Raw genomic sequence first — 144,179 nt, forward strand, 5'->3', positions numbered from 1 at the left:
TGTGTGCAGCAAATAATGGCCACCACATTGAACATCTATTGGCCTGACATGTCGGGACACACTCTATTCCACTCCGTAATTGAAAACGGAAACCACGTGTGTACGTGTACCTCACCCCTCATGGTAATGTACATGTGCGTCAGTGAAAAAGACCAATGAAATGATGTTATCATGTGGACGTAATGTGTTGTTCCAGTCTCTTCTGTACCTAAGGTCCATCACCGTTCCCTTTGGATCCCTACGTAATTCGGTGCTCTCCGATACACACGATCGAACAGCGGAGGAGTGGAACTCAAGCGTCAACTTTAGGTTACAATATCTCCGGATGTAATTAACATTTTACAATGAAACAAACGGCACTGATTACGTATTTGTTTATATGTTCAGATGTGCTAACAAAACTAACGTGGTTCCATTTAAAAAAACGTAGGTTTGTGTTAAACAACATACTTCCGTGCACTTTTTGTGGTTTATATTAACCAATTACACTAGCCCCTCTCCTCACGTTCGGTCTGTGGAATCGATTCGTCAGTATTTGATGTGGTTTATGAAATATATCCAGCGGTAACGTTAGGTGACTCACCCTGTATGTGTATTATGACTTTTGAACATTATTGAGGTAAATACATTGTTTATTCTCTATCAAAATATTTCATTTCCTAACTGTGCCTATCAGTAGTTAGTGCCTTCAGTAGTTTGAATCTTTTATTTAGCTGGCAGTAGTGGCGCTTGCTGTATTGCAGTAGTTTGAGTAACGAAGATTTTTGTGAGGTAAGTGATTTGTGAAACGTATAGATTAATTATAGTCAGGGCCATTCATTTGTAGGGATTTTTGAAAGTTAGATTGCGTTGCGCTAAAAATATTGTGTGTCAGCTTAAGCACAGTCATGTACAATTTTTCTAAGGGGATGTGTCATATGTCGACCCTTTGCCGAGGATACCTCACTGGAATCTTCTGACCTTTTTCTTGTTGTATGTGTAATTAGTGTAGCTTTTGTTTATTGCTAGCGCGTAATTGTAGAGAGAATCTGATTTGTAGTTGCAGTCTTTCATTGTTGTACAGTAAAACAGTTGTGGCATGCATGAAGATTTGCTCCAAGTATTTCGCAGCTGCGCTTGCGATTAACTAGATATTGTTTTCAGTGCTATGTTACTGTGTTCTCTTATTTTTTCTCTTCAAATTGTGCTATTCTGTGTTATCGTGTGAAATATTGTGACTGTAATGTCGTGTGAAAAACGTAACACTAGGCTCCACAGTAAACTGAGAAATAATAGTGACGACGAGCGTAGCTTACCAGCACCACTGTGTAATGAATTAACAGACATTCAAAGTAGTAATTTGGTAACCGTGCATGGGGAAATGGAGCGGGTGGCCAATAATGGTGTAGACAGTGAAACAGGTAGTACCTGGAAGCATTATCGATCGATCGGTCGGCAACAACTCGCATCAGGAATCGGGATTGACAGAACACAATATTGCAAATACTGTAGACTCAGGTTTTGGGTTCTCACCGTTTTCCCAAATGAGTCAAGACACATTTTCTGCTTGTCAAAATGTGGATGTTGCCGGTGAAAATGGACTGCGAAAAAGCATAGAGAAACAGATTCCAGACACTAATACATTATAATTGCGATTAATGCAACAAATGGAACAAAATCAGAGACAAACACAGTTAAAGCTTCAAAAGTTAGACACAATGGAACAAAATCAGAGACAAACACAGTTAAAAATTCAAAAGTTAGACACAATGGAACAAAATCAGAGACAAACACAGCAAAAGCTTCAAAAGTTAGACACAATGGAACAAAATCAGAGACAAACACATCAAAAGCTTCAAAAGTTAGACACAATGGAACAAAATCAGAGGTAAATACAGCAAAAGCTTCAAAAGTTAGACACAATGGAACAAAATCTTCCGAAGTTATTAGACACCACGCTTGAACAAACACGTGAAGATTTAACTACCGAGTTACATTACATTGAATCGAAGTGTCAAAAAGTCTGTAATGACGTAAAAACTCAAATTTGTGATCAATTTCAACCTATTTTTTCGCGACATGAAAATGCATTACAGAATCACGAAGCAACCATAAAAGAACTGCAAACTATTGTTCATGAAAATCGTTAGTTCTTGCAAGCTGAAATTGACTCAGTTGCATCTACCGATTCGGTACGCAACTTGCAAAAACTCAGGAAAACTTAAAGGACACGGTAGATACGATTTCAACACAATGGCACTCTGAAACTTGGTTCAGAAAAACACACTGAGGAAATAAGTACACTATCGGAGAAAGTAGCCGAACTTTCGGATCGGTTCACTAACTTATCTGCAAAGGTAGATGATGATCTGAATGAAACAAGACATGTAGCCATCACTGGCACAGAAGAGTATGAACAAATTCAGAAATTCAAACAAAATCATAATCAAATTAATACGCAACACAAAAGAGAAATCCGGGAAGTACAAGATCAGTTGGCACAAGTGATACAAAAATTACATATTTCAGAGGACATTCGCGCTCCAACACGGGAAGAGGAACTTAGAAATATGGAAAAGCCACAAAATAATAACACAGGGCATTTCAGAAATTATGAAAGAAATTGGCAACGTGCACCGAATTTTGAGATGGAACCGCCGTCACGACATAACAATGACCGATATGCTACTCGCCGACACGATGATTTTGACTATGAGCTGTTCATTACTACACGTAAATTCAAAACATTTAAGAATTCTGGCAACGACATTCATCCACAAGCGTGGCTCCATCAATTCTCTCATTGTTTTCCTCCCAAATGGTCATTAGAGCACAGATTAGAATTTATGTGTGGCTATTTAGAGAATGAACCAGCTGAAAGAATGCGATCGGTCATTCACGATTGTGACAGTGAAGGAGAATTTTATCATGCCTTCCTCTCAGCATATTGGTCTCCAGCTACACAAGACCGAGTAAAACATAGCATCATAATGATGAAACATTTCGAACAATCTGAATTTTCCTGTCTTGTGAAATATTTTGAAAACATGTTGCACAAGAATTTATCATGCCTTCCTCTCAGCATATTGGTCTCCAGCTACACAAGACCGAGTAAAACATAGCATCATAATGATGAAACATTTCGAGCAATCTGAATTTTCCTGTCTTGTGAAATATTTTGAAAACATGTTGCACAAGAATCAGTACCTGTCAAACCCATACAGCCCCTCAGAACTCATCCGCATTTGCTTAATCAAATTACCTGAACATTTATGACATATTATTTTGGCAGGACGTTGCAAAGACGACATTGAATTTTTTTAGGGACTGTTACAAGAATTGGAAACTGACACTGACAATCGCGGAACGCGAAAACAGGAACACAACAATTACAGGTCACATCCGTCGCAATTCCGCGATGAAAGAAATAATAACTGGACACGACAAGGCTATTCTCACAACACAAATCGTGACCAAATCACACACCACCCGAATGACAACCGTTGGCAGAGTAGTAATACTTACAGAGAAAGATCGCATTTCCGTAGTAATGAATGTGACAGAGACAATCATAGAAACAGACAATATGGTAACCAGAACTATTATTACCAAGGGAGACAGAATAACTTCAGACACAACAGTTCAACGCGCAGTTACGATTCCGGGAGAAATTCTCCACCACACGGCCGACAAACAAGAAGCTATGTAAACTACCGACAAAACGACAGACCTGAATTCCATCAGAACTGGCGGGATTCAAACAGAGCAGGGCACTCTCGACAAGGTGAATTTGTAGAAGTTAGGTCTCCTATACCTAATAACGACGCACGCCAACAAAGAGACAGACAATGACTCGCACTGCAGGCAGCCACGTGCGCCGGCTGGCTCAGGGAAAAATAACACAGACGCTAACCTTGAGAAAAATTTTAGCATTCCTTACGGACGTATACAGCATGATAATTGCTTTGAAGTTGAAACTCTGCGTACTAGGAAGAGTAAAGCATTGCACCACATTTCACATGTAAAACCGTTTATTGAGAGATAATCTGCCTTTTAACTTAGTCTTTGCCTTAAAATCTTTCACTTCACGTTACTAGTACTCTTTGTCACACTTAGACACTGTTAATATGCAACTATGTTTGAAGTTAACTATCCAGTAAAGAACCTAGGCAACTTATTTAGACAGTAATTACGAATGCATCTTTATAGTGAACAGACGACACACTGTTGTTGTGTCTACATTCTTGCTTGTTAGTTGCATGATTACGTAACGACTATAAGGCTCACATACTTAGAACATTTACCAGTACTGCTAATGAGATTTTAATGCAACATTTTGGTTTACTTGAAAATACATTCCGGATTTAAAGTACTTTCTGTGAGATACCAGATGACACAGTGGTTAGTTTATGTGACAGCTACACGATTTTATCACGATGCTACTAATGTGTGACACAAGTTACATTGTTGCTTTTGTGCCGTATCTGCTTTATATCTGCACAGTTTTTCTGCATTCTTCTGGAAAGTAAAACATGTTTTAGTACTAACTTTGTGGTATAGCTACAATAAGACAGCCTTTTTTGTAACACAACAATAGGATACAGCGTAGTACTTTCTTGATCACGGTAATGTAAGTAATAACTACGATATCTATACGCATAGCATTTCGCTTTTGTTTATTACGAGGTAAGTACATTGACTTCCACAGAACTTTGCTTACGGACGACGATAATTACGACACTTGCCACATTTTTTACTCTTAAGTAATGACAGAGATTATGTTACAACAAGACGCACAATTTAGCCCTACAGGACTCGCATTTGAGTGATTAATTTTGTACTTAAAACATTTATTTTTAAATATATTTGAAGTACAATGATACAAAGGTTATCCGTGATACATTTCATTCCATTGCTGTAATCTGTAACACCTGAGGGTATAATTACATTAATCCTCAGGGGGGTACACACTTACTTTGTGTACCATGTGTTTGGCAAGTACAAGGAGCCCTAGCTAATATGGTAGTTGCTTATACAACTTTACACATTGGTACCATATTTCTCTAAAACATAAGATACACAGCTATCTGATCATTTGACTGAGAGAGACAAACTTTTTTTTACTCTCTCAGTGACATATATTTACGCAATTCCACAGTTGGATAAGTTCACATATATGAAATTGTATTTTGTCTGTACTTTGTGAACTGTTCATATTTTTTCAGAACCATTGTGATACTAAGAGAGGTTTGAATGATACATTTGGTGTGGGATCATGATTTTGAGATAGGTGACATGACTAAATTGAGCAGAGAATTTTTCTAGGTTTTGAAATTATTGCAGAAAGCTACGATGTTTTTGAGATTTGACTGAGGTGTTATGATGTTATTATTATGACGACGATGTGTATTATGCTGTTGAGGTATGTTTATGATCAATAAGCTGATGCTATATGAGGAATTTCATTATGCTAAATATTTATGATGAAATATTGAAGAAGTGTCGACGAACCTGTATGTGTGTAATAAAGTAAGGAATAATGAGTGGTGGTTAGGGACTCTGATTTGTGAAAAAGGATGTTGGAAACCAAGAATCGTACATTAAGAGTTATGAAATGTATGTACATGTGTGAATGTATCCCAACGCCGGCGAAAATTTTTTGGACACTGTTATATATATAGGATTTTGTTTCTACACATTTGTAACGCAAATTTTCGACCTGTGAAAATTTTTTATATGACACTGTCACTGTAGCGGAAACTGCTGTCGTAAATATTTCGGTAAGAAAGTTAAGTGACCTTCACGTAATGCGTCGTGGACGCCCAGCTGTGCGTTGCCTGGAGAAAAAGCCATTAGGTGAAAAAAAAGAGGCCATTATCCTCGCTATTGACATTTCTTTGTAGAAAGCATCGCAGATACGATACGCTAGAACTTGAAAACATGATTACACTGTGGAGCTCTTAATTTATGATATTTACTAAAATGCCTAATGAAATGATGAGAAACATTTTACATCTATTGTCTTTCTAGTTGAGAGATTGCTCATTTTGTTTAATATCTGGTTTCCAGCTGTGTTGCAGCATTGGTTTTATAAGATAAAATTAAGAGCATTTACTAATGTTAACACTTTCTGCCAACAGATCTATTAAACAATAATTTTATGATCCACATTCTTCGAAAAAGGAGCACTTGGAATGGAAATAACAATCAGAAGGGTTAATAACAGTAACTGCATACATAATTTTCTTTTCGACTTCTTGGTAATTTTTTTGGCAGCGTAAGTTTTCATGATGCGTCGCTCTAGTGATTCGATGTAACATAGGTATTAAACATGGCCATTTTTACTGTAATATTTTTTATGCTTGACCTTTGTCATGTTTAGGTATAAGTTATTGCATTTTCTGTTGCTGTTTGCCAGGCATAGTGCTACTAAATTTCACTTTGCATTACTCTGTTAAGCCAGTTTTACTACTGATTTATTTTTCTTGTTTGCTGCTCATTGCCTTATATTAGTTGTAATATTGCAATTCCTTTGACAATTTATATATACTGCTGCTCGCTTTGCCCATTTGCATTTTTTGTCATTGCTGTTTTTGTTAATTGTTTTGTGCTGCTGCATTGCCTCGTCCCTTAGTTTATGCATATGAGCTCAGTAGATTTAAGTTAGCTTAGGAGGGGGTAGACTATATAAGAGAATGAGTTGCAATGAATTGGAAGAAATGCATTGAGAAGTTATGTGAAAAAAGTACAGAAAGCAGGTATAGATAGGACTTTTTGGAAATAATGAAGAACAAAGGGAGATCTCCGAGAAGTAAAGAAAGTTTTGTTTGCAAAATACTGCAGTAAAACAAACCCTGTCCTTTCCTTGTGTTATACCACTATGTGTTTGTGTACCCTTGGGTATTTGTGTTCTTCTTGTCTTTATGTGTTTTTTGATGAGAGTTACATTGTAAAATGTTATTTACTTTGTAAAGATGTTTAGACATTGTTTATTCTGTTTTGTTTTAATGCTCATGTGTGAAGTTGATGTTTCGTAAGTTATTCAGATCTTTTATGTATGTACTTATGTCATAATTCCTGTAACAGTGATGTATATGTTATTTTGATTCTTTTGTAAAGCCCGTATTACTACAAATGTTATCTATATTATTATGTTTTTTAATGATGTTTTCTGTACCTTTGTTATTGTATTCTCATTTATAAAATTGTAATTGACACCAGTTCATCAGATTAAGTAACTTGTAAGCATTCATTTCACTGCACATATTTGTGTTGGTCATACTATATGCACAATATGTGGAAAAAAAGAGGACTGTTAGTGTTTGGACGTGTTTTGATAATTCAGCAAGGGACTGGTTAACAGCATTGCTGGCACTAAAGACAATTCCAAAAACTTCGTGAGTGCACAAGTGGTGGTTTATGGACTTGCTATATTCTCTGCAAGACTCTTCGATGATGATTGTGCACCTGCACAGTCGCAACAGATGGCTGCTGGCAACATCTACAAGGACTACAGTGGGTCTGCACCTTTGATGACCCGCCAATACCGTAATCTCTACCAGGACTACAGTGGGTCTGCTCTGTGATGACCTACCTACCAATATTCTTGAACTTCGACTGACTCTGCTGTGGGTTTGCTCTGTTGTGGCCCATTACCTGTCTGCACGTCAAGAATCCGCACTGTCTTTCCGTTGGAAGGACAACGCTACTTCTTCAAGGCTGCATGGAAATCCAGTACTTCCGTGTGCATTTTCTTTTATTGCTCAGATTTTGAGAAAAAAACTGCAATTTTACTATGATGAATGATCAGGACTGTCTTTATGGACAGTGAGAAAATTTTAGCTTTTGACCAACATCGTAAGGATAAGTGTGTGCATTTGATTTCTTTGTTATTGTAATTATAAAAAATTTTTAGAAATCTGTATTGGCCACTGCCCAAAACAATTTGTAACATTTTTTGTGGGGAGCATTGGGGCTATGTAACTAGGCTGTTTAGGTTCTTATATTGGTAACGCCACCGCCACGTAGCGATCTGTATGAAAATCACTAGCTGTGCTGCATGCAGTCTGTGGCTAGTTTCCGTTGTTGTCTGCCATTGTAGTGTTGGGCAGCTGGATGTTAACAGCGCATAGCGTTGCGCAGTTGGAGGTGAGCCGCCACCAGTGGTGGATGAGGGGAGTGAGATGGCGGAGTTTTGGACAGAGACAGTAAATTTGTAAGACTGGATGCAATGAACTCATTTATATATATATATATATATATATATATATATATATATATATATATATATATATATTATGTTTTTTGAACATTATTGAGGTAAATACATTGTTCGTTCTCTATCAAAATATTTCATTTGCTAACTATGCCTATCAGTAGTTAGTGCCTTCAGTAGTTTGAATCTTTTATTTAGCTGGCAGTAGTGGCGCTCTCTGTATTGCAGTAGTTTGAGTAACGAAGATTTGTGTGATTTGTGAAACGTATAGATTAATGATAGTCAGGGCCATTCTTTTGTAGGGATTTTTGAAAGTCATATTGTGTTGCACTGAAAATATTGTGTGTCAGTTTAAGCACAGTCATGTACAATCTTTCTAAGGGGACGTTTCACTAGTATCAATCATAGGCCTTAATCCGAGGAAGAAATTCCTAAGAATGAACGTTGAAGTGGAGCATTGTATGGCAGTGAAATACGGTAGTGAAACATGGACTTTGGGAAAACCGGAACAGGAAAGAAACGAATAGCTTCAGATTTGTTGCCACAAAAGGATGCTGAATGTATGGCAATCACTGGTAGCCATCATGGAATACCTTGTATGTTACCAGTCGGAGCAGTACAGAGTATAAACTGCACAGGATGACATCGACCAGAAAACATCAATCGTATAATTCAGGGGTTAGGTAGCAATTGCTACTGTAGATGAAAAGGTTCGCACACGATAGGAATTCGTGGCTGACCAAATCAAACCATTCAGATTACGGATTTCGGAAGAGGAAAAAATAATTGAAATAAAAATCATTCATGAGAGCTGGATTTCATTTATTTGTTAGGTTTTTCTTCTTCTTCTTTGAGACACATAATACTTGCCATTCATACTACGTTACAAACCGAAATCGAAATTTTGAAAAATATTACATATTCTTGCTATTGTTCTAGCAGATTGACTTTTAGGCTATGATAGAAGTCTCTCGTCCTTAAACTGTCTACGATCCCCAAAATGGTATAACACAGAGGAAGATTCATATTCCGGTGTTTTAATTTCTTGCAAGTTAAAAGTACATCCAGAATTAATAGCGTATTATGCAGTTTTGAAATACAGATAACGCTTTCAAAAGCAAAATAGTATGATCGACTCAAAAGATCATGTGTCATAGGGGGCGGCGTACAATTTGTCCGCGTTTCACAAGCATCTTAATTATTATTCAGTATCTGGAATGAACGTGTTCTACAGCTTTTAAGATTTATACTCTAGGCAGTTTTGCTTGGTTGCATCACAGCTCACATGTCATTAACCTTTTAGTTATAGGAAAATAATGAGAATTTTTTTAGCCGGCCGGAGTGGCCGTGCGGTTCTAGGCGCTACAGTCTGGAGCCGAACGACCGCTACCGTCGCTGGTTCGAATCCTGCCTCGGGCATGGATGTGTGTGATGTCCTTAGGTTAGTTATGTTTAAGTAGTTCTAGGTTCTAGGGGACTGATGACCTCATAAGTTAAGTCCCATAGTGGTCAGAGCCACTTGAACCATTTTGGGAATTTTTAAAATTTTGTCCTGAACTTTATCGTACTCACGAACCTCTGTTTTCATAACATTTTCTGAGGTAGCGTTCCGAAATGGCTCCATAATATGTAAATTAAACAGTTTCAGAGGACTATCGAATTTTGACTTTGGACATGCTAAAAATTGGTAATTTATCAAAATAGTAATATTTTACGTACGAATTTTTCGCTTTTCTACATTCTGCTCTCATTCTCTAAGAAACTGAAGTATTAGTGCTTTCGGAAAAGCATCATCCACACAATTCCTAAGACGGCAAGAGCTGACAAGTGTGAGAATTAACGCACAATCAGCTTAACAGCTCATGTATCGAAGCTGCTTACAAGAATAATATACAGAAGAATGGAAAAGAAAATTGAGAATGCCCTAGGTGACGATCAGTTTGGCTTTAGGAAAAGTAAAGGGACGAGAGAGGCAATTCTGACGTTACGGCTAATAATGGAAGCAATGCTAAAGAAAAATCAAGACACTTTCATAGGATTTGTCGACCTGGAAAAAGCGTTCGACAATATAAAATGGAGCAAGCTGTTCGAGATTCTGAAAAAAGTAGGGGTAAGCAATAGGGAGAGACGGGTCATATACAACATGTACAAAAACCAAGAGGGAATAATAAGAGTGGACGATGAAGAACGAAGTGCTCGTATTAAGAAGGGTGTAAGACGAGGCTGTAGCCTTTCGCCCCTACTCTTTAATCTGTACATCGAGGAAGCAATGATGGATATAAAAGAAACGTTGAGGAGTGGAATTAAAATACAAGGTGAAAGAATATCAATGATACTATTCGCTGATGACATTGCTATCCTGAGTGAAAGTGAAGAAGAATTAGATGATCAGCTGAACGGAATGAACAGTCTAATGAGTACACAGTATGGTTTGAGAGTAAATCGGAGAAAGACGAAGGTAATGAGAAGTAGTAGAAATGAGAACAGCGAGAAACTTAACATCAGGATTGATGGTCACGAAGTCAATGAAGTTAAGGAATTCTGCTACCTAGGCAGTAAAATAACCAATGACGGGCGGAGCAAGGAGGACATCAAAAGCAGACTCGCTATGGCAAAAAAGGCAATTCTGGCCAAAAGAAGTCTACTAATATCAAATACGGGCCTTAATTTGAGGAAGAAATTTCTGAGGATGTACGTCTGGAGTACAGCATTGTATGGTAGTGAAACATGGACTGTGGGAAAACCGGAACAGAAGAGAATCGAAGCATTTGAGATGTGGTGCTATAGGCGAATGTTGAAAATTAGGTGGACTGATAAGGTAAGGAATGAGGAGGTTCTACGCAGAATCGGAGAGGAAAGGAATATGTGGAAAATACTGATTAGGAGAAGGGACAGGATGATAGGACATCTGTTAAGACATGAGGGAATGAATTCCATAGTAGTAGAGGGGGCGGTAGAGGGCAAAAACTGTAGAGGAAGACAGAGATTGGAATACGTCAAGAAAATAATTGAGGACTTAGGTTGCAAGTGCTATTCTGAGATGAAGAAGTTAGCACAGGAAAGGAATTCGTGGCGGGCCGCATCAAACCAGTCAGTAGACTGACGACAAAAAAAAAAAAAAAAAAAAAAAAAAATGCTTATTCTTTCCGTAATAAGTACTACAACCGTTCTTTCCTGTTCTGACTTCTTTAAAATAAGCTCATTGGTTTGGGGATCAGTATAAACACGCGGTAATAGCTAATGCTGTCATTTATAAACATTAACAGGAAATGTAAATTGCTGGAAATACATCAACATTCAACGCATTGCTTGGCAGAACACTCCACACTACAAAATTGATCTAGCACTCGTCTCGTAAACATGAGGCTTAAAGTCACTTCAATTTACCTTACGATTTTATGTATTCATTATAGTCGGTAGCAATCAGTACCTGAAGTACCTCCTACTATAAACGTAGACCTCCACGACGATTGTCACAGTGAATAAAATTTTTCCGGGTTTGTGACCGCATTGTCATTATGTTAAACTACCGACGTTTTGTTTTACTGTTGCAAGTGACCTGCTTCAGAAAGTTTTTGTTTAGTGCTGAATGAGAATACTATGTTTCTTATATCTCCGAAGACATGGTTGTTTTCTAAATCCCTGAAGAAGGTCACTTGCAACAGTGACCGAAACGTCGGTAGTTTTGACAATGCGGTCACAAACCCGAAAAAATCTTATTGACTACCTCCTACTAGTTTCGTAACTATAATTTTGGCCTTTGTTGTAGTTACCTATGAAAATTTATATTTCATACCTTTGGTAAATTCTATTTGCAACTTAGCAGTTACAGTTCGGCACACTTGCTATCCTCATCTAGACAAAAATGAATGTTTTTGTGTCTGTTAAGGCCGTTTGATCCCAGAAAGAAATGATGGGCTTTAAGAGGAGGTTTTCGCTTACTAAGCGGCACTGCCTGGAGAAGCCTACAAGTGCATAGCTTGTCCATCATCTACGTGTCGGTTTTCTATTAGAACCGACTAAGAGAATGACAGTTCTGCATTTCTCAACATTTTGTCTTCTGCGAGTATATGGTCCGATTTCTGTGTTCGTAGTCCTGTGTAACAGTTTGTTTGCTAAAAGTGTGTAGCGTACACAATTGAAACTTCCTGGCAGATTATAACTATGTGCCCGACCGAGACTCGAACTCGAGACCTTTGCCTTTCGCGGGCAAGTGCTCTACCATCCGAGCTACCGAAGCACGACAAATGGCCGGTACTCACAGCTGTACTTCTGCCAGTAGCTCGTCTCCTACCTTCCAGACTTTACAGAAGCTCTCCTGCGAACCTTGCAGAACTAGCACTCCTGAAAGAAAGGAGTGCTAGTTCTGCAAGGTTCGCAGGAGAGCTTCTGTAAAGTTTGGAAGGTAGGGACGAGGTACTGGTAGAAGTAAAGCTGTGAATACCGTGCGTGAGTCGTGCTTCGGTAGCTCAGATGGTAGAGCACTTGCCCGCGAAAGGCAAAGGTCCCGAGTTCGAGTCTCGGTCGGGCACACAGTTTTAATCTGCCAGGAAGTTTCATATCAGCGCACACTCCGTTGCAGAATGAAAATCTAATTCTGGAAGCCTATACAATTATTTTCATATGGAAGCAAAATAATCAGATCATCCTACTCCACTGAAATTTTGTACAGCTGTTGTCTCTTTCCCCGTCAAAATAATCATGTATCCTAAACTTATATCAGTTTGTACATCAGTACACGCAAGAAGGAGAAAGCGATTGTCTGCTTCTCAGGAAAGCAACCGTTGCCAAGCAAGAAGCGAATAATGGCTTACGAGTTTCTCAGTCATAATCTTTACAACCAAAAGACCAACGCGCAACAAGGTAATTATGTAGTCTTCCACGAGTTGCTCGATTGTATGTTTTGGAATCAGGAGCACTAAATTTAAATGATCGCTTACGAGCTACTCGAGCATTGGAATCAGTACGGCAACGAACAGTTAGAGTAGATGCAGAACATTTCCGTGATGCTCGATCTCGTCGGACAGTGCATGCTGACTCAACTCTTGTTGCATTCAAATACAGTGTCAATTACAAGTACAAGCTGCATCCAAGTCTGCCGGCGAGTTAGTCTCCTGCAAAACGATTGGCAGCGTCGTGAATACGGACGGCATTTTACACTATCCAATTTTTCAGTTAGTTGAGTGATTTTGGTGTCACGCCGCATACATTGTCACTCAATTTTGCCGCACCAAAGCTTCTTTTGTGCATCATTAATTCAGCTCGATTATGCAGTGGAACGAGGCTGTCCGTCTAAAAACTTATACCAGATGTCATTGAGGCGAGAATTCTGAATCGCAAGCAAATGGTGATATGTTCCCTTTCCCACCGACGTACCATTTCCTTTCAAACGACTGCATTTCACAGTTCTCAATGACAACGTCAGGCGCTTCAAGTGTGTGGATCCATGCTTTTCTCATGGTCGGTTACATGCCGCATGCCCACGAAAAATGGTTCCAATGGCTCTGAGCACTATGGGACTTAACATCTGAGGTCATCAGTCCCCTAGAACTTAGAACTATTTAAACCTAACTAACCTAAGCATATCACACACATCCATGCCCGAGGCAGGATTCCAACCGGCGACCGTAGCGGTCGCGCGGTTCCGGACAGAAGCGCCTAGAGCCGCTCGGCCAAAGCGGCTGGCTAGGCTCACGAGTGGACAGCCGAAAAATTTATTTGTTTTTTCCTAACTCGGAAAGATCAAAAATGTTGTATGTGCCAGATCACTTGAATAAAGAGGAAATAATCAGACATCATGGCAAAAAATATTTTTATTAATAGATACTTATAGAATCTGCTATCAATACTGGATATTTTAAAATGGTTCGGTGCGTTTCCAACAATGTAATAAACAATCTTCACTTGAGTATACTTATTAACAATTATGCAATGAGGAACAAATCATTATGTTATTTATTTTTCACACATGGCATATAAATGTATGCTTATTTCGAAAAAAATTACGAAGCAGCTGAAAGAGGTTTTGTCAGTCATGCCTGGCGTTAGCTGGTTACTAGTAAGTAAACGCCTAAAAACAGTAAATGCGTGTAATGTGTATGTAAGTTTCGGTCTTAACACAAAATATAAACAACAGTCCATTACAAACGGCATTTGGCTGTTTCGGCTTTGTGTTGGCCACATGTGCATGACGCTATGCTCACACCAGTGGCGAAAAAGCGACTTGACAATACACACAAAATATGTTAGTTAATCCAAGCACACTACAGATGCGGTTTTGTTGGCGTTAATGTTTTTAATCAGTTCTTAGTCGTCATACCAAAACAACGGAGTGGTATCAACATTCTTTTATTCTATTAGGTAGAAATAACACTTTTTTGTATACTGTTCAAGCTATTCGAAGGTGTTACATGATTCATGTACAGATCACGTGGCCTCAGCGTTATAACTTCAATCCTTCGCTCGCTGGTCGGCAAGTGGTGCCGCCTCTCCTGTCTGATGGGAGAAGAAGCCTGATACCACTAAAGATTTTGTTTTGTTGATTGATAAGTTTACCCGTCAAGCTTTTTCGGTCTCGATGCTCGGTGGCGAGGCAGATTTGATTTTGGCAGAGGTTATGGGTTGCGGGAGAGTCAAGCAGCAGACGAGTCTCTGAGTATGAAGTGTCGACCCTGTGTGAACGTAAGCGGTGATTATGGATGGAAACTTGTGCAGAGTTTCGAGCAAGGAACTTCGTGTAGCATTAAAGTTATTTGTTAGAAGCACTACTGGGTTTTCGCGAGTGATAATTTTTCCATTTTTCAGCTAAATCTAAGTGGGGGCATAAATTGCTGTTTACCTGGTTACGACTCACTTCATACATCGTGACTCTGATTACATTTTCTTCTTATCTTTCCGCTACAGCGCAAAGGCCAGTTTCGAATACCCAACATTGGCGAGAAAACGGTGACCGTATTTCTGTGAATATCTCATGCTTTGCGTGAGAGTATGTTCAAAAATGGTTCACATGGCTCTGAGCACTATGGGACTTAACGTCTGTGGTTATCAGTCCCCTAGAACTTAGAACTACTTAAACCTAACTAACCTAAGGACATCACACACATCCATGCCCGAGGCAGGATTCGAACCTGCGACCGTAGCGGTCACGCGGTTCCAAACTGACGCGCTTAGAATCGCACGGCCACATCGGCCGGCAGAGTATATGTGCGTCCATGCTGCACCCCACGACCCAACCAGTACTGCCTCAATAATAATGATAAATACAGTTTGTTCTTGTGGATCCTTTGTGTAAGGAATTTATTCACGTTCTGTGTTTAGTGAAGTTGACGAATACACTCAACTTTGTAAATAAATGTCATCTCAGTTTCAATTTATTTCGTTGAAAGTTTCTCCATTGTGCATACTCGCACGTTGTAAGCCCTCCTGTAATCGAACTTCATGTACCTTTTAGGAGGCAATTAGTAGGAAATATTTGGTGAAAATCAGTCCAGGATCAGTCTGTCTGGATGCTGGTGGTTAGATTTCCGTTGCGTGTTTTCTTTCTTGGGCTAGGAATTAGAGCTAAAGTCAATTAATATATCTTTAAATTCAGGTGACATTGCACTCGCGGTGAGTTAGAGAATGTTAAGCATTGTATATCTTCAGTAAGCATTTCGCGGCTACGAAGAGTTCCCGTTATAGGGCGAAATATCGCCTATCAATCAACGAATACTCTGGCGTTTTCGATAGGCATGAAATACTAGGTGTCTTTAAATTTAGTACAAAATCTGAAAAATCGCTTTCAAATCAGCAATAATAAACTTGCAATATCAGACGACGAACCCTTCGAAAGAAATTAATTGAATATAAGAAATGATGTCATGGAATCAATTGATAAATTGATTTAAAGCAGCAAACAAAACAACTGTATGGAGAATTAGTTAACGAGGAGAGGGGAAAAAGTGCCCTCCACTGCTTTAGATAAACGTAAGAGCGTTCCTGAAACTGAGTTCTCAGGCTTTTAAAAATGGGACATTTACTTTCAAAAAAAAAAAAAAGTTCAAATGTGTGTGAAATCTTATGGGACTTATCTACTAAGGTCATCAGTCCTTAAGCTTACACACGACTTAACCTAAATTATCCTAAGGACAAACACACACACCCATGCCCGAGGGAGGACTCGAATCTCCGCCGGGACCAGCCGCACAGTCCATGACTGCAGCGCCACAGACCGCTTGGCTAATCCCGCGTGGCATTTACTTTCCCAGTGCCTTACCAGTAAGCAAAGTTAGCATGTAAACCTCGCGACCGCAGTAAGTTTCACGTAGCAACGCAAAATGGACCTTCATCAAATCATTGGAAAGCCTGAAGCAACTGAACGAAGTCGTAATTATCTTATCAATGAAAAGAAGCATTACATTTTTCTTTCTCATGATACAAATAGGAAACTAAATTACGAAAAAGCGAAAATATACCTCTATAATGTCGGATGTAGTGACAGTAGCAAGTAAGTATGACACATAAAAAGAAATAGCTGGTGTAAGGACATATCACACTGCTATCGTCTAAAACCGCCTCTAGTCTTTATAATGGTCCAAAGTTGTCGAAGAATTGTGTTCACAAGTTTATTTAGATATACAGTATCCTGCTGTAGCCACTTATTGATTCTTAGGGCGCACACAAAAAGAGAGTGGGCTACCTGCGCAGGGTGGCCCAGTGTGGGGCAGCTTGACCCAGGGCGTGAAATATCTCCTTGTTATCTAAATGAGGCTACACACAAGGGCAGCCGGGCGGAGGCCCCTACTGGCGCGGCCCCGGGCCTGCCCGTTAGTCGGAATGAACGAGAATTGTTTTCCCGCTTTCGGTGCGCCGGTTGGCGACACTGTGTTGTTAGAATCGAGGCACACGACCTGCACTATTGCTCATATTAATAGAAACTAATCGGTAAAAACTGATTTTCGCGTTACTTACAGCTTTGTCTGTCAGTTTCAGGGTGCAATGCACAATATTTCGATAACGGTCATTCTTAACCCGATATTTGCATCTAACAAGGAGAGGTCCCCAGCGGTGTGATCGACGTTTTGAAACTATTTATTCGTTGAGGTAGGTTAAGATACCAGATACCGCGAACACAAGTAACGGGCAAGGCGAACTCCATATTGCGGTTTATTGGTGGAATCCTGAAGCGATGCAGTCCTTCAACAAAGGAAATTGCTTACAAATAAGTTAGTTCGTACAGTCTTAGAGTATTGTTCGTCTGTATGGACCCTTACCAGTCAGGTTTGATTCAAGAGATTGAGAAGGTCCAAAGAAGACTGGAAAGATTCATGACTGGTACATTTAGCCATTGTGAGAGCGTTAAAAATCTCATAGTAAGTTTGAAGTGGGACACACTTGCAGATAGACGACGCGCTAAACGGAAGGGGCTTCCGAAATCCGATGGTCGCCGAAGATGTAGAGCATATATTATTACCACCAACCTTCAGATCGTGCAATGGTTACCATCCAAAGATAAGGGAAATTAGAGATCGTACTGAGGCGTTCAGACAGTCGTTTATCCCTCGCGCGATCCGCTAGTAGAACAGAGGGGGGAAATATGACTTTGACGTGAATTGTGCCCTCCGCCACACACCGCTTGATGGCTAGCGGAATGTATATGTAGATGTAGATGTAGATGTAGAACTGCATCCATTCACCCTGGCGGGCCCTCGTTAGTGTGTAATTGACAAAAAAAATCAACAAAATCGGTCTTTTGTTTGATAATGAATAGCATTCAAAAGGTGCGTTATAAAGTTTGGTTGTATGGTACAGTAAATACGATAACAGTTTCATATGTAGAAGCTTATGGCTTCGAATCTTGTTAGGTGTAGTAACTTCGTATTTTTAAATCCTTATTGAAATGACTTAGATCATTACTTTTATTTAATTAATTGTTTTAAATGTAATTTTAATTCCATTCCTTTGTCACATCGGTTTAATCATAATATCAACTTCATTATCAGCTCTCATTTTTCTTCCTATGATTCTTTTTCCACTTCGAAACTTTGTTAATGTGTTTTTAATTAATTTTATGTGTCAATTTCAATCTAATTTATTTTATCACTGTTTTTTCCGTCCGCATTACTGATTTGATTATATCTGTTTCTCATTTTACTACATTTTCTTTTTACTTATAAACTCATCTTTCATTTAAATTTTCATCTGCGTTAATTTGTCGTTAGTGGAATAGATATTTAGTTTATATTTTCAATGTTTTTATGCCAATTACAGTGCAAAAAGAATGCACATCTGGTACGAACACTACATTTTTCACACCACTGCACGAATATAAATAGATCATTTCGTTTTTTTGTTTTTTGTCTGATACATCGGAATTTTCAAATAATTGAATATTGTAACATAAATATAACGAAATTCATATTAAAAAAAATTGCCGAAGGAAAAAGAATGATGTAAATTCAGAATGAAACAAATGAAAAAGTTGATATGGTAATTAAAATAACGTGATAAAGGAATGTGTTAAAGAAATTAGAGTAAATGAGTTAATTGAAGAAAAATGATGATAACAGTAATTCCGACAAAGATTTAAAAATGAAAAAGAAGTTACCGTTCCTAAAAGATGCGAACCAACAACCTTCTACATATGGAGCTGTTATCCTATCCACTATACCACGCAGCCACACTACTTAATGCAACACATTTTCGTCAGTAGCTCTCATAGGAGGGCCTACCAGGGTAAATGGCTGCAGTGTATAGCTGAAATTTTAACCTACATAGTTTAAAAATGTCGATCGCTGTGCTGGAAACCTATTCTTGTACGTGCGACGTTCCAATAAATTCGAAAAGTTTACAATAAAATATAAAGGTCGGTATGATTCTGCATTTAGTGCAGATTACACCCTGTGTTGCTGCGGATATAAGTGAGCTAAGATACTGAAATTTTTCTCAGACTTAGGAGTAGGTCTCTATCTCCAGTTTCGACAAAATGAAATTTATGTACCACCTTCACTTCCGACCGCTAATGCGAAAACTAAATATTCATAATATCCCTCATATACCCTAGACTTATTGATATACAATAAGAGATTCTGGCAAGGGAAAGCACGTGCAGAGGAGAGAATGCTCTTGTATGTTTAATATACAAAACTTCCTTATCTATGGCGATATAGCAGTATCTATGGTTTCTGTTTTATTTTTTTCAGTCCAGTACTGTATTTTTTAAGAGTGTGTGACGGCTATTGAGAAGAGAACTTGCTAATGTGAAAAAAAAGTAAAATTTCTACTCCAATTTTACTGCAAACCGAAGAACTGAGATTTTCCGTAAGATATTGACCTCTGTTGTCGCCAGTGGCTTGTCTGATATGACTCTGTTTCAGAATTATATCCCGGTAGCTGCTGCAAAGTGAATTTGTCCCTATTATACTGTTCTTTTTTTTGGTAAAAGAAGAAAAATGAACCTATCGACAAGAGAAACGTATCCATTACTCAACGGTGATGATGCTTCTTCAAACGAGAAAAGATTAATATTTCAGAGAAATGTAACTCGCCAATTCTGTTGCAGTTTGGCAGACTTGTGTAACCCATTGTATTCAAAGAAAACTTGAGTTTGATTTCAAACACGTACCCGACTCATACCATTATAGTTGGTGGTGACTTTAATTTACCCACGATATGTTGGCGAAAATACATGTTTAATTCCGGAGGTACGCATAAGACATCATTTGAAATTGTGCTAAACGCATTTCTCTGAAAATTATTTCGAGCAGGTAGTTCATGAGCCCACGCGATTAGTAAACGGTTGTGAAAACACACTTCAGTTAGTAACGAGCATCAAAACGGATACAGGGATTAATGGCTCTAATGGTTCAAATGGCTCTGAGCACTATGGGACTTAACATCTTAGGTCATCAGTCCCCTAGAACTTAGAACTACTTAAACCTAATTAACCTAAGGACATCACACAACACCCAGCCAACACGAGGCAGAGAAAATCCCTGACCCCGCCGGGAATCGAACCCGGGAACCCGGGCGTGGGAAGCGAGAACGCTACCGCACGACCACGAGATGCGGGCCAGGGAGTAATGAACACAGGGTTGTTGTGGTGAGATTGAATATTGTAACCCCCACAAATCCTCCAGAAGTAAACGAAAAGTATGCCTATTCAAAAAAGCATATAAAAGTTTACTTGACGCCTTCCTGAGAGAAAATCTCCACTCCTTCTAAATCAATAATATAATTGTAGACGAGATATGGCTTGAATTCAAAGAAATAGTATCGGCAGCAATTGAGACATTTATACTAAATAAATTAACAAACGACGGAGCTCATTCTCATTGGTACCCTAAACTGGTCAGAACACTGTTGCAGAGACAACGAAACAAACATGTGAAATCTAAACAGGCGCAAAATCACCAAGATAGGCGAGCTTTAACAGAAGCTCGAAATTCAGCGCGTACTTCAATGCGAGATGCCTATAACAGTTTCCACAACGAATCTTTGTCTCGAAACTTCGCAGAAAATCTAAAGAGATTCTGGTCGTATGTGAAGTATGTCAGGGGCAAGAAACAATCAATGCCTTCTCTGCACGATAGCAATGCAGATACTATCGAAGAAAGTGCTGCCAAAGCAGAGTTACCATACACAGCCTACCGAAATGCATTCGCAAAAGAAGACGAACTAAATATTCTAGAATTCGAACCAAGAACAGCTGACAACATGAGTAACTCAGAAGTAAATATCCTCGGAGTAGTGAAACAACTTAAACCACTTAATAAAAACAAGTCTTCCGGTCCAGACGGCATACCAACTAGGTTCCTTTCAGAGTATGCTGAAGCATTAGGTCCATACTTAACAATCATATACAACCGTTCAATCGACGAAACATCCTTATTCAAAGACTGGAAGGTTGCCCAAGTCACACCAATATTCAAGAAAGGTGGTAGGAGTAATCCAATAAATTACACACCCATATCTTTATCGTCGATATGCAGCAGGATTTTCGAACATATATTGTGTTCCAACATTATGAATTACCTCGAAGAAAACGGTCTACTGTCACATCAACATGGATTAAGGAAAGAGTGCTATTGACAAGGGATATCAGTTTGATTCGTGTTTCTGGATTTCCGGAAGGCTTTTGACACTATACCACACAAGCGGTTTGTAGTGAAATTGCGTGCTTATGGAATTGAGTGCTCAGTTATGTGTCTGGATGTGTGTGACTTCCTGTCAGAGAGGTAATTGGTGGAAAGTCATCGAGTAAAACGGAAGTAATTTCTGGAGTTCCCCAAAGTAGTGTTATAGGTCCTTTGCTGTTCGTTATCTATATAAACGATTTTGGTGACAATCTGAGAAGCCGTCTTAAGATGTATGCAGATGACGCTGTCATTTGTTAACTAATAAAGTCATCAGAAGATCAACACCAATTGCAAAACGATTTAGAAAAGATATCTGAATGGTGCGAAAATTGGCAGTTAAACCTTAACGACGAAAAGTGTCACGTCATCCACATGATTGCTAAAAGGAAAACGGTGAACTTCAGTTACACGGTAAATCAGTAAATACAAAGGCCGAAAATTCAACTAAATACCTAGAAATTACAATTACGAACAACTTAAATTGGAAGGAACACATAGAAAATGCTGTGAGGAAGGCTAACCAAAGGCTGCAGTTCATTAGCAAAACACAAAATGTTACAGATCTGCTAAGGAGACTGCCTACCCTACGCTTGTCCGTACTCTTTTGGAATACTGCTGCGCGGTGTGGAATCCTTAGCAGATAAGATTGACGGAGCACACCGAAAAATTTTAAAAAACAGCAGCAGCGTTTTTCGTTGCGACGGAATCTTCACACGAAATTCAAATCACCAACTTCCTCCTCCGAATGCGAAATTATATTGTTGACACCGACACACGTAGGGAGAAACGATCACCACTATAAAATGAGGGAAATCAGAGCTAGTACGGAAAGATACAGGTGTTTGTTGTTTCCGCGCGCTGGAGTAATAGAGAATTGTGAAGGTGGTTCGATGAATCCTCTGCCTGGCACTTAAATGTGATTTTCAGAGTATCCATGCAGATGTAGATGTATTTACAATAATGTACTACTGTAATCGAAACTGTTCTCCGTCTGAAAAATACGAAAATCATTTGCTGCAAATAGTTTACCATCTTCACGTTCCTATCCTTATTCAGAGTGAAGTGGTAATCTTCTTCGCCTATAAATATCTTTTGATGTGTTAAAGATAGATTATATATATATATATATATATATATATATATATATATATATATATATATATATATATATATATATGATCTGTTTGACTCTCTACAAGTAGTCTAAAGCAGTTCAGAAAGTAATGTCATGTTTTTGTATCCTTGTTATCTACAGATACATTTCAAAAAACTTATTATTTGTAATAGAGCAACGTTGCATTTCTTCTGCAGAGTCGAACTGAACCAATAAAACTCATTCGTAACTCTGAAGCTTTGAACACACGGAGACGATTTGCAGAACCTCGAAAACTGCAAGTCAAAGTCAATATCTCTGATGAAGTAAATGGTATTTGTAATAAGAAGATTCACTTCCTCTCCCTGTACAGGGATAGGAACGGAAAAATTATAAGCTATTTGCTATATTGTTTCATATGTCAAATGTAATTGAGGAGCAGAGAGGATGTCCTTTGCTATGTTTCAGTCCCAGCTGTTTCTTATTAAAGACACAATAAGCTGTAGGATTTTCCTGATGCTGCAACACAATTGCCGTTTATTTTCATCTGAGTTGTTAAATTTTTTTCTGAAAAGTGTCTTCAGCAACAAGTTTTCAGTAACACACAGATTTAGCTAACTGCCTCGATAAATTTTGCTTTTCTGTTGCCAAAATGCAGTATAAACCGCACACACTCACCTTACGATAGGTATTGCGATAGAATCATGAAACAGAGTGTCTTATTAACCTAGGAACAGGCGGCCAGAGAGATCAATACCTTACGAAAAACCTCACTGCGCCAGCTTGCTGTAACGTAACAGGAGTAATGTCACGTTTATTTTCACACTAGAAAATTCTCTTTTCACTAGCCATCAATGACTATTTAAAAACTGCAGCACTGGATTAGAAAAAGAAATAGAAGCTGCATCTTCAGCTACATCGACATAGGTAAGAAAGTTCTGTATGTTAACCATATGACATTTGCCAAAATTGTATCATTTACCAAAATATTGTTTTGGTATCTCTAACGATTTAGGAGATAGGAGGTTTCTTATGGATGTTTCATTATCGTATGTGTGCAGTCGGAAGTAAACATCCTACATAAATTCCATTATCATGGGACTGTAGATTGATGCATACTCATCCCAAGACTAAAGAAAAATTCAATATATTAGCTAAACTTCATTTACAGCAACATATGATTAATATGCACTAAACCCAAAATCATAAAGATCCATGTTTTTTATTGCATTCTTTTTCGAATTTCGCGCAGTACCTTACTTAAATGCGAAAGTCATAGTAAGTATGACCAATAACGATATAATGGGTTTTTTACAATGAGGATGACATATAAGGCTATATGTACGGTGAAAATAATTTCTTTTTGTAAATAGTTTCTGTGAACTCGTGCGAGAAAGACTATAGCGCCAGCAGAGCGCACGTGACGTACTACCCGTAATGACACTGCTGCACCTTAACAAGCTAACCATCGATCTCTGTGTGCATCAGTAGGTGTGCATATCTGCACTGTACAGCGCAGCAAGTCGGAATGCAGACTACCGGCTTTCATTCTGTTCTTACACGTAGATTTCCCAGAGCCACCAGACTGCAGGGCTGTTATTTGCTACTTCAAAATTATGAACATATTTCACTTGAAACGTCCCCTTAGAAAAATTATTGAATTACTTTGTTGATAAATTCTTACATTATTTGATATTTCCTCTTCCCATGAACCATGGACCTTGCCGTTGGTGGGGAGGCTTGCGTGCCTCAGCGATACAGATAGCCGTACCGTAGGTGCAACCACAACGGAGGGGTATCTGTTGAGAGGCCAGACAAACGTGTGGTTCCTGAAGAGGGGCAGCAGCCTTTTCAGTAGTTGCAAGGGCAACAGTCTGGGTGACTGACTGATCTGGCCTTGTAACACTAACCAAAACGGCCTTGCTGTGCTGGTACTGCGAACGGCTGAAAGCAATGGGAAACTACAACCGTAATTTTTCCCGAGGGCATGCAGCTTTACTGTATGGTTAAATGATGATGGCGTCCTCTTGGGTAAAATATTCCGGAGGTAAAATAGTCCCCCATTCGGATCTCCGGGCGAGGACTACTCAGGAGGATGTCGTTATCAGGAGAAAGAAAACTGGCGTTCTACGGATCGGAGCGTGTAATTTCAGATCCCTTAATCGGGCAGGTAGGTTAGAAAATTTAAAAAGGGAAATGGATAGGTTAAAGTTAGATATAGTGGGAATTAGTGAAGTTCGGTGGAATGAAGAACAAGACTTATGGTCAGGTGACTACAGGGTTATAAACACAAAATCAAATAGGGGTAATGCAGCAGTAGGTTTAATAATGAATAGGAAAATAGCAATGCGGGTAAGCTACTACAAACAGCATAGTGAACGCATTATTGTGGCCAAGATAGACACGAAGCCCACGCCTACTACAGTAGTACAAGTTTATATGCCAATTAGCTCTGCAGATGACGAAGAAATTGAAGAAATGTATGATGAAATAAAATAAATTATTCAGGTAGTGAAGGAAGACGAAAATTTAATAGTCATGGGTGACTGGAATTCGGTAGTAGGAAAAGGGAGAGAAGGAAACGTAGTAGGTGAATATGGATTGGGGGTACGAAACGAAAGAGGAAGCCGCCTGGTAGAATTTTGCACAGAGCACAACTTAAACATAGCTAACACTTGTTTCAAGAATCATGAAAGAAGGTTGTATACATGGAAGACGCCTGGAGATACTGACAGGTTTCAGATAGATTATATACTGGTAAGACAGAGATTTAGGAACCAGGTTTTAAATTGTAAGACATTTCCAGGGGCAGATGTGGATTCTGACCACAATCTATTGGTTATGACCTGTAGGTTAAAACTGAAGAAACTGCAAAAAGGTGGGAATTTAAGGAGATGGGACCTGGATAAACTGACTAAACCAGAGGTTGTACAGAGTTTCATGGAGAACATAAGGGAACTATTGACAGGAATGGGGGAAAGAAATACAGTAGAAGAAGAATGGGTAGCTTTGAGGGATGAAGTAATGAAGGCAGCCGAGGATCAAGTAGGTAAAAAAGACAAGGGCTAGTAGAAATCCTTGGGTGACAGAAGAAATACTGAATTTAATTGATGAAAGGAGAAAATATAAAAATGCAGTAAAGGAAGCAGGCAAAAGGGAATACAAACGTCTCAAAAATGAGGTCAATAGGAAGTGCAAAATTTCTATGCAGGGATGCAGCAGTGAACGAAATAAAAGAAAAATTCGGGGTAGGTATTAAAATCCATGGAGAAGAAATAAAAACTTTGAGGTTCGTCGATGACATTGTAATTCTGTCAGAGACAGCAAAGGATTTGGAAGAGCAGTTGAACGGAATGGACAGTGTCTTGAAAGGAGGATATAAGATGAACATCAACAAAAGAAAAACGAGGATCATGGAATGTAGTTGAATTAAGTCGGGTGATGCTGAGGAAATTAGATTAGGAAATGCGACACTTAAAGTAGTAAAAGAGTTTTGCTATTTGGGGAGCAAAATTACGGATGATGGTCGAAGTAGAGAGGATATAAAATGTAGACTGGCAATGGCAAGGAAACCGTTTCTGAAGAAGAGCAATTTGTTAACATCGAGTATAGAATTAAGTGTCAGAAAGTCGTTTCTGAAAGTATTTGTATGGAGTGTAGCCATATATGGAAGTGAAACATGGACGATAAATAGTTTAGACAAGAAGAGAATAGAAGCTTTAGAAATGTGGTGCTACAGAAGAATGCTGAAGATTAGATGGGTAGATCACATAACTAATGAGGACGTGTTGAAGAGGACTGGGGAGAAGAGAACTTTGTGGCACAACTTGACTAGAAGAAGGGATCGGTTGGTAGGACATGTTCTGAGGCGTCAAGAAATCACCAATTTGGTATTGGAAGGCAGCGTGGAGGGTAAAAATCGTAGAGGGACACCAAGAGATGAATACACTAAGCAGATTCAGAAGGATGTAGGTTGCAGTAGGTACTGGGAGATGAAGAAGCTTGCACAGGATAGAGTAGCATGGAAATCTGCATCAAACCAGTCTCACGACTGAAGACCACAACAACAACATATTTGATTTTCAAACAGCTGAGCAAAACTTAACGTACTCAGGCATTTCGCTCTTTACCTATTCTGATCAACACTAAACTGACACACAATATTTTTTAGCGCAACGCAATCTGACTTTCAATAATCCCTACAAAACAATGGCTATGACTAACATTAACCTATAACTTTCACAAATCACTTACCTCACAAAAATCTTCGTTACTCGAACTACTGCAATACAGCGAGCGCCACTACTGCCAGCGAAATAAAAGATTCAAACTGCTGAAGGCACTAACCACTGATAGGCATAGTTAGCAAATGAAAGATTTTGATAGAGAACAAACAATGTATTTACCTTAATAGTGTTCAAAAGTCATAATATATAAAGCAGTTCATGACATCCATTCTTAGAAATGTACTGTTTCTGATGGACACACGTCCACATCATCCGCTCTCAAACATCCGCCATCTCACTTCCCCACATCCACCACTGCTGGCGGCTCACCTCAAACTGCCCAACGCTACGCGCTGTTAACAGCCAACAGCCCAACACTACATTAGTGACTATTGCAACAATGCCGACCAGCCTCAGACTGCACACAGCACAGTCAGTGATTTTCATATAGAGCGCTACGTGGCGTTACCAATAAAAAAAACCTAAACAGCCTACTTACACACTGTTAACTTCATTCTTAGTTTTGAGAAACGATAATGTGGTTACAAATGGCCGACCATATCTCCAATACGAGATTGTGCTGAAAAGTTAGGCCTCAGAATTATTTATTTGAAAACCCTGAACGTGTTTTTGTGCAAAACAAGTTTTTTAACATTGTACACTATTTTCTTCATGTCTACATATTTACACTCCTGGAAATGGAAAAAAGAACACATTGACACCGGTGTGTCAGACCCACCATACTTGCTCCGGACACTGCGAGAGGGCTGTACAAGCAATGATCACACGCACGGCACAGCGGACACACCAGGACCCGCGGTGTTGGCCGTCGAATGGCGCTAGCTGCGCAGCATTTGTGCACCGCCGCCGTCAGTGTCAGCCAGTTTGCCGTGGCATACGGAGCTCCATCGCAGTCTTTAACACTGGTAGCATGCCGCGACAGCGTGGACGTGAACCGTATGTGCAGTTGACGGACTTTGAGCGAGGGCGTATAGTGGGCATGCGGGAGGCCAGGTGGACGTACCGCCGAATTGCTCAACACGTGGGGCGTGAGGTCTCCACAGTACATCGATGTTGTCGCCAGTGGTCGGCGGAAGGTGCACGTGCCCGTCGACCTGAGACCGGACCGCAGCGACGCACGGATGCACGCCAAGACCGTAGGATCCTACGCAGTGCCGTAGGGGACCGCACCGCCACTTCCCAGCAAATTAGGGACACTTTTGCTCCTGGGGTATCGGCGAGGACCATTCGCAACCGTCTCCATGAAGCTGGGCTACGGTCCCGCACACCGTTAGGCCGTCTTCCGCTCACGCCCCAACATCGTGCAGCCCGCCTCCAGTGGTGTCGCGACAGGCGTGAATGGAGGGACGAATGGAGACGTGTCGTCTTCAGCGATGAGAGTCGCTTCTGCGTTGGTGCCAATGATGGTTGAATGCGTGTTTGGCGCAGTGCAGGTGAGCGCCACAATCAGGACTGCTTACGACCGAGGCACACAGGGCCAACACCCGGCATCATGGTGTGGGGAGCGATCTCCTACACTGGCCGTACACCACTGGTGATCGTCGAGGGGACACTGAATTGTGCACGGTACATCCAAACCGTCATCGAACCCATCGTTCTACCATTCCTAGACCGGCAAGGGAACTTGCTGTTCCAACAGGACAATGCACGTCCGCATGTATCCCGTGCCACCCAACGTGCTCTAGAAGGTGTAAGTCAACTACCCTGGCCAGCAAGATCTCCGGATCTGTCCCCCATTGAGCATGTTTGGGACTGGATGAAGCGTCGTCTCACGCGGTCTGCACGTCCAGCACGAACGCTGGTCCAACTGAGGCGCCAGGTGGAAATGGCATGGCAAGCCGTTCCACAGGACTACATCCAGCATCTCTACGATCGTCTCCATGGGAGAATAGCAGCCTTAATTGCTGCGAAAGGTGGATATACACTGTACTAGTGCCGACATTGTGCATGCTCTGTTGCCTGTGTCTATGTGCCTGTGGTTCTGTCAGTGTGATCATGTGATGTATCTGACCCCAGGAATGTGTCAATAAAGTTTCCCCTTCCTGGGACAATGAATTCACGGTGTTCTTATTTCAATTTCCAGGAGTGTATTTCTCAGCGTAGTCACCCTGGCGAAATACACATTTCCCCTAATGAGAGACCAGTTTTTCATACCATCACTGTAGAATGTTTGACTTTGTTGAAGTAGTTCGTCATTTGGTAGCTGGTGAAAATCAGATGTGGCCATTTGGGGACGTGGAAGATGATCGATGACAATGAACCCAATGCATCAGGTTGTTACAGGTGTCGCAGGACTCGTGTGTGGTCTGGCATTGTCACGTAGGAGTGTTTTCCATGTGTGCACGGACTCTTTTAGCTTTGTGAGAATTTCGCAGAGTTTATGGCGATGCCTTTAGGCTTGAATTCCAAATGCACCACACCTTGAACGTCCCAGAAAACCTTGAGCAAGATTTTACCTGCTGATGATGTGGCCTTAAACTTTTTTGTTATCAGTGATCCTTTGCGGCAGAACTGCGTGCGTCATGTCGCACACTCCCGAGTTCCACAGGTTCTACACCTGCAATCGACGCCCATGAGGAGGCGTGCACTGAGGCCTCTTAGCATGGCCAGTGGGGAGCTGAGTCTCGATTAAGAGGTGCCCGCTTAAAGTGAACAGTCCGCCTTTAGTAGCTGAGGCAAGGTGATTTCTATACGGTGTACATAGTCTGACATGGTGTTGGAGCGCAGTTGATCACACTGATACCAGGAATACATCAGATCAACAGTCAAGGAGTGAGCAGGAGGTCTTGTGGGAAGCAATTAACGGAGGCGGGAACCATCAGCAAAGGAGCGTGGACACAACACAAATGTGAGTCTGCTAACACCAGGAAGGACCCTACTAAAAGATTACACCAGGTGAGCGTGATTTTGACCAGTTTTAAAATTGTGGTTACTTGGCTGAAGTGCACACTCTGGAATTAAATGATCGCATCTTGGCGTCTAGTTTTGTGGCTAATACTTGCTATCTTTCAAACTTGTGAACCGTTCTGCCTGGTACACCAGTGTTAATTGGTAACATTGAAAGATTTAGTATATTTATCAGCAACACAGGTCAGTCTCTCACTGTGTGCATTTGCCAATGAGATTCAGTCTTGTTCTCTGTATTTGATTATAAGCTTTTATGGGTAATTTAAATTGTGCTGCCATTGTGTGAGAAATGTTACGTGGAATCTCTCATACAGTTTAGAGCAGGGTCGAGATTAGTTCGTGCGGCATTAACAATTTGTTCTGCAAAGGATGTTTCGCTTTTCAGTCACCAAACGGTGTCTGCGAAAATTAATCAATATATATTACAAAAGTAAGTGTGCAATGTGCGTGCCGTTGAAACTCAGAAACGAGTCCTACTGCGATCAAGAGAGGGTGTGTAGCCCTCTATCCCCAGTCCATGAACAAGGTTCCCGTTTTTACATGAATGGCGTACTTTTGAAGATATAAGGGCAGAGAGGTTTTACCCTCTAGAAATTTCTAGAACATTCCAGAACATTGTAGAGTATTCGAGAACATCTCAGAATATTCTAGAGTATTCGAGAGCAATCCACAACATTCCAGAATGTTCCGGAATGTTTTACAATGACCCGGCGTGTTCTTGATTGTTAGGGAATAGTCTGAAACATTCGGGAAGATTCGAGATTGTTTGGAAACACCCGCGAATATTCCAGATCACTGTGGAACGCTTCAAAACGCTCTCGAATGTTGTGGAATGTTCTGGAACATTGTGGACCATTCTCAGCCTTTTTCATATGTTCTGCAATTCGCCAATGGCGTGACTGTCCTTAGGTGGGGGCGAATAAAGCAAGACGAGTCGTGATACGGTGACTCAAAATAAATCGTAAATAAAGTGTGTACTTAGTGTATTTTTTAATAAAAAGTTGATCTGATATACATTTTAGACAATGACCAAACAACACAGCAGAAAATCATGCCAGTACCGAAGCAAAACGGCGAAAACAGAAAGAACAGCGAAAAAAAGGAACAGGCGAAGAGCGCGAAGCACGTTTAAGTTCCCAACGGAGAAACTAAAGAAAACGAAATCAACGGATTGAACAATCAAGAATTGTGACTGAGTCTTGTAATGAGAAACTGCCACTCAAGTCAAGCATGAAAATATAGCTCTAGGAGAAGCGCGGACGACGACAAGTAAAGTACAACCTAACAAATGAAGCACTTCACTATGACCCGACGAATGAATATGTCAAACACAAACACGTTGTAATCGGAAACCTGGATAAAATCTGTCAGTTTTGCAACGTGAAAAATTTTAGATGAGTAACACCAGTATGTTTTTGCACGAATCCAAAACTTCGGTTACCGCCACTCCAAGTACCTCCACTGGAATTTTAAATTAAGTGACTGGGGAAACTCCAGAATCAAAACAATTTCTTCAAGATACAAAAGTTGATAACGCCTGTTCCAAATTACTTCTTTCGGCGTCACCTCGATCAACTTTGTTGTTGTTATGGTCTTCAGTCCAGAGACTGGTTTGATGGAGCTCTCCATGCTACTCCATCGTCTGCAAGCTTCTTCATCTCCAAGTACCGACGTCAACCTACATTCCTCTGAATCTGCTTAGTGTATTCATCCTTTCATATCCCTCTACGATTTTTACCCTCAACAGTGCCCGCCAGTAAGAAATTGGTGATCCCTTGATGCCTCAGAACACGTCTTACCAACCGATCCCTTCTTCTAGTCAAGTTGTGCCACAAATTTCTCTTCTCCCCAGTTCTGTTTATTACCTTCTCATTACTTACATGATTTACCCATCTGATCTTCAGAAATCTACTGTAACACCACATATCGAAAGCTTATATTCTCTTCTTGTCAAAATTATTTATCGTCCATGTTTCACTTCCATACATGCCTACACTCCCTACAAATACTTACAGAAAAGACTTCCTGACACTTAAATCTATACTCGATGTTAACAAACTTCTCTTTTTCAGAAACGCTCTCCTTACCATTGAAAGCCTACATTTTATATCCTCTCTGCTTCGATCAGTATCAGTCATCTTGCTCCCCAAACAGCAAAACTCATCTAATACTGTAAGCGTCAAATTTCCTAACCTAATTCCCTCAGCTTCAGCTGATTTCATTCTACTACACTCCAATTTCCTCGTTTTGCTTTAGTTGACGTTCATCTTAAGTTCTCCTTTCAAGACACTGTGCATTCCGTTCAACTGATCTTCCAGGTCCTTTTCTTTCTCCGACCGAACTAAAGTGTCACTGGCAAAGCTCAAAGTTTTTATTTCTTCTCTACGGATTATACTTCCTACTCCACATTTTTCTTTTGTTTCCTTTACTGCTTCGTGAATATATAGATTGAATATCATCGGGGATAGGCTACAAACCTGTTTCATTTCCTCCCCAACCACTACTTCCCTTTCATGTCCCTCGACTCTTATAACTGCCATCTGCTTTCTGTAGAAATTGTAAATAGCCTTTTGCTCCCCATATTTGACCCCTGCCACCCTCAGATTTTGAAAGAGAGCGTTCCAGTCATTGCCAAAAGCTTTCTCTAAGCCTACAAATGCTAGAAACGTAAGTTTGCCTTTCCTTATTCTAAGATAAGTCGTAGGGTCAGTATTGCCTCACGCGTTCTAACATTTCTACGGAATCCAAACTGATCTTCCACGAGGTCAGCTTCTACCAGTTTTTCCACTCGTCTTTAAAGAATTCGTGTTAGTATTTTGTAACTGTGACTTATTAACCTGATAGTTTGGTAATTTTCACATCTGTCAACACCTGCTTTCTTTGGGATTGGAATTATTATGTTCTTGTTGAAGTCTGAGGGTATTTCGCCTGTCTCATACATCTTGGTCACCAGATGATAGACTTTTGTCAGGGCTGACTCTCCCAAGGCTATCAGTAGCTCTAATGGAATGTTGTCTACTTTCGGGGCGTTGTTTCGACTTAGGGCTTTCATTGCTCTGTCAAACTATTCACGCAGTATCATATCTCCCATTTCATCTTCATCTTCGTATTCTTCCATCTCCATAATATTGCCCTCTACTACACCGCCATTGCATAGACCCCCTATATACTCCTTTCACCTTCCTGCACTCCCATCTTTGCTTAGAACCGGTTTTCCATCGGAGCTCTTGATATTCGTACAAGTGGTTTTCTTTTCTCCAAAGATCTCTTTAATTTTCCTGTAGGCAGTATCCATCTTACCCCTGGTGATATATGCCTCTACATCCTTACATTTGTCCTCTAGCCATCCCTGCTTAGCCATTTTCACTTCCTGTCGATCTAATTTTTCTGTCGTATGTATTCCTTTTTGCCTGCTTCATTTACTGCCTTTTTATATTACCTCCTTTCATCAGTTAAATTCAAATTCTCCCTGTTACCCAACGATTTCTACTAGCCCTCGTCGTTTTACCTACTTCCTCCTTCGTTGTCTTTAATATTTCATCTCCCAAAGCTCCTCGTTCCTTTTCTACTGTATTTCTTTCACCCGTTCTAGTCAATCGTTCCCTAATGCTCTCTCTGAAACTCCCTAAAACCTACAGTTCTTTCAGTGCATCCAGGTCCCACCTCTTTAGGCTCTCACCTTCCTGTAGTTTTTTCATTTTTAGTCTAATCTTCAGTTTCAATCTACAGTTCATAACCAATAGATTGTGTTCTGGGTCCACATATGCCCCTGGAAATGTCCTTCAATTTAAAACATGGTTACTAAATCTCTGTCTTACCGTTATATAATCTGATACCTTCCAGAGTCACCAGGTCTCTTGCACATATTCTACTTTCTTTTATGATTCTTGAACCAAGTGTTAGCTATGATTAAGTTTGTGCAAACTTCTACCTGGTGGCTTCCTCTGTCATTTCTTTACCCTCGTTCCATATTAACCTACTACTTTTCCTTCTCTTCCTTTTCCTGCTGTCGAATTCCAATGCCCAATGACTATTGAATTTTGGTCTTCCTTCACTATCTGAACAATTTATTTTATCTCATCAAACATTTCTTCAATCTGTTCTTCATCTGCGGAGCTAGTTGGCATATATACTTTTAGTATTGTGGTAGGCAAGGGCTTCGTGTCTATCTTGGCTACAATAATGCGTTCACTATGCTGTTCATAGCAGCTTGTGGGCGCTTGTATTTCTTTTTATTCACTATTAAACCTACTCCTGCATTACCACTACTTGATTTTGTATTTATAATCCTGTATTCACCTGACCGGAAGCCTTGTTCCTGCTGCCACCGAACTTCACTAATTCAAACTATATCTAACTTTTATCTATAAATTTCCCTTTTTGCCCGATTAAGACATCTGACATTCTTCGCTCCGATCCGCAGAACGCCAGTTTTGTTTCTCATGATAACGGCGTCCTCCTGAGTAGTCCCCGCCCGGAGATCCGAATGGATGACTATTTTATCTCCGGAATATTTTACCCAAGATAATGCCATCATTATTTAACCATACAGTAAAGCTGCATGTCATCGGGAAAAATTACGGCTGTAGTTTCCGTCTGTTTTCACACGTTCGCTGTACCAGAACAGCAAGGCTGTTTTGGTTAATGTTACAACGCCAGATCAGTCAATCATCCAGGCTGTTGCCCCTGCAACTACTGGAAAGGCTGCTGCCCCTCTTCAGGAACCACACTTTTCTCTGGCCTCTCAACAGATACCGCTCCGTTGTGGTGGGACCTACAGTGCAGCTATCTGTATCGCTGAAGCACGCAAGCCACCCCACCAACGGTAAGGTCCGTGGTACATGGATTAATCAGTTACTTAATTAACTGAGCATCATCTATATATGTAAAAGCCAATGTCCTCACTAACACATCGTCGCCCGGACCAAACCGCTAAGGATAGAAACTTGAAACTTGGAGTTCTTGGGGATTTTATACGGTAGGCATAATTGAAGACAGGATCGATCCAAATTACACTCCAATGGCGGTGAAGCAGGGGAAGAAATGTTTTTTAGAATAAGTCACAGTTAGCCAATTTTGAAGCTACAACTACGAAAATTGGTATTCGTTTTTCAGTCAAAAGTAAAAAAGTATGAGTTTTAGCATTTTTGGAAATTCAACCACTAAGGAAGTAAGATAGTGGGTGAAATTATTTTTTAAAATAGATCATTATTGAAGAACTACTAAGGCATTTTTAAAGCCACATCTATGAAAATTGGTATATTTGAGTTCTCGGATATAAGTAAAAACGTGTGTCAGTGTTTTAGGAAATTCAACATTCAAGAGAATGAAATACGAGATGAAAAGTTTTATGAAAGCATTTTCAAATCTATATCTGTGAAAACTGGTATTTGGTTTATCTGTTAGAAACAAAAAATTGTGTGTTTCACTACTTCCCGTAGGGAATGAAATAGGGGATGAAAAATTTTGAGGAAATATTTGGTTATATTAAAAAATGTTTAAAGCTGAATCTATAAAAACTGGTGTTTCACTTCTCGGTTAGATATCAAGAAATAAATTGAGGGGGATGAAAATTTCTATGGAAATGTCACCATAACAATGAAAAATTGATGATTAACAAATATTTTCGACTCCAGCCGTCAGAATCACTTTTGGGTCAGAAGTAAATACAAAGAAGACCATGCTTCTATAGCCTTAAATAGGGTGAAAGCTTAAGAACGTGTTGCAATGTGTGAAAAAGTAAAATTTGGTTAGAGGAAGAAAAAAAGAAGTCCAGACCCTACGATTACGCGAGCAGGTGATAAGCTAGTTTCCGATAAGGAAAAAATTTTGATGATGATCTTTGGTAAATTTGCCTTTAGCAAATAGTACTTTGGTGTGTTCCCAGGTGTGTGAAACTCCCTCGCGATTTTCCCACTAGGGAGTTGCATACCATCACTGGAGTGCAGCCAATAAAGGAAAGAATAAGACAGACCGCTCAATTTTTCTATGAGAAATCACAGCAGTCAGAGAACAGACTCGTCTCGAACCTCGGGAACCAAATACATAGAAGGGGCACCACAAGATGGCCCGACTTGCTACGGCAGTAAATAACCACCACAGTAATGATTATTAACTAACATAAAATGCTCATCACAAAATAGGACCTACACACACGATAGGCCCACTCAAAACACATATTAGGAAACGCAGGAATAGTGCAAAGCACTTAACTTGCTTAACCTAGATGTAGTCAGGTACTATCCAATTAGGTAATGAGCGGTAGCGGTAGGTGTGTTCGGTGGTATCATAGAGGCCTGGGGAGCGCTGGGGTTGGCTGTCAAGCGGTCAAGGTGAACAACGCTCTAATATTGTTGGATGTAAGGTCCGTCAGTTTTGCAAAACAACGTTTTTCCAAGTTCCCAAAAATGTTTTAGCACCTCTGTGCCATCATCAGTGGGTGTCTGTTTTATTTAATCTTCACACTCGGTTTGCATGGTTTTTCAGGACCACTTTTGTATTAGTCATTACAGGTAGCTTGTCATGTTTTTGGGTTGCAAGTCCTTTCATTCTCAGCTCCATGGTGAGGTGTTGTGAAGCACACGAATACATAACACGTATTGTCACAAAAGAAGGTCGTAAAAGCTCTTCTCACTTTACCAAAACACACTGTAATTGTGGTTGTTTAACTGCAAACATGGTAAACACAAGGAGATGCAAATCCAAATGATGAAGACCTCTCTGATAATGCGCCACTTCTCTCTAGTGTGCTCAGACATTTAGTTTTTCAAAGATAGCTGTCCCTTGCGATGCGCAGTGCAGAATTTGATTATATTCGTGAAATACTCTTGGCAGCTGTAGTTTTCGGTGTCCATCTTTCAGAATCTGAAGTTGTTGTCAACATCTTGGAAGGTATGAAAACAGAATACCACTCAAATTACGCTCTGCTTTCACAGCGTTAAAGATTTAAACTTTGTTATTAGTTAGCTATTAATGATTTTGAGGATAAATTCATGCAATTACAAATGAGACTGAGTATGTTAGAGTATGGTGGAAACCCTTGGGAGCTCGAGAGAAATTGTGATTTATTATTCGGGTGACTCTCCTGACATGGGGTGCGGGAGTGTTAATGGTGCTGCGGTGTGTCATTTTTATAAACTCCAGAACCTTCTTTTAGCCTTGTTCTGGGATGTTGAAAACATTTTAGTCGTCAGTATCAAATTACACTTGGCCCTAACTTTCCCTTAAAATCCTGTTGTGTAACTAGTGTAAGGAGCTACTGAGAACCACAACAAACGTACCGCCTGCTGCATACGTCACGCATTCTAAGGTCTATTAAGCTTACCAGGAAATTTCTTTCTTAGGTAAACTAGTTTCTACTGCTGGAATTAAGGCTGCTCAGATTCCGATGCTCAGCATCAAGAAGGCCTCAGCGCGATTTGTCGGGATGATCAGCTTCGTTACAAGATTTTTCCCCAGGTTTGTGAACTTCCTGCTTCCTTAAACAAGTTGCGCAAGAAGGATGAGTCGTTTACGTGGCTGGACGTCCCACCTGCTGTTTTCGAAGCTTTGAGGTCGGCACTGAGTAACGTCCCTATCTTGGCGAACCTGGGCTTTGAGCGATCATTTACTGTTCGAACTGATGTTCTGAACTTCGGTTTTGCAGCCATACTGCTGCAGGTGCAGAATAATGATCATTACCCAGTCGCGTACGCATAGAGGTTCCTGTCACCAGCAGACGCTAGGTTTTACATCTATAAGTTAGAGACTCTGTCTGTGGTTTTCTCTTTCGATAAATTGAGCTTGGGAGTTTAGCCTCGAAACGGACGACGAGGCTTGCTTGAGTCTTAGCGCATCCTCATAAGACTAGCCTGATCGCCCGCTGGACCGTACAAATCTCGACATTCCTGTTTCCTGTGTAGCATTTTATGGCTCACGAAAATGTATTCATCGCCACTCTTGGTTGGATGTCTGAAAGGAAAGGTAAAAACCCGTTCATTCCCATGATTCGGGCGCAGAATGGGTTATTAGCGGTGTTAACTGAAATGCCCTCCCTCGTGGGTGATTTGCAAGAATGACAAGAGCAAGAGTCTGACTTAGGGCCCATTAGGTAGAGACTAATAACATAAGGAATAACTCATAGAAACAAAGTACACATATTTGTTAGGAAAATATCTTCTGTCCATACTCAAACATCGAACAGAACAATGATTGAAATTGTGAAGAATCAGGCAAAATTTGACACTAAAAGTAACTTTAATAAGCCTAGCAATAAGAATAAGAATTCGATATTGCAGAGCCTATTTTTGTAAGACGTGCGATGCAATGCAATGATCCTTTGCACTTGCATGCAAGTGCCAGATCATAAATGCATTCATGTCCGAAGGAATATTGCATTTCACTTCTTACAACATGCCACTGCAGTATCGTATTTATCCGCCGATATCAGGCTAGTGACTTTCGTTTAAATGCCTGCCTTGTACGGTAATTACAGTGTTAAAATTCCCCTCCCCTCAGCTCAGGGACTGTAATATGTCATAACGATTGATAGGTATGGTTTAGAAGAAAGGGGTGCCTCGCGCTGAAGTATGCATAGAACCACTGGCAAGTCTGTCACTGACGCTTTTCGATCGAGGGTACACAGCCGGCCTTCCACTGATCCCAGTGATGGCGTCGTGCGGCGTGCGTGCGTGGGTCAGCGCCTTTGTCAGCGCCGGAATATGCTGCATCGGCGTCCCGTCACCCAGTCTTTCAGGCATAGCGTTCCTACTAACGCCACGGCTAAGTGGCTGCTGCGCGTGTTGGCTGCTCCCTCAAGCGCAACTCGTGGACCGCTAGCAAAGCGTCAAACGGAAACAGCCTACCGCCATCGTTCGAGCCGTCCACCCAGGGCAGTGACTGCGGACAGCCATGCCTCTGGGAGGCCACGAGTTCGTCCCCCAGCCTGACCTTGGCGGATGGCAGCTTGCAGTTCGCCAGAAGATGTCACCCAGAGAGCAGAAACTAGCAGTCCTCTTGCTTCTCGCGCCAGTGCAGCTGCAAGGTGCGGGGGCTTTGCCACAGCAGTGGCGCATACTCGCAGCTGTAGGTTGGTGGTAGTTGCAGCAGGCTGGTTGGCTGCTGATATCCATCACCAGAGGTCGTCATGGTTGGGTTGCACCTTAAACAATCATCATTGTCTCTGGAAACGGACAGAATAGCCACACGTCTGCCTGATTTGATCCTCAGGGTTCATCTATTTATCTTTTCCCTACGCCTCTGGTGTAGTTCCTCTGGAGGGGACAAATGGAGTACTCTTTAATAATGTAGCGAGTTTATGGCCATTCCTTGGAAAGTTTAAAATAATTGCAACAGGGGAGATAACTAGCTTTTTATGGAGGGGTGTTGTTCCATCCTGGTCATTTTGTTAACAAAAGACACTGTGTAATTGTACAGGAAATACGCCTCGAAGCTGAATCTTTTTTCCTTTTCTCCCAACTAACTTTAAAGTCTCGGAGTGGTCAAATCAGTGTATGCAGAGCAAGGGGCGCTCTCCGAGCTTCGAATGCCGTGTTCCAGCTCGTGACTGATGTAAATGGCTTTTGCTACCGAGCTGAGGAGAAAAGCGGACAGAAAGAGATCACTTTGGTACTGTCGCTTCTCTAGTAAAGAACTGCGTGTCTCTACCTAAACGGCGAGACTTGTATCCTTTGCTTGTGTGCCACTTAGAGCCTGTGCCAATTTCCTTCTGAATCATCACAGGTACTGCTTCCAGCATCACGCACATGAGTGATGCGTGGGTGTGCTTATTTGTCTTGATTCGGCCGTCTAAACGTTTGACATATTCCATCATGCATGGAGTCGAATTGGGTTGGCAGACCAGCAAACGGATCCACCTGCACACTGGAATCCACTGGGGTTTCAGAAGCTCATAGGAAAGCACGGGGGCTCCGAATAAAACGAGCACTAGACCGCGTACTTGCAGTTTTCGAGCGCTCGCTGTTAATAATGGATTGCGGCCATCCATGACTTCAGTCAACGAACGCATCGCGGCGTGCCTCCCTGACCAGCAGGAGGGTAAAGCATTCGCTGCTATGGCGTAGGGCTCCAATATATGTTTCTCAGCACCCTGGTCTTTCGAGCCACATTTTTATTTTTGGAATGGTAGTGTGTAGAAGCTTGATTGGGGGTACTTGTTGTGCCATACCCGATTCACGTGTATGAAGTCAGAAAAAGCGACTAGTGTTCTGGTTAGTGTCGTGTGTCAATCCCCAGCAGATCACTTTGCCCGCCATAGACCCCATGTTTGTGAAAGTGTATGTCAATTAAAATGTTTGTGTGACGTTTCTTTAGCCATTGTTGTTGTCTTGTGATGTTAAGAACGAATAAATCTATTGTCATTTAGAGCACAACTTCTCCCCGTGATCTGATTAACACTACTGTGGTGTCACCTCCAGACACCACACTTGCTAGGTGGTAGCCTTTAAATCGGCCGCGGTCCGTTAGTATACGGCGGACCCGCGTGTCGCCACTGTCAGTGATAGCAGACCGAGCGCCACCACACGGCAGGTCTAGAGAGACGTCCTGGCACTCGCCCCAGTTGTACAGCCGACGTAGCTAGCTACAGTTCACTGACAAATACGCTCTCATTTGCCGAGACGATAGTTAGCATAGCCTTCAGCTACATTTGCTACGACCTAGCAAGGCGCCGTATTCAATTGATATTGAGATTCTATTAATGTATCATCACGAGCGATGTTCTACAAATGTGGATTAAAGTTAAGTATTCCAGAAGCTACGTACTTTTCTTTATAGCATTCATTACATATCCTGTTTCAGACCTCATGCCAGCCTGCGTGAGTTTAAGCGCGTGCCTTTCGGCTTCCTCTCATTGTACCTAGGCTTTCTTGTCTAGACACAACATATTTGGCGACGAGCTAAATCGCGTTTGTACCAATTGATCTTGCCTTAATTTACTTGTGTCATGGCTTCTCCACAATCTCCAGATGTACTGTCCGAATTTTATCGCTTACAGAATCAGCAGACACAGGCCTTATTGGATGCCCTTGGACAGCTCGTCCAGGGTCAACGTGCAATGCAAAACGAAGCGGCAGCCGCCGCTCCACCGCTACCGCAGCCACAACACGCAGTTGCACCACCTTTTCGTCATTTCGATGCGACAATGGAAAGCTGGACGGATTGGTCACGCCAATTTGGATTCCATCTCGCCGCCTACAGAATTCAAGGTAATGAGCGGCAGCCTCACTTATTGGCGTGTGTAGGGGTGCAGACGTACCGTGTGATAGTGAAATTATCTCCCCGCCGCGACGTAGCAACTCTGTCCTACGAAGAAATTTTGTCTGCATTAGATGCATATTTCAAGGAATCAGTCAATGTAGTTGCAAAAAGGTATACGTTCTTTCGTACAAAACGTACGGCCGGTCAAACTAATCGGGAGTGGGTTGCAACTTTGCAAGGCCTTACTAGGGATTGTGCTTTTGATTGTGAATGTGGACTCCCTTATTCAGATACAATGGTACGTGATGCAGTTGCTCAGAACGTTTCTGATGTTCGTATAAGAGAACAGATTTTGAAACTAGTCAATCCCTCCCTTCAAAAAGTGATGGACATATTGGATAGGCAAGACACACTTGACTTTGCTCAGGAATTATTTGCAACTTCGCCAGCTGTGTGTCACATTAACCGGCCCGCCGGACGAGCTGCACGGAACTGTAAACAGCCCTCGCGCTCGTCCGCGCAGCTGCCGCCAAGCTCTCAACCACGTGTCCCGCGGCAGCAAGCAAATGCAGTACTAAAGTCATGCCCGCGGTGTGCTACTAGACATTCGCGTGAGAATTGCCCGTCACGCCAAGTTATTTGCTTTCTCTGTAATAAAAAAGGACATGTTCAGAGTGTTTGCCAGAAAAAGCTCAGATCGGACATTCACAACCATTCCAGGCCCTTTGCTTCGCGCCGGAATCGAACCAAGAATGCTCAGGCTCGTGAAACTTCGCCCATGGATATTCATGTAGTTCAATCCACTCTGCCCAGTGCCACTCTCTCTAACAGTGACTGTGTTCGTCCCACAAATAGTGTGCGTCGACGTCGCCGGAAATCACGTCAGTTAGCAAGTGATTCTGTACCAGTGTCTGTTCAAATTGCACGAGACAGTCGCTCTTGTCGTCAGAAGGACAATAAGCTTTTTGTAGACTTGGACATTCATGGCAACGTGATCCCATTCCAGCTCGATACCGGAGCTGCAGTTTCATTGATCAATAAAGACACGTACAAACAACTGGGCACACCTCCCTTGCGTGCCGCCAATGTTAAGCTAACTACGTATTCAGGTCAGAATATCCCTGTGTTAGGACAGTGCAGCTTCCTTGCAACATACAGGGGACAAACAAAACTTGTGTCTTTTTACGTCCTTCGTTCTTCTTCTGCAGTGAACTTGTTTGGTTTAGATTTATTTCAGTTGTTTAACTTGTCTATAGTAAATCAGGTCCTATCAGTGAACCAGACTGTGCCTTCAGCCAGTGTTTCTAGTCTATGTGAAGAGTTTGCAGACATTTTTGCACCGGGCCTTGGTTGCGCTAAGAACTATAAAGCACATTTGGAACTGAAAGTAAACGCGCAACCAAAATTTTTCAGAGCGAGCAATGTTCCCCACGCATAGCGTGATGAGGTAGCAAGAACATTACACGATTTGGAATCACAAGGTGTGATTGAACGTGTGCAGGCTTCTCTCTGGGCATCGCCCGTAGTAATTTTGCCGAAACCTTCCGGAAAACTGAGACTTTGTATGGACTTCAAAGCTACAGTGAATCCACATCTAGTGATTGCAACCTTTCCTTTACCCCGCCCGGAAGATCTTTTTGACAAACTGTGCCCGGGTAAATATTTTTCGAAATTGGACCTAGCAGATGCGTACTTGCAAATACCAGTGGACGACGAATCCCAGCGCGTCTTGGTGGTTAACACGCATCTTCGTTTGTATCGGTTCAAAAGACTGCCATTCGGGTGTGCATCCGCCCCTGCATTGTTCCAGCAATATCTGCAAACTGTTTGTGCGTCGGTCCCTACTGCAGCAAACTATCTGGACGATATTGTGATCTCCGGAAAGACAGAAGAAGAACATTTAGCCAATCTCAGAACATTATTTCAGGTTTTGCGACAACGTGGTCTTCGCTTGCGGAAGGACAAATGTGTGTTTTTTGCTCGTGACTTACCATATTTGGGACATGTAATCAATGCCCACGGCATACATCACAGTCCCGAGCACCTCCGTGCCACACAAGACTTGCCTTCGCCGCAGAATTTGATGCAGCTACAGAGTGTGCTGGGAAAAATAAATTACTATAATCAATATGTGCGCAAAGCCTCTTCCATTTCAGCTCCGCTTCATCGCTTACGCCGTAAAGGTGTTCCGTTTGTCTGGTCGACGGAATGCGAACGCGCCTTTCGCCAGTTGAAATCGGCGTTGCTTTCAAATACTTGCCTTACGCCATTTGATCCCCAGAAACCCCTTTTGTTGATGGTAGATGCATCGGATTTCGGGATCGGTGCTGTGCTTGCGCACAAAGATGGATCGTATGATCACCCTATTGCCTTTGCGTCCAAATTGCTCTCGTCTGCGCAAAGAAATTATTCGCAGATCGAGAAAGAAGCTTTGGCTCTCGTCTTTGGTGTTACTAAGTTTCACGATTCCTTGTATGGTCGTCACTTTACCATCATCACAGACCACAAACCTTTGACATCGCTTTTTCATCCGAACAAGCCTGTACCTCCACGTACAGCGCAGAATTTCATTCGCTGGTCTATTTTCCTCTCGCAGTACCGCTACGATATCTCGTATCGGTCCACTGCTAAGCACGGAAACGCCAATGCGTTGTCCCGTTTGCCTGTTGCTGAGGATAGAGCACTCGATTCTTCCGAACTTGCTTGCATGTTCATTGCTGCGGAAACCGATGACGTGGTCGAATCGTTTCCGATTGATTTTCGTCGTGTGGCTACAGCCACAGCTGCTGACCATGTCCTTGCTACCGTTTTGCGTTTTGTTGCTACGCAATGGCCCTTGTCGAAATCACGGATCGAGGATCCGTTGGTTCGCCGATTTTTTGCTCACAAGGAGAGACTTTTTGTTCGACGTGGAGTTTTGCTGTTGCGTTGTGATGATGATCAGTCCAGAGTCGTGGTCCCACGGTCGTTACAGTCCTCTGTCTTACGGCTTCTCCACCAAGGACATTGGGGTATAGTGCGAACGAAACAACTTGCTCGTCAGCACTGTACTTGGTTCGGAATCGATGCTGCAATTACAACTATGTGCTCTTCTTGCATGGCGTGTGCCGAACAACAATCCGCCCCACCGCGGAAATTCTTTGCATGGCCAAAAGCCACTTCCCCTTGGCAACGCTTACACATCGATTTTGCTGGTCCCTTCTGGAATGCTCGATGGTTGGTTGTGGTCGATTCTTTCAGTAATTTTCCTTTTGTTGTCCGGATGTCTTCCACGACGTCATATGCCACCATCCAAGCGTTATCTGCTATCTTTTGCATTGAAGGTCTTCCACAGACTATTGTTTCCGACAATGGCCCACAACTCATGTCCGCAGAATTTCAGTCATTCTGCATGGCCAATGGTATTCAACATCTGCCATCCGCGCCGTTTTCGCCTCAGTCAAACGGTGCCGCTGAACGATTGGTCCGGACTTTCAAGTCATAGATGTTGAAGTTGAAAGAGTCGCATTCTCGGGAGGACGCATTGCTGCTCTTCTTGTCTTCGTATCTCAGCCCCGAGATGGTCGCTCGCCGGCTGAGTTGCTCCACGGTCGTTCTCATCGAACCTTGATGTCTTTGCTACATCCGCCGCATCAGGTTCCTGTGCAGCGGCAGCCACCTGCTTTTGCTCCAGACGACGTTGTGTATTATCGCAACTATCGCGGTTCACGGCGTTGGCTCGCAGGGCGCATTCTTCGTTGCCTCGGCCGCGCTATGTATTTGGTTTTGGGGCCTCTGGTGAGGTGCGTCGGCATCTCAATCAGCTGCGCCTCTGTCGTCGCACGGGTTCTGCCGCTCCCCGTCTGCTTCCAGCGACGGTGCCGTCCGGTCGGCGCCCTGGGGACCCATCTACTGGCTCGCCTCATCCCCAGGTGTTACCGACGATGCCTTCCATTTTGCCCCATGGCGACGCGCCGCCGCCGCCGCCGCCGGTCCTCTCGCCGCCGCCGCCGCCCGCAGTGGACGTTATGCTGCAGCCACCGGGCGCCTCCCTGGGTCACGCGCCGCCGATCGCTTCCCGTGACCAGCTGTCCTCCGACTTGGAACTCTTGCCCACTCCGGACCAGATGTCGTCTTCGCCCGTCGGGTACCCTGACGAGATGGAGGTCGACTCTTTGGCCCCTCCTGTCTCTCTATGGGCGCATACACCGCATGTTGGCGTGCACCCTGGACTAGGTTTTCAGGCGTTTCCTAGCTCCCCTCGGACCGAATGGCCGGGTGCGGGTGGCACCGCCTCGCCTGTTGTTAGGCTCCCCACCTCGTCGCATACGTCAACATGGGGTCCTCCCCACGGCGGGCGGAAGCATTATAACACAACCGTTCGCCGATTTGCGGGGGAGGAATGTGTTGTCACCGCCAGACACCACACTTGCTAGGTGGTAGCCTTTAAATCGGCCGCGGTCCGTTAGTATACGGCGGACCCGCGTGTCGCCACTGTCAATGATAGCAGACCGAGCGCCACCACACGGCAGGTCTAGAGAGACGTCCTGGCACTCGCCCCAGTTGTACAGCCGACGTAGCTAGCTACAGTTCACTGACAAATACGCTCTCATTTGCCGAGACGATAGTTAGCATAGCCTTCAGCTACATTTGCTACGCTAACTATCGTCTCGGCAAATGCATAGCCTTCAGCTACATTTGCTACCTTCCCCCATGAACCATGGACATTGCCGGTGGTGGGGAGGCTTGCGTGCCTCAGCGATACAGATGGCCGTACCGTAGGTGCAACCACAACGGAGGGGTATCTGTCGAGAGGCCAGACAAGCATGTGGTTCCTGATGAGGGGCAGCAGCCTTTTCAGTAGTTGCAGGGGCAACAGTCTGGATGATTGACTGATCTGGCCTTGTAACATTAACCAAAACGGCCTTGCTGTGCTGGTACTGCGAACGGCTGAAAGCAAGGGGAAACTACAGCCGTAATTTTTCCCGAGGACATGCAGGTTTACTGTATGATTAAATGATGATGGCGTCCTCTTGGGTAAAATATTCCGGAGGTAAAATAGTCCCCCATTCGGATGTCCGGGCAGGGACTACACAAGAGGACGTCGTTATCAGGAGAAAGAAAACTGGCATTCTACGGATCGGAGCGTGGAATGTCAGATCCCTTAATCGGGCAGGTAGGTTAGAAAATTTAAAAAGGGAAATGGATAGGTTAAAGTTAGATATAGTGGGAATTAGTGAAGTTCGGTGGCAGGAGGAACAAGACTTTTGGTCAGGTGATTACAGGGTTATAAATACAAAATCAAATAGGGGTAATGCAGGAGTAGGTTTAATAATGAATAAAAAAATAAGAGTGCGGGTTAACTACTACAAACAGCATAGTGAACGCATTATTGTGGCCAAGATAGACACAAAGCCCATGCCTACTACAGTAGTACAAGTTTATATGCCAACTAGCTCTGCAGATGATGAAGAAATTGATGAAATGTATGACGAGATAAAAGAAATTATTCAGGTAGTGAAGAGAGACGAAAATTTAATAGTCATGGGTGACTGGAATTCGTCAGTAGGAAAAGGGAGAGAAGGAAACATAGTAGGTGAATATGGATTGGGGGGAAGAAATGAAAGAGGAAGCCGCCTTGTAGAATTTAGCACAGAGCATAACTTAATCATAGCTAACACTTGGTTCAAGAATCATAAAAGAAGGTTGTATACCTGGAAGAATCCTGGAGATACTAATAGGTATCAGATAGATTATATAATGGTAATACAGAGATTTAGGAACCAGGTTTTAAATTGTAAGACATTTCCAGGGGCAGATGTGGATTCTGACCACAATCTATTGTATTGGTTATGAACTGCAGATTGAAACTGAAGAAACTGCAAAAAGGTGGATACAGTAGAAGAAGAATGGGTAGCTATGAGGGATGAAGTAATGAAGGCAGCAGAGGATCAAGTAGGTAAAAAGACGAGGGCTAATAGAAATCCTTGGGTAACAGAAGAAATATTGAATTTAATTGATGAAAGGAGAAAATATAAAAATGCAGTAAATGAAGCAGGCAAAAGGGAATACAAACGTCTCAAAAATGAGATCGACAGAAAGTGCAGAATGGCTAAGCAGGGATGGCTAGAGGACAAATGTAAGGATGTAGAGGCTTGTCTCACTAGGAGTAAGATAGATACTGCCTACAGGAAAATTAAAGAGACCTTTGGAGAGAAGAGAACCACTTGTATGAATATCAAGAGCTCAGATGGCAACCCAGTTCTAAGCAAAGATGGGAAGGCAGAAAGGTGGAAGGAGTATATAGAGGGTTTATACTAGGGCGATGTACTTGAGGACAGTATTATGGAAAAGGAAGAGGATGTAGATGAAGATGAAATGGGAGATAAGATACTGCGTGAAGAGTTTGACAGAGCACTGAAAGACCTGAGTCGAAACAAGGCCCCGGGAGTAGACAACATTCCATTAGAACTACTGATGGCCTTGGGAGAGCCAGTCATGACAAAACTATACCATCTGGTGAGCGAGATGTATGAGACAGGCGAAATACCCACAGACTTCAAGAAGAATATAATAATTTCAATACCATAGAAAGCAGGTGTTGACAGATGTGAAAATTACCGAACTATCAGTTTAATAAGTCACAGCTGCAAAATACTAACGCGAATTCTTTACAGACGAGTGGAAAAACTGGTAGAAGCGGACCTCGGGGAAGATCAGTTTGGATTCCATAGAAATGTTGGAACACGTGAGACAATACTAACCTTACAACTTATCTTAGAAGAAAGATTAAGGAAAGGCAAACCTACGTTTCTAGCATTTGTAGACTTAGAGAAAGCTTTTGACAACGTTAACTGGAATACTCTCTTTCAAATTCTGAAGGTGGCAGGGGTAAAATACAGGGAGCGAAAGGCTATTTACAATTTGTACAGAAACCAGATGGCAGTTATAAGAGTCGAGGGGCATGAAAGGGAAGCAGTGGTTGGGAAGGGAGTGAGACAGGGTTGTAGCCTCTCCCCGATGTTATTCAATCTGTATATTGAGCAAGCAGTAAAGGAAACAAAAGAAAAATTCGGAGTAGGTATTAAAATTCATGGAGAAGAAGTAAAAACTTTGAGGTTCGCCGATGACATTGTAATTCTGTCAGAGACAGCAAAGGACTTGGAAGAGCAGTTGAACGGAATGGACAGTGTCTTGAAAGGAGTATATCAGATGAACATCAACAAAAGCAAAACGAGGATAATGGAATGTAGTCAAATTAAATCGGGTGATGCTGAGGGGATTAGATTAGGAAATGAGACACTTAAAGTAGTAAAGGAGTTTTGCTATTTAGGGAGCAAAATAACTGATGATGGTCGAAGTAGAGAGGATATAAAATGTAGACTGGCAATGGCAAGGAAATCGTTTCTGAAGAAGAGAAATTTGTTAACATCGAGTATAGATTTAAGTGTCAGGAAGTCGTTTCTGAAAGTATTTGTATGGGGTGTAGCCATGTATGGAAGTGAAACATGGACGATAACCAGTTTGGACAAGAAGAGAATAGATGCTTTCGAAATGTGGTGCTACAGAAGAATGCTGAATATAAGGTGGTAGATCACGTAACTAATGAGGAGGTATTGAATAGGGTTGGGGAGAAGAGAAGTTTGTGGCTCAACTTTACTAGAAGAAGGGATCGGTTGGTAGGACATGTTTTGAGGCATCAAGGGATCACAAATTTAGCATTGGAGGGCAGCGTGGAGGGTAAAAATCGTAGAGGGAGACCAAGAGATCAATACACTAAGCAGATTCAGAAGGATGTAGGTTGCAGTAGGTACTGGGAGATGAAGAAGCTTGCACAGGATAGAGTAGCATGGAGAGCTGCATCAAACCAGTCTCAGGACTGAAGACCACAACAACAACACATTTGCTATGACCTAGCAAGGCGCCGTATTCAATTGATATTGAGATTCTATTAATGTATCATCAAGAGCGATTTTCTACAAATGAGGATTAAAGTTAAGTATTCCAGAAGCTACGTACTTTTCTTTATAGCATTCATTACGTATCCTGTTTCAGACCTCACGCCAGCCTGCGTGAGTTTAAGCGTGTGCCTTTCGGCTTCCTCTCATTGTGTCTAGGCTGTCTTGTCTAGACACAACAACTACCTTGCCATTTTTATTAACGTCCAGATTCGAAAAGAGAGTAGCTTTCTTGCAAGCAGACTATAAAGCGATTTGCGCTGTTTGCATGACATAAATCCATTTGACAGGCTTTGGTGTTTCTCAGACTTACCAAAATGAAGTGTGGCGGTTTGCTCCAGGATCATCTACGTTGGGCTGGTATTGTCTGTGGTTTTGCAGAATCAAGATGAAGCTATAAGAAATCTGATTGTGCCTTATCTGTATTTAAGTGCATTTGCACGGCATGCTCGTGGTGCTTTGTAAGTATACCAATTTGTATTTGGAAACACAGTGAGACCGTTATAGATATCTGTGTGTTAGGGACAAGTTATTGTACCTTTGCTCTGTCTATGCGTTTACCTTGTAAATTCATAGAAGATTGTGTATCCATGTACCTGTTGTTGTGCTCTCTGTTCTCTTTCTTGGATGTTGGGAGGCGTTGGTAGCAGTGGCATGTAGATATTTAAATTCAGCCATTCTGTTTGTTGCTGTTCTCGTGCCCTCCTGTAAACTCGTCTGAGGGGCAGAAGCAATATTGTTTTAGCTGTATACCGTATGCATGTATCTTAGGCTAAGTTTTTACTGTGCATTATAGTTTTCCGATCTGGGGAGTGGATTGTTTTATCACAGTAGGGCGAGTAACTTTTTTTTTATGTTGTTTGTTAAGACCTGACATTCCACGGTATTAGATGAGATCCGACTTAATTTCGTCCACCCCAGCCGCTTTATTGCACTGCAATCTATTGGCCATTTTCTCCACTTCCTCAACCTTAACAGGTTGGAGACTTTGGGTCAAGCTGCTGGAAAACTATTCTGGAGTGTTATTAGCAGTCTTCGAAAGGGAGGTAAGAAGGAAATGACAATTATTTAGGACTGGTTAGGAAAACTGCTGGTGAATCCTGTTGATGCCTTGGGCAGATGGAGGGAATACTTTGAAGAGTTGCTCAATGTAGTTGAAAATACGATCAGTAATGTTTCAGATTTCGATGTACAATGGGATAGGAATGATTATGGAATTAGAATCACATTTGAGGAAGTAGAGAAAATGGTCATTAGATTGCAGTGCAATAAAGCAGCTGGGGTGGATGAAATTAAGTCGGAACTCATCAAATACAATGGAATGTCAGGTCTTAAATGGCTACACAGGATAATTGAAATGGCGTGGGAGTCGGGACAGGTTCCATCAGACTGGACGAAAGCAGTAATCACACCAATCTTTAAACATGGAAACAGAAAAGATTGTAACAACTACAGAGGTATCTCTTTAATCAGCGTTGTGGATAAAATCTTCTCAGATGTTGTTGAAAGGATAGTGTGAGTATTAGTTGAGGACAAATTGGATGAAAATCAGTGTGGGTTTAGGCCTCTTAGAGGTAGTCAGGACCAGATATTTAGCTTACGGCAAATAATGTAGAAGTGTTACGAGTGGAACAGGGAATTGCATCTATGCTTTATAGATCTAGAAAAGCCATATCACCGGGTTCCTAGGAGGAAGTTATTGTCTGTTCTACGAGATTATTGAATAGGATGCAAACTTTTTGCAAGCAATTACAGGTATTCACATAGATATTCAGGCAGCAGTTAGAGTTGACAGTAAATTGAGTTCATGGTTCAGAGTAGTTTCAGGTCTACAACCTGTCTCCACTGTTGTTCATATTACACTCCTGGAAATGGAAAAAAGAACACATTGACACCGGTGTGTCAGACCCACCATACTTGCTCCGGACACTGCGAGAGGGCTGTACAAGCAATGATCACACGCACGGCACAGCGGACACACCAGGAACCGCGGTGTTGGCCGTCGAATGGCGCTAGCTGCGCAGCATTTGTGCACCGCCGCCGTCAGTGTCAGCCAGTTTGCCGTGGCATACGGAGCTCCATCGCAGTCTTTAACACTGGTAGCATGCCGCGACAGCGTGGACGTGAACCGTATGTGCAGTTGACGGACTTTGAGCGAGGGCGTATAGTGGGCGTGCGGGAGGCGTATAGTGGACGTACCGCCGAATTGCTCAACACGTGGGGCGTGAGGTCTCCACAGTACATCGATGTTGTCGCCAGTGGTCGGCGGAAGGTGCACGTGCCCGTCGACCTGGGACCGGACCGCAGCGACGCACGGATGCACGCCAAGACCGTAGGATCCTACGCAGTGCCCTAGGGGACCGCACCGCCACTTCCCAGCAAATTAGGGACACTGTTGCTCCTGGGGTATCGGCGAGGACCAATCGCAACCGTCTCCATGAAGCTGGGCTACGGTCCCGCACACCGTTAGGCCGTCTTCCGCTCACGCCCCAACATCGTGCAGCCCGCCTCCAGTGGTGTCGCGACAGGCGTGAATGGAGGGACGAATGGAGACGTGTCGTCTTCAGCGATGAGAGTCGCTTCTGCCTTGGTGCCAATGATGGTCGTATGCGTGTTTGGCGCCGTGCAGGTGAGCGCCACAATCAGGACTGCATACGACTGAGGCACACAGGGCCAACACCCGGCATCATGGTGTGGGGAGCGATCTCCTACACTGGCCGTACACCACTGGTGATCGTCGAGGGGACACTGAATAGTGCACGGTACATCCAAACCGTCATCGAACCCATCGTTCTACCATTCCTAGACCGGCAAGGGAACTTGCTGTTCCAATATGACAATGCACGTCCGCATGTATCCCGTGCCACCCAACGTGCTCTAGAAGGTGTAAGTCAACTACCCTGGCCAGCAAGATCTCCGGATCTGTCCCCCATTGAGCATGTTTGGGACTGGATGAAGCGTCGTCTCACGCGGTCTGCACGTCCAGCACGAACGCTGGTCCAACTGAGGCGCCAGGTGGAAATGGCATGGCAAGCCGTTCCACAGGACTACATCCAGCATCTCTACGATCGTCTCCATGGGAGAATAGCAGCCTGCATTGCTGCGAAAGGTGGATATACACTGTACTAGTGCTGACATTGTGCATGCTCTGTTGCCTGTGTCTATGTGCCTGTGGTTCTGTCAGTGTGATCATGTGATGTATCTGACCCCAGGAATGTGTCAATAAAGTTTCCCCTTCCTGGGACAATTTCCAGGAGTGTATTTATGGATCATATGTTGAAAACAATGGACTGGCTGGGTGAGATTAAGATATGTGAACACAAAATAAGCAGTCTTGCATATGCGGATGACTTAGTTGTGATGGCAGATTAGATTGAAAGTTTGCAAAGTAATATTTCAGGGCTATATCAGAAGTGTAAGGACTATGATGTGAAGATTAGCATCTCCAAAACGAAAGTAATGTCTGTGGGAAAGAGATATAAACGGATTAAGTGCCAAATAGGAGGAACAAAGTTAGAACAGGTGGACAATTTCAAGTACTTAGGATGCATATTCTCACAGGATGGCAACATAGTGAAAGAACTGCAACCGAGGTGTAGCAAAGCTAATGCAGAGAGCGTTCAGCTACGATCTACTCTCTTCTGCAAGAAGGAAGTCAGTACCAAGACTAAGTTATCTGTGCACCGTTCAATCTTTCGACCAACTTTGTTGTATGGGAGCGAAAGCTGGGTGGATTCAGGTTACCTTATCAATAAAGTTGTGGTTACGGATATCAAAGTAGTTAGGATGATTGCAGGTACTAGGAGATGGGAACAATGCAGGAGGGTGTCCACAATGAGGAAATCAAAGAAAACCTGGGAATGAACCCTATAGATGTAGCAGTCAGGGCGAACAGGCTAAGATTGTGGGGTCATGTTACACGCATGGGAGAAGCAAGGTTACCCAAGAGACTCATGGGTTCAGCAGTAGAGGGTAGGAGGAGTCGGGGTAGACCAAGGAGAAGGTACCTGGAATCGGTTAAGAATGATTTTGAAGTAATAGGCCTAACATCAGAAGAGGCACCAATGTTATCACTGAATAGGGGATCATGGAGGAATTTTATAAGGGGGACTATGCTGCAGACTGAACGCTGAAAGGCATAATCAGTCTTAAATGATGATGATGATGTTGTTTGTTATCTGAAGTTAATTATTTTCAGAAACTGATAGTAAGGTTCTACTGTGTTCGTTTCCACTCTGGTCTTGTATAATGTTATTAAAAAAACTAAGACTTTCAATAAAAATTTTCTGGATTTGTGACCGCATTGTCAATGTGTACAAAACTACCGACGTTTCGGTCCCTGTTGCAAGCGACTTTCTTCAGTCGTTTGCAACAGTGTCCGAAACGTCGGTAATAGTGTATATATTGACAATGCGGTCACAAACCCAGATAAATTTTATTGAACGTGACAATGGCCGTGGAAGCCTACGTTTATAAAGTCAAGAGTGTTTGGAAGCCCACGTTGTTCAACGACCAGCCAAATTCCACTCGCAGGCAAATTTTGCACTATACGGATTATGAAAGTCGTAAGTAACGATTTCAAACCATTTCAGCTTGACAAACCTTCTACCCTACTGATAAATATCTGAGTAAATAATATCTGTAGGTGGAAAGGGGTTAGATCTATTAAATTCTGTTGTAGAAAGTGATTTCTAAACGGAATTTCTCCCACTGGGCTTCAACCACAGGTAGACGAGTGTTAGGGACCTCGCCGATGGAGGAGACAGTAGGAGAATAAATTATACACATACCCTGTCGGCTTACATACCTAATTGGCACTGCACACGTTGAAGTTTTGAAGTGTACGAGCAATAACTCTTATTGATTGCAGGTGTAGTAGTGTGACTGGACGGTAAGACATTAAGTGACGAATGATAATAGATTATGATTCCGCCTCAAATCTGAACGTGTTTCCTGGAACGCTATGTTTTGGAGTGACACGCAGGAACCACCGTTCGCTGTAGACCACCGCGCTGGCACCTACCGTGTTGGCTCTTAACGCCACCGCCCCCTTTGTGCGTAGTAATGAAGTATTCGCTAACACGGATCTGTGGCGTTAATTATTTACCGCAGGTGAGCGTTTCACGAGCTCGGCAAATAAAGGCTGGTAATGCACACACATACACACCGCGTCCACATAATGCGCCAACTCCGTTTGTGAATAACAAAATCTCTCCACAGAATGCAGCTTTACGCTTCTTTGTGCGCCGCCCGACGCACAAATTAAACAACTCGGTCAAAGACGATGAATTATGGAGGGGTCTTTTTTGCAATTATATACGAGCGAGTTGAGCGGCGTGCGACACAACCGCAGAGGAAGCAGGCAAGTACGTTAACTCGGGCAGAAGCCCTAGGACTTTTACAGTGATCAGGGGCCGCCGCTTCAAAGTCGAAAGTGCACTTTGGTATTAGCAAATACCATTTGTTATTTTATTGATTCTATAATGTATGCATGAATAAACAAATCGCTGGGTAGTCAACAAGTCTGCGTCTTGGATCTTAATTTATCACGAAACGTTTCAAACCATATCTCATCTTCAGGTGCACTGCTGTTGACACTATCAACATTATATACCGCCTGGATGACATGACTGCCGATCTTCTTGCACAAGTGGCCACTTACGACTTGATTCTGTCATGAGGTACAAACATTTATACACATTTTTTTACTACTAACGAAGTATCGTTTGTGTCTAACAACGTTTTTCACACAATAAACAATACTTATACTCTAACCATAAACCTAGCTTATCGCCATAAACCCCTTTCTCTGATACACTACTTTCAAAAGTTGCAGGAGAAGATAAACATTTCAGTTAGGTGAAAAGCCTTCCTAGTACACAAAGAAAGTTAAAAAGCGAATCACCAGACCGTCAATAAAAACATACATTCAGCAAGTGTTACACATAAATATTATTTCCTATTTACGCAATATACACTGAAGAGCTAAAGGGACTGGTACACCTGCCTAATATCGTGTAGGGACCACGCGAGCACGCAGAAGTGCCGCAATACAGCGTGGCATAGACTCGACCAATGTCTGGTGTAGTGCAGCAGGGCTGTTCATAAATCGGAGAAATTGGAAATTTGTGGTAAGATCTTATGGGACCAAACTGCTGTGGTCATCGATTCCTAAGTTTACTCACTACTTACTGTAACTTAAACTAACTTACGCTAAATACAACACACACACAGCAACGCCCGAGGGAGGACTCGAACCTCCAATGGGGGGAGCCGCTCGCAACGTGACAAGTCGCCCAGACCGCATGGCTATTCTGTGTGGCAATCCGTAAGAGTACGATGGAGTGCAATATTCTAAACAGCACGTTGCAAGGGATCCCAGATATGCTCAATAATGTTCATGTCTGGGTAGTCTGGTGACCAGCGTTAAGTGTTTAAACTCATAAGAGTGTTCCTGGAGCCGCTCTGTAGCAATTCTGGACGTGTGGGGTGTCGCATCGTCTTGCTGGAATTGCACAAGTTCGTCGGAATACACAATGGACATGAATGGATGCGGATAATCAGAAAGGATGCTTACGTACTGTCACCTGTCAAGAGTCGTATCTAGGCGTATCAGGAGTCCCATAACACTCCAACTGTACACGCCCCACACAACTACAGGGCCTCCATCAGCTCGAACAGTCTCCTGCTGATATGCAGGGTCTATGTATGCATGAGGTTTTGTCCATACCCCTACACATTGTAAGTAGGCTGTTTAGGTTTTTTTATTGGTAACGCCACGTAGCGCTCTGTATGAAAATCACTGGCTGTGCTGTGTGCTTATACAACTTTACACATCGGTACCATATTTCCTTATCACAGAATTACACAGCTATCTGATTATTTAACAGAGAAACAAACATGTTTCTTTACTACGTCAGTGACAGATGTTTACGCAATTACACAGTTAGATACCTTCACACATATGAAATTGTATTTGGTCTGTACTTTGTGAACTGTTCATACATTTTCGGAACCACTGTGATATTATGAGAGCTTTGAATGATGTATTCGGTATGGGATCATAATTTTTAAAGTACGTTTGAGGTATATGACACTATTTAAATGAGCAGATAATTTTTTTTTAGGTTTTGAAATTATTGCAGACAGCTACGACGTTTTTGAGATTTGACTGAGGTGTTATGATGTTATTATTACGACGACGATGTCTATTATGCTGTTGAGGTACGTTTATGATCAATAAGCTGATGCTATATGAGGAATTTCATTGTGCTACGTATTTAATATGATGAAATATTGAAGAAGTTTCGACGAATATGTATATGTGTAATAAGGAAGGAATAATGAGTAGTGGTTAGGGACTCTGACTTGTGAAAAAGGATGATGGAAACCAAGAATCGTACTTTAAGAGTTATTAAATGTTTGTAAATGGGTGAATGTATCACAATGCCGGCGAAAATTTTGTGGACACTGTTATATTTATAGAATTTTGTTTCTACACATTTGGAACGCAAATTCTCTACCTGTGAAATTCTTTTATGAGACTGTCACTGTGGCGCAAACTGCTGTCGTAAAAATTTCGGTAAGAAAGCTAAGTAACCTTGACGTAATGCGTTGTGGACGCCCAGCTGACCCAATCGCCTGAAAAAAGAAAGCCATTAGGTGGAAAAAAAGATACAATTATCCGCGCTATTGACATTTCTTTGTAAAAGCATCGCAAATACGACAGACTCGAACTTGAAAACATATGATTACACTGTGGAACACTTAATTTATGATATTTAGTAAAATGCCTAATGAAATGAATAGAAACATTTTTACACCTATTGTCTTTCTAGATGAGAGATTTTTTTTTTTGCTGCCTTTGGAGACGTCATTTGCCTAGTGAATGACGTTTCACGCATTGCTTTGAATATATATTTGATTATTTTGTTTAATATCTAGTTTCTAGTTGCACTGCAGCATTGGTTAAAATAAAATTTAATAGATGTACTAATATCACTATTTTCTGTCTACAGACCCAGTAAAGAGAGCACAAATAGACATTTCCCTTCACAGGAATTGCAAACATAATTTTTGTAACGATTTGATAACTTGTTTCGTAGAGTAAGTCAAGGTGATGCATCACTCTAGTGTTAAGATGTGACATAGTTATTAGACATTTCCTATCTTTACTGTAATATTTTTTCTGCTTGAGCTTTGTCACGTTTAGGTATAAGTTATTGCATTTGTTGCTGCTGTGTGCCGGATATAGTGCTACTGAATGACACTTTGTATTACTCTGTTAATCCAGTTTTACTACTGATTTATTTTTCTTGTTGCTGAACATTGGCTCATATTAGCTGTAATATTGCATTTGCTTTGCTAATTTAGATATACTGCTGCTTGCTTTGCCAGTTTACATTTTTTTGTAATTGCTGTTTGTGTTAATTGTTTTGCGCTGCTGCATTGCCTTGTCCCTTAGTTTAGCATCTGAGCTCAGTAGGTTTAAGTTAGCTTAAGAGGGGGTAATCTATATAAGAGAATGAGTTGTGATGAATCGGAAGAAATGCATTGACAAGGTATAAATAAAAAAAAGGTGAAATAAGAGGAAACATCTATGAAATGAAGTTTTGGGTTGGACTGCAGTACCAAATGTCACACTGAAAACAAACCCTGTCCTATCCTTTTGTGTTATTCCGCTATGTGTTTGTGTAGCCTTGTGTATTTGTGTTTTTCCTGTCTATGTGTTTAGCTAATAAGATTTATTTTGTAGAATTTTTCTAGTACTAAGCTAATTCACTATGATGAGGAATACTGTTATCCTCAAGTATAATTTGCATTAATAATATGTTATTCTCTTTGTAAATGTGTTTATTGACATTATTAATTCTGTTCTGTTTCAATGCCAATATGCGAAATTAATGTTTCGAAAACTATTATCATTATTTTATTTTTTTTTTTTATTCCGATTTTGGCCGTCTAGGGACCGCGTTAAACAACTATTTTTCAATGTACATTTCTCCTATTGCGCTCCTCCTCTTTTCTCTTCTGCCAATATGTCTTCATCCTCTCTCTGTGCTGCTCCCTTCGGTCTTCTGTCCACACTGTTCCTCCAGTTCTTCTCTTCTTCACTTCAAATCCTTCAAAATGTTGAATTTTGTCTCTCATTAAGTCTCTGTTGGTTATATCATCTTCTCCTATACCCATCTCCTCTAAGTCTGCTTTGACTTCTTTGAACCAGGTAATTTGGGTTCTGGGGTTCTTGTCAAAAAACATGAATATTTTCTTTGTCAGCCTTTCATCATTCATTCTTTTCAAATGGGCGTAAAAGCTAACTCTTCTCTTCCTCATAGTATCTCCCACTTTCTCAATTTTGTCATACACTTCTCTATTACTTCTAAGCTTCCAAGTCCCATTCTCAAACCTCGGCCCAAGTACTCTTCTAATGATTTTTCGCTCCTTTTTTGCTATAGCTTCCATTTCCTTGTTAGTGTTCATTGCTAAACATTCAGATGCGTACAGACACTCTGGCTTAATCACAGTGTTGTAGTGCCTTATTTTTGCGTTAATTGATACTGACTTCTTGTTGTACACATTCTTTGTTAGCTGGAATGCCATTTCCATTTTTCTTGTTCTTGTTTTATTTCCTTCTTTATCTGAAGCATTGGGCTGGATGATTTCCCCTAAATATTTGAAATTAGAAACCTTCTTTATCTGGCCATACTTTGTAATCATATTGTTCGGTGCCTCTTTTACATTGGTTAGGTACTCTGTCTTTTCAAAGGAGATTTTCAGTCCTGCTTTTTCTGCTGTTTCATGCAGAATATTGATCTGTTTGGCTGCTTCTTCCAAACTTCCTGCCAGAATCGCTAAGTCATCAGCAAAAGCGAGGCAATCTACTTCTAATCCATCCTTTATTCTTCCTAATCTGATTTTTTGTATTCCTTCTTCAGTCGTTTTCTTCCTCCACTCTCTAATAACTTTTTCTAACACACAGTTGAATAGGGTAGGTGACAACCCATCTCCTTGTCTTAATCCTGTTCTGATTTTGAATGGTCTGGATACCTCACCACGGAACTTTACTTTTGCATAGGTATCCGTAAGTGTTTCTTTGACGATTGCGACTGTTTTCTTGTCTGTTCCAAACTCCCTAAGGATGTTAACCAAGGTTGTTCTGTCAACGGAGTCGTACGCCTTCTTGAAGTCCACAAACGTGATAAAGATATCTTTTCCTCTTAATCGTCTATATTTAATAATTAACTTCAAGTTTAAAATTTGCTCCACACAAGATCTTCCCTTCCTAAAGCCTGCTTGGTATTCACCAATTTCTTGATCAAGTTGTTTCTCCAATCTGTTTTGTAGGGCCTTAGATAGAATTTTATACGTTACCGGAAGTAAAGATATCCCTCTGTAGTTATTTGCATCGGTTTTATCCCCTTTCTTGAAGATGGGGTGGATTAATGCAGTTTTCCATTCTTCCGGTATACGTTCCGTTCTCCAAATCGCATTGATTATTCCCAGTAGTTTTTCTTGAGTTGTATTATCCACACTTTTCCACATTTCTGCAATTATCATGTCTTCCCCTGGTGCTTTATTGTTCTTAAGGTTTTTAATGATTTCTCTGATTTCTATGAGGCATGGGGGTTCAGAATTATTGTTTACTGTGTTTGGGGTGTTGGCTGGTAATTTTTCAATAGGTTCCTGACAGTTGAGGAGTTGTTCAAAATATTTTGCTAATATTTCACAATTTTCTTCATTATTCATTGCCAGTTTTCCACTGGTATTTTTAAAACACAGGTTTGGTGCTACATATTTTTGTATTTTCTGTCTGAATGTGCTGTAAAAGGATCTGCTATTGTTTCTCTTAAAATCTTTATCCATTTGTATAAGTTGGTTCTTTTCAAATAGTCTTTTTACTGATCTAATGAGTTTTGCTGTAGAAGATCTTTGCTGTTTGAACTCCAGGTAGTCCTTATCACTTTTGGTTGAGTGCCATTTCTTCCATGCCTTCATCCTTTGTTCTATTGCTTCCTCACATATCTCATCCCACCATTCGTGTTTCTTTCTCTTTTTCATTTTTGCGACTTCTTGAGCAGATCTTATCATTCCTTCTTTTATATCTTCCCATTTATCCGAACATATAACTATGTTTTGACAGAATTCTTCTCTTTTCTCTTTCAAGATGTTTGCGTCTATCTTTTGAGTTTTCCTGTTTTGTATTTGTTTCTTTCTTTGTGGTATGACCTTTAATTTGACTGTCGATAAGTAGTGGTCAGTTACAATGTTTGCCCCTTTCCGAACTCTCACATTCATTATTTCTTTTTGATTATAGTGTGTGATGGCTATGTGATCTATCTGGAACTCTCCAATACTTGTGTTTGGTGATTTCCATGTTTTCTGTTTCTTAGGAGGTTTTTTGAAATTTGTAGACATTAATTTTAAGTTATGACCCTTGCATAGTTCTATTAATCTTTCTCCATTTCTGTTTGTCCTTTTGTGAGCCGGGTAGTTTCCTACTGTTCTTTTGTATTTTTTTTCTTGGCCTATTTGTGCATTGAAGTCCCCAAACAGTATTTTCACATTTGATGTTGGGATTTTAGAAAGTTCGTGGTCTAGAGATTCCCAATATGTATCTACTTTCTGAGGGTTTTTCTTATTGTCATTGTTGATGGGTGCGTGGCAATTAATAAGTGTATAGGTTTTATTTAGGGCGCGGAATGTGAGAAAAGACAAGCGTTCATTAGGTGACTGGAAGTCGGTTATTGAGTTTACCCAGTTAGATTTCACGATGAAGCCTGTTCCAAGGTGGGGAAGGCCTCTTCCACATGGGTTCCAGCCTTTCTTTCCTTTAAATATCCTGTATCCTTCATAATCCATTAAATCTTCATCTGTAAATCTGGTTTCCTGCAGCGCACATATTTGGATTTTATATACCTTCAAGACTTTGGTGAGCTGCTTCAGTTTTCCCGGCTTCAAGAGTGAGTTAATATTTAGGGTTCCAAAGAAATGTACGTTATTTTTCTTCCGTTTAGAGGATTTTGAATTTCTTGAACGACATGGTGCTTCAGGCTCTCCAGAATCCTTAGGCCTGATTGCGCTGCTGTTAGCGGCGGAGGACTGGTTACCTCCTGGAGTAGTTCTATCTAGAGAAATTGACATCATGCATAGTTGTTTGAAATTCAGGGGGGAGATGGCTTTTTGGGCCATTCCGAGCTTAAAACTGGGATTGTAAGTTCCAGAGTGCGTGTTCAGCCGCTCCTAACATGGAGAACAGACGCTGTTTGTAGCCGCTCCTCTAGGAGTTCAGGCGCTACATTTCGTTAGTCTTTGGTCCGCCCTGGGTATTTGATTTCCCCAGTACCACCTATATCTAGGAGGCATTCCCCTATCCGCCACCTGGGGAGGCGCCCGATGGGGGTACTAACAACCCCACATATATTTACTTATGTCATAATTACTGTAAAACTGATGTATATGTTTATTTCTATTCTTTTGTAAAACCTGTATTACTGTAAATGTTATCTGTATTATTATGTTTTAATGATGTTTTCTGTATCTTTGGAACTGTATTATTATGTTGTAAATTTATAATTGTATAGACACCAGTTCTTCAAATTAAGTTTCTGTTGGTCATAATATATGCACAATATGTGAGAAGATGGGACTGTTAGTGCTTGCACGTGTGTTAATAATTCAGCAAGGGACTGGTTAACAGCATTGCTGATTCTAAGGACAATTCCAAAAACTTTGTGAGTGCACAAGTGGTTGTTATGGACTTGCTACATTGTCTGCAAGAGTCTTCGATGCTGATTGTGCACCTGCACAGTCGCAACAGATGGCTGCTGGCCTTCTCTACAAGGACTGGACTGGGTCTGCACCTCTGGTGGCCTACCAATACCATACTCTCTACCAGGACTACAGTGGGTTTGCTCTGTGATGACCCACCTACCAATATTCTTCAAAACTTCGACTGACTCTGCTATGAGTTTGCTCTGTTGTGGCCCATTACCTGTCTGCATGTCAAGGGTCAGCATTGTCTTTCCGTTAGAAGGACAACACTACTCCTTCAAGACTGCATGAAAATCCGCTACTTCCGTGTGCATTTTCTTTTACTGCTCAGACTTTGAGAAAAACACTGCAATTTCACTGTGATGAATGATCAGGACTGTCTTCATGGACTGTGAGAAAATTTTAGCTTTTGACCAACATTGTATCAATAAGTGTGTGCATTTGATATCATTGTTATTGTAATTATGAAAAATTTATTCAAATCTGTATTGGCCACTGCCCAAAAGAATTTGTAAAATATTTTTGGGGAGCATGGGGCTATGTAAGTAGGCTGTTTAGGTTTTTTTATTGGTAACGTCACGTAGCCCTCTGTATGAAAATTAATGGCTGTGCTGTGTGCAGCCTGTGGCTGGTTTGCATTGTTGTTTGCATCGTAGTGTTGGGCAGTTGGCTGTTAACAGCGCGTAGCGTTGCGCAGTTGGAGGTGAGCCGCCAGCGGTGGTGGATGTGGGGAGAGAGATGGCGGAGTTCTGAGAGCGGATGATCTGGACGTGTGTCCATCAGAGACAGTAAATTTGTAAGACTGGATGTCATGAACTGCTATATATATTATGACTTTTGAACATTATTGAGGTAAATACATTGTTTGTTCTTTATCAAAATCTTTCATTTGCTAACTATACCTATCAGTAGTTATTCCCTTCAGTAGTTAGAATCTTTTATTTAGCTGGCAGTAGTGGCTCTCGCTGTATTGCAGTAGTTCGAGAACGAAGATTTTTGTGAGGTAAGTAATTCATGAAAGGTATAGGTTATTGTTAGTCAGGGCCATTCTTTTGTAGGGATTATTGAAAGTCAGATTGCGTTGAGCTAAAAATATTGTGTATCAGTTTAGTGTTGATTAGAATAAGTAAAGAGAGTAATGTCTGAGTACATTCAGGTTTGCTCAGCTGTTTGAAATGCAAATAACATAAGCGGTTTTCCACCACAGTAATTCATTATTTTTCTAAGGTCCATCCACTCGATACAAATTGAAACGAGACTCATCCGACTAGATAACGTGTTTCCAGCCCAATGTTGATGTTGATGGGCCCATGCGAGGCGAAAAGCTTTGTGTCGTGCAGTCATCAAGGGCACAAGAGTGATGTTCCCTTGAATGATTCGCATGCTGACACTTGCTGATGGCCAAGCATTGAAATCTGCAGAAATTCGCGGAATGGTTGCACTTCTGTCGCTTCGAATGAATCTCTTGAGTCGTCGTTGGTCTCGTTCTTGCAGGATCTTTTCCTGGACACAACTATGTCGGAGATTTATAATGTTTTACCGGATTCCCGATATTCACTGTACACTTGTGAAATGAACGTATTGGAAGATACCCACTTCATTGCTACCTCGGAGGTGCTGTGTCCCATCGACTATAACAACACGTTCAAACTCTCATCAATTTTGATAACCTGCCACTGTAACACCAGTAACCGATCTAACAAATGCGCCAGTCACTTGTTGTCTTATCCCCTAGAGACCCGAAGTCTAAGTTATACAGATTTTTGAACATAAGCCGCGCGGGATTAGCCGAGCGGTCTAAGGCGCTGCAGACATGGATTGTGCGGCTGGTCCTGGCGGAGGTTCGAGTCCTCCCTTGGGCATGGGTGTGTGTGTTTGTCCTTAGGATAATTTAGGGGAAACTACAGCCATAATTTTTCCCGAGGACATGCAGCTTTACTGTATGATTAAATGATGATGGCGTCCTCTTGGGTAAAATATTCCGGAGGTAAAATAGTCCCCCATTCGGATTTCCGGGCGGGGACTACTCAAGAGGACGTCGTTATCAGGAGAGAGAAAACTGGCATTCTACGGATCGGAGCGTGGAATGTCAGATCCCTTAATCGGGCAGGTAGGTTAGAAAATTTAAAAAGGGAAATGGATAGGTTAATGTTAGATATAGTGGGAATTAGTGAAGTTCGGTGGCAGGAGGAACAAGACTTTTGGTCAGGTGATTACAGGGTTATAAATACAAAATCAAATATGGGTAATGCAGGAGTAGGTTTAATAATGAATAAAAAAATAGGAGTGCGGGTTAGCTACTACAAACAGCATAGTGAACGCATTATTGTTGCCAAGATAGACACAGAGCCCATGCCTACTACAGCAGTACAAGTTTATATGCCAACTAGCTCTGCAGATGATGAAGAAATTGATGAAATGTATGACGAGATAAAAGAAATTATTCAGGTAGTGAAGGGAGACGAAAATTTAACAGTCATGGGTGACTGGAATTCGTCAGTAGGAAAAGGGAGAGAAGGAAACATACTAGGTGAATATGGATTGGGGGCAAGAAATGAAAGAGGAAGCCGCCTTGTAGAATTTTGCACAGAGCATAACTTAATCATAGCTAACACTTGGTTCAAGAATCATAAAAGAAGGTTGTATACCTGGAAGAATCCTGGAGATACTAATAGGTATCAGATAGATTATATAATGGTAAGACAGAGATTTAGGAACCAGGTTTTAAATTGTATGACATTTCCAGGCGCAGATGTGGATTCTGACCACAATCTATTGGTTATGAAGTGCAGATTGAAACTGAAGAAACTGCAAAAAGGTGGGAATTTAAGGAGATGGGACCTGGATAAACTGAAAGAACCAGAGGCCGTAGAGAGTTTCAGGGAGAGCATATGGGAACAATTGACAGGAATGGGGGAAAGAAATACAGTAGAAGAAGAATGGGTAGCTCTGAGGGATGAAGTAGTGAAGGCAGCAGAGGATCAAGTAGGTAAAAAGACGAGGGCTAATAGAAATCCTTGGGTAACAGAAGAAATATTGAATTTAATTGATGAAAGGAGAAAATATAAAAATGCAGTAAATGAAGCAGGCAAAAGGGAATACAAACATCTCAAAAATGAGATCGACAGAAAGTGCAGAATGGCTAAGCAGGGATGGCTAGAGGACAAATGTAAGGATGTAGAGGCTTGTCTCACTAGTGGTAAGATAGATACTGCCTACAGGAAAATTAAAGAGACCTTTGGAGAGAAGAGAACCACTTGTATGAATATCAAGAGCTCAGATGGCAACCCAGTTCTAAGCAAAGAAGGGAAGGCAGAAAGGTGGAAGGAGTATATAGGGGGTTTATACAAGGGCGATGTACTTGAGGACAATATTATGGAAATGGAAGAGGATGTAGATGAAGAAGAAATGGGAGATAAGATACTGCGTGAAGAGTTTGACAGAGCACTGAAAGACCTGAGTCGAAACAAGGCCCCGGGAGTAGACAACATTCCATTAGAACTACTGATGGCCTTGGGAGAGCCAGTCATGACAAAACTCTACCATCTGGTGAGCAAGATGTATGAGACAGGCGAAATACCCACAGACTTCAAGAAGAATATAATAATTCCAATACCAAAGAAAGCAGGTGTTGACAGATGTGAAAATTACCGAACTATCAGTTTAATAAGTCACAGCTGCAAAATACTAACGCGAATTCTTTACAGACGAATGGAAAAACTGGTAGAAGCGGACCTCGGGGAAGATCAGTTTGGATTCCGTAGAAATGTTGGAACACGTGAGGCAATACTAACCTTACGACTTACCTTAGAAGAAAGATTAAGGAAAGGCAAACCTACGTATCTAGCATTTGTAGACTTAGAGAAAGCTTTTGACAACGTTAACTGGAATACTCTCTTTCAAATTCTGAAGGTGGCAGGGGTAAAATACAGGGAGCGAAAGGCTATTTACAATTTGTACAGAAACCAGATGGCAGTTATAAGAGTCCAGGGGCATGAAAGGGAAGCAGTGGTTGGGAAAGGAGTGAGACAGGGTTGTAGCCTCTCCCCGATGTTATTCAATCTGTATATTGAGCAAGCAGTAAAGGAAACAAAAGAAAAATTCGGAGTAGGTATTAAAATTCATGGAGAAGAAGTAAAAACTTTGAGGTTCGCCGATGACATTGTAATTCTGTCAGAGACAGCAAAGGACTTGGAAGAGCAGTTGAACGGAATGGACAGTGTCTTGAAAGAAGGATATAATATGAACATCTACAAGAGCAAAACGAGGATAATGGAATGTAGTCAAATTAAATCGGGTGATGCTGAGGGGATTAGATTAGGAAATGAGACACTTAAAGTAGTAAAGGAGTTTTGCTATTTAGGGAGTAAAATAACTGATGATGGTCGAAGTAGAGAGGATATAAAATGTAGACTGGCAATGGCAAGGAAATCGTTTCTGAAGAATAGAAATTTGTTAACATCGAGTATAGATTTAAGTGTCAGGAAGTCGTTTCTGAAAGTATTTGTATGGAGTGTAGCCATGTATGGAAGTGAAACATGGACGATAACCAGTTTGGACAAGAAGAGAATAGAAGCTTTCGAAATGTGGTGCTACAGAAGAATGCTGAAGATAAGGTGGGTAGATCACGTAACTAATGAGGAGGTATTGAATAGGATTGGGGAGAAGAGAAGTTTGTGGCACAACTTGACTAGAAGAAGGGATCGGTTGGTAGGACATGTTTTGAGGCATCAAGGGATCACAAATTTAGCATTGGAGGGCAGCGTGGAGGGTAAAAATCGTAGAGGGAGACCAAGAGATCAATACACTAAGCAGATTCAGAAGGATGTAGGTTGCAGTAGGTACTGGGAGATGAAGAAGCTTGCACAGGATAGAGTAGCATGGAGAGCTGCATCAAACCAGTCTCAGGACTGAAGACCACAACAACAACAAAGCTTAGGGACTGATGACCTTAGCACTTAAGTCCCATAAGATTTCACACACATTTGAACATTTGAAATCGAACAAAACAAGCTTTAATGTGTTGGTTGACACAACTGATTATGAAATAATTATGACTACATTTGTTTTATATTTACACATTGTAGCAGGCCATGTATCATATATGATACATTGGGTTGCTAACAAGACAACCTGCCTCACAGTGAAGAAATAAATGTTACTTTACGTTTGTTTATTTGCATGACATACATTCGTCTCATGCCAGAAAATGCACAAAACTGTTCTCTCATTACAATTGTCTCATTACATATTCTTGTTGAAATATAAATAGTTAAAAATACAATAAATAAAAAATTAAAATTTTTTTACATATTATTGAGAATGTAGCAGGATATTCTTATGAAATGTGAAACTTTTCGAAACAGTTTCTTTCCAAAATAAAACACAAAAACAAACTGCATTCAGAACGTCTCACATTCGTTAGCTGTGAACAACCCGTTCCCCTACATCTTGATCTGTCTTTTTTTTTCCCATTTCTGGCATGTGAAATGTACATTTGTATCTTTTGGCCATTGGTGGTATTGGCTGAACTAATCTTCATTTCATTGTTCTCTTCCCTTTCTTCAAATTTCCTCTTCATCACCTTCCTCTTAATATCTATCTGTTTGTTTGAGTTTGATGCTGACATCATGGCAGTTGAGATACTGGGCGAAAATCTAAAACAGAAAAAACAATATTGCATCAAAACGATTGTTTTGTAATAATTAGCGTTCATACCTATTAAAACTACTAAAAACATGACGTACTCTGTTCTGTGGTGCCAGCATTGTTTGGATCTCTAGGTGAACGAGTTTAATGACTGCCTGAAACTTATTCTTCAGATGCTGTCAACTGCGATTCCTGAAAGTGAACTTCATGATCATAACCATCATCATCATTAACATCAATGTCAGAACAATTACCATCACAGACCTCATCCAGAAGCTGGACTATTTCTGAATCAGATAGACCTGTCAATAATGTTTAGATTTTCATTTCTAAATCACGTTTGGGAAGTTTTATTTGTGTAGAGCACATTAGAAACACCTATTCCATTATTAAAGTTGTGACATGCGCACAAAAAATAATAAAATAGCGTTGAAACAGCGAATGAACAATATAAAATGTAGCCGACCGCCATTTCCTCACAGTATATGAAATGTAGTCACAGAGACCCAATGTATCAAATATGATACATCTACTAAAATACGATTTTTCTGAAATAAAATGGTCTTTCACGTTACTTTCTCTGATAGAATTATAGTCACGGAACTTTTAACCATATTTTGGTACTGTAGCACTGAAGTCATTCCCCCGTGTCTTAACAGATGTCCTATCACCCTGTTCCATCCCCTCATCAGTATTTTCCACATATTCCTCTCCTCGACTCTATGCAGAACCTCCTCATTCCTTACCTTATCAGTCCACCTGATTTTCAGCATTCGTCTGTAGCACCACGTCTCAAATGCTTCGATTATTTTCTGTTCCAGTTTTCCCGCAGTGCATGTATTGTAAGTAGGCTGTTTATGTTTTCTTATTGGCAACAATACGTAGCACTCTGTAAGAAAATCACTGGCTGTGCTGTGTGCAGTCGGTGGCTAGTTTGCATTGTTGTCTGCCATTGTAGTGTTGGGCAGCTGGATGTGAACAGAGCGTAGCGTTGCACAGTTGGAGGTGAGCCGCCAGCAGTGGTGGATGTGGCGAGAGAAATGGCGGAGTTTGGAAATTTGTTAGACTGGATGTCATGAACTGCTATATACATTATGACTTCTGAATACTATTGAGGTAAATACATTGTTTGTTCTCTATCAAAATCTTTCATTTGCTAACTATGCCTATCAGTAGTTAGTGCCTTCAGTAGTTTGAATCTTTTATTTAGCTGGCAGTAGTGGCGCTCGGTGTATTGCAGTAGTTCGAGTAACCAAAATTTTTGTGAGGTAAGTGATTTGTGAAAGGTATAGGTTAATGTTAGTCATGGCCATTCTTTTGTAGGGATTTTTGAAAGTCAGATTGCGTTGCGCTAAAAATATTGTGTGTCAGTTTAAGGACACTCATGTATAATTGTTCTAAGGGGACGTTTCATATGTCGACCCTTAGCCGAGGATACCTCACTGGAATCTTCTGATTTTTTCTTGTAGTTTGTGTAATTAGTGTACATTTTGTTTATTGTTCGTGCGTAATTGTAGAGAGAATCTCCTATGTAGTTGCAGTCTTTCATTGTTGTACAGTAAAACAGGTGTGGCACGCATGTAAATTTGTACCAAGTATTTCGCAGCTTGCAATTAACTAGATATTATTTTCTGCGCTATGTTAATGTGATCTCTTATTTTCTGTGTTATCATGTGAAATATTGTGACAATAATGGCGTGTGAAAAACGTAACACTAGGCTCCAAAGTAAACAGAGAAATAGTAGTGACGACGAGCGTAGCTTACCAGCACCGCTGTGTAATGAATTAACAGACATTCAAAGTAGTAATTTGGTAACTGTGCATAGGGAAATGGAGCGGGCGTCAAATAATGGTGTAGACGGTGAAACAGGTAGCGAACAGGGAAGCATTATCGATTGATCGGTCGGCAACAGCTCGTCTCAGGAATCGGGAATGACAGAACAAAATATTGCAAATACTGTAGACTCAGGTTTTGGGTTCTCACCGTTTTCTCAAATGAGTCAAGACACATTTTCCGCTTGTCAAAATGTGAATGTTGCCGGTGCAAATTCACTGCCGAAAAGCACTGAGGAACATGTTTCAGACACCAGTGCAATATTACAATTAATGCAACAAATGGGACAAAAGCTTCAAAAGTTAGACACAATGGAACAAAATCAGAGACAAACACAGCACAAGCTTCAAAAGTTAGACACAATGGAACAAAATCTTCAAAAGTTAGACACAATGGAACAACACCAGAGACAAACACAGCAACAGTTAGACGGAATGGAACAAAATCTTCACACCACGCTTGAACAAACACGTGAAGATTTAACTACTGAATTACATAAAATCGAATCGAAATGTCAAAAAGTCTGTAACGACGTCAAAACACAAATTTGTGAGCATTTTCAACCTATTTTTTCGCGGCATGAAAATGCATTACAGAATCGCGAAGCAGCCATAAGAGAACTGCAAATTATTGTTCATGAAAATCGTGAGACCTTGCAAGCTAAAATTGACCCAGTTGCATCTACCGATTCGGTTACGCAACTTGCAAAAACTCAGGAAAACTTAAAGGACACAGTAGAAAGACACATGGAGGAAATTAGTTCATTATCAGAGAAAGTAGTTGAACTTTCGGATCAGCTAAATAATTTATCTACGAAGGTAGATGATAATCTGAATGACACAAAACCGGTAGTCTTTAATGACACAGGAGAGTGCGAACAAATTAGGAAATTCAAACAAAATCAGAATCAAATTAATACGCAACACAAAAGAGAAATCCGGGAAGTACAAGATCAGCTGACACAGGTAATACAAGAATTACGTATTTCAGAGGACACTCGCGCCCCAATACGGGAAGAGGGACATAGAAATACGGAACAGCCACAAAATAATAACACAGCGCATTTCGGAAATTATGAAAGAAATTGGCAAGGTGCACCGAATTTTGAAATGGAACCGCCGAAACGACGTAACAATGACCGATATGCGACTCGCCGACATGATGATTTTGACTATAAGCTGTTCATTACTACACGTAAAGTCAAAACATTTAAGAATTCTGGCAACGATATTCATCCACAAGCGTGGGTCCATCAATTCTCTCATTGTTTTCCTCCCAACTGGTCATTAGAGCACAGATTAGAATTTATGTGTGGCTACTTAGAGAATGAACCAGCTGTAAGAATGCGATCAGTCATTCACGGTTGCCACAGTGAACGAGAATTTTACCATGCCTTCCTCTCAGCATATTGGTCCTAAGCCACACAAGACCGAGTAAAACATGGCATCATAATGATGAAACATTTCGAACAATCTGAATTTTCCAGTCTTGTGAAATATTTTGAAGACATGTTCCACAAGAATCAGTACCTGTCAAACCCATACAGCCCCTCAGAACTCATCCGCATTTGCTTAATCAAATTACCTGAATATTTATGGCATATTATTTTAGCAGGACGTTGCAAATACGACATTGAAGCTTTTCAGGGACTCTTACAAGAATTAGAAAGTGACGCAGACAGTCGTGGGATGGGAAAACAGGAAAAAAATCACTACAGGTCACATCCGTCACAATTCCGTGATGACAGAAACAATAACTGGACACGACAAGTCTATTCTTACAACGCAAATCGTGACCATAACAGACACCACCCATATGACAACCACCGGCAGAGTAATAATATTTACAGAGAAAGATCGCATTTCCGTAGTAATGAATATGACAGAGATTATCATAGAAACAGACAACTTGGGAACAAAAACAAATATTATCAAGGGAGACAGAATAACTTCCGACGCAACAGTCCACCACACAGTTACGATTCCGGGAGAAATTCTCCACCACATGACCGACAAACGAGAAACAATGTAAACTACCGACAAAACGACAGACCTCAATTCCATCAGAACTGGCGAGCTTCAAACAGGGCAGGGCCCTCTCGACAAGGTGAATTTGTAGAAGTTAGGTCTCCTAATCCCTGTAACGACGCACGCCAACAAAGAGACAGACAATGACTCGCACCGCAGGCAGCCACGCACGCCAGCTGGCTCAGAGAAAAATAACATTGACGCTAACCTCGAGAAAAATTCCAGTATTCTTTACCAACGTATACCGCATGACAATTGCATTCAAATTCAAACTCTGAGTACTATGAAGAGTAAAGGATTTCACCACACTTCACATATAAAACCGCTTATTGAGAGATAATCTGCTTTTTAACTTAGCCTTTACCGTAAAATTTTTCACTTTACATTACTAGTATGCTTTGTTGGACTTAGAACCTGTTAACATGCAACAGTGTTTGAAGTTAACTATCCAGTCTAGAACGTAGGGAACATTTTTAAACAGAAATTACGAATGCATTGTTATAGTGATTAGACGACACAGTGTTGTTATTTGTACATTCTTGCTTGTTAGTTGCACGATTATGTAACGACTATCAGCCTTCCATACTTAGAACATATACTTGTACTGCTAATGAGATTTTAATGCAACATTTTGGTTTACTTGAAAATACATTCAGGATTTAATGTACTTTCTGTGAGATAGCAGATGACACAGTGGTTAGTTTATATGACAACTACACGATTTTATCACGACGCTACTAATGAGTGACAATTTACAATGCTGCTTTTGCGGTGCTTGTTTTACATCTGCACAGTTTTATGTATTACTCTGGAAAGTAAAACATGTTTTAGTAGTAACTTTTGTGGTATAGCTACAATGAGACAGCCTTTTCCATAGCACAACAATACGTTACAGTACAGTACTTCCTTCTTCATGGCAATAAGCGTAATAACTAAGATATCTATACGCAAAGCACTTATCTTTTGTTTATCATGAGGTAAGTACATTGGCTTCTGCAGAACTTAGCTTTCGGAGGACAATAACTACGACACTTCCACAGAGATTATCTTACAACAAGACGCACATTTAGCGCTACAGGACACGTATTTGAGTGATTAATTTTGTACTTAAAACATTTATTATTAAACATATTTGAAGTAGAATGATACAAAGGTTTTCCGTGATACATTTCATTCCATTGCTGTAATCTGTAACACCTGAGGGTATAATTACATTAATCCTCAGGGGGGTACACGCTTACTTTGTGTATCATGTGTTTGGCAAGCACAAGGAGCCCTAGCTGATATGGTATTTGCTTATACAACTTTACACATCAGTACCATATTTCTCTAACACACAAATTACACAGCTATCTGATAATTTAACTGAGATAAACATTTTTTTACTACATCAGTGACACATGTTTATGCAATTACACAGTTGGATAACTTCACACTTATAATAAATGGAAATGTCGTGTGGCTAGGGCCTCCCGTCGGGTAGACCATTTGCCTGGTGCAGGTCTTTCGATTTGACGCCACTTCGGCGACCTGCGCGTCGATGGGGATGAAATGATGATGATTAGGACAACACAACACCCAGTCCCTGAGTAGAGAAAATCTCCAACCCAGCCGGGAATCGAACCCGGGCCCTTAGGATTGACAGTCTGTCACGCTGACCACTCAGCTACCAAGGCGGACTTATGAAATTGTATTTTGCCTGTTCTTTGTGAACTGTTCATACTTTTTCGGAACCATTGTGATACTATGAGAGCTTTGAATGATATATTTGATATGGGATCATGATTTTTATAGTACGTTTGAGGTAGATGACACTATTTAAATGAGCAGAGAATTTTTTTTTAGGCTTTGAAATTATTGCAGAAAGCTACGACGTTTTTGAGATTTGACTGAGGTGTTATGATGTTATTATTACGACGACGATGTGTATTATGTTGTTGAGGAATGTTTATTATGCTACGTATTTCTCATGATGAAATATTGAAGGAGTGTCGATGAATAGGTATATGTATAATGAGGTAAGGAATAATGAGTAGTGGTTAGGGACTCTGATTTGTGGAAAAGGATGTTGGAAACCAAGAATCGTACTTTAGAATTATGAAATGTGTGAATGTATCACAATGCCACTGAAAATTTTTTGGACACTGTTATATTCATAGGATTTTGTTTCTACACATTTGCAACACAAATTCTCGACGTGTGAAATTTTTTATGTGAGACTGTCACTGTTGTGCAAACTGGTGTCGTAAATATTTCGGTACGAAAGTTAAGTGACCTTCACGTAATGCGCCGTGGGCACCCAGATGGGCGACAGTCGCCTGGAAAAAAGCCATTAGTGTGTACCTTTCAGAGGCACAGGTGGAGATAAAAAACGGAGGCCATTATCCTCGCTATTGACATTCCTTTGTAGAAAGCATCGCAAATACGACACGCTCAAACTTGAAAACATATGATTATACTGTGGAGCTCTTAATTTATGATATTTACTAAAATGCCTAATGAAACGATGAGAAACATTTCACGGCTATTGTCTTGCTAGTTGAGAGAAATGCCATATGGCTTGCTTTATGTATTTATTTACTCATTTTGTTTAATATCTAGTTTCTAGATGCACTGCAGCATTGGTTAAAATAAAATTTAAAGATGTACTAATATAAGTATTTTATGCCTACAGATCCAGCAAATAATTTTATGATCTATTCAAAAAAAACGAAGGAGCATAAAAAGTCATTTCCCTTCACAGGAATTGCATACGGAATTTTCTTTTCAACTACTTGGTAATTTTTTTGGTAGAATAACTTCTTGTGGTGCACCACTTTAATTACATAGACATTAAGATGTGAATATACATTTCCCTTGTCTGCATTGTTGTCTTTAATGTAATATTTTTTCTGCTTGAGTTATGTCATGTCCAGATATCAGTTATTGCATTTGCTGCTGCTGTTTGCCAGGCATAGTGCTACTAAATTTCACTTTGTATTACTCCGTTAAGCCAGTTTTACTACGAATTTATGTTTCTTGTTTGCTGCGCATTGCCTTATATTAGTTGGAATATTGCATTTGCTTTGCTAATTTATGCTGCTTGCTTTGCCTTTTGTATTTTTTACCATTGTCTTGCAGCATTGGTTTCATAAAATAAAATTAAATGCATTTGCTAATGTGAACACTTTCCGTCAACAGATATATTAAATAATAATTTTCTGATCCACTTTCTTCGAAAAAGGAGCTCTTGGAATGGAAAGAACAATAAGAAGGGACTAATAACAGTAGCTGCATATATAATTTTCTTTTCAAGTACTTGGTAATTTTTTGTAGAATTAGTTTTTGTGGTGCACCACTTTAATTACATAGACATTACGATGTAAATATACATTTCCCTAGGCTGCATTGTTGTCTTTAGCGTAATATTTTTTTCTGCTTGAGCTTTGTCATGTTTAGATATAAGTTACTGTATTTGCTGCTGCTGTTTGCCAGGCATAGTGCTACTGAATTTTAATTTGTGTTACTTTGCTTAGCCAGTTTACTACTGATTTATTTTTCTTGTTTGCTGCACATTGCCTTATATTAGTTGTAATATTTCAATTGCTTTGCTAATTTCTATAATGCTGCTTGCCTTGCAAATCTGCATTTTTTGTTATTGCTGTTTGCGTTAATTGTTTTGTGCTGCTGCATTGCCTCGTCCCTTAGTTTAGAATCTGAGCTCAGTAGATTTAAGTTAGCTTAAGAGGGGTAGACTATATAAGAGAATGAGTTGCGATGAATTGGAAGAAATGCATTGAGAAGTTTTACAAAAAGGTGCAGAAAGCAGGTATAGATAGCACTTTTTGAAATAATTAAGAACGAAGGGAGAACTCCAAAAAGTAAAGAAAGTTTTGTTTGCAAGATACTGCAGTAAAACAAACCCTGTCCTTTCCCTTTCTGTTATTCCGCTATGTGTTTGTGTACTCTTGTATATTTGTGTTCTTCCTGTCTTTATGTGTTAATCTGATGAGAGTTATGTTGTAGAATTTTTCTGATAATATGTTATTCACCTTGTAAAGATGCTTACAAATTATTTATGCTGTTTTGTTTTAATGCTCATTTGTGAAGTTGATGTTTCGAAAGTTATTCTGATATTTTATTTATTTAATTGTGTCATTATTCCTGTAACACTGATGTATATGTTTATTTCTATTCTTTTGTAAAGTCTGTGTTACTACAAATGTTATCTGTATTGTTATGTTCTTTAATGATGTATTTTGTACCTTTATTATTGTATTCTTATGTCATAAAATTGTAATTGACACCAGTTCATCAAATTAAGTAACTTGTAAGTTACATTTCACTGCACAATATTCTGTTGGTCATAGTATATGAACAATATGTGAGAAGTAGGGACTAATAGTGTTTGCATGTGTGTTAATAATTCAGCAAGGGACTGGATAACAGCATTGCTGGTTCTAAGGACATTTCAAAAAATTTTTTTTTGTGAATGCACAAGTGGTGGTTTATGGACTTGCTATATTCTCCGCAAGACTCTTCGATGGTGATTGTGCACCTGCACAGTCGCAACAGATGGCTGCTGGCCGTCTCTACATGGACTACAGTGGGTCTGCACCTTCGATGGCCCACCAATACCATTATTTCTACAAGGACTGCAGTGGGTCTGCTCCTCTGGTGGCCCACCAATACCGTAATCTCTACCAGGACTACAGTTGGTCTGCTCTGTGATGACCTATCTACCAATATTCTTCAAAACTTCGACAGAATCTGCGGTGGGTTTGCTCTGTTGTGGCCCATTACCTGTCAGCATGTCAAGAGTCAGCATTGTCTTTCCGTTGGAAGGAGAACACTACTTCTTCAAGACTGCATGAAAATCCACTGCTTCCGTGTGCATTGTCTTTTACTGCTCAGACTTTGAGAAAAGAAACAGAAGTTTTACTGTGATGAATGATCAGGACTGTCTTTATGGACTGTGAGAAAATTTTAGCATTTGACCAATATTGTATCAATAAGTGTGTGCATTTGATATCTTGGTTATTGTAATTATGAAAAATTTTATCAAATCATTATTGGCCACTGCGCAAAACAATTTGTAAAATTTTTTGTGGGGAGAATGGTGGCTATGTAAGTAGGCTGTTTATGTTTTCTTACTGGCAACGTTACGTAGCGCTCTGTATGAAAATCACTTGCTGTGCTGTGTGCAGTCTGTGGCTAATTTGCATTGTTGTCTGCCATTGTAGTGTTGGGCAGCTGGATGTGAACAGAGCGTAGCGTTGCACAGTTGGAGGTGAGCCGCAAGCAGTGGTGGATGTGGGGAGAGAAATGGCGGAGTTGGGATATTTGTTAGATTGGATGTCATGAACTGCTATATACATTATGACTTCTGAACACTATTGAGGTAAATACATTGTTTGTTCTCTATCAAAATCTTTCATTTGCTGACTATGCCTATCAGTAGTTAGTGCCTTCAGTAGTTTGAATCTTTTATTTAGCTGGCAGTAGTGGCGCTCGGTGTATTGCAGTAGTTCGAGTAACCAAAATTTTTGTGAGGTAAGTGATTTGTGATAGGTATAGGTTATTGTTAGTCAGGGCCATTCTTTTGTAGGGATTTTTGAAAGGACAACACTACTTCATCAAGACTGCATGAAAATCCACTACTTCCGTGTGCATTGTCTTTTAATGCTCAGACTTTGAGAAAAGAAACGGCAGTTTTACTGTGATGAATGATCAGGACTGTCTTTATGGACTGTGAGAAAATTTTAGCATTTGACCAACATTGTATTAATAAGTGTGTGCATTTGATATCTTTGTTATTGTAATTATGAAAAATTTTATCAAATCATTATTGGCCACTGCCCTAAACAATTTGTAAAATTTTTTGTGGGGAGAATGGTGGCTATGTAAGTAGGCTGTTTATGTTTTCTTACTGGCAACGTTACGTAGCACTCTGTATGAAAATCACTTGCTGTGCTGTGTGCAGTCTGTGGCTAGTTTGCATTGTTGTCTGCCATTGTAGTGTTGGGCAGCTGGATGTGAACAGTGCGTAGCGTTGCACAGTTGGAGGTGAGCCGCCAGCAGTGGTGGATGTGGGGAGAGAAATGGTGGAGTTTGGATATTTGTTAGATTGGATGTCATGAACTGCTATATACATTATGACTTCTGAACACGATTGAGGTAAATACATTGTTTGTTCTCTATCAAAATCTTTCATTTGCTGACTATGCCTATCAGTAGTTAGTGCCTTCAGTAGTTTGAATCTTTTATTTAGCTGGCAGTAGTGGCGCTCGGTGTATTGCAGTAGTTCGAGTAACCAAAATTTTTGTGAGGTAAGTGATTTGTGAAAGGTATAGGTTAATGTTAGTCAGGGCCATGCTTTTGTAGGGATTTTTGAAAGTCAGATTGCGTTGCGCTAAAAATATTGTGTGTCAGTTTAAACACAGTCATGTATAATTTTTCTAAGGGGACGTTTCATAGTATCACTACCATACAATGCAATACTCCAGACGTACATTCTCAGACATTTCTTCCACAAATTAAAGCTGATATTTGATAGTAGCAGACTTCTCTTGGTCTGGAATGTCCTATTTTCCATTGCTATTCTGCTTTTCATGTCCTCCTTGCTCCATATGTCATTGGTTATTTTACTGCCTAGGTAGCAGAATTCCTTAATTTCATTTACTTCGTGACCATCAATCCTGATGTTACATTTCTCGTTGTTCTCATTTCTACTACTTCTCATTGCCTTCGTCTTTCATCGATTTACTTTCAGTCCATAATCTGTAATCATTAGACTGTTCATTCCGTTCAGCACATCATGTAATTCTTCTTCACTTTGACTGAGGGTGTTAATGCCATCAGAGGATGGTATCATTGGTATCCTTTCACCTTGAATTTTAATTCCACTCCTGAAACTTTCTTTTATTTTCATCATTGCACCATCGATGTACGGAATGGACAGCAGGGGCGAAAGGCTACATTCTTCTCTTACACCCTTTTTAATATGAGCACTTCGTTCTTGGTCGTGCCCTCTCGTTATTTTCTCTCGTCCGTTGTAGATAGTGTATATGGCCCGTCGCTGGGTATAGCTTTCCCATATTTTTTTGTGAATTTCGAATATCATGCACCATTTTAAATTGTCGAATGCTTTTTCCAGGTCGACAAATCCTATGAACGTATCTTGATTTTTCTTTAGTCTTGCTTCCATTATTAACCCAATGTCAGAACTGTCTCTCTCTTGCCTTTACCTTTCCTAAAGCAAAACTGATCGTCATCTAGCACATCCTCAATTTCCTTTTCCATTCTTCAGTATATTATTCTTGTAAGCAACTTCGATGCAAGAGATGTTAAGATGATTGTGCAATGACTCTCGCACTTGTCAGCTCTTGCCATCTTCGGTATTCGAACGTCAGGTGGTTTGTCGCCAGACTCATACATTCTACACACCTACGTGAATAGTCGTTTAGTTGCCACTTCCCCGAATGACTTTAGAAATTCTATTCTTTCTGTCTTATTTTATTCTATGTCTTCCAATGCTCTTTTAAATTCTCACTCTAATACTGGGTCCCCTATCTCTTCTAAATCGACTCCTGTCTCTTCTTCTATCACATCAGCCAAACCTCCCCCATCACAGAGGCTTTCAATGTATCCATTCCACTTATTCGCTCTCTCCTCTGCATTAAACAGTGACGTTCCCGTTTCACTCTTAATGTTATTACCCTTGCTTTTCATGTCACGTAAGTTTGTTTTGAGTTTCCTGTATGCTAATACGGTCCTTCCGATAGTCATTTCTTTTTCGATGTCTTCACATTTTTCCTGGAGCCATTTCGTCCTAGCTTCCCTGCTCTTTCTATTTATTTCATTCTCAGCGACTTGTGTTTCTGTATTCCTGAGTTTCCCGGAACATTTTTGTACTTCCTCCTATCATCAATCAACTGAAGTTTTTGTTGTTACCCATGGTTTCTTCGCAGTTACCTTCTTTGTACCTATATTTTCCTTCCCAACGTCTGTGATGGCCCTTTTTAGAGATGTCCACTCCTCTTTAACTGTACTGCCTACTGAGCTATTCCTTATTGCTGGATCTATGGACTTAGAGAACTTCAACCGTATCTCGTCATTTCTTAGTATTTCAAAATCCGACTTCTAACCAGTGTTCTTCCTGACTAATGTCTTAAACTACAGCCTACTCTTCATCACTACTATATTGTGATCTGAGTCTATATCTGCTCCTGGGTACGCTTTACAATCCAGTGTCTGATTTCGGAATCTCTGATTGACCATGATGTAATCCAACCGAGATCTTCCCGCATTACTTGGCCTTTTCCAAGTATAGCTCCTCCTCTTGTGACTCCTGAACAGAATAGTCGCTACTACTAGCCGAAGTTTATTCTCCTCTCTCATTCCTTGTCCCAAGCCCATATTCTCCTGTAAACTTTTTTTGTGCTCCTTCCCCTAAAACTGAATTCTAGTCTCCGATGACTATCGGATTTTCATCTCCCTTTACATACTGTATTACCCTTTCAAATGTTCATATACTTCCTGTATATTTACAGCTTCAGCTTGCGACGTCGGTATGTATACCTGAACTATCAATTCCGATATGAATAACCCTATCACTGTACCGTTCACAGTAACTCACTCTCTACCCCACCTTCTAATTCATAACGAATCCTACACCCGTTAGACCATTTCCTGCTGCTGCTGATATTATCCTACACTCATCTGACCAGAAATCCTTGTCTTCTTTCCACTTTACTTCATTAACCCCTTCTATATCTAGGCTGAGCCTTTGCATTTCCCTTTTGAGATTTTCTAGCTTCCTTACTACGTTGAAACTTCTGACATTCCACGCCTCGTCCCGAAGACATTATTTAGTTGATTATTCAATCTCTTTCTTATGGTAACCTCCCCCTTGGCAGTCCCCTCCCGGAGATCCGAATGGGGGACAATTCCGGAATCTTTTGCCAATGGAGAGATCATCATGACACTTCTTCAATTACAGGCCACACGTCTTGTGGATACACGTTACGTGTCTTTAATGCAATGGTTTCCTTTGCCTTCTGCATCCTCATGCCGTTAATCATTGCTGATTTTTCAATCTTTAGGGGTAGTTTACCACGCCTAGGACAAGAGAGTGCCCTGAAACTCTGTCGGCTCTTCCGCCCCCTCTTTGACGAGGCCGTTGGCGGAATAGGGGGTTACTTCTTATGCCAGAAGTCTTCGACCGGCCAATGCCGATTATTAATCAAAATTTAATCAGCTGGGGGTTTTAACCCGGGATCGAGGACATATTGATTATGAATCAAAGAGGCTACCCCTAAGCCACGGGTACAACACGAACGCGTATTATTTTCCAAATCACGCTAAGGAAGAGAGTACGTAATCGCGACATACGTCGGGGTTGGGTTACCTCAACTGTTAAAGATATCTGATTAGGGATACAGCAAGCATCTGAAGTAAGCTACGTGTACATTGCTGTACTCACGTGTCCACATCTGACAAAATGATCTGGGCGCTAGTCTGCGATCTGCCCTTTAATGCGCACCCAGACCTCATAAAGGAAGAAGTTGAAGATATGCGCCTCTCAGTAAGGACGAATGCATGGCTCAAGTCACAGAAAGGAGACTATGTCCCGCCAGAATTCCTATTTGTTGCATCGGACCATCCGGAAAGTACAGAGCTTTTCCTGCTACTCAAATCACCAATGTCATGGCTCCAACAGAATATGTAAGAGCTAAACGAGGCCCAGCACAATGCTACCGGTGCCTGGCTATCAAGCACGTAGCACGTAGGTGTTCCATGTCATACAACTGTGTCCAATGTGCTGGCAACCACCCACATCTTGACTGAATTTTCCCACGTGGTTCTCAGCACCCATATTAAATCTGTGATGACGAACGTCATGTGGCTCCCTACCGTGGCTGCACCGTATGGAAGGGTGCTGTAGCTCGTCAACTTTGACGAACTACTGAGTCGCATCAAAAGAAGACGGCGTATTATTAGTGCCAGCCAATGCAGCATCGGCCCATCAGCGCCCAAGCGCGTAACAGAAGCAAAACAGCACCCTAACCACACATAAAGTTACTCTGCTAACAATTTAACTATTTATTTTCGACGGCTGCTGAGTTCTGCATTTGGACGTAATAGGGACTGAATTAAATGCTGACCACCAGAAGCCACTCGTAATCGAAGTTCGCTGGTCCACGATCACCACTATTCAACAGATCATGAAACTGAAACGAGCCCCAGAGTCATGACGGTTGCTCCAAACAACAAGCTCCACATCTAATTGCACAATTTACTCCTGTGGTGAATAGCGCAACATATTTCATAGTGCCTCTTCCGCAGTAACCTAATGCTGCAATGATGTTACCAATGCCAGCAACCACCGGATCTAAACCACATCGACCGCAGAGTAGAAATCTTCAGTGGAACGCCAATGGCATATGCACTCAAATTGTTGAACTGCTCCAATTTCTCCAAGACGAACTTATTAACATTTTCCTGGTGCGTGAAGCACATCTACAGTTTCGAGTACACACCCGAACGCCAAACTATTATCGTATCCGCACGGAGACATCAACGGCAGGTGTTGGTATACGTGCAGAACAGCAAGGCTGCATGCCAATGGCATCTTCCTGTATACGTCAGCAGGATATACCATATTTATCGAAGCATACGGACTGCCGTCTCATCCTCCGAATCCCAATGATTTCGAAATCTCGTTGAAGGATCACCATTGCAGCTGACATAAACAGCATAAACAGCATGTCACATGTACAAATGCCAGCGGGAGATGTTTAGCACACGTCGCGGCCCTAGTAGTGGAGGCATATGACCCCTCTGTATTTTCCAATAACAGAGGGCAACCTGATGTCGCCATCTTTAAATGCATTCTTCCTTTAGTGTGTCCATCTTATGGCAGGTTTCACCTGGAAGTTCTCCATACTGTGTGCAGTGGGATTTCCACCGTTAATAAGAAAGAACAAATAGGTGGAAATAGTGTCTGTGAGGAGGAAGACTTGTCTGAAGACGTGTCTGAGGAAGAAATGGTAGTCGATATGGAAGGCACTGGGAATCCAGTATTAGAAGCCGAGTTTTATCTTTGAAAGACGATCGAATGAGGCTGAAGTGATGGACAATATTCCTTCGGAATTTCAGAAATCATTTGCAGAAATGGCAACCATGCGACTATTGAAGTTGTGTTGAATCTATAAGAGTGGAGACACACCGTGAATCCCGAAAACTACAAGGTCAGATAAGTACGAGCCTCTCGCACACTCAGCTTTACAGCTCATGCATCCAAACTGTTGTCAAGAACAACATACAGGAGTATGGAAAATAAAGCTGAGGATCCGTTAGGTGACAGTTAATTTAGTTTGCTTAAAGGCAAGGGCAACAGAGAAGCACATCTGGCGTCGCGGTTGACTGTGGAAGCAACGCATAATTACGACATGTTCATATGACAAGTCGACCTAAAACAAGCCTTCGGCAATGTTAAATCGTGCAAGCGGTTCCAAATACTGAGAACAATAAGCATTAACATTAGGGAAAGACGGGAAATCTACACATGTACAAGAACCAAGAGGGAACATTAATTACGGAAGACCGAGAATGAACCGCTTGTATTAAAATGGTTGATTCAGTCTTCGGCCTTACGTCGAATCTATACCGTCAATAAAAAGAAATATTCAAGAATGGGATTAAAATTTATCACGAAAGGAAACCAATGGCAGGATACGATGATTTGACATTGTTATCTCCAGTGAAAGAGAAGAAAAATTACAGGACGTGTTGAATAGAAAGAACAGTCTAATGAGTACAGAGTATGGACTGAGACGAAACTGAAGAGCGACGAAAGTAATCAGATATGGCACCAGAAATAAGATTAGCAACAAGCTTAACACAAAAACAGTTTATCACGCAGCAAACGAAGTTAGGGATATCAACTAGCTTGAAAGCATAACGGACGAAGGAAGGAGGTTACATAGAGCGGACTAGCACAGGTAAAGAGTACATTCCTGGCCAAAAGAAAGCCACTAGTGTCCAAAATCCGCCTTATACTGAGGAAGAAATATGTAAAACGTACGTTAAGGGCACAGCATTTTACGGTAGTGAATCATGGAATTTGGTAAAAATAAGAGAATCGAAGCGTTAGAGATATGTTCTTACAGAAGAATACTGAAAATTATGGACACTGGTAAGGAATGAGGAGTTTCTCCACAGAATCACCGAAGAAAATAACATATGGAATACACTGGCAAGAAGAAGTGATACGATGAGAGGACGTTTTGAAACATCACGGGATATCTCCCATGGTAGTGGAGGGAACATACAGGAAAAAAGTGTAGTGGAAGGCAGAGGATGAACACAACGAAGAAATAACTGACAAATTAGGGTGAACGTGCTAATTGAACACGCTAATATGAGATGAAGGACACTGAAAAGAAATTAATAGTGGTCGGCATGAAACCAACCAGAAGACTAATGACTGAAAAAGACAAGTTCTTGGCAGCCCTATCCAAATGCTCTCAAGAGGATGCAGCGTCATCCATTTCGGGGGATTTGTTCATATTCATGGTCAGCCAACCGATCATCAGCTCCTGCAACTCGTGGAGGAGGCCACTGATGCTCCAGAGCGCCACGAGTAATCCTGATGGCTCACTTCCAACATTTCCAGGGCCTTCTGCAGTACATATTATGACAGTCTCTTGTTCAAGGTACTTAAGCGTGTTTTGCCTGTGTCACATACCCGATATTCCCACTCCAATCTCAACGACAGGAACTTACAGGTTCCAGTTGAAACTGGATTATTGTGTGTGTTGCTGCATACTACAGGCCACTGTCTTCGGACCGATCCTCTGCACACTCTACTCTGCTTACGCTCTAAGACGGATAGTGAGCATTTCCCCCTATACTTTTATGATACAGCAACCTACATCCGCCGAATAAATATCAACACTCTCCTACATCGACTACAGTTCGCTTCTGACAACCTGCCCAAATGGCGCCTTAAATTCCGTCGTACCAAGATGCAGTCCTTGGTAATATCTTGCTGGCACGCTAGAACGCCGTATAACGTGGCGCCAGCATGTCCGAGATATCAGGAAGACAGCTTTCAGTAGCTCAGCAAGTTGTAACTACTGTTGAATCCATCTTCCACTCTACCGACGCAGCTTAATGTAACATCTCTTGGGGAGCTGCTTCGCCCAGCACTCTACCGCCTCTTAGGTCCACGCCGCCGAAACAATGACGCGGAAAGTGGCGTAGAAGCGCGCACAGTGGTTGGTTTTGCACCAGCTAGGAACCTTTCCGACGGTTAAACTACATGAAATGGTCGAGGTCTCATTTAAGGAGCCGTTTTAAACCAGTTGCCAATATCTCCTACGAGAAAGGGCTACGGTCGCACAACATGAAAATTCAGTCGCTAGATGAAAAAATTCAGCGGAGCTTCCATACAAGATGCCCACAACAGCTAGCTTCAGAATCAATCAGATAAGTAAGAAATCATAGCTGATGCACAGAACAAATAAACAAATACAGTAACAGGAAGAAAAATATATGCATGTAGCGAACTACAAACGTAGCCATTACCCTATGAGTAACTCCTTGAAGATCCGTCACATCGGCAAGTCTTTTAGTTCGCGTTTAACGAAATAGACTACTGTCCCTCAGACATCAGACCTCGATTATTTCATACTGCTGATCTCTCGGAAAGTTACGCAGTAGGTGCAGAACCAGCTCCCGACGGACAGTTTTAATTTCAGTGGATAGGGCAGATGCCATACCAATGAAAATAACATTGGGCCCATGATAGAAACGATCTCCACACTCTATATTCAACTTGTTGAGGTAAGACTCCAAGTATGTCACTGATCACAACCAAAACGACAACGATGGAAAGGAAGCAATCACTGAGGAGGAACTCTGGCAAAGGCCGGCCGCTGTGGCCGAGCGGTTTTAGGTTCTTCAGTCGGGAACCGCGCTGTTGCTACCGTCACAGGTTCGAATCCTGCCACCTGTCCTTAGTTTAGTTAGATTTATGTAGTTCTAAGTCTAGGGCACTGATGACCTCACATGTTAAGTCCCATAGTGCATAGAGCCATTTAGACTAAAGTCTGGCAAATTTAACACCTGTCAAATAAAAGGGCACCTGTACAAGATCAAACCAACGGGAAAATGCTTAGTAACTGCCTAAAGCAGCCTACATGTACATAACACGCACATTCAATAACATCATTAACCGGAAAACCTGTCTGTTATGTAGTGCTTCGTACACAACGAGGTAGATAGGTACACCACAGAGTGGTGCAACTACGTCGTCGTAGGAAAGCTGGAGAGCAGCAGAAATACAATAAACAGAAACTCTACTTAACTGGTAGCTTTCTCCAAGCATACGAAGACTCTGCGACATTGCGACTGGGCCGAGCCTCATAGCGAATCGGCTGTGTGTCTGCCACCGACCATCCTCTATTGCGGTGACGGAGGGTACAGGTGGTACGGAGCCAATGGAGGATGGCTCAGTGGGCGTGCTCCATTGGGTCCTCCTGATACCACACGACCAGTATCAGCGTCTGACGGAAACTTGTGTCGCCGTTACCGGCTTTGGGAAACCATTAGGGTAGCTATTGAAACCAGAAAAAAACCATACACATCAATCTAAATCTAAATAAATACCCCGCCAGCTAGAACACTGTGCATGACAGGGCATAACGCGAACCACTACTGCTTGTAAGCTTTCCCAACTCACTCTCAAATATAACGAGGGAAAAACGACTGCCTGTACGCCTCCATATGAGCCCTAATTTCTCTCGTTTCCATTGTCCTAACGCGAGATGTGTATCTACGGCAGTAGGACCGTACTGCTGTCTTTCAAAAATGATAATACCCTAAACTCCTCATCACTGTTTCAGGAAAAGAATGTAGTCTTCCCTCCAGGATTTTCCACTTCGAGTTCCCTTTATCCTCAGTTCTCGCTTGTTGATGAATCTTACCGGTAAAAAATCTAGAGGAATGTTACGGAATTGTTTAGATGACTTCTACTGAGAACTGATGGGGATCCTAACCACTTTAGTTGCGCTGAAGGAAAGGTCGCCCAAGTCTTCCCTACGCGCTATTTTTTTTACAGACGAGTTACACTTTTCTAGGGTTCTCCTATTGAAATGTCCATTCACCTTCTCTTCAAGCGAGCTTACGTGGTCTTTCCATTTTATATTGCTTTGCAAATTTCTGCCTGTACATTTAATCAACGTGACTGGGTAGAGCTGTAAACCACTAATCCTGTATTCCTACATTACAAACTTTTCCCCTGATCTTCCACATTATCTTACATGTTTCATGGTGTAGAGTAAGTTAACATTCATGATACCAAATAGATATTCTGCTTATGTCATCTTGCATCCTCCTTGAGTAACTCAATGACGACACATTCGCATACACAAAAACGACATCAGAAAACAGTAGTAGTTTTCTGCTCATCCTGTGCGCCATCTCGTCTATGTGCATAGAGATCAAGAGCGGAGCTATCTCACTTCCCTGTGGCACTCCTGACGATACCCATGTCCCCGATGAATACTCGCCATCGCGGACAATTTACTGGCTTCAATTATTTAAAAATGTTTCGAGCCACTCACATATCGAAGAACATAATCCGTGTGCTCTGACTTTCGTTAACAGTCACCGAAAGAGGTGGCGCAATGGTTAGCACACTAGACTCGCATTCGGGAGGACGACGGTTCAATCCCGCATCTGGCCATCCTGATTTAGATTTTCTGTTATTTCCCTAAATCGCCTCAGGCAAATGCCAGGACGGTTCCTTTGAAAGGGCACGGCCGACTTCCTTCCCTAATCCGATGAGACCACTGACCTCGCTGTTTGGCCTCGTCCCCGAAATCAACCCCACCCTCGCCCCCTCCCACCCTCGTTAACAGTCAAACGCTTTCCGGAAACCTAGGAATATGGAATCTTCCGGCAGCCATTCATCCATGGTTCACAGGATATAATGCGAGAAAAGTGACAGATATGATTCACTCAATCCTTACTGATTTGTGGAAAGAAGCTTATCTGTCTCAAAGAAATTTCCGATATTCGAATTTAGACTGTGCTTGGAAATTTTATAATAAACTGACGTCAGGATATTCGTCCGTAATTTAGGGGCACGATTTTTTACCCTTCTTAAATACGCGAGTCAATTGCGCTTTTTTCAGTCGATTGGAACTTTGCGTGGGGCAAGAGATTTGCAAAACATGCACGCTAAGTAATGGGCCAATGGGATGTGGCCGAGCGGTTCTAGGCGCTTCAGTCCGGAACCGTGAGCCTGCTACGGTTGCTGGTTCGAATCCTGCCTCGGGCATATATGTGTGTGATGTCCTTAGGTTATTTAGGTTTAAATAGTTTCTAACTTAAATTAAGGCCGATATTTGATATTAGTAGACTTCTCCCCAATCCTATACAACACCTCCTCATTAGTTATGTGATCTACCCATCTAAGGTTCAGCATTCTTCTGTAGCACCACATTTCGAAAGCCTCTATTCTCTTCTTGTCCAAACTATTTATCGTCCATGTTTCACTTCCATACATGGCTACACTCCATACAAATACTTTCAGAAACGACTTCCTGACACTTAAGTCTATACTCGATGTTAACAAATTTCTCTTCTTCAGAAACGCTTTCCTTCCCATTGCCAGTCTACATTTTATATCCTCTCTACTTCGGCCGACATCAGTTCTTTTGCTCCCCAAATAGCAAAACTCCTTTACTGGTTTAAGTGTCTCTTTTCCTAATCTAATACCCTCAGCATCACCCGACTTGATTCGACTACATTCCATTATCCTCGTTTTGCTTTTGTTGATATTCATCTTATATCCTCCTTTCAAGACACTCTCCATTCCGTTCAACTGCCCTTCCAAGTCCTTTGCTGTCTCTGACAGAATTACAACGTCATCGGCATCGGTGTGTGGCACAACTTGACTAGAAGAAGGGATCGATCGGTAGGACATGTTCTGAGGCATCAAGGGATCACCAATTTAGTATTGCAGGGCAGCGTGGAGGGTAAAAATCGTAGAGGAAGACCAAGAGATGAATACACTAAGCAAATTCAGAAGGATGTAGGCTGCAGTAGGTACTTGGAGATGAAGAGGCTTGCACAGGATAGAGTAGCATGGAGAGCTGCATCAAACCAGACTCAGGACTGAAGACCACAACAACAACAGTAGACTTCTCTTGGCCAGGAATGCCTTTTTTGCCATTGCTAGTCTGCTTTTGATGTTGCTTTCCGGCCAAATGTTCGGTTAACCTAGGAAACAGGTTGGGCGTCAAGTCTGGACTATCGGGTGGGTGGGTGATTATGTTCCACTGAAATTGTTGCAGGAGAGCAACGGTTTACCGAGCGATGTTCGGTTGAGCGTTGTCATGGAGAATGTTTACGTTCTTGCTCAACATTCCTGTTCTTCGGTTATGAAATGCCGGTTTGAGTTTTTTCAGAGTCTCACACTACCTGTCAGCGTCTACATCTACATCTACATCCATACTCCGCAAGCCAATTGACGGTGTGTGGCGGAGGGTACTTTGAGTACCTCTATCGGTTCTCCCTTCTATTCCAGTCTCGTATTGTTCGTGGAAAGAAGGATTGTCGGTATGCCTCTGTGTGGGCTCTAATCTCTCTGATTTTATCCTCATGGTCTCTTAGCGAGATATACGCAGAAGGGAGCAATATACTGCTTGACTCCTCGGTCAAGGTATGTTCTCGAAACTTCAACAAATGCCCGTACAGACCTACTGAGCGTGTCTCCTGAAAAGTCTTTCACTGGAGTTAATCTGTCATCTCCGTAACGCTTTCGCGATTACTAAATGATCCTGTAACGAAGCGCGCTGCTCTCCGTTTGTAACCTCCCCCTCTCTTATCGACCTTAATGACAGTGAAAAATTAAACCGCGTGTACCTAATGGAAATTTGGGAAAAGCAATCGTCACCGAAGTTAATCTGTCGGTAAAGAGGGAGGAAAGGGTTACATCTTAATGAAAGGAAAAATGCAAATGAAACTGGTGGAAATTAATTTTGAAAAGGGGTAAAGTTAATAAAGAAAGTAAATGTGCGGCCGTTACGTCAACAATTAACCAGCGGTAATTAGATATTTGAGATTTGGGGGAAATTACGGTCGCCAGTCCTAAGGACAATTACTATAGTAACTGAAAAAGAAAGGTTATTACACATATAATTAGCACTAGAAGCGTGGCAACTGAAGGTCGACACGTGTAGTGTGAAAACTGAAAGTTTGTCAGAAGTAATAAATTTCGCTGCACTCTGACTTAATTTAGCAAAAGAATTAATAAAACCGGAAAATTGAAAGTTAATTTAGTGACTGAAATTAATAAGAAGCTTTCTTTCTTAAGCACATCGAAATTCAGTAAAATACGGTTAGTCTTGGACTACCTCAACAATCATTTCAAAAGCTACCCGAATCTACGCAATTTAGAAATAAGAGATTTAGCTTTGAACTTGAATTAAATGATTCTGAACAATTAACAATAGTAAAATTCAGTACGTACCAAGCTGAGCTGCAGTCACAGGTAAGCTAAAATACGGTAACAAAACTCGCACTCTTAATTTGTTCTTGTGTAATCTAAATATTGTAGCCAGCTATGAATACTAAAAACTGGACTTTGAAATTAAAGCAGTGAAATGGAATGATTGTACTTTAATGCTGGCGTCTGAATTTGAACGACACTCGGGTTCATTTCGGAAAAGGAAGGGACCCTGCTTGGTAATGGAATTGGGACAATGAGCAACAAAGGTTCATGCTAAGTTGCTGTAATTTGGCGAGGCAAATGGAACAGTTTGAAAAGCTGAGGTCTGCCATACAGTTCTGAAACTTTACGTGCTTTTAGTCTTCCTTGTTGGTTGATTGAAGGTTTGAAGTCGTCGATCGAGGAGGTGTTGACAGTCACTCATTGTCGGCCGTCGCTGTTGCAGAAGCTGGATGCTGGCGCGCCTTCCTCTCGACACGGTCACCAGACGAAACGGGCTCTTGATGTGCGCCAGCTAATGCTTCCCGTCCGCGACACCATGTCAGAAACTATCATCGCAAGTCGAGCGCAATTACATGCTGCCAAGCCCCGAAAGCGTGGCAACTCGCGGGAGCGTCACACAACACACCTGCTCCACTCGCTACCCCAGCCAGACTCTTTCATGCTCTGCCCGCGCTCCACGCGGCAGAGTTAACCCTACCAAAGATCCTACACACTTTGATTCTTCACACGACCTATCGATGTAATCGTTCGATAGCAGTTTTCCCTAGGCAAGACCCAGCGTAAAAATACAAATAATATTTACGAAACAAACCAATTATACATCGACACAAATGCATAAATATATATATACAAATAGTAAAACAATTACAATATGTAAAGACACAGAAATGTCATATATTCAGGTAACAAAAATAAGGAAAACAAATTATAGTACAATAGATGGAAATAGGAGGATATGCATTTCCGGCGTTACACGTGCCCCACATTGTCTGAGGATGTTCGTGTAACGTAAACAGACTCAGAAAATGTCCCAAAAAAGAAACAGCGGAAATGGATATGCTCAAAACATCAAAAAAATTTAGCATTCGTCTAATTAACCATAAACCAATTTTTAGACAATAATAATTGAGTGATGACACTCCTAATCTTATTCCACTCTGTCATCTTGCACAAAATAAAACAGGTTGACAACATATCAAAATTTGTAGAAAACGTAGAAAATTGTTTAGCTATTCCAAAATCATTAAAATTCGTAACACTATAAGAAATGAAATACTATTTGCAAAATTAATTAGAGTGGATGGTCATAAAAACAGGTAGATCAAAATACGAAAATAAATAATTAAATAGACTACACATTTTGTATAACCTTTTCATAATTAATATTCTCGTCACGAGAATCTATTTAGCTAAACAAGAAAATAATGTACAGCAGATCGACAAAAACATAAATATTAACAGCAGAATTCTTTCACATCAGCTGTCCGGGAAAAAAAAAACAACTCCACCTTCCGTACTCGCAAGTACAAAGAATGCCGACAGATGCACAAGAGCCAACAGCGGCACAAGAGCCGACAGCGGCTCCGCCTTGCCAGTATTGTTGCGTCCGCCTGTGCGGCACGCTTGATCTCACTCGCCCTTGTAAGGCGTTTCCAGAACGTCCGTTTCACTGAATTCTTTCGGAAAAACTCACTCCCGAGTAATCTCAAGGAGTCCATAAACACTATCACTGTGGATAACTCAACACTGTCCATCATCACACGCATGTACCAGCCTGAAACTTAAAACAGCGTCTAATTACGTCGGCAATGACTAGTAAATCACATATTTATGAAATCTTACAACTATTTACAAAATCATATTTACATTCCTTAATCTACTGTGACTCAGCTGAAAACTTAAACTAGCAGCTTGAATTTTTCAGTTGATTATATCATGATTAAATTGATTAAAATAAAATTGATTAATCAAAATTAATTACTTATTAATTAGAACTTATTTAATGACCTTGGTCAGTCGAAAGCATGGCAAGCTAGCAAATCGTTAAATCTTACACTCTATTTTACATACTGTACAAATTACCCATTGTGTGGTATTAATCGATCCTAGGTCGGTACAATTTCAAGTCTACAATGTTCCGTATACCTAATAGTTTTCCAGAGCTTGGATACCCTAAGCAATAAGCATTTGTGTGAGGTATACCAATGACTTTATATGGTCCATCATAAACAAACTTAAATTTAGAGATTTCATGGTCTATCTCGCTAGATTTCTCATGAGCATTTACAAGTACTAAGTCTCCGATTGCAAACTTAGCAAACCGCGCTTTAGCGTCATGACTACGTATGCGAGCATCGGCTTTTAGCTTCATTACTTCTCGGAAACGATCTTTTTTCACACCAATACTAATGTCAATCCGTGGAGGGAATTTCATTATCTCTTCCAATTCACTTTCTACACTTTTGTCAACGCCGAAATTCCTCACGTTACGGCAGTTCAAACTCATTCCTACGTCAATGTCATCCGGCCAGTTGACAATGTGTATAGGCTGGTATTGCCTATGCACACCGTCTCCTGCCTCGTCAAAACTAACTACTATTGTTTTATCTTGTGACGTACATGTCAAAGTTTTGCTTTCGCAATTAATCACTGCACGGTACTTTAATAGCCAATCTAACCCAATAATTACTTCCGTAGTTAAGTCTGGCACAACGACAAACTCTTGTTCAAATCGTGCCCCACATATCTCGAAGTTGACAAAAATCTGTTTTGTGACCGGTTTACTGGCCTTCCCAGTAGCACCGATAATTTTCACTCCTGTTACTGGCATAACTACGATGCCGGGTCTGTCTTTCAGTAACTCAAATATTTTCCCAGATACAGCACTCAGTTCTGCACCGGTGTCAATCAACACGTTTAGTTGTAGGTTGTGCATATTAACAGACACTACTATCTGTCTACACTTGTCCTCGACTGTTTCTTTATTTTCCCACAGTAAATCCTCGTCTATATCCAGGTCATTCCAGAAAAAACCATCCGGCTTTGATCCTAAATCCGGTTTATCTGGCGGCTTTTTCAGCCTCTGTTCACATACAGTTTTAATTTCAACACGTCTGTCCTGAGGCTTAGTCTGTAGCTTCGCCTCCAATACCGAAACCTTTTCCTGTAACTCGTCAACTAGTGAGTGTTGCTTTGCTATGAATTCACTAATTGTCACCTTCGTTGATTCCTCTTTAGTCAGATTGATCTCATCTGCCAATCTACCTGGAGATATGTGCCCAGTAGTATCTGCAATTACTTCCTCTAGATCTGCGCAACCCACACTGTTATCGTCTGACCGTATAATGTCAGCTCTAACCTCATACACGCTGTAATCTATGTGCTTTGCCGGCCGAAGTGGCCGTGCGGTTAAAGGCGCTGCAGTCTGGAACCGCAAGACCGCTACGGTCGCAGGTTCGAATCCTGCCTCGGGCATGGATGTTTGTGATGTCCTTAGGTTAGTTAGGTTTAACTAGTTCTAAGTTCTAGGGGACTAATGACCTCAGCAGTTGAGTCCCTTAGTGCTCAGAGCCATTTGAACCATTTGAATCTATGTGCTTTTCTACCAATCGTGTCCGGCTATCACTAAAATTTTTGTAATCTTTCTCCTTAATACTCTCGCAATGTTTAAACTGGAGGTTTGCGTCGGATGGGTCGGCTACTTCTACCACTACGACTTTCGGTAAGGTCTGCCGGTTAGGGCCAGAACTTTCCGTTACTACTTCAACATCCAACTCTTGCGGGTCGAGACACGACGAATCTTGCTCGTGCTCCCCATTAACATCAACTATTTCTAGTAAAGTCTGCCGGTTAGGGCCAGAACTGTCTATCATTTCACAAACACTAACTTCCTGCGGGACGAGACGCGGAAAATCCTGCACGCGCTCCCCATAAACACTTCTCCCATACAGGCCCCTATAATCTCTTAGTTCGTCGTATAAGCGACCGAACTGCCTTAACCAGACCTCATCCCTCTCTGCATCCCCTCGCTCAATGACGGACGTGTTATCCGACATCTGATCTTCTCTCAACACTTGCGAATCATTCTTAAGCTCAATCTCCATTTCCGCTGTGGGTGTTACAGCTGCCACTTTATAATCGTTTTCCGGAACACTACTTAAATTGTTCTCACTGACAGTGAATGTATTTTCTACTGCCATGTCTACAACTGATCTACTACTTGTGGGCGCACTCCTTTCTCTTAACACTGGCACACTCTCCCACCGTTGATTATTCCATACGGAATTTTCATAACGACGACACCTGGGTTTTCTCCTGTTATTGGTCCGCCAAAATTTCTTCACGCCCAGTCGGCCCCTCACCGGCGCGGATAATGGTTTCCCTGTCTCGTCCCAGCAGATACGCTACCCGGATGCTGCTGAGGCGGCCGATCACACCCTCTGGCGTTATTACTATTCCGCGAAGCCCGTATCACGCTAGCATGATACTGGTTTCCGTCATTCCTGTTATTATTTGCATTGTACCGATTGTCATTACGGCCCGAACCACTATTGTTATTGCTGCCAAGATTGCGGTATGCATTATTGAAATAGTTATCGTTGTTGTGGTAGCTGTGGTACCCGTTGTTGTTACCACGGCCTCCACCACTGTCGCGATTATTGCGCCAATAGTCCTCGTCCTCAACTCTTTCCAGGAAATCATTGATTGTCCTGTGATTGCTTCCTACATAGCATTTTGTATCATCTGGAAGCTTCTTGTAGAGTTCCCAGACTATTTCGGATTCCGTGCGGCGATCACGCAAATATTCCAACTTGTGGATCCAGCCCTCACAAAACTCCTTCATCGAGCCGCGCGAATTCGCATCGAAAGGCCTCGATACGACAAATTCGCGCCAGACACTTTGCTGTTTTTGCTCTGACCAGTATTCAGCCAGAAACAAATTTTTAAACTCGTCAAAAGTCAGGTTCGTAATGTTGAGGTTTAAGCCCCAACGCTTGGTATCACCAGCCAACACATCAATAATCGCATTAATTTTTCTCTCATTAGTCCATGATCTGGGTAAAACTCTTTCACAATTTTTAATGAAATCCGTCAGGTGTATACCGCCTTTTTTCAAGGGGTTGAACCGCTCCTCTTTCGTCAACAATTCCGAACTATGTGCACAGATTGGCACATAGCTCTGTTTTTCGTCAAGTTCCTTTTCTAATTCCGACACTCTCGTAATTACTTGGCAAGTGGTTGTCGCAAGCGTTTCTACTTCCTTTTTTTTCTCTTCGCTGGTATTAGCCTGCTTCGTCACTTTGGTATCTACTTCGGATACTAAAGCCTTTAAAGTTTCCACCTTCTTTTGATCCTCTTTTTTCACTAATTGAATTTGTTCCGTCACCTTATTCTCGATGATCGGAGCAACTGCTTCTCCTACACTTTTTTTCTATTCTGCTAATTTAGGAATTAAAACGCGTATTTATGCTCGCAATTTCCGCCTGAACGCCTATCATTTCCTGTTTAAGATTACCGATTTCGGTATTAATCGCAACAATATCTTCTTTGATTTTATCAACTTTTGCGTTAACAACTCCAACATTGTTGTTAACAACATTAATAGCTTTGGTCTGATTGTCTAGCTTCCTGTCAATTTTTTCAGACTGAGCTTCTTGCTTGGTAGCCTGAGCTTTCATTTCTGCCGATTGAGTTTCTATCTTGCTAGACTGATCCTTGATTTCGTTGATCAAAACATTCAATAAATCAGCTAAATTCCCGGAAACTACCGGTTTTACTTCCGTAGCGGCTTCCTCTTTAATTGTCCCCGCGTATTCGTCATCAAGGGGTTCAGATTTGATTTTTACTTCCGATTCCGAAACATTTTCTTAAGTCTGGAATTCCATTTCTGCTCTATGTTGCGTTTCGGCGGTCGCGTCTTTCACGCTAGCCGCCAGCCCCTGAACAATGGGTACCGCCTTGCGCGTTTCCCACTGTTCGACCGATTGTTCCGTATCCAAGTCTACCAAATTTTGGTAATTGTTGCCTTCACTCATTTTAATAATTTTCAATATAAATAACAAATCTCAAATCTAATTAGGATTCCTCCCACTACTTAATCTCGCTGACGTAACTATCTGTTCGTAACCAATACTTTGTTACGACATTTGTACCAAACAAAATTCGTGTCCAGAACAACCTCAAATCCGATGATTGCAGGTTCGAGTCCTGTCACGGTCGCCACGTGTAACCCCCTCTCTTATCGACCTTAATGACAGTGAAAAACTAAACCGCGTGTACCTAATGGAAATTTGGGAAAAGCAATCGTCACCGAAGTTAATCTGTCGGTAAAGAGGGAGGAAATGGTTACATCTTAATGAAAGGAAAAATGCAAATGAAATTGGTGGAAATTAATTTTGAAAAGGGTTAAAGTTAATAAAGAAAGTAAATGTGCGGCCGTTACGTCAACAATTAACCAGCGGTAATTAGATATTTGAGATTTGGGGGAAATTACGGTCGCCAGTCCTAAGGACAATTACTATAGTAACTGAAAAAGAAAGGTTATTACACATATAATTAGCACTAGAAGCGTGGCAACTGAAGGTCGACACGTGTAGTGTGAAAACTGAAAGTTTGTCAGAAGTAATAAATTTCGCTGCACTCTGACTTAATTTAGCAAAAGAATTAATAAAACCGGAAAATTGAAAGTTAATTTAGTGACTGAAATTAATAAGAAGCTTTCTTTCTTAAGCACATCGAAATTCAGTAAAATACAGTTAGTCTTGGACTACCTCAACAATCATTTCAAAAGCTACCCGAATCTACACAATTTAGAAATAAGAGATTTAGCTTTGAACTTGAATTAAATGATTCTGAACAATTAACAATAGTAAAATTTAGTACGTACCAAGCTGAGCTGCAGTCACAGGTAAGCTAAAATACGGTAACAAAACTCGCACTCTTAATTTGTGCTTGTGTAATCTAAATATTGTAGCCAGCTATGAATACTAAAAACTGAACTTTGAAATTAAAGCAGTGAAATGGAATGATTGTACTTTAATGCTGGCGTCTGAATTTGAACGACACTCGGGTTCATTTCGGAAAAGGAAGGGACCCTGCTTGGTAATGGAATTGGGACAATGAGCAACAAAGGTTCATGCTAAGTTGCTGTAATTTTGCGAGGCAAATGGAACAGTTTGAAAAGCTGAGGTCTGCCATACAGTTCTGAAACTTTACGTGCTTTTAGTCTTCCTTGTTGGTTGATTGAAGGTTTGAAGCCGTCGATCGAGGAGGTGTCGACAGTCACTCATTGTCGGCCGTCGCTGTTGCAGAAGCTGGATGCTGGCGCGCCTTCTTCTCCACACGGTCACCAGACGAAACGGGCTCTTGATGTGCGCCAGCTAATGCTTCCCGTCCGCGACAACATGTCAGAAACTATCATCGCAAGTCCAGCGCAATTACATGCTGCCAAACCCCGAAAGCGTGGCAACTCGCGGGAGAGTCACACAACACACCTGCTCCACTCGCTACCCCAGCCAGACTCTTTCATGCTCTGCCCGCGCTCCACGCGGCAGAGTTAACCCTGCCAAAGATCCTACACACTTTGATTCTTCACACGACCTATCGATGTAATCGTTCGATAGCAGTTTTTCCTAGGCAAGACCCAGCGTAAAAATACAAATAATATTTACGAAACAAAGCAATTATACATCGACATAAATGCATAAATATATATATACAAATAGTAAAACAATTACAATATGTAAAGACACAGAAATGTCATATATTCAGGTAACAAAAATAAGGAAAACAAACTATAGTACAATAGATGGAAATAGGAGGATATGCATTTCCGGCGTAACACGTTGGATCTTCTCTACTTCTTCTATCAACCCTATCTGGTAAGGATCCCACACTGCTGAGCAGTATTCAAGCAGTGGGCGAACAAGCTTACTGCAACCTACTTCCTTTGTTTTCGGATTGCATTTCCTTAGGATTCTTCCAATGAATCTCAGTCTGGCATCTGCCTTACCGACGATCAACTTTATATGATCATTCCATTTTAAATCACCCCTAATGCGTACTCCCAGATAATTTATGGAATTAACTGCTTCCAGTTGCTGACCTGCTATGTTGTAGCTAAATGATAAGGGATCTTTCTTTCTATGTATTCGCAGCACATTACACTTGTCTACAATGAGATCCAACTGCCATTCCCTGCACCATGCGTCAATTCGCTGCAGATCCTCCGCCATTTCAGTGCAATTTTCCGTTGTTACAGCCTCTCGATATACCACAGCATCATCCGCAAAAAGCCTCAGTGAACTTCCGATGTCATCCACAAGGTCATTTATGTATATTGTGAATAGCAACGGTCCTACGACACTCCGCTGCGGCACACCTGAAATCACTCTTGCTTCGGAAGACTTCTCTCGATTGAGAATGACATGCTGCGTTATGTTATCTAGGAACTCTTCAATCCAATCACACAATTGGTCTGATAGTCCATAAGCTCTTACTTTGTTCATTAAACGACTGTGGGGAACTGTATCGAACGCCTTGCGAAAGTCAAGAAACACGGCATCTACCTGGGAACCCGTGTCTATGGCCCTCTGAGTCTAGTGGACGAATAGCGCGAGCTGGGTTTCACACGATCGTCTTTTTCGAAACCCATGCTGATTCCTACAGAGTAGATTTCTAGTCTCCAGAAAAGTCATTACACTCTAACATAATACGTGTTCCAAAATTCTACAACTGATAGACGTTAGAGATATAGGTCTATAGTTCTGCACATCTGTTCGACGTCCCTTCTTGAAAACGGCGATGACCTGTGCCCTTTTCCAATCCTTTGGAACGCTACGCTCTTCTAGAGACCTACGGTACACCGCTGCAAGAAGGGGGCAAGTTCCTTCGCGTACTCTGTGTAAAATCGAACTGGTATGCTGTCAGGTCCAGCGGCATTTCCTCTTTTGAGCGATTTTAATTGTTTCTCTATCCTTCTGTCGTCTATTTCGATATCTACCATTTTGTCATCTGTGCGACAATCTAGAGAAGGAACTACAGTGCAGTCTTCCTCTGCGAAACAGCTTTGGAAAAAGACATTTAGTATTTCGGCCTTTAGTCTGTCATCCTGTGTTTCAGTACCATTTTGGTCACAGAGTGTCTGGACATTTTGTTTTGATCCACCTACCGCTTTGGCATAAGACCAAAATTTCTTAGGATTTTCTGCCAAGTCAGTAAATAGAACTTTACTTTCGAATTCATTGAACGCCTCTCGCATAGCCCTCCTCACACTACATTTCGCTTCGCGTAATTTTTGTTTGTCTGCAAATCTTTGGCTATGTTTATGTTTGCTGTGAAGTTCCCTTTGGTTCCGCAGCAGTTTTCTAACTCGGTTGTTGTACGACGGTGGCTCTTTTCCATCAGTTGTAGTCCCAGCGATTCAGCTCCGACGACGAGCTGAAAGAAGTTCATAACTTTCTGAACAGCATGGCGGCGAGCTGTTATGACATAGGCATACAGAAACTGCCACAGCGTCTACTAAAATGCATCGACAGAAATGACGATTATGTCGAAAAATAGCTAAATGTTCTAGCTGTAAACCGATGTAAACCATTGCAGAAATAAACAGGTTTATGTACTTATAAAAAATTGCAGACCTAACTTTTGGGATTATCCTTGTAGTACATCCCGAAAGACGAAGCCGATTTTGATCAGTGATGGCATATGTTGCCTGGGGGTAGCAGATGTACTGATAATTGTTTCAACATCGTCCGACAATGGATAGCTGGTGGCATAACGTAGATCAGGTGAGCAATGTCTGGCAGAGTTCATTCTTCCAAGACACACTGGCCCCATCACTGGCCTTATGGTCTGAGTTGCGGTAAGCTACAGCTTCGTTCGCCTTAGGCGTTTCAAGACGGAACTCTAACCAGCACTCGCTAGGTGCAGAAGATTGTTAGAGCCATTCTTGCAAAGGGAAGGTGATGTTCCAACAGGACAATGCTCCTCCGCACATTTTCAGACGAGCCAACATGATCTTCGGACTTACCTCCAATTGAGTATGTGTGAGCTATGATTGGACGAGAACTGTTGCAAAACTAGGTTAACAGGACGAGCAGACGCGACATGACTTATCCCAGGACAGTAATCGCCTTCTGCATAGTCGACTGGTCACCAGAGCCAGCGCCTGCATTGCCGCCAGTAGAGGGTTTTTCAGCATGGATCGTTACCTGGTACATCAGAATCGCTTATGCCATTGATCTGGAAATGTAATCGTTTCATGCAGTCTATACGGCCTATTGCAACAATAAATGTGGAGTGAACTGGAAACCTCTGATAGGGTGTAGTAATTGTTTTCCCGGTAGTGTATACAGGGTGTTACAAGAAGGCACGGCCAAACTTTCAGGAAACATTTCTCACACACAAAGAAAGAATATATGTTATGTGGATATGTGTCCGGAAACACTTACCTTCCATGTTACAGCTCATTTTATTACTTCTCTTCAAATCACATTAATCATGGAATGGAAACACAGAGAAACAGAACGTACCAGGGTGACTTCAAACACTTTGTTACAGGAAATGTTCAAAATGTCCTCTGTTAGCGAGGATACATGCATCCACCCTCTGTCGCATGGTATCCCTGATGCGCTGATGCAGCCCTGGAGAATGGCGTATTGTATCACAGCCGTACACAATACGAGCAGGAAGAGTCTCTACATGGTACCGCGGTTGCGTAGACAAGAGCTTTAAAATGCCCCCATAAATGAAAGTCAAGAGGGTTGAGGTCAGGAGAGCGTGGAGGCCCTGTAATTGGTCCGCCTCTACCAATCCATCGGTCACCGAATCTGTTGTTGAAAGCGTACGAACACTTCGACTGAAATGAGCAGGAGCTCCATCGTGCATGAACCACATGTTGTGTCGTACTTTTAAAGGCACATGTTCTAGCAGTACAGGTAGAGTATCCCGTATGAAATCATGATAACGTGCTCCATTGAGCAGTACATACTGACGAAACTAAAATGAGCTCTAACATGGAAATTAAGCGTTTCAGGACACATGTCCACATAACATCTTTTCTTTATTTGTGTGTGAGGAATGTTTCCTGAAAGTTTGGCCGTATCTTTTTGTAACACCCTGTATAGCCAGTCATTCAATGGAATGGAAGAGGAAAATCGATAAAATTGCTAGGATATCACCTCCGTCAGTGGCTGCAGATGTAAGCCCAGCCTGTGTGGAACGTGAGGCCAAAACGTCCCTTGGCTTGCGAGCGTACAGTCGGGGGTTGGGAAAGGTTTCCACAATCCAAGCAAATGTACTCGGCGCTCACCGTGCAGACAGATCGTGATAAGAGAAGAGGGCTGCGGCGAGAAGTCTGCTGCGCCCGGGCAGGTGTTCCGCGCTCCCACGCCACGCGCCCGCAGTCGGGTGGGACGGCGCCGCTCATATTTCTCGCCGCAGAGTGGAAGCGAGGCTGCTACTCGGTCGCTTTCCGCCTGCAGGATAATTTTTCATCTGCCGCTATCACAACTGCGTCTGAATGGGAGCGGTGAATACTTCTCAGCTGCGCGACAGCTATTAATCAGCCGTGCTAATCACCGTAACTGGATCCCACGCTCTTGCGGACTGGGTAAGTGATGCGGTAGCGAGCGGATTTTGTGTTTTCCTACAGCGTCCGAGGAGTGATTTACGATTCTTCTCCCGTGCTACATCTGAAGAGGCGGTTTCTGCTAATTTTTCATTAAACAGAGAAGTTTTGGTATTTACTCACAAGTGATTGGAACACCTTCCTCTACAAGGGAAATTAATGTAGATCTACTCATTAATTGGGTGGAACATGTTAACCTAATTTACTTCAAAGCAACCTGGTGTTGTCGTATAGATACATCGTAAGTCTAAGGCGCGTCATGTTTCGTATTTCATTTCTGTTTGCTACATTTGCGGTAGAGACATGTGCCGGAGAGTCGTCATATTACTGCTGCCCACTGTACCAGAACACAGCGTGTTGCATCAGAGCAGTACTCATCTTTGAAGACCTTCTTCCAACAACGAGCCTCCTTAACACAAAGAGACTAAGGTGACAATTTTTGGGTAGTCATGAAGAATCTTAGGTTTCTGTAGATGAAATTTCTTAAGAGTTTAGACCCCAAAGTTGCTATTACAGGTGACAGAATAAGTTTTGATATTTTTCACAGTGCAAGTAACACGGATCATATTACACTGTTTAACAGTCATACCGTCGCATCGCAACCTGAGCTCACATGATGGTTTCTTTCTTACTCAGCCACAAATAATGCAGTAGCAACCCCTTCATCTCCAGAAAAAAAAAACAGAGGTAGAAGACGTGTGGTGTCACCGCTAGACACCACACTTGCTAGGTGGTAGCTTAAATCGGCCGCGGTCCATTAGTACATGTCGGACCCGCGTGTCGCCACTGTGTGATCGTAGACCGAGCGCCACCACACGGCAGGTCTCGAGAGACGTACGAACACTCGCCCCAGTTGTACGGACGACATTGCTAGCGACTACACGTACGAAGCCTTTCTCTCATTTGCCGAGAGACAGTTAGAATAGCCTTCAGCTAAGTCCATGGCTACGACCTAGCAAGGCGCCATTAACCATATCTGGAGAGAGTCACTTGTATTATCAAGAGAAATGTACCACAAAGAATTAAAGTTGAGTATACGAGAAGCTCCGTTCTTTTCTTTATAGCTTTCATCACGTATCCTGTTTCAGACTTAACGCAAGACGGCTTGAGTTGACGCGTGCCCTTTCGGCTACCTCCCTTGTGTCTAGACTGTCTTGTCTAGACACAGCAAGACGGATTTAATTAGCGCTGTAGCCTACAATGGATACGAACCGTCTACATATACAGAATTTTTTAGAATAAAAGAAGAAACAGAATTACCAAGCCGCTTATGTGGCTGTAAAAGTGGGAAAAGTGGAAATGAAAAGTGCATTTCACTGCGTTTTATACAGGCAGTGCACCATATATGATTATACGATTGTTGGTTAAAAATTTGGTAGCAAAGTATGATTCTCCACAGACTAAAGTACAAAGAGTAATTTAATTTATAATATTAAAACCACGGTAATGCCTTATGCCGTCCGCCCCCGGTAGCTGAGTGGTCAGCGCGACGGACTGTCGTTCCTAAGGGCCCGGGTTCGATTCCCGGCTGGGTCGAGGATTTTCTCCGCTCAGGGACTGGGTGTTGTGGTGTCCTAATCATCATCATTTCATCCCCATCGACGCGCAAGTCGCCGAAGTGGCGTCAAATCGAAAGACTTGCACCAGGCTAACGGTCTACACGACGGGAGGCCCTAGCCACACGACATTTCATTTCAACCGCGCGACCGCAACGGGTGCAGGTTCGAATCCTGCCTCGGGCATGGATGTGTCTGATGTCCTTAGGTTAGTTAGGTTTAAGTAGTTCTAAGTTCTAGGGGACTGATGACCACAGCAGTTAAGACCCATAGTGCTCAGAGCCATTTGAACCATTTGAGCCTTATGCAGCTCAGGTGTTTACAAGGTGACATACCATACATATCCAGTACTTTACGTTAGGCATATTTTAAGGGCATTTCTTATTAGGTTTAAACAACATTTTTTACTTAAAAAGGATATTAAAGTGGATAATACTTAATAAAGTGGGGTCATAATCCAAAAGCAGCCTAAGAAATTGAAATCCTATGTAGAAAAGAATGGACGCATGTTAAATATAGTAGAAGAATTGGAAATATCTAAATATATATGATAAAAATTGCCTTCTTTTAAATAAACAGCTATAGTTCAGAAATAAAGGTTTCTTGGATGGTTTCAAACATTTATTTTGCTACAGTGCCTAGTTTGTCAACACCACTTCCTTTTCAAACCGTTGTTTTCCTCGTATGTAATACCGCGCTATTTTCCATTAATTTCACTAGATGGAATAACGCATTGATAGACTGTATCACCAAAAGAGCGCTCTCCTGTGTATTTTGTTCAACATCGTATTAAGAGTTTTAATTTACTCTAGAGGTCTCCACTAGAGAAGCGTGCAATTTATTATTTCATGTAATATGAATTTTTATAATAATGTATGCTGAAATTCCGTTAAGGCTATTTGGTACCGTTTCATTTTTTATTTTAACTTATCTGATATGAATTCGTTACTTTTACGCTGTTTTTCACTGGTAGCATCTTATACTATTATTTGTTTGTTACGACTGTGAGTCCTTGTAAAAAATATAATTATAACATAACTAACATTTTAATTGTGGCATCAGCTGGCAACACGTGGCGGGCTCTACGGTGGTTTGCATAAGCACTGCAGTTAGATGCTACATGTTTAGTTCAACGTTTGCCTCTGTCCAACAACCGTAATTTTTAATGGAAATTTTAATTATAATCACTGCGTCTGACTACCTAGTTAGGTTGTGATTTATCTGTTGTTGTGGTCTTCAGTCCAGAGACTGGTTTGATGCAGCTCTCCATGTTACTCTATCTTGGGCAAGCCTCTTCATCTCCTAGTAACTACTGTACCCTGCATCCTTTTTAATCTGCTTAGTGTACTGATCTCTTGGTCTTCCTGTACAATTTTTACCCCCCACGCTTCTTACCAATACCAAATTGATGACTCCTTGATGACTAAGAACGTGTCCTTCAAACCTACCCCTTTTTCTAGTCACGTTGTGCCATAAATTCCTCTTCTCCCGAATTCTGATGAGTACCCCCACATTAGTTGCTTGATCTACCCATTCAAACTTCAGCATTCTCCTGTAGCACCATATTTCAAAAGCTTCTAGTCTCTTCTTCTCTACACTGTTTATTGTCCATGTTTCATTTCCATAAGTCACTACACTCTATATAAATAATTTCAGAAAAGACTTCCTGACATTTAAATGTATACTCGATGTTGAAACATTTCTCTTCTTCAGAAACGCTTTCCTAGTTAGCGCCAGTCTGTATTTCATATACCCTCTACTTCGGCTATCATCACATATTTTGCTGCCAAATAGTCATCTGCTACTTTAAGTGTCTTATTTTCTAATCTAATTCCCTCAATATAACCTGATTTAATTCGATACACTCCATTATCCTCGTTTTGCTTTTGTTTTATGTTCATCTTACATCCCCTTTCATATGCATTCTGTTCAACTGTTCTTCCAAGTCCTTTGCTGTCTGTGATAGAATGACACTGTCGACGACAAAGGACAAGGTTTTTGTTTCTTCTCCCTAGATCTCAATTGCTTCTCAAAATTTTTCTTTTGTTTTCTTTACTGGTTGCTCAATACACAGACTATCATCGGGTATTGGCTACAACCCTGTCCGACTCCCTTCTCAACCAACACTTCCCTTTCGTGCCCATCGACTTATATAACTGTCATCTGGTTTCTCTACAAATAATAGCCTTTCACTCCCTGTATTTGCCCCTCCACCTTCAGAATCTGAAAGAGAGTATTCCAGTCAACATTGTTTATTTTACTGCTTGCTCAATATATACACTGAATACCATCGGGGATAGGCTACAAACCTGTCTCACTCCCTTCCAAACCACTGCTTCCCTTTCATGCCCTACGACTACTGTAACTGACATCTGCTTTCTGTACAAATTGTAAATAGCCTTTGGCTCCCCGTATTTGACCAATGCCACCTTCAGAATTTGAAAGACACTATTCCAGTTAACATTGTCAAAAGCTTTCTCTAAGTCTACAAATGCTAGAAACGTATGTTTGCCTTTCCTTAACCTATCTTCTAAGATGAGTCGTATGGTCAGTATTGCCTCACGTGTTCCAACATTTCTACGGAATCCAAACTGATCTTCCCCGAGGTCAACCTCTATCAGTTTTTCCATTCATCTGTAAAGAATTCGTGTTGTTATTTTGCAACCGTGAATTTTTAAATTGATAGTTCGATAATTTTTACACACATAAGCATCTGCTTTCTTTGGGATTGGAATTATTATATTCTTGTTGAAGTCGGAGAGTATTTCGACTGTCTAACACATCTTACTAACCAGATGGTAAAGTTTTGTCATGGCTCACTCTCCCAAGGCTATCAGTAGTTACAATGGAATGTTGTCATCATATCCTCATTTCATCTTCATCTACGTATTATTCCATCTCCTTAATATTGCCCTCAACGACACCGCCCTTGTATAGATCTTCTATATACTCCTTCCTCCTTTCTGCCTTCCCTTCTTTGCTTAGAACTGGTTTTCCATCTGAGCTCTTGATATTCATACAAGCGGTTTTTTTTTTCTCCAGAGGTCTGTTTAATATTTCCGTAGGCAGTTTCTACCTTACCCCTAGTGATATATGCCTCTACATCCTTACATTTGTCCTCTAGCCATCCATGCTTAGCCACTTTGCACTTCCTGTCGATCTAATTTTTGTGACGTATGTATCCTTTTTGCCTGCTTCATTTACTGCATTTTTATATTTTCTCCTTTCGTCATTTAAATTCAATATCTCTTCTGGTACCCAAGGATTTCTGATAGCTGTCGTCTTTTTACCAGTTCCAAGGAATCCAAACTTATCTTCCCCGAGGTCTTCCATTGTTCTGTGAAGAACTCGTGTTAGTATTTTTCAACCGTGACTTATTAAAGCGATAGTTCTGCAATTTTCACACCTGTGAGCATCTCCCTTCTTTAGAATTGGAATTATTACATTTTTCTTCAAGTCTGAGTGTATATCGCCTGTCTCATATGTCTTGCTCACCAGATGAGTTTTGTCATGGCTGGCTCTGCCAAGGCTATCAGTAGTTCTAGCGGATACTCCCGAGGCCTTGTTTCGACTTATGTCTTTCAGTGCTGTGTCAAATTCTTCACGCATTATCATATCTGCCATCTCATCTTCATCTATGTCCTCTTCCATTTCCATAACGTTGGCCTCAATCGCCCTTATACACACCCTCTATATACTACTTCCTACTTTCTGCTTTCCTTTCTTTGCTTAGGACTGGTTTTCATTCTTAACTCTTGATATTCGTAGAGGTGGTTCTCTTTTCTTCAAACGTCCCTTTAGTTTTCCTGTAGGTGTCATCTATCTTACCCCTTGTGACGTATGCTTCTTCATCCTTACATTTCTCCTCTAGCCATTCTCGCTTAGCCATTTTGCACTTACTGTAGATGGAATTTTTCAAATGCTTTTTAATGCTTTCCTCCTGCTTTTCATTTAATGCATTTTTATATTTTCTCCATTCATTGATTAAATTCAGTATCTCATATGTTACCCAATGATTTCTACCAGCACTTGTCTTTTTACCTACTTGATTTTCTGCTGCCATCACTACTTCAACTTTCCAAGCTACCCATTCTTCTTCTACTGTATTCCTTTCCCCCATTCTTGTCAATCTTTCAATAACGCTCTCTCTGAAACGCTCCACAGCCTCTAGTTGCTTCAGTTTATCCAGGTTCCATCCCCTTAAATTTGTACCTCCTGCATTTTCTTCAGTTTTTATCTACAGTTCATAACCAATAAATTGTGGCCAAAGTCCTCATCTGCCCCTAGAAATGACACAGTTTAAAACCTTCTTCCTAAATCTCTGTCTTACCATTATACAATCTGTCTGAAACCTTCCGGTGTCTCCAGGTCTCTTCGACATATGAACCTTCTTTCATGATCGTTAAACCATGTGTTAGCGATGATTAATTTGTGCTCTGTGCAAACGTCCACTAGGCAACTTTCTCTTCCATTCCTTACCCCGAGTCCATATTGATTCTATTAGTGTGACCAAGTAAGTAATTTTTTCGTTTTTCAACTGAAAATTGTAACTATATAATACCAAAATTGCCAGCTAGAAATTCTCGTTTGTTTGTAATCATCATGTACTTCTGAAGAACGCACTCGTAGTATCGAAACTTAGGTTAAAGTTAAATAAACAAACTTCCGGCGAATGATTAGCTGTCTCATATATTAATTTATGTTTGTCAAGAGCATTTATTTCAAGAGAATTGTAATTTTGACAGTTTCTCGAAGAGGATGTCGTGACTTACCCCGAAGATCCGCATGTAAAATTTCTTTATGGGTGAGACAAAATGATGGTAAACTTGGTAGCACAACCATTTAAAACTTCTGTACCGCCAAGAATGGCAATTACATTAAAAAATTTAGAAACATACAATAAAAGAGCAAATACAACAATAAAACACAAGGGACAGTCTCAGAGGTGTACCAGGAATCGACCTCTGAGTAGCTCCGGCAAAAAACTTTCGCGAGCGATGAGATAGGCAGACAAGATGGTTCAATGACTCTGAGCACTATGGGACTTAACATCTGAGGTCATCAGTCCCCTAGAATTTAGAACTACTTAAACCTAACTAACCTGAGGACATCACTCACATCCATGCCCGAGGCAGGAATCTAACCTTCGACCGTAGCAGTCGCGCGGTTCCGGACTGAGCGCCTAGAACCGCATGACCACCGCGGCCGGTGGCAGCCAAGAGTTGCAATCACTTCACAGGATGGTAACTCAGATTAGTGGCAATCTAACGAATGACTAATGATAATCTTGCTGAGGCTACCTGGCGTCCAGTAAACCCAATGCAAAGATGTAAAAATACGCCAAAGCCAGAACCGGCGGTCTGGACTCTGCCTGCAGAATACTGTGCTTAGAGAGCCCGTACGAGAAATGAATCACTACCACCACAGTAGTAGAATCGCCAACCAGCCTACAACCAAGAAAGCTGTCAAAACTATACGCCTTACCAAACAGCAGTAGCAAGGCGAGGAAACGTGAACTGCCATTACATACAGTAACTCCCAGGCAGGTAATTGGGGCGTTAGCGGCCACGAGGCAGGAAAAATATTGCTGGTTGAACTTAACAAATGGTACCAAACTGAGCGCAATAAATTGTAATTAGAAGTCCAGGAAAGCTAGTCAGATCTGCTTTTCCCAAGCACTCCACTCGCTGCTCATCGCCTTGGCGACACTACGAGCAGCCACGCAGCCACGAACCCAAGTCACTGGAGAAACGCAAGATGTCATGATGGTGGAGGTTTCTCTACTTGAACTGAAATGCCTGCAGGATCTGGTTTACGACGAGGTCGTGCACCCTCGCGACCACAGCCCTTCCATCCGGCAGTCCATGCGCGCCGCCAACAGTCCTGGCGTTTTCGCGCACTGTGCAGACCTGGCTCCTCCTGAGTCCCCAACCGAACTGAGGCACTGACACAGAAATGCAATGACATCGCCCCAATGGTAGGGCAACAGGTAATATATATCGATAACCGCCGCTGCTGCCACTAGCGGACAGGCAACGCTTGTGAAACGAGTGGCGCCAGTCAAGACGAGAAGAAGACAAACAATGCAACCGTGCCGACTAAAGGATACGGTCTGGCCTCCAACACAGGGTGGATACCTACAAGCAGCACCAATGCGAGCCGCAGCACGGCTCATTGACGTTAATGGTATGAGCCCGTAGTTTAGTGGATTACTCGTATTGCCAAGGAATATTGGTGTCACCAGTGCAACCTACCTGTCTTTCGGTAGGATCTTTGGTCGAGCATGCGGTTGTATATTATAGTTAAGTATAGCAGTCTTCAAAGTTAGAACTTACGTTTGTATATTCACATAATGACTAGCTACTGCGCTATTTTTCATTATATTGCATGAGATATACTGATCCCATGTCTGCCTCCATATCTGACAGGTCAGCATATAGTATCATGCGGGAGGACGCAGGTTCAGATCCTGATATAGTCAGGCATTTCTGTTTGGTTGTGCATAATGCCTCTTTGATAATTAACGAGCTGATTTATTCAGAAGTAGCGCCTCCATGGTCTAGAAAGACGACAACTGCATCCTAATAACGCCATAGCAGATGCGTACCGACATCGCGTGGTCCTCTGTGTCTGGTCACGGAGTTACTTTGCTTCGTGGATCTTGTACAATTTAAGTTTGTTGTCCAAAACACGCATAAAGTTTTGAGATGTCTAAACAGTGGTCCAACATCGACATCAAAACATCACTGACGTAAATAATTTCAGTATACGTCGAATTCCTTTTCGTAATTAGTTACATCGGAACCGTTCTGTAATTCACAGAATTGTTATTTATATGATGCCGAAACCTTTCACGTTGGATCTTGTGCTTGAGAAAAAATACAGTTTTTCAGTTACTAGCGTCCACGTGAATTTGTAATTTAGCTATTTATTACGAGCTTTCAGTAGCTTCCACAGCCGTCGTCGGCAGGAGTGACTAACTGATAACTTTGATATGGCGATGTTCCATTATAACTCAGCCAGAAGATACTGGTCTTTAACCTAAAGCGGCTTAATCACTTGAGTAAGGGCATCAGTTTTCGTTAAGAGTACATTAGTTTATTTGGGATTGCGAATATGAACAACCATCAGCTGTAGAATGGAATGACGACAATGAAAATGTGTGCTGGATCGGGACTCGAACCCCGTTTTGGCGCTTATCGCGAGCGGTCGCCTTACCAGTTTCTTTTTTTTCTTTTTTATTATACCATTTTGTTCTGTTTGTTCGGGGCGGACGTCCGATGAGACCCGTTTAGGTTCTTCGTTGATCCGTTCACAAAGTTTTTTTTTTCCTTTTTCCCCGAGTCATTAGGCTATCCGTGCACGACTCCCGGCCAGACCCAAACTTCCATATGTCGTCAACCATATGTCTGCTTCCTGTAGTCGAACATCGGCTATATACAGGGTGTCCGAAAAGTCTTTGCCTGATTACATAAATTGATAACTCAGCCTAGAAGTAAGATACAAATATGAAACTGGTGTCTAATTGTTTACAAACTATCAAAGTTTTTTTCACACATGAGTAAACTTCCACATGAACACCCTTAGTAGCACGTAGCACATCTAGGCGATATTCAATTTCCGTCCACACATTAGCCAACATCACTGGAGGGATCGATTCAACGACTGTGGTTATCCGCTGCCGCAGGGTTTCAAGATCTGGTACTCGTGTTCGGTAGACCTCGTCCTTGACATAACCTCATATAAAGAAGTCAAATGGGGTTATGTCAGGAGAGCGTGGAGGCTAAACCGTTGGCCCATCACTACCAATCCAACGCACAGGAAAGGTCATTTCGAGATAGGCACGGACGTCCAAACCCCAATGAGTCAGTGCACCATCTTGCTGAAACAAGACATCGGGGTGATACTGAAGCAGCTGAGGAACAGCATGCAGTTTGCAACATGTCCAGATACACTGCAGATGTGATGGTAGCCTCAGCGAAGAAGAATGGCCCGATAATTCGATCGTGCAATAACGCGCACCAAACATTCACCTTTGGACTGCCTGTGGTGCACTCCATGACCTCGCCAGGGGGTTGTGAACCACAAATGCGCAAATTATGGCGATTCATTACTCCACTGACAAAAAAGGTCGCTTCGTCGGAAAATGCAATTCGTCTGAGATAACCATCATCGTCCTCAATACGTGATAGCATTTCGACCGCAAAGTCATATCGACGTGTACTGTCATTGGGAAACGAGGCCTGAACGATTTGCACTTTGTATGCACTAAACTATAAACGTTTGTGTAAAATGTCATGGAGAGAGCTTTTTGGCATCCGTAATTCACGTGAGGCCCTGCGCACCGATTTCTTCGGACTTCGCAGAAAAGACTGCCTTACAGCTTCCACCCTGTCTACTGAGGTTCTTGGTCGACCAGACCTCGAAAGGTCAGCAGCCGATCCTGTTGTTCTTGAACTTCTCATACCAGGCTTTAATTCTCTTGACATCAGGTTTATTCCTTCTAAATGTTGTCTGGTAGTGTCTCTGTACTGTGGTTGGTGATCTTGTCTCATGGTACCACAGGACACACTGTGCCTTCTCCTGATTGGTGAACATGGCTTCTTGGGCACTGCACCTCATCCACTACTTACGTACTACGAACCTAAGAAAAAAAACTTTGATAGTTGTAAACAAATTGACACAAGTTTCATATTTGTATCTTACGTCTAGCCTGCGTTATCAATTTATGTAATCAGGGAAAGACTTTTGGGACACCCTGTATATTCCCGTAAAGGCGAGACTTTCATTGCAAGTCGCTTGCCCGCGTTATCAATTTATGTAATCAGGGAATGACTTTTCGGACACTCTGTATATTCCCGTAAAGGCGAGACTTTCATTCCAAGTCGCTTGCCCAGTGTCGGAGGTTAAACGCGATAATTCATTGTCTTCAATCCATTCTACAGCTGATGGTTGTCCACATTAGTAACTGCGAATACTTATGTAAGGTATTTCTTAACGGCTGTGATACCGCAGTGCCTGTTCCTAACTTTGCATAGTAATTCGGAATAACACAGGCACTGTCATATCGTGGTTATTAGATACAAAACGTTTGTTGGAAAATTAGATGTGCATCTACAAAAATACGTTTATACTGTACTGGGTAATTAGTTGATAGCGATCCTCGTAAGTGTTCTTAACACCTTGAGTTTTGATCTTGCGGCTCCTTGCTTGAATCTACATATTTTAGTTACATAATCAAGTCTTCCACTCAATAGCTTAACCTGGTACTAAGGCCAGGCTCGGAGGAATTACAAACGTGAATCTGCCGTAAGGTTAGCTCTGTACTATCAAGTAACCTGCAACGCCCCCACTATACTGCCAGTAATACCCTCAATTTGTAACTATTTTTCAGGGGCTTTCATATGAGTACTTACACTGGATGAAAGTGGTGATGTGCTGATTTGAGCGATACATTTACTTTTGTGCTTATGAGCAAGTATCATTGCTGGGATTTTGCTGAATTATCCTCATACATCGAGAGAGCTGATATCGTCAGATATGAAAAGAACATGTTTCGGCAGGTTTTGATCTCCAGATGAAGAGGATTCACATAATAACACATAGGTTATGTAATGTGTGGTCTAGCAAGGTTACTCTTTCTCTAGCAAATTTTAGCATGGCACAACATTTGCATGGCTCGCAACAAGAAGATGTAGCTTTGAATCACGGCTTGAAATGATACCGTCACTTCACCCATTTCCCTGTACACATGCCTTATCTCTTGCCTCCCATGTTTAAAATTAATGATGAGGGGTGACATAGTCACTATTAAGTTGACATCGATCCAGTGTTATGAACTTTTGTAAATGCCACAATAGTCACCGATCGCAGATATTGTTTTATTCAATTACTGGTATCAGTCATTTGATAGCCATCCGATGTATGTATCGTACATGACGCAGACCACTTCTAGGCTCTATCTTTTATGGTTTTAACGATAGATCATTATTATACTTAAATTTACACTTGGAGCTTCAAAATACTGTATTTCTTATCGTGTCCGTTTTCCATTATGTCTTGACCCCGTACTGCCAGCTATTCTTTGGGTCTATTTTTCGTTTGTACACTGTTCCCGCGAAGTTTTTATAATTGGAGAAGCTGCTATCAATAAATGTACATATGACGCATACACTTATTTATAGCTACGCTTCAGAATTTAAACAAACATTTCCCTTTTCCCTCATTTTATAACTCTAGCTCCCTTTTAATTGCATTTTAATGATTCAGTTTGGTTGTATGCAGAAGTAGTCTAATATTAAATTTCTTAATTTTTACCACGCTCTTGCAAACAACTGCCGGCCAATGACATGTGGCGTCCATGCTCTCGCCTGTTTGCATCAATGTTGTAACCACAGTACACAAGAGACAACCCGACATTACGAGACATGTGAGGCCACTGATTACCTTGTAACATGCTCTCACTAACGGGTAACGTTACAAATATGTAGGCGGTTTATTCGTTCACCTAGGGCTGGTACTGAGGGGAGCTGAATTTGCCTGCTTGGGTAGATGCGAGTAGGTGGGACGAGGACGTCGTATGGCCGCCCCAGGTGAACTCAGGTACAGAGAAAAGGAGTACATGGCTGGTAATGGGAAAATCCCGGTATGGGGTACTTGGAAGACATGTCGATTGCTTAAGAGGACAGACAGTGGTTCAAGAAATGTCAGAGTGTCAGCCAAGTTGAAAGATGGCTCCTTACAGCTCTTCAGGAATCTGTAATATTTCACAGTCAAGTATTAAAGCAAATATAACAGTGATCTCAGAAAAATGAAGCGCACCGAGTGGTGCAACGGCATTTCAATATCTTTAAAACTACAACAGTTAATATCTCACAGCGAATAAACATTTTCGCAATGATCCTCTGAATTAACAACTTTCAAATGCTTCATATGATTTCAGCAAACAGTACAGCTTTGCTCTACCTATCATTCCTGTAAGCCACTTATCTATAACTATTTTAGTTCTTAAATAATTACATCTTTTTTATCTTTTTTATTATGCAAACTTTTGTCAGAATACCATATTCCCCACATTTACACAGTTTGTAACATTTCTTTAATTTAAAACTTGTTTTACTATATTGGTTTACTGCGGCATAGTGCTCATGTTTAGCCAAATACTGCCTGTAGAATTTAAGATCGATGGGTTTTTGTGGGTACGGCCTCCAGCCATTGGAAAAGCTGACAGTAGTGGAACACTACGGGATTCAAGTGGAGGCGATTGTGGACACTGGGATGTTCGTTCTGGATGAAGACTGACCTGTCAGTGGTATCGTGTGGCTTTCGATGGAATGAGTGACAGGTTCTGGGAGGTAAACGGCCGGGACCATACTTTAACTTGTGAAGGAAATTTGTACTTGGAGAGGTCATAATGTGCGCGAGGGTAGGACTGTAACTGTTTTTCCGTTTGTATTACGGAACTGAGAATAGACAGAGTATGAGTTACGATTTTTTGGATTGTGTGTGTTAATTTGTGACTCATCATGTTGACCTCTAAACTTTTTTGAACTTCTGACTATTTATTATGTTATGGTTACGAAATGGGCTTAGTTTTCTCATATCTTGCATATCTGTTTAGTTTGCCGATTTTGCTGCCATTCTCATAAAGCTCTCAACGTAACTTTACTAAATTTGGTAAGAGTATTTTCTGTCTGAATTTTAACTGAACAAACTTCCCGTTTATTTGAGATGTTCTTTCCCGTATAAACATTATTCAACACAAATCTATGTCGTTTACATCAATTACAGACGTTAAGATACAACACTTGTGGTTAAATTATTCATTTAACGTTTGATTAGTATTGATTTGTATTTTATTATGTCACAACTCTAGCCACTGCATAGGCTATTTGACTGCAGGATCTACCGACAGGTTTTTACTTGTAGCCAATTAGCTTCGGGGCGTGAAAGCAGACGTGCGCGACCCGACCCTACGACTATATCGAGTAACTATTATTAAGCAGACTTGCATTGCCCAACTACCTAAGGAACGTATTGTATTAGGCCAAGTCGCAACTGATTTGCTGGCATGAACTGATGTAAAGAAGAGCAACTACTCAGTAGAAACCATTAGGTACCGCCACAATCAGTCTGTCGTTCATCCTACACCAGTTCGCAACAGCTCCGATAGTGTGAAATCAACAACGACAACAAAAAAGAACGAAATGAAAAACTATCTGAAGCCGCTCAAGGTCACATGTACCTTATACACTGTAGAGCCAAAGAAACTGGTACACCTGCGTAATATCGAGTACGGCCCCCGCGAGCATGCAGAGGTGTTGCGATACGTCGTGGTATGGATTCGAATATGTCCGAAGGAGTGCTGGAGGGAACTGACACCATGAATACTGCAGGGCTGTCCATAAATCCGTAAGAGTACCAGGTGTTGGAGGTCTCTTCTGAACAGCACGTTGCAAGGCATCCCGGATATGCTCAATAATGTTCATGTCTGGGGAGTTTGATGGCTAGCAGAAGTGTTTAAACTCAGAAGAGTCTTCCTGGAGACATTCCGCAGCAATTCTGGAAGTGTGTGGTGTCACATTGTCCTGCTGGAATTCCCCAAGTCCGTCGGAATGCACAATGGTACAACAACAAAGTTAGGAAACTACTGCGAAAGCAAAGAGAGCTTCACTCCAAGTTTAAATGCAGCCAAAACCTCTCAGAGAAACAGAAGCTAAGCGATGTCAAAGTTAGCGTAAGGAGGGCTATGCGAGAAGCGTTCAGTGAATTCGAAAGTAAAATTCTATGTACAGACTTGACAGAAAATCCTAGGAAGTTCTGGTCTTACGTTAAATCAGTAAGTGGCTTGAAACAGCATATCCAGACACTCCGGGATGATGATGGCATTGAAACAGAGGATGACACGCGTAAAGTTGAAATACTAAACACCTTTTTCCAAAGCTGTTTCACAGAGGAAGACCGCACTGCAGTTCCTTCTCTAAATCCTCGCACAAACGAAAAAATGGCTGACATCGAAATAAGTGTCCAAGGAATAGAAAAGCAACTGGAATCACTCAACAGAGGAAAGTCCACTGGACCTGACGGGATACCAATTCGATTCTACACAGAGTACGCGAAAGAACTTGCCCCCCCTTCTAACAGCCGTGTACCGCAAGTCTCTAGAGGAACGGAGGGTTCCAAATGATTGGAAAAGAGCACAGGTAGTCCCAGTCTTCAAGAAGGGTCGTCGAGCAGATGCGCAAAACTATAAACCTATATCTCTGACGTCGATCTGTTGTAGAATTTTAGAACATGTTTTTTGCTCGAGTATCATGTCGTTTTTGGAAACCCAGAATCTACTATGTAGGAATCAACATGGATTCCGGAAACAGCGATCGTGTGAGACCCAACTCGCGTTATTTGTTCATGAGACCCAGAAAATATTAGATACAGGCTCCCAGGTAGATGCTATTTTTCTTGACTTCCGGAAGGCGTTCGATACAGTTCCGCACTGTCGCCTGATAAACAAAGTAAGAGCCTACGGAATATCAGACCATCTGTGTGGCTGGATTGAAGATTTTTTAGCAAACAGAACACAGCATGTTGTTATCAATGGAGAGATGTCTACAGACGTTAAGGTAACCTCTGGCGTGCCACAGGGGAGTGTTATGGGACCATTGCTTTTCACAATATATATAAATGACCTAGTAGATAGTGTCGGAAGTTCCATGCGGCTTTTCGCGGATGATGCTGTAGTATACAGAGAAGTTGCAGCATTAGAAAATTGTAGCGAAATGCAGGAAGATCTGCAGCGGATAGGCACTTGGTGCAGGGAGTGGCAACTGTCCCTTAACATAGACAAATGTAATGTATTGCGAATACATAGAAAGAAGGATCCTTTATTGTATGATTATATGATAGCGGAACAAACACTGGTAGCAGTTACTTCTGTAAAATATCTGGGAGTATGCGTGCGGAACGATTTGAAGTGGAATGATCATATAAAATTAATTGTTGGTAAGGCGGGTACCAGGTTGAGATTCATTGGGAGAGTGCTTAGAAAGTGTAGTCCAGCAACAAAGGAGGTGGCTTACAAAACACTCGTTCGACCTATACTTGAGTATTGCTCATCAGTGTGGGATCCGTACCAGATCGGGTTGACGGAGGAGATAGAGAGGATCCAAAGAAGAGCGGCGCGTTTCGTCACAGGGTTATTTGGTAACCGTGATAGCGTTACGGAGATGTTTAATAAACTCAAGTGGCAGACTCTGCAAGAGAGGCGCTCTGCATCGCGGTGTAGCTTGCTCGCCAGGTTTCGAGAGGGTGCGTTTCTGGATGAGGTATCGAGTATATTGCTTCCCCCTACTTATACCTCCCGAGGAGATCACGAATGTAAAACTAGAGAGATTAGAGCGCGCACGGAGGCTTTCAGACAGTCATTCTTCCCGCGAACCATACGCGACTGGAACAGGAAAGGGAGGTAATGACAGTGGCACGTAAAGTGCCCTCCGCCACACACCGTTGGGTGGCTTGCGGAGTATGAATGTAGATGTAGATGAAGAGATGCAGGTAATCAGACAGGATGTTTACGTATGTGTCATCTATCAGAGTTGTATCTAGATGTATCAGAGGTCCAATACCATTCGAACTGCACACGCCCCACACGATTACAGAGCCTTCAGCAACCTGAACAATTGCCTGTTGACATGCACGGTCCATTAATTCATGAGGTTGTTTCCATATCCATACATGTCCATCCGCTTGATACAATTTGAAACGAGACTCGCCCGACTAGTCAACATGGCCCAGCACTGAAATCTGCAGCAATTTGCGGAAGGGTTGCACCTCTATCACTTTGAACGATTTCAATCGTCGTTGGTCCCGATCTTGCAGGATTTTTTTCCGGCCGCAGTGACGTCGGAGATTTTATGTTTTACCGGATTCCTGATACACTCGTGAAATGGCCATACGCAAAAATCCCCACATCATCGCTACCTCAGACACGTCGTGTCCAATCGCTTGTGCGTCTACTACAACACCGCGTTCAAACTCACTTACATGTTGATAACCTGCCATTGTAGCATCAGTTACTGACGTAACTACTGCGCTAAACACTTGTTGTCTTATATAGGCGTTGCCTATCGCAGCGCCGTGTTCTGCCTGTTGATATATCTCTGTATTTTAATTCGGATGCCTATACCAGTTATACCAGTTTCTTTCGCGCTTCAGTGTCTGTAACTGTGGACGTTAAATAGGATTATTCTTCCGACGGTTTTGTACCAATAGAACCAAGAAAGTCCATACATTTTAGACCCACTGTTAAAATCTGAATATTTGTACCCGTGTAGAGTTTCACACAACGAAAGTAAACGTTCTAAAGCCGCGCGGATTAGCCGCGCGGTCTGAGGCGTCTTGTCACGGTCCGCGCGGCTGCCCCCGCCGGAGGTTCGAGTTCTCTCTCCGGCATGGGTGTGTGTGTGTCTTCCTTAGAGTAAATTAGTTTAAGTTGGATTAAATAGTGTGTAAGCTTAGGGACCGATGACCGCAACAGTTTGGTCCCATAACACCTGAACACATTTTTATTTAAACGTTCTAAGGTATTCCACTCCATCCGTAACACTAGAGACGCTCTTTGGCACCTTGGTGTCGGGGCCATGTCACGTCGATTTAGGGAAATGCTAATAATTCAATTTTATTACAGGCTTCACCTGAAAAAATGCATTTAGCAGAGAAAGATTCATGCGGAATTGTGTTGCCGCGTGGGAGGAGATTGTCTTAACAATACGAAAGACCGAAACATGTGTCATGTCTAATGGAAACCTCACGGCTTTGCATCCAAAAGAGTTCGTCCACATGGTGCGACGGTTGAGAGCTCCACTCCCATCATGTTATGGCGAAGTGTCGAAATGATGTCTTGAATATGTTGATACAGGCGACAAAACGCGGCATGTCACCCCCACCTCTCGCCCCGCGATGGATGGCAGTAGAAGGATGGGCCACGCTCGAGTCTTAACATGCACTTCCAGACGCCACCTCGCGTGCTGTCTGGATGTCTCTGGGAGCACTCATAGCGTATATTGGCCTGTAAAAGCTTCCATTCAGGACCCATTTGGGTAGCTACGTGGTTATCGTAAACCGATTCCAATGGATTTCTTCCTAACCGTACTGAATTGCCTATGAAAAATCTGTACCGTCACTTTGTCAGAAGATAGTCGTAGTAACACTGAAACGTTGCAGTAACTCAACGAATTCACTGGACTGGAAACAGGAGTGCTTTTTATTAGTTTAAATTGCCGAGAAAGACTACTGGAACATATCGCTCATACGGTTTGCAAAACCACTGGAAATTAACCGAAAGACCCCAGCTACAAACGTATATGTAAACCCTAACACGCACATCAACATCACTCACCTTATGAAGAAGACTTTCCAGGTCAGTACGTTAGAACGGATAACTCTTCCTCTCAACAGATACGCAGGGAGTAAACAAGCTCCAAAATAAAGTACACTGATGTGACGAAAGGTCATGAGATAGCGATGTTCACATAGGCAGTAGCATCACATACCCGAGGCCAGTGGATTAGCGGAGCTATCATTTGTACTCAGGTGTTTTATGTGGAAAGGTTTCAACGTGATTAAGCCAGCACAGCGGGATCGAGGAATGGTACTGCAGCTACACGAATAGGACATTTCATTTCGGAAATCGTTAGGTAATTCAGTATTCGGAGATCCACAATGTGAAGAGTGTGCCAAGAATGCACAAATTCTGGCATTACCTATCGTCACTGGCAACGCAGTTTCCGACGGCGTTCAGCTAATGAACGAGAGCAGCGGCGTTTTCATGCAGTTGTCAGTGCTAACAGCCAAGGAACTCAACATGAAACAACCGCAGACATCAACGTGGGAAGTGTGAGAAACGTTTCTGCTAGGACAGTGCTGCGAAATTTGACGGTGATGGGGTATGACAGCAGACGATCTACGCGAGTGCCTTTCTTAACATCACTGCATCACCTGAAGCGCCTCTCCTGAGCTCGTGACCATATCGATTGGACCCTAGACGACTGGAAAAGCGTGTTCTGGCCAGATGAGTCTCAGTTTCAACTGGTAAGAGCTGATGGTAGTTTTCGAGTGTGGCGCAGACCCCTCGAAGCCTTGGACCCAAGTAGTCAACAAGGCACTGTGCAGCCTGATGGTGCCTTCTCATGGTGTGGACTGTGTTTACATGGAATGGGTACGGTCCACCGTTCCACAGAATCGATATTTGAGTAAAAATGGTTATGATCTGCTACTTAGAGACTATCTGCAGCCATTCATGGGCTTTATGTTCTCAAGCAACGATGTAATTTTTATGTATGACAATGCGCCATCTCACCGGACCACAGTTGTTCGAGATTGGTTTGAAGAATATTGTGGACGATTCGAGTGAATGATTTGGCCACCCGGATCCCATCGAATGTATATGGGACATAATCGAGTGGTCGGTCCGTGCACAAAAACCTGCACCCGGAAAGCTTACGCTATTATAAGGCACGTCGTTCTCAAGGGAAATTTCCCGGTATATATAGCTGCATAAATACTCCGCAAACCATTGTAGAGTGCATGAAGGAGGGTAAATTTTGCCAATATGTCCAGTTTTCTTTCCTGTTCCATGTGCGTTATTAGTGAGGGAGAAATGACTGTCTGCCTCTGTACGCTGCCTATATTGTGTTACCCTTCACTAATATTGGCAACCCAGTGGTCGCATAGCCTTCTTTCAATACACATTATGCAAATCTGAACAGCAGGATTTCGCGAGAAGTACATTGTCCTTCTTAGAAGAATTCCCTTTACGTTCCCATTATATATATATATATATATATATATATATATATATATATATATATATATATATATATATATATATATATATATGTTGCAATTTCGTATGGTCTCTACTCACGATGTAAACTCTCAAGACGTTAGAAAATCTCAAGGAAATAGACGTAAGCTACAGGCAAAAACGGGTAATATTCAACATGTATAAGGACGAAGAAAGGAGCAATGTGAGTGGATGATGAAGAACGAAGTGATTGTATTAAGAAAAATGTGAGACAGTGATGTTTCACCTCTGCTGTTCAGTTCTTAAACAGAATAAGCAATGACGGAAATACAATGTAGGTTCTGTAGGACTAAAACGAAGGCTAACAGAATGCCAGTATTATGATTCACTCATGACATTGCTATCCTTAGTGAGAGGGAGAGGGGAAGAAATACGGGACATACTGAATGGAGTTAACAGTCTACTGTATTGAGAGTAAATCGAATAAAGACGAAAGTAAAGGTGGTGTAACAGAATGATCGTAGTGAGAAACTTACCATCCAAATTGAGGATTTGAAGTAGACGAAGATATTCTGCTGCCTTGCAAGCAAAATAATGTGGCGCGGATAAAGCAAGGTCGGCACAAACGCATTCTAGCACAGGCCAAGAGGACGTTCCTGGTCTCTATTTGAGGAAGAAATTTTTCAGGAGGTACGCCTAGATCACAACATTGTGTGAGAGGGAATCATGAACTGTGAAAAAATTGCAAGGGAATCGAAGCATTTGAGTTGTTGAAAATCAGGATGACTGATAAGAAATTAGGTTCTCCGCAGAATAGGTGAGGAAACACTGAGAACAAGAAGACACAGACTGATAGTACGTGGGTTAAGACATCGCAACACATTATAACATTATCGTCCGCTACTGCTATACCATAATCTCGAAGCTGGAGGCAGTTTGCAAAACAGAATTATTTTGTTAGAGTAATTATGGTATAACGCATCAGAGCAATGTTACACTCTGAGAGGAATTTTATTATGTTGACCGTATTGTACCTAACGGAGGTGGCTTATCGGGAATCAAAGTCAGAATTACGTAAATGTTTGAACAGTAACAAACAAAATTTTGCCTATCTGCACTGTTTAATTGATAATGGAAAACGGTCGCCAGCCTAATTAGGCAAGAGAAAGATTAACGTTCTCGTTTAAGAAAGTAGGTATGCGTAACTTTAACGGACAAACACAACATAGACTTGGCCACACGCGAGTGCAATGAACTCTGACACCTGCATATGTTAACGTTAAGGTTGGAACAAACAGCTAGAGCAGCACAAACTATTTGTAAAATTATAATAGATGACGAAATACACTGTTACTTTCAGGGCTTGTTCAAACTGAATGGTCTTTATAACATTACTATTAACATTCAATGCAGAATCACTAAGTGGATATAGGTTAAGTCTCTCTCAGTTAAATACTTTACTATTTAAAATGAAAGTTAATTGGAATCCACTGAAAGGTTGCTTCTCACTATTATTTGAAGAAAGAAATTATGATTTTCATAATTAATGGTCTTTCCGTTACTTGTTACTCAGCATTAATACAATAGACAAACTGTGGATCCTGTTATACGATTAATATGCACTTCCAATACACAAGAGAGACAAACATTTAGCAATCATGAACATATAATTTCCTACTATTGCAGTTTTCCACTTTTACTACAGCGAAACACAATGTTGACAAAATTGCAAGAAACTGACTCACCTTTCTGAATTTACTACAGATATCAAGGTGATCATTTGCTAAGCAAAACTTTATAGGCCTCAGTCTTAAGAACTTTTAATTTTGCAGTTGGCAACAGCACTTTAATAAGCAGTTTTAATAGGAAAATTATTTTCAGCAAACAACATTTACTTTAACTCACTCTCTTGCCACATTAACTTTAACTTTCTTTTTACTAAGTTCAATAGGCATTAATTAGCATAACATTGGTCATAAATGTTCTTTCAGTAGGAACACTCGGTAATTACTTTAGTTCAAACGGAAAGGAACCTGAGAGGTGTTATGATTAGGAAAAAATTAAGGTAGGTACATAAATTTAGGTATAAATTACCTTATATTTGTGCACACTAAAACATCCATTAAGCTGATCCTTCACTGTACATCATTGTAACATTCCGATGCAATGATTGCGCAATGTGGTGGCAACTGCATGTTGGTAGGTGGAATTGCAGGTAGAATTGCTGGACTCAGTCATTTCTTGGTGGCGATGATAGATACAAATTCCAGAATAGTTCCAGCTATTTATCCATCCATCCGAGGCATTGGAAAGTAGCAGAAAAAGCCTCTCTCGGAACCAGCACAATATGCATCTTTTACATGGCAGTGCACAGTTTGGTAGCTCGTTCCCGACTCGTAGTTCGTCCCCGACCGACTATCAGTTCCACCTTTTCTACATAGGCCAGCCACACTTTGCGCGTGCTACACAGTTCCGTTCCCGAGGGGAACCACAACAACTTTTACATACAGAATAACTAAGAGCCCTAAGTGAGGATCAGCAGTTTACATAACAGCAACCAAATACATTAAATAAAACAGAACATTTGCACATATTGACATTTCTACCAAAAATTATTGATACAAAATTACAATCATATACAGTAAGTTTTGTTCCCTCCAAATGGGACAAAGCATTTAAACGACTGATACACTATACAGCACAGAATCAAATCATGACATCAAAGTTTTAACAAGGAAAGGAGTAAACAATTTTGTGTTGTCGTGCAATCAAACAATATTTACAGAAGCTTAACGATGTAATATTAAATGAAACAAAAGCAAAATAAATCTGTAGAGCATTAGAGCTATGGTGTTACAACATCCTCTTGGTACTAGGGGAATATACAGAGGGTAAAACCTGTAGAGGAAGGTAGAGATCGTAATATACCAAACGAATAAATAAGAAAGTGTAGTTTCAGTGGTGTTCTGGGATGAATAGTTTGGCAAAGGAGAGGAAGTTCTTATGTGCGTGCTACACCAAACCAGTCAGAAGACTGATGACCCGAAAAAGAATACTCTGAATCTCGAAGAAATCCGTGTATTTACCCACAGGAGCTCAATTTCGGTGAGGTGCTGGGGAAGAATGAGATTAATTTGCTACGACTTGGTTCAAATGGCTCTGAGCACTATGGGACTTAACTTCTGAGGTCATCAGTCCCCTAGAACTTAAAGCTACTTAAACCTAACTAACCTAAGGACATCACACACATCCATGCCCGAGGCAGAATTCGAGCCTGCGAGCGTAGCGGTCGCGCGGTTCCAGACTGTAGCGCCTAGAACCGCTCGGTCACCCCGGCCGGCTTGCAACGACTGTGATTACTGTTACTACCAACTGTTCTAAAACTACTCTCTACTAAATGGCGGATGAAATATAGATTATTCACAAGTCCAATTTCCGCGCTGTGTCTGGTCTACCAGTGACTATTCTCATCCAGTTTCAATACAACAACACTGCTTGCTGTTGAGTTTTGTTTACACGTATGTTACATTGAAATGGTCCTATAGTCCCCTTTCATTATCATTTTATTTGCTTTCCAGTGCACCTTGCGACCTACATTACAAATCGGGTGTTTTCGTTGCTAAATTTCGTACCAGAGAACACTGAGCTATGATTCAATCTAGCCGAAGCATATTTCGTTCTATGATTTGCAAGCATCATATGGATGTTATGTTGGTTCTTTTCAGACTTACAAATGCGTCTATAACGACATTATAAGTCTCCCATGTTTGTATATGTAACCCAACTAACGACTACGATTCCATAAAATGTTTATCCCTTGTTCTCCTGTTCCTAAACTCTCTGGCATGCATGAGTGAATGAACGTGTGTGTTTTTGATTTTGCTCTGCGGTGGTTTAGTCTGCTGCAGAAAATCAGCGGTAGTCTTACAGAATGGCCAATCCTTGTAGTTTTCAGGTAGGCAAACAGGCTTGTTCCCTTTGTATGAAAGTTACCAGTGTTACGTTAGTGGCGGAAGTCTCATCTCTGGGTTTTCCTGGCCACGGGGTTGTGTGGGAGAAGTTTTACGAGTAATGTGAGCAGATTGCTTCCGCCTCCCCGACCGTGTGCAACCGAGGCCTCTTCGAAGAAGGACGAGTTGATTTAACATCGTGGCGCTTTGTCTCGTAGCGGAGTGGAGCTTTTTGTAATTCGCTCTCACGGAACGTCCACCTTTTGCAGCTTTGGCCTCGAGTTGTGCCTTATAAAGATTGTTTTGCTGGATCGCAGCAATGAATGCAGCGCTTTTGCAGCCTTTCTGTTTGATTCCTAATAGAGACCTTGGTCCGTAAAAAGCACATACCACAAAGGTGTTGGGTATGTCGAAGCGATCTCACGTAGAAAGTGCGCCCTCAATTCAGTGTGAAGGTTTGTGTGCCTCTGACTGCCTATGTATGCATTCTAATCTTTCCCGAATCTTGATAATTTTTGCCTCTTTGGGAATTTTCCTTGTTTCATTACTGTAGGTCGTTTGGAAACCACCCTCTGCCATTACCGTCCCTCTATTCAAATGGAGGCTCTGTAAAATGTTAATTGTTCGCGGCTGCGTAGTTTTATATTGCTAAAATTTGGCCACACGGGTCAACTGTGAGCCTAACCTTCCTGCGGCCCCCTGCCTCTCTCCTAGAGTTTCATTATTGCTCTGATTTTGGAATATTAAATATATACAATCGGGATTATTCAATTGTATTTGTGGTTTGTGATTTCATGTTAAGTGCGTAAGTGTGTATGAGTGGCCCTCGTTGAGGCTGTTTCTCCAAACCGAGGTTCAACTCTAATGCAAATGTGATGTTCCGATTTACTCTAATAATCATTTCTCAACACAGTAGAGCAAACCTCCTAGCTCCGTTGCATGTTGGCACTGGGGCCGTCTTTGCTATTCTTTGAGTGAATGTGGGTCTGAATGCGAGTATTAAACCTTCCCCGTCCCCCTCTAATTATGACCGCGATTCTAAATTGAGAGATTCTGTTGGGAATCGTATAGCGCTTCACACGGAATCGTACGTAGTTACCAGACAACAGCAGTTATATAGATGTCTTATACCAATGTCTTAAGAAATAAATAATTTCGTTCAAAGTCTTATCCACTATACCGATGTTACGTCTCCTTTACCTGCGCCATTTACCTTGTAGTTTCCTTGTTAGCCCATCCATAGCGTTTCCATGCGCACAGGTCCAGTAATTAGTGTTCCCTTTTTATTTAAAACAAATTCTACAGAATATATCTTGTTTTCAGGCATGTTGCTGTAAGCTGCTCTTATTCACAGTGTTCACACACTTTTTCTTTATTTTTAATATTTGATTCATGTGAAAAATCCCTGTATCACATTAACAATTACATCCCATTTTTTATGAGCGACATTACAATGAATGTTCTTTTATGACTTTTTTCTGATGACTAAATTAATTAAGTTTCCAACCCAGTCGAACCTCATGTGTGTCGTGTGGCTGGAGTTGGTGGCGACCCGATCTTTTACTTTGATATTAATGTCAGACAGCATTTGCATCTGCTTGTGGCTCTTTTAGCGATCTAGATACAGCTCACGGCTCCACTCATTTCATGAACTTCACTTAAGTGAACATCACTTATAAGATATGTCGTCATTGCTCAGGAAGACAAATTAGGTTTTGTATGACAGTTCGTGATGAATTAAGAATAAGTGGGAAACCAGGCGTCGAACTGCAATCCTCACTTTTAGTATGATTGAAAATTTCGCAAGTGTTTCCATACAGCTCAAAGTTGAATAATAATGAGTAGAATCCGGCCTCTCTAGATTTCTCGCCCGACGAGACATGCGAGATAGTGTCTGAGTAGTTTAACAGATAGGTGGATGGAATCATCGATGCGAGGAGCTATCTACAAACCACAAGTATTCCTCCCGTGGTGAACCTCTGTGGAAACTGATCATATGGCTCGCGTAAAGTAAAAATCAAGACTTCATTACCTGTCTGACTCACCGCTACGATGTCTTAGGAAATATCAGAAGAACGTTCATCCCGCTATGTAACGATGTATTCAGTCTGTCGTGTTTTACAAGGATGGAATCATCGATGCGAGGAGCTATCTACAAACCACAAGTCTTCCTCCCGTGGTGAACCTCTGTGGAAACTGATCATATGGCTCGCGTAAAGTAAAAATCAAGACTTCATTACCTGTCTGACTCACCGCTACGATGTCTTAGGAAATATCAGAAGAACGTTCATCCCGCTATGTAACGATGTATTCAGTCTGTCGCGTTTTACAAGTCGTTTTCCAATAACGCGGATAAAGTGCGGTTCCCGATGACGTTAACCATTTGCAATGATATTTCTTGTTTCCCATTACAAGGTTTCAAATTGTGCAAAAAGTGATTGGAAACAAGCTACACAAACACTCACGAATAAAAGTCTGGCTGTCCCACATTTTTATTCTGCCGTAGACATTAACGAAGTCAAAGTATTTGACTGAAAACGATAGTCGTCCTGTTTTGAAATTTGCGTGCCAAACTTGGGAGTATTTCAGTGCTTTTGTCACAGAAGAAAGCTTTTCTCTGTGTTTCCTTCTCTCGCCTTTCCGTCTCTTTCCAGCTCGACACTGAAGAAAAAAGCAGGGAGGTAGGGCAAGAGAAAAGCGGGTAAGACGGGCCCGCTGAACCAATACAGATTGTTCCCCGCTTTATGTGATTGGCTTCCCAGAGGAAGCTACTCCTCGGTCAAACGTCTCAGACGTGACTCAGATATGAAATCAGATATTTTTTTTGTCTACAGTGGCGCGGGCTGGGGATTTTTATGCTTTCAGTTTACGGTGCCAGCGCGAGGAAAATAGACTTGGCCTTGCCACCGGTCCCTTTCTTCCATCCGCCTCGTCGTGCTACGCCGCCAGAATGTGACTGGTGGTGCAGCAGGGACAAGCTACGCTGCCTCGCTGTAGGAATCTGTGTTTCACCAGATCGCAAAGTGGCTGAAGTTTGCATCCAGGAGAACGAATACAACACGTAACATGATATCTTCGTTGTGTATTAATCGAGTGATGCTGCGGTCAAAGCTTATTGCAGTGACCCCTCCTCCACATCTTATCGGTAACTAGCTGTGAGATCATTGTATAAATTTTCCATTGCAAATGGTTGTCTGAGCCCGATTTAAAGTTCTTATTTTTATTCTCTCTATTATTTAATGAGCGTATTATTAATGTGATTGCGTATTATTATTAATTGATTTTTTATTTATGGTTTGATTTACCGATTACTTTTTACTGTTTGCTTCTTTTATTTGAGTCGTTTTAATTATGTTTGCTGTGGTTATGAAGTCTATATTGCTTACTGTTCTCCGTAAGTTAAAGAACACGGTGATACAACATGCGTTTCGCAGCAGCAGATCTCGTTGTCTCTCCTTGCTGTAACTTCTCCACCTGAAATCGCTAAAGATAATTTATCGCCCTACGGAAATCGATCGGTACAGCCACTGTGCTGTGTCATTTTTATGGAATGTGGCGTCCAACTTAAGTTCGTGAAATTATTTAGGTCTTCGGAGAAATATTCTCGATGAATATCACAACACTTCTGAACGACTTTCGTCTTTATAATCACTGAATATTTCTTTTGAAATGATTAAGGGTTATGAACTCTACACACCTGATACTTCTTTTGCGTTTTTATATGTATTTATTTTCTTCAATACCATAAAACCTAGATTACTGCCTTAATGGCGGCTTCCAACAATCTCCTCTCAATCCGACATAGAATATCTCTCTTCCAATGTCCAACATGGAATAATTATCTCTTTGCCGTAGCTTAATATAGTCTGTATATCTTTGCTATCGAGTTCGCACGGAGATGCTTCAATTGCACAGAATATTTATCTCTCGCGCAGGTATTTTACATCTATTGTCTTATTAGTGCGTTGCAGCATTGAGACACACATATTGTATTGTCGGATTTGCATTAGACGTTAGTTACTCTGATAATTTCGACTTCAAAATTATGAAGTGCAGCACTCTTTATTGAAGTATTTCCTTTATACTTTCTCCTGGAAATTGAAGTAAGAATACCGTGAATTCATTGTCCCAGGAAGGGGAAACTTTATTGACACTTTCCTGGGGTCAGATACATCACATGATCACACTGACAGAACCACAGGCACATAGACACAGGCAACAGAGCGTGCACAATGTCGGCACTAGTACAGTGTATATCCACCTTTCGCAGCAATGCAGGCTGCTATTCTCCCATGGAGACGATCGTATAGATGCTGGATGTAGTCCTGTGGAACGGCTTGCCATGCCATTTCCACCTGGCGCCTCAGTTGGACCAGCGTTCGTGCTGGACGTGCAGACCGCGTGAGACGACGCTTCATCCAGTCCCAAACATGCTCAATGGGGGACAGATCCGGAGATTTTGCTGGCCAGGGTAGTTGACTTACACCTTCTAGAGCACGTTGGGTGGCACGGGATACATGTCGACGTGCATTGTCCTGTTGGAACAGCAAGTTCCCTTGCCGGTCTAGGAATGGTAGAACGATGGGTTCGATGACGGTTTGGATGTACCGTGCACTATTCAGTGTCCCCTCGACGATCACCAGTGGTGTACGGCCAGTGTAGGGGATCGCTCCCCACACCATGATGCCGGGTGTTGGCCCTGTGTGCCTCGGTCGTATGCAGTCCTGATTGTGGCGCTCACCTGCACGGCGCCAAACACGCGTACGACCATCATTGGCACCAAGGCAGAAGCGACTCTCATCGCTGAAGACGACACGTCTCCATTCGTCCCTCCATTCACGCCTGTCGCGACACCACTGGAGGCGGGCTGCACGATGTTGGGGCGTGAGCGGAAGACGGCCTAACGGTGTGCGGGACCGTAGCCCAGCTTCATGGAGACGGTTGCGAATGGTCCTCGCCGATACCCCAGGAGCAACAGTGTCCCTAATTTGCTGGGAAGTGGCGGTGCGGTCCCCTACGGCACTGCGTAGGATCCTACGGTCTTGGCGTGCATCCGTGCGTCGCTGCGGTCCGGTCCCAGGTCGACGGGCACGTGCACCTTCCGCCGACCACTGGCGACAACATCGATGTACTGTGGAGACCTCACGCCCCACGTGTTGAGCAATTCGGCGGTACGTCCACCCGGCCTCCCGCATGCCCACTATACGCCCTCGCTCAAAGTCCGTCAACTGCACATACGGTTCACGTCCACGCTGTCGCGGCATGCTACCAGTGTTAAAGACTGCGATGGAGCTCCGTATGCCACGGCAAACTGGCTGACACTGACGGCGGCGGTGCACAAATGCTGCGCAGCTAGCGCCATTCGACGGCCAACACCGCGGTTCCTGGTGTGTCCGCAGTGCCGTGCGTGTGATCATTGCTTGTACAGCCCTCTCGCAGTGTCCGGAGCAAGTTGTAACACGTCCTTTTATTCTTTTAGTTATCCGCTCGTTCGCGGACCTGATTAGCAGCCCAAAAGTAGATAATTAATTAATGTGACCGTGTACCTAACGGGCTAGCAATCGGATTGGACTGCTCAGGAGGTGTTACATTCCGTACTGTCCTCACAAATATGGTAATAAGTATGGTTTGGTGGTAATTAGGACAGCAAACACAGTTTCATAAACAAAACCTATATTCTTAGCAAAGCACAAAAATAAGGAGACAGCCACTGCCTTCGTCAATACACTGTTAATGACGGCTAATCTCATCACAGGTCTCTTTAGTTATTGTTAATCGGCACACGCAATATCCAATCACTGTAATCCAAGTAATGCCGGCGCGGTAGACGCGGAAGTATAACAGCGGCACTCAATCTCACTGAAATCACTTTATAATAAAACTTTCTCACTTTCCCGCATAATATTGATACAAAGGGGTTAAACCACGGCGTTGGCCACTCCCTTTGCCGGTAATTTGTATTAATTTCTGCTGGCTTTTGCACAGCTATGCCCACCTCGCGGGAACCTAACACACCCTCACGGTATCCTCCACGCTACTCCCTTCGCACTGCTCTCCGCCCAGTTATTCCCGCCTCGCGGGAATCTACCCAAGCCGTCCACTCGGCACTCCGGGGAATCCCCTCTAGCTCGCGCGTCCTGCACAGACTACTCGATATTTGCCCTGTCGACCTGTGTGAGCGCAAATTTTAATAGTAAGGGCCTGCGGACCCCTTACATCCCCGCCCTCAAAAACTTCTTTTGAACCGCAGGTGAAAAAGAATCGGCAAGGGATTTAAAAACATAGTTACATTTGAAACAAAACATGCAATACAAATCATTAATGAATTTACAATTTTTCAAAATAATCCTGGACTCCGGTAGTGGGCTGCCTCCACAACAAATTCTACAAAAAAGGTTATTACATCACATAAATGGCATTATCCAAAATTTACAAATTTTCATTTTAACCAGCAAGTCGTCTATAGTCCAATATCAAAATGAAAACATACAACATATATACTCAAAAATTCATACCTAAATACAGAACATATGGATTATTACTACCATAGTTATTACAAGTTTTATATGCATTCTGAGATAGTCTTTGATATGAAATATGCAACTCTAAATGTAATATACCACAAAATACAATGTAAACAAACCCTTCCCTCTTTCAAAAGTCCATTTTACAGCTAATTGTCCTAACCATGTCTTAGCAGGTTTATTTGGGTCATTATAGCCCTCGCTCTAGATCGGACTACATCTGGAGTGTCATTCGGTTTTTCGGTTCCTCCGCCTCTTCCTCGGAAATCAGACGAATGATTAATATGAATCCTTGGGTCATTACTCCCTTCTCCGTTTCGATCATTAGCTTGCTTGTATTTCTGTGATTTAATACACTCCAATTGTTCCAGTATCTTCATTAAGGCCTCTCTACCTTTAATTGGGCTCCTGGATACGGTTCCTTGTCTTTTCTGATTCATTCTTCTTTTTATTGCAGATATCATTACGTTGTCACTCAGGGGTTGTTCCATAGTCTCGTTTAATTTCCACGAAGGTTTGGTAAATTCTTCTGACGTTCCCTTCCAATTACTAAGTGGTCTGCATCATAGTGGGTCCTCAAGTGCTGCACACTGACGATTTATGGGCCAGCATTTCTTCAATAATTCTTCTCCAAACTGATCATTATCCGTAGTCTCTCTCTTCCTCTTGATTCCACACGTGAAGGCCTGACCTTCGATTGCATCCCTCTGGTCATCTTCTCGCTGCATGGCTACAGCTTTTCTCAGATTTACTGCCAATTGTTTTTGCATCTGCGTCACTTCGGTGATCTTTTCTCCCATCTCGATTCTAGTTTCTTCAACATCTTCTTCTATCTTCTCAACCACGTCGTTGCATTGTTTCTGCATCTGCGTCACTTCAATGTTCTTTTCTCCCAATTCGGTTCCATTTTCTTCCACATCTTCTTCTATCTTCTCAACCACGTTGTTGCATTGTTTCTGCATCTGCGTCACTTCGGTGATCTTTTCTTCCATTTCGGTTCTATTTTCTTCAACATCTTCTTCTGTCTTTTTTGTTAGCTCTTCTTCCGTCTTCTCCACGTCTCCCTGGACCTGTTCTATATTTGTCTGTAGTTTACTTTCTCTCTCGTCGACGTTCATCTTCAGTCGTTTTGGTACTTCCCGTATTGCCTTCTTCAGATTATATTCCATCTCTGTGTACGATGTTCTGATTTGTCGTACTATAGTTTCCTTTAATGACTTGTTATTTTCTTGTATACTCTTCTCTAATGATTCTCTTAGTGTTCTTCTTTCTTCTCTATTTTCTTGTGAACTCTTCTTAAGTAATTCTCCAGTTTTCCGGAATTCTTCTTTTAATGATTCTCTGAATTCTCGGGCGCTCCTCTCTATCGATTCTCGGAATATTCTTTCCTCTTCTAGATATTCTTTAACCTCCTTTACCAAGTCTGCCAACATCGACCGTATATCTGCATCCTTTGAAACCGGCCTAGCTCTCGTCGTTTGTCCCGGTGTCTCGGGATAACTAGTTGAATGTGCTGATGGGCTTCCTAATGACAATCCACAATCACTAATTCCTGAATCATCTCTGTCTCCCTGTCCTACCCCTTTTCTTTCAACTACTGCCTCACAGACCTGCCTATCTTCAGAAGACATTTTTGGTTTATATTTAATGCCCAGGCAAGTAGTACAAAATAACCTCCAATAATTCAAAACACTCCTAATTACCACGAACCTACTCAAACAGTACCTGCAATCCCTTCAGTTAATTCCCAAAATGATATAACATGCATGAGTATTAATCATAACAGCTCTCAAAAACCTAATACTTCAAGAACAATTTTCACATACACAATTTATGCAAAATATATTTTAAACAAGATAATCACAACATTCACAACATCTATAAATGCAAATTCATCAAAATCATTATCATTTATACAGTGCAGTGTGTATCAATAAGCATGCTAGACTTCAAGGTATGTTTCGCAACTTTTCTGAAATTACTACAATTTAGCATCTTCCCTAACGTAAATATCAGTTAAAACTGTTTATTTATCATGAAGACTGCACACTGCAATTTACTGTTATTTTACCCGTCGTCTTCACTCACCAACCGACGTTACCGCGAGTCGCGATGTTTTGACGTTTCGGATGGGCGTGGCCGGGCCGCCGCTGTAGCTCGCGTGAAGTTGGTCAGCTGCAAGGTGACGTAGTTCCCCGTCGGCCGCTCCGCAGCGCTGCAGGCGGGCGTAGTTTGTAGTTCGGCTGCTAGATGCCGGGACTGCGCTCGCTGTCTCGAAGTTGCGTCGCTCTGTAGTAGGATGTCGTGTGGAATCACCTCGTGGGTCGAAGTTCTTTGGTGCAACTGCTACGTGGCTCTGCGTGACGTCACTCACTACTTGCGTCGCCACAATACGTTATCGTCAGCATACCAGTTTATGGGTCCACACGAAACCGTCCGATTTTCACCGTTCAAAGGGCAATTTCGGTCAACATGTTATCATTAAACACCTTTCTAACAACTTTTGTGACGAAATCTTGGCTCGTCTCACTATTTTATTGTTCACACGTGTCTCTTTTTTTATGTCCACTTTTCACAGTTTTTCGCGCGGATTTTCGCATTTGTACTTTGCAACACCGTTTAATATAGCCCGCAAAACAGTTTAGTCACAATCTTGCGATATTATTACTTCGTATTGTTCAAAAATTACACTGTTCCTTATCGCGATTTTAACGTTCATGCACTGTCCCGATTCCACATTGAAAATTTTGTTTTCTCGTCCGAAAATTGCAGTTGTTCTTTTCACGGTAAGTCAACTGTGTTAACACGATTCGTCCGAAAATTGCAGTCGTCTTTTCACGGCTCGCCAACTGGTGTAACACTGCGTTCGAAAATTGCATTAGTCCGAGTCCTGTCAACGGTAAGCCAACTGTGTAACACGTCCTTTTATTCTTTTAGTTATCCGCTCGTTCGCGGACCTGATTAGCAGCCCAAAAGTAGATAATTAATTAATGTGACCGTGTACCTAACGGGCTAGCAATCGGATTGGACTGCTCAGGAGGTGTTACATTCCGTACTGTCCTCACAAATATGGTAATAAGTATGGTTTGGTGGTAATTAGGACAGCAAACACAGTTTCATAAACAAAACCTATATTCTTAGCAAAGCACAAAAATAAGGAGACAGCCACTGCCTTCGTCAATACACTGTTAATGACGGCTAATCTCATCACAGGTCTCTTTAGTTATTGTTAATCGGCACACGCAATATCCAATCACTGTAATCCAAGTAATGCCGGCGCGGTAGACGCGGAAGTATAACAGCGGCACTCAATCTCACTGAAATCACTTTATAATAAAACTTTCTCACTTTCCCGCATAATATTGATACAAAGGGGTTAAACCACGGCGTTGGCCACTCCCTTTGCCGGTAATTTGTATTAATTTCTGCTGGCTTTTGCACAGCTATGCCCGCCTCGCGGGAACCTAACACACCCTCACGGTATCCTCCACGCTACTCCCTTCGCACTGCTCTCCGCCCAGTTATTCCCGCCTCGCGGGAATCTACCCAAGCCGTCCACTCGGCACTCTGGGGAATCCCCTCTAGCTCGCGCGTCCTGCACACACTACTCGATATTTGCCCTGTCGACCTGTGTGAGCGCAAATTTTAATAGTAAGGGCCTGCGGACCCCTTACAAAGTATGGTGGGTCTGACACACCGGTGTCTTTTCCATTTCCAGGAATGTAGTTCTTAACTTATGTAACAACTTATTTTTTGTTATAATTCATATTTGTATTCTGAAATTAGAAATTCTGAGTCTTTTGTTTTTCATTAGGCCCATTTAATATACGATAATCATTAATCAATTGCCTGCCATATGGGACAAGGACTATTTCTTTCCTTCGGTCGTTTGTGAATAGATTTCTGCGAACATAAAGCACAGAAGAACCCTCTCGTTCATTAATTTTGCTTTGGACATCTTGCTAATTTCTCAGCAAGCACTTCGTTACATTCCTTCAGCTATATTTTAGATCAGTACGCCTCATTCCATTCAGGTTAATTGCGACATATGTAATGGCAAATATAAGATAACGAGGGAACTGATTACAAAGAGCGTCTTTCTGCTAATAAAGATGGAAAAGTGAATCTCTGGTTGCGTATCCGTCTTCGAAAAGAGGGAGACAAAAGAAAACGTACAGAGTTGTAAGAATCATGGCCCTACTTAATCGTAGGGGAAAATCTTTATGTATTTAGTTTTGTGAGATATTTAGTTGTCTCAAATCAAAACAAGGAGCAACTAAATATCTTGAGAAATTAAATATATCGAACACGCCCTTTCGAACAAGGAAAAAAGAAAGTTGTACATAAAAAATCAATATTAGTAAAAGGGACATTTTTCCGTGCTACAATGGGCCACGTCCTAACCACCTCAGGGGTTAACTTTGTGTTTTCAAATGGGAATCGCCCTCTCCTCTCCCCAGCCGGTTTTATTCATGTTCGGATTCTATGCAAAAAACTATTACGGTTTAGCAAAATCATTGTTTCCCAGTAGTGGTAGATGGCTCTATAATTGACAAACGTTAAGTGTGTCTGTTTTTGCAATTGAGAACCGACGCATTTGATCTACATTTCATTTATTATGTAAATTATTATTATTATTTTCCTATCCAGGATAGTACGATAAAGTTATTTACAAAATCAAACATTTCTACAATTTATAAACAGGATTTTATACAAGTCAAATTGGTCTTGAGGCCCAGAAATTGGCGGTCTCGATTGCTGGAACATTTGCTGCGACCAGGTCATCAAGTGTGCAGGATTCAGGTAACGTCGGGCAAACCAGGATTGTGCATCATCTTGAGATTCTCCGCATTCGCAGGCTGAATCCCCGAAATTGAATCCCCATCGTTTCAACTTTTGTTAGCACCGCGTCACTCCAGTCTGCAGTCTGTTCAGAGTCTTCCACGTCTGATAGGACAGTAGCAAACCAGCAGCAGGCTCTTCCATTGTGTTTAAACGGCTCATACTGATGTTCAAACATTATTCTAGTATTGCAAATGTGATTGTACAGGACAAGTAATGTGGCTATACACTGACATTTCTGGCAAATAAGCTAATGGTAACGCAGTTTCCCGTTCCGTACTGGGTTGACTGTGGCGAGTTCACAAACCGTCGGAAAGCTTGATTTTGGTGGCTGCCCTCGAATCCCACAATCGGGGTGACTGATTTTGGTTAGTGTTTTCAACGAATGCCGTAACTCTCGTGGTGGTGTCCACGCGGCTTCCGACGGAATACAAACCAGAACCATTGTCTTAGGTAACATGTCCATTAAGTGACAGTGACAGGGACACCCGCCAAGGGTACTCACCGAAATCAAACTTTCTATTTGTGAGAGGCATAGGAACTCCCCGAAATGAAGCATCCCAATGGTGAGAAGTAACGGTATTCACCGTGTTGTGTACATAGTTCCGCGTAGTCAGCGCGTACACAACTTTCCCATTAGAGCGCGCTTCGCTAAGCACAACAGCGCAGGCGCAGCGCTCGTCCGTCTCCGCACTATGAGATGGCGCTGCCATAGAGACGGACAAATTCTGCTTCCGCCGATCCGCGTATTAATATGTAACACAGCCAATGAGATTGCTGCTAACGTAGAACCTTTTCTCCTCGCGGATCAGACTGTCACAGTGATACATGAACGCGTGAGGTATTATAACGAGTGTACAGACCTCCAATTAGTCGGTCTGCATTTGTCTGCACCTGTCTGTACCAGTCTGCATTTGTCTGCACCAGTCTGTACGAGTTCTACATTTGTCTGTACAAGTCTATAGTCAAGATTCAGTGTGCGCCTAATAAGATTACCATATTCCTGTACATAGCCATGAAGATAAATGTATAGACACTTTTGTCAAGTATCAGAGATATATGTGAGAATAAGATTAATGTACCAATACCAAAGGAACTTCAGATTGTCAATTGTAAATAGCATCGAGAACCATGTTAAGTAATTTCAATACTTGTTATTATTTTAATAAATGTGTTAGAAAATTAATCAAGTTCAGTTTAACCCATTACTGGCCAAAACTCTATCGGATCATTTTTTGCAAACTTTTATACATAAATACGTTACATTCAGTGATTAATTGAATAAAAAGTTGTTCTGAAAATATTCAGTTTATTAGAACCAAAACTACAGACCATCCCATTTTTGGGACATTGGCCAAATGCGCTATCATAATTCACAGCCTTATTCTCCATGCATAATATTGTAAGAAACAATACAAACAATAAGTAAATAATGTTTTAATATTATTGAATGTCTATTCAGTATGAAATGAAGCAAAACACTTGTCGTGTACACCAACATTGCACCTATCACAAATTTTTGTTGTTTTTTCTTGCAGTAAGCACATCTCTTCTGTGTTTTACTCTCTTCTGTGTTTTACTTGACACAATGAAATGATTTCCTGGATCTAGTCTTACATCTGTGCTCACCCGTCCTCCCATCAATTGGCTTCCTTGTGGTCCTCTGCTTTTTGGTACTGCTTCTGTTTTCTTTGATAGGGAAAACATCACTATTCTCTGTCGGACATCCAAAAGTGAGAGCTTCTCTCTAAATTACCGGCTACGTCTTGTACAACAGACTCATTGCTCAATACATTTTTGTCAATGGCTTCTTCATCTGTTATTACATCTGCATCGGGTGGAATAATCGCCAATTCTACGTCATCATCTTCATCGAACTATCTTGATGGTTCGGTAGTTCGGCCAGAATTTCTTAAAGTGTAAGTCCACACGCCATGTTTTTATCCTGTTGGAATTTTAAAATTCGAATAGAACATGAAAAATGCAGATATAAAGAACGTAAAATGCAATTGTTCTCTGTATAATACGTGTATAAAATAAAAGGCACATCAACAATAAATGATCGTATAACATGCCATTGTCCCACTATTCGGACACACAAAATATATCGATATTGCACTTACTTGAAAAAATCTCAAGTATACTTAACCCTACATGGACATCCATATGATCATAACAATCACGCCCAGACAACTAAATCACAGCTCATTGTCGTCCAGGAACTACCAGCAGACATACAGTGCTGCCAAGTGCGAGAGCAAAAATCGGCAAGTTTATAATTTTCCTGACGTGAAGCACTTAGAAAAAACTTATTTATTTTACATTTACAGGCATTATAGCAGTTAGTTGAACTTACAGGTGCAACAATAAAGGCTAAAAGCTCCATTGCTTACGTAGAAATAAGTAAAATATACGCGTCCCAGAAAAGGGAAAGGGACAATGGCCAGTAATGGGTTAAAGTTGATCACCGTCAATCTGCTACTCTAAGCGTGCAAGTGGCATTTCTATCGTCTGACCTAACGGCAGAAGATAAACACGCCACGATAAGACCACGAGACATATTGTTGACACTCGCCTACTTCGTTAGAGCGACAAGTCAAATAATCTGATGGTGTGTGTACTGAAGGTCTTACAGTACGCACACCACACACCGATATCGAGCATCCCCATGGGAACAGGAAACTACTGTATCTATGTCGTTGTCCCTGGATCACGCTAAACGTAGATTCTCACCAGACTTTGAAGTACAGTCAAATTTGCAACACAAAAGGAAATTTCGGACATAAATATCAACCGTTAGTACGAAAAGGCTTACATCTACATTCTAAATGAGTTGTAGAATCAAATGTGTCTTTTCTAAATTTGCAAAAACCGGCACACATGACATTTGTCTGTTACATAGTCATATACTAGGAAGGGAAAACAATGGTTTGAGTAAACCGTTTTGACGTAGCATCCGAATATGCAACAAAAATAGCGGGTTTCCATTTGAAGATACTAAGTTGACTCCTGGCACGCAAGAGGGATGGCTACGAGTTGGGCCCTTCTAGCACAGACAGATGTTCACGTCACTAATATCAACTTTTTTCATTGCAGGATGCGTCGTTTTTGAGATGCACTTGCAAATTAAAACAAAAACCCTGCATAAAAAATCAGCCAACGTGTGACTGTCCACGCAAAACTCGAAAAACTGTCGGTCAATTGACAAGAAATTTTGACGCAACGTTGCAATCAAATACGTGCTTGTTTTTGTACAGGTATTTTTAATATATGGAAATTATAAAGGGGAGACGTTACTGCCAAGAATCCGGAAAGTTCTTGAACGATTTACTTCAGAATTACACGATACTCTCATGGACATTAGGATGGACATAGGCCAAACATTTTCAGTATAAATATTTTGTAAATATTAATTAATTTATAAATGGGAATCATTGTTAACAAACTTCACAAGGTGTTCCTCAGGAATTTATTTAAACTTTTGCAAGAAACTTTAATGAGCTTTTAGACATATACAGGCTATGTATTTATTAAATATTTGTAATACGTATGTAATACACAACAGGAAAACATCGTTCTAAAGTCTCATAAAGAATAGGACCGATTTACTTCGAATTTTTATATGTTCATATAAGATATGTTTCCACACATATAGGCTGTATATAATAGTCAAACGTTGTTAGCCAAGAGAATAATTCTACCTGTGGCTTCTCGACTTATGATTAGAATATTACTACATTACCTGAATTTGAAGTTAAAAATAAACAAAACATATGGTCAGAGATGGAGGGGCAAACGAGATGGACAGAGGGGTGGGAAGAAATGGACGTAGAGAACAGAGAGGAGGAGATGGACAGAGGGAGACCGGAGGAGATGGAGAGAGAGAGAGAGGGGGGGGGTGGAAAAGATGGACTAAAAATGGCGGGAGGAGGTGATTGACAGTGAGAGGGTGACGAGAGGAGACAGAAGGAAATGGAGAGGGAGGTGATCAGAAGGTGACTGAGGTGAGAAGTTGAACAAAGAGGGCAAAAGGAGCAAGAGGAGATGGAGAAAAGACGGAGGAGATTGACAGAGACTGAGGGAGAAAAAGGGTAGGACGTATATCCACTTCCTATACATTATTAGCAATTTTCCATTTAACCAGGTGTTGCCACAGCAACCCACAGGCAGGTGCAGCTAGCTGATTTAATATACAGTCTGTGCCATTTATTTTACTCATCCAAAGTACCTTGCTTCTGATGCATTATGCGTTAAATGAAAAATTGTTTCAACTAATATTCTTAGCTTCTTTGGATAGTTCTTGCTGAGGTTACACATTTTGTATATACACACAGACGTAGGACATACGGTGTAAAGGTTAAACTTTTTAAATGGAACCATACACATTTTATTGAAGAATGCACACACACACTCTCTAACTGCTATTCAAAAATATGTCACACTTTACCATTTTTTTTCGATAAAACGTAGATGTGAAAACAATAAAGTGTACACCTGTTGTGAAGAAACAGAGGTGATTACTGCCATGATTTTACAGATCACGTGCTCAATGTAGTGCTAAAGTAACGTAATGGAGGTGTGGGGTTTGTATATGATTTCTGACTCGTCTAAACCCAGGTCCCCCCCCCCCCCCGTGCCGCCCTCCCACGGACCTCATTTGCTGTTGTTTTAGAAAACAGCACACTGCATAAGTGCTTTTGTGCATCAGAGTGTGCAAGGTGGTATTATACATTGTGACTGCAATTTTTGTTGTGTGAAGTTTATGTTGTACATGCTCGACGATGAGGTAGAAATGTTGCAAATCTGCGGAGAAAATACGTTCACGGATTAGATAAAATATGTTATGAGGGTAACCATTATTAAGCATGTGAACGGAGAAAATCAGTTTCGAAGTTTGAAAAATGCGTCTATGAACCAAGTGTCTCCAGGTGAATAGTATTCTACTTGCTTTCGTTGGTGGATCTTTCTTCAAACATTCTATCGTAATTTCCTCCGCACGTATGTTAAGTCTCCCGATAAACCTTTCATCCGCCGTGATTGAACGTAGCTGAAGCATCGAATGTCTCTTACTCCCGTTCCAAATTTATGAATGGCTCTTCAGTATTTTTGAGTAAATCCACCAACACACTTTTTTTATTTCTTTCTGCATTAAAGAAATATTAGGCCTCACAAACAAAGTTATCTGTACGTAACGTTTGCTGTATATTCCGTGGGACTTGCTGTATATGGTTACAATTACTAGAATTTCTCTGTAAATTACTGTCGCATACTTTGAACTTCTCCTTTTCTAAATCAAAAAAGCATCACCACAGGCAGCTAGTGCACAGTAAAATTCAGGCAATAAACAGACTTAGACGAAACATTGGTTGACATAACTGTGCCTAACAAGTTTGACAACTCTGCAGCAATACCATTCTGTGACACAGAAATACATGTCGTAGTAAAAGAAAGACAGTTAGGAAAAAATAGAAGTTGACGAAGCGGGCATGGAATGTCACACACGCACCAACCAGATAAGGACTTGTGCTGGAAGTTTCGCAAATCGATAGAGAAAGAAAGAACTTTTTCTAGGTTTTGGTAAACTTTAAAGTTTCAGCAACTTTTCAGGATCACCCAGCTACTCGCGCAAATCACACACACACACACACACACACACAGTATAAATATATATATATATATATATATATATATATATATATATATATATATATATATGGCAACAGGTGCAGACTTTTCTTTATATGCTATACCAATAATCCTTATATGCTATACAAATAACGTGAGAGTGGAATGTTAGAGTTTTGTCTACCGCTTTTCAGCCCAGTAAGAAGCGAGCTTTTAATGGGTCAAAGAGTGTTCAAGTTGGGAGTACCTGTAATTCGGACCTATTTTTTATTTAGTTTTTGGGTAATATCTTTTAGAAAAACCATGGAAGCCAAGAGGAAGCGAAACTGTAAATGTTTATGAGAATGACAGATTCAGTACACTTACACTGATGTGACAAAAGTCATGAGATAACAATATACACGTATACAGATGGCGGTAGCGTCGTTTCCGTGAGACAGAAAAGGGCAGTACAGTAGCGGCGCTGTATGGCCGCACGACAGAAGTTAACAGACTTTGAACGCGGAATGGTAGCTGGAGGTTGACGCAAGGACATTCTATTTCGGAAATCGTTGAGGATTCCGAGATCCACAGTGTCAACAGTGTGCCGAGATTACCAAATTTCGGGCAAAAGTAGTGGCCGACGGCCTTCACTTAATAACCGAGAGCCGGCCGCGATGTCCGAGCGGTTCTCGGCGCTTCAGTCCAGAACCGCGTGACTGCTACGCTGGCAGGTTCGAATCCTGCCTCGGGCATGTATGTGTGTGTGATGTCCTTAGGTTAGTTAGGTTTAAGTAGCTCTAAGTTCTGGGGGAAGGGTGACAAATGTTAAGTCCCCTAGTACTCAGAGCCATTTTTTTTAATGACCGAGAGCAGCGGCGTTTGCATACAGTTGTCACTGCTAATACATAAGCAACATTGCATGAAATAACCGAAAATATTAACGTAGAACGTAAGACGAACGCATCCGTTAGGACAGTGCTATTGCATCAGACGGCCAAAGAAACAGCCAGTGCAAAAAGCACAAAATCGCCAGGAGCACCTCTCGTGGGCTCACGACGTTATCGGTTGGACCCTAGACGACTAGTAGATGAGTCCCGATTCCAGTTGGTACGACCTGACAATAGAGTTCGAGTGCGGCTCAGACCCCTCGAAACCATGAACCTGTTTTGTCGGCAAGCTGGTGGTAGCTCATAACGGTGCAGGCTGTGTTTACGCAGAATAGACTTGGTCCTCTTGTCCAGCTGAACCGATGATTGACAGGAAGTGGTGATTTTTTGCTACTAGGAGATCCGTCAAGGACCTTATGTTAGCAAACAATGCTAGAATTTTTATGAATGACGATGCACCATGTCACTGGACCACAGTTGTTCGCGACTGGTTTCAAGAACATTTTGAACAGTTCGAGAGAATAATGGAAATGTGGTGCATGAATGCTGAAGATTAGATGTTAAATCACTTTGCTAATGGGGAGGTACTGAATGGAACTGGGGAGAAGAGAAATTTGTGGTGCAACCTGACTAAAAGAAGGGATTGGTTGGCAGGACACGTTCTGAGGCATCAAGGGATCACCAGTTTAGTACTGGAGGTAAGAGTGGGTATAAAACTTACAGAGAGACCAAGAGATGAATATTTCAGTAAGGAGATTCAGGGGGATGTAGGCTGCAGTAGTTTCTTGGAGATGAAGAGGTTTGCAGAGGGTAGAGTACCATGGAGAGCTGCATCAGACCAGTCTTCGAAGACCACAATAACAAGAACGCTTTGGTCCCTCAGACATGAATCTCATTGAATATATGTGGGAGATAGTTGAGAGGTTAGTTCGTGCACAGCATCCTGCACTGGCCACATTTTCCAATTTTGAACGGCTATAAAGGCAGATGCTTCAGTACTTCTGCACGGGACTTCCAACGACTTGTCGAGTCTCTGCCCCGTCGAGTTGTTGCACTAAAGCGGACAAAAGGAAGTCCTACACGATATCAGAAGGTATCCCATGACTTCCACCACCACAGTGTATATTACTGCACTTTGCAGGCAATATGTCAGAGAGCGTTGACCTAGTTCAGTAGACTTGTTGGTATCTGGTATTAGACACACACCTACAGAGAAGTACTGTGCCCAACCAACGCACATTGTGCCAGTGTAGACGGGGGTTTTCATATCTGTGACTCAGCCCCGTTTGTTCGTTACGAAAAGATGACCATAAATCTTCCACGACAATGATATTCGTCATGGATAAGGACATGAACCTATTTGTTACTTCTTGATAAGACCGTGGGCTGCCTGATGGAGAAGTATATGTATCTCATAAAAAAATTTGCTCTTCATGACTTTTTTTCTTTTTTGTTTTTGAGTCACCAGTCTTGTGACGGGTTTGATGCGGCCCACCACGAGTTCCTCTCCTGTGCCCCTCCTGCACTCCTGTAACAGTCTCTCCCTTTAATTTACCCCTACTTTTCTCAAAGTTTTGAACAAAAAATGGCTCTGAGCACTATGGGACTCAACTGCTGAGGTCATTAGTCCCCTAGAACTTAGAGCTAGTTAAACCTAACTAACCTAAGGACATCACACACATCCATGCCCGAGGCAGGATTCGAACCTGCGACCGTAGCGGTCCTGCGGTCCCAGACTGCAGCGCCTTTAACCGCACGGCCACTTCGGCCGGCAAAGTTTTGAACATATTGCACAATGTTTCATAATCTAAAGATTTTTCCAGGTCGTCAGATCCTATTAACTTGTGTTTATTTTTCTTTCGTCTTGCTTTCATTACCAACCGAAATTTCAGAATTGCTCCTATCG

Source organism: Schistocerca nitens, chromosome 1 (assembly GCF_023898315.1).
Source record: "Schistocerca nitens isolate TAMUIC-IGC-003100 chromosome 1, iqSchNite1.1, whole genome shotgun sequence".
Lineage (NCBI taxonomy): Eukaryota > Metazoa > Arthropoda > Insecta > Orthoptera > Acrididae > Schistocerca > Schistocerca nitens.